Source organism: Tachypleus tridentatus, chromosome 1, assembly GCF_004210375.1.
Source record: "Tachypleus tridentatus isolate NWPU-2018 chromosome 1, ASM421037v1, whole genome shotgun sequence".
Lineage (NCBI taxonomy): Eukaryota > Metazoa > Arthropoda > Merostomata > Xiphosura > Limulidae > Tachypleus > Tachypleus tridentatus.
Genome location: NC_134825.1, coordinates 78,555,102 through 78,685,795, shown reverse-complemented (window position 1 = coordinate 78,685,795; position 130,694 = coordinate 78,555,102). Strand labels below are relative to the sequence as shown.

General features: G+C 33.4%; 3 protein-coding genes across 4 annotated transcripts; 2 read left to right on the top strand and 1 right to left on the bottom strand.

Moving 5' to 3' along the window:
* Positions 1-5,017: 5,017 nt before the first annotated feature.
* LOC143251235 (conopressin/neurophysin-like) lies at positions 5,018-7,633 on the top strand. Its single transcript, XM_076502711.1, has 4 exons — positions 5,018-5,320; positions 6,127-6,263; positions 6,514-6,721; positions 7,430-7,633. The coding sequence occupies exons 2-4, from the start codon at positions 6,132-6,134 to the stop codon at positions 7,534-7,536; spliced, it is 447 nt and encodes a 148-aa protein (XP_076358826.1). The 5' UTR covers positions 5,018-5,320; positions 6,127-6,131; the 3' UTR covers positions 7,537-7,633.
* Positions 7,634-36,972: 29,339 nt separating this feature from the next.
* On the top strand, positions 36,973-40,386 carry LOC143253064 (uncharacterized). The gene is made up of 2 exons (XM_076506250.1): positions 36,973-37,017; positions 38,592-40,386. The coding sequence occupies exon 2, from the start codon at positions 38,768-38,770 to the stop codon at positions 39,770-39,772; it is 1,005 nt and encodes a 334-aa protein (XP_076362365.1). The 5' UTR covers positions 36,973-37,017; positions 38,592-38,767; the 3' UTR covers positions 39,773-40,386.
* Positions 40,387-43,487: 3,101 nt separating this feature from the next.
* Positions 43,488-88,283, bottom strand: LOC143253071 (tetratricopeptide repeat protein 1-like). 2 transcript variants are annotated; one of them, XM_076506262.1, is made up of 8 exons: positions 87,904-88,279; positions 86,709-86,811; positions 69,698-70,133; positions 67,507-67,680; positions 63,132-63,168; positions 60,281-60,429; positions 58,127-58,181; positions 43,488-45,174 (listed from the first exon to the last, which is right to left on the bottom strand). In XM_076506262.1, exons 3-8 carry the CDS (start codon positions 70,130-70,132, stop codon positions 45,050-45,052), a joined length of 975 nt encoding a protein of 324 aa, XP_076362377.1. In that variant the 5' UTR covers position 70,133; positions 86,709-86,811; positions 87,904-88,279; the 3' UTR covers positions 43,488-45,049. The 2 variants fall into 2 exon arrangements, with proteins under 2 accessions (XP_076362377.1, XP_076362387.1); XM_076506272.1 differs by lacking the exon at positions 86,709-86,811 and having other exon boundaries at positions 87,904-88,283.
* Positions 88,284-130,694: the final 42,411 nt, after the last annotated feature.

Here is a 130,694-nt window from a genome sequence, read left to right as displayed (position 1 = left end):
ATCTTTCCCACAGTCCTTACTTTTATAAAACAATCATAAACCTTAAATACACCAGCTACTTTCTACACATAGTAGTGAGAGATGGATAAACTGGAAAAAAAAAACTGTACAAAAAATATTTTGTACGTGAGAAATTAAAACATTAGGCGAGAGTTATCCAGAAATTAATGAAAGGAATATGGCAATTCGCTACTGATCAGACCTCCAGTGGTTAATTGGTAAATTTAAGGATTTATAATGTTAAAGTCCAGGATTTGATTCCCGTCAGTGGACAAAGTACAAATAGCCTATTGTGTAGATTTGCATTGAGAAACCAACAATAGCTACTAACCAGGATTTAAAATGAACTTTTCAACATCGTAAATAGAATACAAAGAATCTTTCTCGACAGGCCTTTTGGCGACTGAAAGTTTCACACACAATGGGAAAGTTAAATAAAGTTTACAGTAAAATCAGTAAATAGTAAAACTTCTAGCTACTGTCAATAGAATGCAGTGGGTAGCAAATAGACAAGATGGAAGGTCCACGTTGTATAGCCAGGAGGCCAAAAAGTATAACAACATCAGGATAAAGTGGTAAATCACACATGGAAGTTCATTTTTAGATCCATGAAACCCGAGCACACGGTCTTCCCACTTTATAACATACTTGGTATGAAAGTTAAAATAAGACCTTAACATTTTTATTTTCTCGTTGCTGTTTTATATGGTAAACAGCACACTCACATTTATCAATATATTCGTTGCGCATTACACTTTACTGGTTCCAACGCGATATGCCTACAAACTAGCATAAACGAGTATGTAAATTTTAAAGTACCCGTCAGATCGAATGCCCTAAAACAACTAAACAACAGCCAGTGACAAATGCTCATTTTTTTATGAATAATATTTGCTTTTAAACAGAATGAGACCATAATTCAAGAGAGTGAACACAGAAGTGAAGCTTACATTTTATTGGTCGATATATTTTATACAATATTATGCAAACATATTCGTTTAACACATTCTCTGACAATTACGGATCCACATATGTGAACTTTAACAACTCCATTTATTATTTAGGGAAATCCACGAGAGTAGTGAATGTGTTCGAAATAAATCGCACAATGCAGCGATACAACATTAACGAACTTGAATTGCCTTTTGCTATCTCACGTTTTATGTGTTCAATGAAAATCTCGGTATATTATTATGTCTCTATGCTTGTGCTACAACATGCTTACTTGTCAATATTATTGTTCCACCATGAATATACGTTGATGTATGCTAACAATCTCGGAATTCTAATCTTCTGTAAGCACTTTCTCTTGTGGAAAACTGTGTTGTTAACATTATATGTATTTGGATATCATAAAACGTCGCTCAGTATATTTGTCAGGATTAACAAGCTAAAAGAGAATCAATATTCAAACATGTGTGAAATAAATATAGAATTCGTTTCAATTTCGAAAAGTATAAAGCCAGATTCATAAAGAATTTCTTAAGTCTTTAAGTTCACGTGCATATGACCGAATTTTAAAAAGCATTTGTTGAAATTTCAGAAATAAATAAATTAAATTATATGTAAGAAACAAACTTCTACACCTTTTTTTAATCCATCTATCGATATACACTGCTGGCCAAAATCTTTAGGCCAATGACCATGAAGAAAAAATATGCATTTTGTGTTGTTAGACTCAAACACTTATTTGAGCAGAGCTTCGACAGATGAAAATAAGAAAAGGGAAAATAAAAATAAAAACCTTTTTGAGCATTTAATATGGAAAATGTGAAAACCATGAAATTAGCCTAAATACTAGCTGGTCAAAAGTTTAAGACCATACTGAAACGAAGCATTAATCGGTAAACACGTAACGAAATTTAGTCATTTGTGTTTAAGCATTATTGTTGTCAATATCTCCCACTGACATCTCCTGTGTTACATTGGGTAAAAACATGGCAAAGGCTAAAAGGCTGACAGAGTTTGAACGTTGCAGAATTGTCGAGCTGAAAGCAAGGTCTCTCTCAACGTACCATCGCTGGTGAGATTGGGCGTAGAGAAACTGTTTTTGCAAATGTCTTAAATGACCCTGAGGGATACGGAGCGAGAATGTCAAGTAGTCGGTCCAAGAAAATTTTGCCGGCGTTGAGCAGAAGAATTCGACGAGTTGTCCGGCAAGACACCAGCCGAGAGTCGAACCAGATTAAGACCCTTACGACCACAAAATGCAGCACAAGAACAATAAGACGGCATCTACGAGAGAAAGGCTTTAAAAACCGTGAACGTCTTCAAAGGCCACGCCTCCTTCCACACCACGAAACAGATCGGTTAAACTTCACTGAGAAGCACCAAACATGGAAAGTACAAAAGTGGAAGAAGGTTTTGTTCTCTGACGAGAAAAAAATTAACTTGGATGGTCCAGATGGCACGATAAGGATATCCCACCGGAGGCATTTTTTACACGACACAGTGGAGGAGGTTCCATCATGATCTGGGGTGCTTTCACCTTCCATGGAACAATTGAGCTTCAGATTATACAGGGACATCAAACAGCAGCTGGCTACACTGGTTTATTGGAGAGATTATCCTTATTGACTGAAGAACCTCGCTTGTTTGGAAATGACTGGATCTTCCAGCAGGACAACGCTGCAATCCACAATGGCCGTGGAACATAGGACTTTTTCATGGCGAATAACGTAATTCTTTTGGACCATCCAGCGTGTTCTCCAGAACTGAACCTCATTGAAAATGTTTGGAGGTGGATGGCAAGGAAAGTCTATAGAAATGGACGTCAATTTCAAACAATGCATGATCTTCGTGAAGCCATCTTCACCACTTGGAATAAATTCTTGCCAGCCTTCTGCAAACGCTTATATCGACCATGCCAAAGCGAATGTTTGCAGTTATTCGCAATGATGGCCGTGCAACTCACTACTGAGACCTCTTGTTGAGCATTTCGTACCCTGTTTAGGACTTCTTTTTAGTATGGTCTTAAACTTTTGACCAGCTAGTATTTAGGTTAATTTCATAGTGTTGACATTTTCTCTATTAAATGCTCAAAAGGGTTTTTATTCTTATTTTCATCTTTCGAAGTTTTACTCAAATAAGTAATTGAGTCTAACAACGCAAAATGCGTATTTTATCTTTATGTTCATTGGCCTTAGGTTTTGGGCAGCAGTGTACATACGTACATATACACACACATACAGTATCAGAAATAATTATGAAACAGTGAATAAAAATGATATAAAATACAAATACTATGAGCTTACTTACCTCTCTTTTGTGAGATAATGGACTGCCCCACAGTAGAGTTACATGCTAATTTGTATTATGAGTGGCCTGTAATCCAGCCAATCAGAAAGAACTGTGACAGACGCTGCTCATAAAAATGCAGGTAGAAATATTATTTTCGGAAGTAATCTAGTGAATGCGCTTGTTAAGAATTATACGCGAATGAACTACCTTAAAATAAATGAAACACATTTGTTGATAAAAATGCTAGATTAAATTTAAACAAGAACAAATTCAGCCTCTCAAAGTTCAATTTATCAAAATGCTTCTAATTTAACTTACTTAGAGATACATTTTACTATATGTAAATTAACGCAAACTCGAAATGTAACGGTCGGCCAAAGAGGACATATTTAGTATCCGCACTCCAGTGTTTTCTCTTTCTAGTATGAGTAAGAACACGAACATAAGTAGACATAAAATGAATTAGCTTCCGGTTGATTTCCCATTAAGTGTGATTTACTGTTTAACAGAAATATTTTGTTCTTTAAAATTAGAAAGGATTCTCATAGTAAAAGCATCATTGAAGTTGAGTTTACTTTTACACAGTTTTTTTTTTACCAAATATTTATTATAAAATGTACTTATTTATTTTAGATCAGCTTTGTTACTAATTAGATAATGTAAACCAACAACGTAATGAAACTTAAATCAATATGCGGATTGCATTTATCGTCTCGTGATAGTTTTGTAATCATTGTTGTTGGGGTTTGTGGTTTGTAACGTAAAACTACACATGAGACTATTTGTTCTCTATCAACCACAAAGAATCGAGCCCCGGATTTTAGTGTTGTAAGACCGTAAACATACCACTGACCTACCAGGGACCTCATGAGCCTAAACAACGGACTTAGTGGTTTCTGTGCTTAATCGCATGAATAGCAATTGTTTTGTGTTAAACAGAGTAAATATCACACCTTTATGTTTAAATGACACTTTTATTTTGTTCAAAAGACAAATTACTGGAATCAGATTAAACTATACAGAATAACAATTATTTCATGCTAACTGAATGTGAATGAAGATTAATTTGTGATAAGTTGTAAAATAGCTCATGTGACCTCTATACATATTGATGAGTAGTATGGGTTTGTTTTGATTTTACTGTGACTTCTGTCATTTGTGTATGCCTTTAAACAGTTTTAACATTAGCTATATTTCTAACGCATAAAATATGCACTAATATTGGAAAAGTATTTCTGAAGTACATGTAGGATACAGACATATTATTTCAAAAAACAGTAGAATGACGTTATTAAACATGTTTAAATTAGTCATGAACCTTCAAGCGTTTTCATAAATAAAAACACATCTGATAATACCAGGTTTAAACCCTGTTTAGTCAAGATAATCACTCTAAGTCAGTTTGGATCAATGTATTCAAGACAGAATATACAAGACTTATTCTGCTAGTACATGATTTTTTTCACAATATTTCCACTACAAATACAGGCACAATTCATGAAAATTTAAAGCAACTTTGAAAAGCTTCTTTCATACCGAAAATGTTACGACTGTGTTGAAGACGATGTTTCTGAAGAGCAGGCAGAGATAACAGCTTCTGTGGATTAGTGTATTGAAAGATAATTTATTTTTTCTGAAAAGCTTCATAGTTCATTATTTTGTTTGGAAGTAGAAGGAATGTAGGTAATTTTGGAATACTTTGCATCTTCTGCCTAAGCCTGAATGACATAACTTAGTAAGATAAGATTGGATTCTCCATGTTTTTCTGAAGAAATGGTACAGTGTAAAGATTGCTACTATGTGCATAAAGATGGAAGAAAGATCAAAGGGAGAATAATATTTTCAACAGTGTACTGCCGAGACAAGAAGTGATAAAGACATTCATGAACCTTCACAATAAGAACTTCCCACACATCGTTTTCTGTATTAAAGTAACGTCTGGCACTCATCGCATCAGCTTCGCTGTCCAGCACTCTTAACGTTAGTAGCAGGCCTACAAGAAACTTTGAGTCAACATCTTCATAGGAAGTACGAGATTTTTCACAAGAGTTAACCCCTAATTAGTAATATTCAAAAGACAGTAAGTTTGTATTACGGTTTTCGTTAGACTTTTTTTTCCTATTTGAAATAACTGGGATGTAAGTAGTGAGGATATTTTAAATATTAAACTTTATTTAACACTCCTACGAAAAGACGTTTCTAGTCCTGATTTCTCCAAGCCCGTTTCCCTGGCTGTGGTTTCGCTAGATAGTAGATAGGGACAGTGGGAATCTCGTTAATCCATTCATTAATGGATTTAAATGGCAATTTCATTTAAATACAAAATTATTAGCCTAATATTAATAACCTTTCAAGTTGCTCTGGGGCCTATTAGGCCCCACTTTTCGTAGGAGTGTTAAAGAAATTCTTATATTTATATCCTAAGTTGTTTTTTTTTATAATATTTCGTGGAAGCAGAAGCCAATGAGCCCTCTGGTGACTCATCCTTAGGCCTCAGGAGCGTATCACGCTAAAAATAAGGTTTCGATGCCAAGAGTAGTAAGTAGAGCACAAATAGCCCAATGTGTGGTTAATTTTGTGCTTAACAAAAAACAAGAATAAAAGAAACGTCTTTATTATCATACACGAATAAGTTTACGAATCCAAATAACTTTTTTAGTGTAACAGAAATAATACATCGTTATTTCTAATTAAACACTATTTTCTAAAGATTATTTTCCTAGTTAACACTCTACATTTCTTAACTTTCAAAATAAATAATGCAGAATTAAAAAAATTGAGCTTTTAAGATCAACAGACTGATCGCATAAAGAAGTTTTTTCTATTCTTTCGAACGTTTTATCAATAAAGAAATAATAGTAAGAAAATATTTTATTATTTCCACAGGCATCATGCACAGGACAGTGTTCATAATGATTCTAAGTTTCTGCTTAGCTGTCACAATAAAAAGCTGTTTTATCACAAACTGTCCTCCTGGTGGAAAAAGGTCGAAAGGAACTTCTATGACATATTATACTAGAGAGGTTAGTGATAAAATCTTTAGATAAAGACAAAAATGTAGTTTTCGGCTTTGTACGGATTAGAACTGGGCCCAAAAACATAGGAAAACTTTATTATAAATACTTCAGATACATCTGTATAACGTCAAATATAATGGCACACGTTTTCAAAATTTTTTAAAACATATCCTGAAGAATAGTAACAATCTTTTTTGAATACAGATAAATAAAGTACGAAAATAATATCTGTTAATGTTTATTCTCATTCCCTCAGTGCGGGCATTGTGGTCCAGGAGGAAGGGGACAATGTCAGGGTCCCAACATATGCTGTAGTAATATCTTTGGTTGCTTCATCAAAACACGTGAATCTGTTATCTGCCAATATGAAAACCTGCAGGTAATTTCTTGTCATAAGAAAGGTAAAATATGCAGGACGATACCACAAGGGCATTGTGCAGCTCCAGGAATCTGCTGTTCTGCAGGTAAGTATATTTGAGGATCATTTTGAGCATATATTAATGAACTACAAATAGTGCAACAACTTGTTTATACAAGTATTCTGTTGGCAGTTGTTATCATGGTCCTCGCGGTATGATAAAATAACCAAAAGGAAAATCATATTCAAAATTCTTTTAATCTATTTTCCCGTGACATTTCTTTATTTGCCTGTTTTAAGTTACATTATAGGCACCTGATACAAACCCTTTGTCCTTTCTTTGCATTATTATCGAAAAGTTGGAATACACGAGATATTTATGGTGAAAAATAAATGACTTTGGAATGTTTAATGATTCATTTTACAATCAAATCATAGTGATAAAGCATTTAACGCAAAAACGAACACGAATCTAATACTGTTTTATTTGTTTCCAGTACCAAAGAAGCAAGGTATAAAATGTATAAAACACAAGATGTCAAGATGAGAATGTCTATTCCAGAATGTTTGTTTAATCAAATTAAAATCTATAAATGTTTAAAGATCTACATAAAATAAAATAAAAAGATTCTCAACATGTTGTAAAGTTATTTGGTAATTATAAATTTGTTTTATAATTCGCTGAACCCAGAAAATGCAAGTTACTATTTTCATAGTTTGGTTTTTAAGCTAACAGAATGAATGCATTTATAACAATTTATACAGAGTTTTAATGTTGACTATAAAAACTCTTTTTACTGGAACTTCTTTTCAGTTCAATGTGCTGTTGATGATGAATGTCAAACAAGCGTCTTGGATAAGGGCGTGGCTTATAAAGATGATAATTTGCGTTTTGTTTTATTTCCATGGAGTACCAAATGAAGATAACCAGTCTAAAGTGAAAAATTGTACTTCTAAGATTTAACTTTTAGTATCAAGTATAATTAACTGAACAATACAAACCAATAATTGTGAACGAGGTACCTATGTAAAATATTACAAGTTTACGAAATGAAATAAAATTTCCCTATATTAAACTATTGAATTCAAAGACGTGATTTAATCGTTTTCTGTTTATTCTACGCGGACACAGAGTTGACCTTGTGGTAGGGCTTTGAATTCCAGAGTTAGCGAGCTGAGTTCGAATTTGTGTGATAACACTTAGCGTGTGTAGTGGGTATTATGGTGCTGCTTGCTGGCGGTCTTCCCTCTTTTTGGTTGTATAAAATTAGAGACAATGACAGGTAGCTCTAGTAGCATTTTCACAAGTACAATTTGTTCTACGCAGTTTAAATGTTATATAGATATATAACTTCTGGTCTACATTTCAGACTTCTGAATCAGTCTACGTTCGCGTGTTTGTCGTCTACTTGGGAGAATACAAATACTAAATTTTATGACAGCATACGTTCCTTCTGATATTGTTTTGGTATAAAGAGCAACATGCTTTATATGTTATATGACATTTTGTAATTAAAATTATCGAAATATTTTACATTATATACATATTTTATAATTTAACTCTTTATCGAATTTCTAATATTAACATAACATTTTATTGTACTTCCTGAAACAATAATCACAATTTACAACAACTATTAATATTTTATAAATTAAACAACGTGTTTTAATTATAAAAAGTAAATGGTTCTGTGTGATCCACAAAATCCACGATATCATTAAGATGTGTCTGAAACAAAAACAAAACGTGTTGGCTTTTGGCTTGTGAACTTCAGCAGAATAGATTATCTGCACTGTGTCCACCATGAAGATCGAGACCTGTGTTTTAGTGATATAAGTCCTTTAGCTTAAACGGGAAGTCAGTTGTAATAACAGACTAAAATTTAAATCCGTAATGACAAATCAAGAAGGGCCTTAAAAACACACATACGCACATATGTATATGAGTCTGCTTATTGCTTTAACTTGCTTCGCCAGCTTTCGACGTGCAAAATCATAGGTTAGAAATACATTTATAGCTTTACTTAAGGTAAATTTGGTTAAGTTTAGCTGTTGGTAAACGCAAAACTATACAATGGGCTATCTAGTCTCTGCCCGGCATGCATACTGAAACCAGATTTTTTAGTATCATAAGCCTTCATACTTACTGCTTAGCCCATTTAATATAGAAAAAAAAAGAAATAAATTAACTGTACTTCTCTCAGACACGTGTGGAAAATCATAAATAAGTACAGTTAATTAAAACCAACCAAAGCATTGGACTTACAACGCTAAAATAAGGGGTTCGATTCCCCTCGGTGGACACGGTAGATAACTCGATGTGGCTTTACCATAACAAAATACACCCACTCGTCTACTGAAAAACATTTTCGTAGGATACAAACAAATAGAATACTAATTTTCTTCATTCTTTCTTATTATTTTTCTGCAAACCGTTAATAAAGATTTTAAACAGTTTTTTTTTATTTTATTGAGCTTGATGTTGTTTTCGATTAGTTGTAACTTTCTAGGTTTGTACGATTGAAACATTAAGCATCTTTAGCGCTATCTAGTAAATGTAATAGAGAAATATAAATATTCAATTTATGGCTGTACATAGTTAATTAAAGTTAGTAAACATTAAATAAAAAACAGTTAACTTAAAAAGAATTAAGAAATAAGCTAACTTTTTCTATTTCGGACCATAAGGTATATTGTCAATAACAAACTTTATATTAGTATTTCTGTAAACTAAGAATATGTACTACATATATCTAACTAAATACTGTAAATAAAATATCACATTACATGTAACATGTCTCTGCCACACAGTACCAGTAGAGCCCATTTTAACACCAGAAAGATCGAAAACTGTCTATAGAAGAAGGTATTTTTGTACCAAATACCATGTAAGTTGATTGATATATACATGAATAATTCATAAAAGGCCCGGCATGGCCAAGCGCGTTAAGGCGTGCGACTCGTAATCTGAGGAACGCGGGTTCGCATCCCGGTCGCGCCAAACATGCTCGCCCTTTCAGCCGTGGGGGCGTTATAATGTGACGGTCAATCCCACTATTCGTTGGTAAAAGAGTAACCCAAGAGTTGGCGGTGGGTGGTGATGACTAGCTGCCTTCCCTCTAGTCTTACACTGCTAAATTAGAGACGGCTAGCGTAGATAGCTCTCGAGTAGCTTTGCGCGAAATTTAAAAACAAACAATAGTTCATAAAAAACACAATTATGCTCTTTCCACTGAAAATAACGGAACAAAAGACAACAAATTCCAAGGTTGTTTATACCTCTGAGACCTGTAAAAATGTATCTTTGTGTCAAATCTCATTTAAGTAGACTAAAATACAGCGGAGCAATTAATACAAAACCCTAAAACCTTATTTGGCACTTGAATACCCCTTATAATTACTAAAAATGGCCACATACAAAACTGGAGAATATTGTCTTTGTACTACTTTCCATGTAAATTTGTCTTAACAAGTATAGTTAGCAAAGTACTTGGGCACCTAAAGAATACTGTCTGAGCGGAAGGTTGACAAATTAGTGAAGATAAAAGGGTGCCACCTGAGGGTTAGATAATTGTTACGTAATATGCAAGTCACGCCGACATTTGAGTGTTACATAACTGTTGTATAATACGCAAATGTGTACAATGAATAAAAAAGCATGACGTTTACAAAGTGGCGCCAGGGGATCCATTGCAAGGTGCACATTGCTAGAAGTCATAGTTCTACGAAATGAAACCAGAGAGCGTGTTGTTGTGATAAATGCAAAATAGTTCAAGAATGAACCACCAGAGAGTGATGTAGATCAGCATGTCATTAACTTTATAACAAAGTCTTAAAATTAATAACTTAACTAATTTGCATAACGTCATATATATAAACATCAGTGCTGAAAACTTTTATAACAGTTGCAGTTTTGTTTTATAAATAAAATATTAAATATGGGAAACTGTTATTAAAGTTCTATAGGTTTTACTAGGTTTCTACAGACGAATGGTCTAACTAGGCTTATTTTGTGTGCTTTACAAAATGCAAACGGTGTTTCTGCAGTAGAACAGCGTTACTACAGTCTCATGGGACTGCCTGCAGATTTGAGCTTGTCCCAACTTATGTTTATGGTATTTATTTATATATTTAATTGTATTACATATGTTTCTAAAATGTTAGTGGTGTTACTGTAGGCAAACAATGTTACCAAGTTTCAATAGGCAGTAAGTGCCACTAAGGTCCTATAGGCGGATTGTGTTACTAGGGGTGATGATGCTATATGCGAATAGTGTCAGTATAGGACTGCTTACAGTTTCAGCTTGCCTCAATTTAAGTTTATAGTTTTCATTTATAAATTTAACTGTATCACACGTGTCTTACAAAGGTCATTGGTGTTGTAGGCGAATTGTGCTACTAATGTTAGAGCAGATGGTATTTTTAAAAACAAATAACTCAATAAGATAATGAGCTCATTGTAGGTTGCCTCAACATGTGACTATGCCCTCAATATTATAGTCTAGAATTAATTATATCTTAAATAGTTACCAGAAAAGGATTATATTAACGAGACAACTATCATAGAACAGTATACGCCATACGTCAGTTTTCTCTCAACTACCTTAATTTATCTATTATTTGAATGGGATAAATAACTTACTTTACACACTTTTACTATTATCTTCTTTTTAAAAATAACTTATATACCTAATGTTTCGTTTTCACATGCATGTATTGAATGATACGTTTATATTATTAATCTACAGTCGATTGTGTTTTTTTATGATTTAAATTTCGAGCTTGTATACATTTAACTTCCTGAAATATAGTTTTAGTTTCTGTATTTCATAATTCACATAACATACTTTTTACAATTATAGTTCTGAAAATGACGGACTTTTCATGATAATATATTTTATTAAATCTCTAAGTAACATAGATAATTTAACATACAAGTTTACTGTTTCGCTTTATAAGTATATATAATGATGTTTCACTAATTATAATGTTTGATTTAAATACATTATAATGCTAACCTTTTGGTATGCGTTATATTCTATTTTCAATCCTATCTCTAATTCTAACAAATGGATAATAAACTCGGAAGTAACACATTTTGCTACAACTAAGTATGATAAATAAATGACTTACTCTTTAACAAATCACTTTATTATTATAGAAATTATTTAAAATGACAACAGTTACTACTTTATGATTTTCTATGGAACGCTCGCTTGAAGTAAACATACAATACAAATAAAATTACAAAACTGTATATTTTAAACGTTCACTGTACGTAATGTTCCAATAACAGTACATTTTCTTGCTTTATATTGTACAAGATCCTAATAATATAACCGTTTTGTCAATATATCACATTTTGTGTTCAGCACAAAACCAATTAGAGATTATGATCTTTCATAAAATATAAATTATTGTGACTGTATTGAATGTCTTGTTTTCATATATATTATAATGTTTACAAATTGTCGATACATATGTGAAAATAATCTATTTTTTGATGTTACAATCAGCGTTACGTGTTGTTATAAATCAGACAAAATATATTCATTCTAATATTCGTTATATTTAAATACTGCATGACAACAGAACAGATTGATTCTCAATAAAATATTTTATATAAAAAAGGCCTATGCCTGCATGTTACAAAATTTTCAGATTCCAGACTTTCACTTTCAATGCTGTTTACCTTTTATTCTGCAAATTTTAAGATGGCATTGGTTGTATGGTCATGTGACGGCTTCTCCTGCCATTTGTATATCCTAGAATCAAAGTTTATCAACAACATTTCAGTTGGAGCTCTAACACACTATTAGCATGTATTAAAAACTTGTGCAGGGTACTCCTTGCAGTCATTTCAATTGAAAGTTCGTCTACAAGCTGTACTTTAAAATTTATATTAACTTTAACTTTATAGTATGTTATGTACATCAGGTGAATGTTCTATAGAAAATCATAAAATGGTAAGTGTTGCTAGTTTCGTTAATTTCTATAATAGTGACTTAATTGGTTAAACAATAAGTTATTCATTTGTTATGTTTAGTTATATTTGTTAAACTTAGAAATACGAGTAAAACAGAGCTACACCAACAGATGATTAGCGTAAGAATGTTTTAAACGAAACATCATAAAGTAGTGAAGTATGCTTTGTATATATTTACACATATAAAGTGGAACAGTAAGATTGTATGTTATTTAATTAGTTATAGATTTTAATACTTATGTTATAATGAAAAATCCGTTCTTTTCAGGACAATAATTGTGAAAAGTATCTTATGCAAATTAAATATTAAAACAAAAACTATATAACATTAAATTATATGTGTACGAAATTGAAACTTAAATAATGAAATAACACAACTCTTTTAGAATAATAACGTAAATGACTTCAGTATTTATAAAAATGAATCATTGTCAGGGTTTTATGTATATGTGGGCTGGAATTCTTCAAAACAAATCAAATGTATGTACAAAACTTATTTACGCTATAGGAAATCTAAAACCTTAGATAACTCTATTTTCTTGTCAAAAGTCCACAGAGACTAATTCAATTACATAGGAATCCAGGCCTGGCATGGCCTGGTGGTTAGGTTTAGTTTGTTTTGAATTTCGCGCAAAGTTATACGAAGGCTATCAAACAAATCGAATAACAATTAGTCCGACACGGCCAGATGGTTAAGACACTCGACTCGTAATACGAGGGTCGCGGGTTCAAATCACCATTACACCAAGCATGCTCGTTCTTTCAGCCGTAGGGGCGTTATAATGCGACGGTCATTCCCACTATTCGTTGGTTAAAGAGCAGCTCAAGAGTTGGCAATGGGTGGTGATGACTAGCTGCCTTCTCTCTAATATTACACTGCTAAATTAAGGACAGTTAGTGTAAATAGCCCTCGTGTAGCTTTGCTCAAAATAAAAAAAAAAAACAATAAAAAACAATACATTGGAATCCAATTGACATGATAAATTATATTTCCCGTATGTATTATTTTTCTACTATATTTCTTACAATACATTTACTTACGTTACTTCGTGGGTTACCACAGTTGCATCCAGAACTTCTAATAATTGTATCCTTTCGTCCAAGTCCACACAGGGTTATATTATTTTAGAATACCGATTATTATCCTTGTTTCTGTAAAACTGTGAATATCACTTTAAACATCGCTTTTACGACTAAACTAACAATCGTGTAGTCTAACTCAACTTTCACTAACTAAATATTTTTTGACTTAAATTCACATAACATTTTTTTTAGGTACCAAAGTTGCATCAAGAGCTCTAAATAATCTCTTTTTTTGTTCGTCGAAAATCCACACAGACTAGTGCAATTACTTTAGAACCAAATTGACAAGACAAGTTATATTTCCTATCTTTGTTGTTACAAAACAGCTGCAAAACACCATAGTGAACATGAGTTAATGTTAATCACTCACACGCCAGCTAACTTCAAGTTTTCTGTCACTAACAAACTCTTCCTAACTGAACTTTTCTTTCTTAATTTGTGTTGTTATTCTTTCTATTTCTCTCATTATTTTCTCTCTTCTTTTCTTATGTTCTTATTCTATCTCACTCTATTCCGGTCCCACACGGGGATAGCGGCAAGTTTACGAATTTACAACGCTAAAATTAGGGGTTCGATTCCCCTGGGTGGATACAGCAGATAGCCCGATATAGCTTTGTTATAAGAAAAACACACTCTCTAGTACTTCCTTTCTCTCGTTTTTGCTTTTAGTTTTTCTTTTCTCTTCTCTCGCCGCTTTTTTATCTCTAGTTATTCTTGTTGTTCAGGAAACTCTCTTATTGCACTGTCTTTAACCCAAGATGCTCACCATTTTCAATCCACTTATCAAAATCTGTTGTCATAGTTATGTAGCGTGATTGTAATCTCTACACTATTTGCTCCATCACTACCGCTGTTTGTATGTAGTTCTACTTACTTCCGCTGTCGTTCACATCTACTTTTACTGCCGGCCCGGCATGAGCAAGTGTGTTAAAACGTTCGATTCGTAATCCGAGGGTCGCGGGTTTGAATCCCGGTCGCACCGAACATGCTCGTCCTTTCAGCCGTGAGGGCGTTATAATGTGACGGTCAATCCCACTATTCGTTGGTAAAAGAGTAGCCCAAGAGTTGGCTGTGGGTGATGATGACTAGCTGCCTTCCCTCTAGTCTTACACTGTTAAATTAGGGACAGCATAGCTTCGAGTAGCTTTGCGCGAAATTCAAAATAAACAAACTTTTACTGCCTTTTACCATTGTATAATTATGGCCAGCATTAGGTGTGAAAACTCCCTTTAGGACAGATAACTGTAAAAGTATGTAAAGTAAATTATTAACTATGCTATAATATTTACTTCGTTCGGATACTAGATAAATTACGATCGTATGTGCGACAAAAACTGACAGATATAATACACTATGCTATAATAATTGTCTTGTTACCTCCGCCACTAACTGTCATCAAAGGTGTATGGTGTAAGCTGTATGAGGGCTACTGAGTGACTCTCAAGTTAAAATAATGGTTTTACTTCTATGTAACTTATTAAGAGATATAATTAAATCTAGACTTCATTGTCGATGACGTAATCACATACTGAGAAATGTTGAGACTATGATAAGCTCATCATTTTGACAAACCATCCGTTTATAGAAACACCCTCTGCCCTAACAGCGTGATCCTTAGTAGCACAATTCACCATCTGCGTACAGAACCTCAGTAATACAATATGTCTAGTAACATCATCTACCTTTGTAATATACATGTGATATAGATAAATATAAGATTGGCAACTAATAAACATAAGTTGAAACAATCTGAAATCTTTATGCAGGAGGTATTGTAATACTGCCCGCCTGTAAAAAAGCCAACTACCCATAGAATCCTATGCTGTCTCTTCAGTGGCTCAGTGATAAGTCTGTAGCCTACAATTCTTAAAACGGGGTATTAATACACGTTATGGGTAGAGTACACATGACTTATTGTATGGCGTTTGCTTAGCTATAAACAAACGATCTAACATGGCGTGTTGGTTAGGCCGCATATCACTACTAAATTAGGCACGAAGAGCGCATATCTCTTTCGTAGCTTCGAGTGAAAGTCAAACCAAATTAACCAGATAAACAAACAAAAAAAGCTATGTTGCTATAATTCAACAGTCTTTAAGTACGTAGCTCTTAGGGAATGAAATTAGTAGGAAATATGTAAATAAATGATAACTCTCTCAACACAAATAAATATAATTCGCCCATTATAAATGTCAGCACGCGATGGTAAACGATAAATTTTGCCTAAATAACAATTTGTTTAATTATTGAATTTCGCACAAAGCTATCCAAGAGCTAAATACTTTAGTCATTCCTAATTAGAAGTAATAGATTAGACAAAAGACAGTTAATAAACATTTCCCCTTCGCTCAGTGCCAACTCTTGAATTAATTTCTTACTAACGATAAGTGAGATTTACCCCACTGTGAAGGGCGGACATGTTTGATGACGAAATTCGATCCCATGATTCTCAAGTTATGGATCAAATGCTCTCGCCACCAGCCTATTCCTAAATACCAGAGAAAAGGTTTAGCAATGCCTCGTACGTGTACGTTCAGTAAGAAGTTTTTGAAGGTCTAACTAAAAAATATTGATGTATTTTGCCAGGCCCCAGTGGCACAGCGGAACGTCTGCGGACTCGCACCACCAGGAACCGGGTTTTGATATCCCCGTAGTTGCCCAAGTTTTAAACATACACGACTGTTTACGTTTAATATGATAATTCTGATTTATATAGTTTACTGATAGCAAGAGTGTTAATTTTTTATCTAAAAAGAGATAGCTTATTGAAAGCTTTTTTTAATGTATCTGTTTACATACCTTCATTTGTAGTTCAACTGCTGTAAATTGGCTTTTAGTTGTGTTATTGCACTATGTTATTAAAACCTTTCAAGTTTTTTTTAAGTTGATCTAATTGAGTAATATTGCATAATAATAACTTATAGTGTATGAAACGTTTTATACTTCTGTTGGGCTATAAAAAGGCAACCAAAATGTCGTTCGAGCTAATAATATAGATACAATAAATAGATGGAAAGATAGTTAAATCTAGACTACGTGGTTGTGAGTTTAGCCATAAAAAGTGCATAGTTGCGATTTTTAAAATACAGTTATCATAGACTGTATTGCAGTTATGGAATAGAGAATAATTTGTCTTGTCGATTAAGTTCTCAAGCAATTAAACAAGACTGTACGAACTTCAGCTAAATATGGACAATTATTTACAGCTTTGGATATATCTGTGTAACTATCAGTTACAGTAGCGATTTTAAAGTGAAATTATCAAAGGCTGTATTGTAATAACATAGCAGGAAAAATAATTCGCCTTGTCAGATTGCATTCGGAAGTAATTGAATGAGTCTGCGTAAGCTTTGATGAAAAAAAGAGTAAATTATTTAAAGCTCTGAATAAAACTGTGTTATCTATTTAAGCATATTATTTTAAAACAAGTGGACTGTGTGTTGTTTATTCATTGTTGAAAATTATTACCAGCAAGTCCCATACAATTACTGTAAAGAATCTGATCCACACACATAAAAACCTGATACCAAAAATTGACGGTAGGTAGTGTGGAGTAACTGTCTTTCATCTAGTCTTTTACTTTTAAGTCACAGCTGGCTTACAGAAATATGCTTCAAGTAGTTTTGGTTGAAGTTTAAGAAAAATAAGCTAATGTATTATATTAAACGTCGGAGACACATAAACAAGAAAAGTAATCACAGAAATACGAGAATATTTTGTATATTTTATATCAATAATATAAAATAAAATATAAAATTTTGAATACAACTGCGACAGGAAAGCGGTAAATTATCTTTGAATAATAATGACATATAATATGAGAAATTTATTAAAAGCTAAAGATTACGAAACATGTGAATTTTATCTAACTTTGTACTGGTTCAAAATCAAAATAATTAAACTCTTGTTCCAAGATACATGGTCTTTACAATTAATACAATATAACTTGTCATTCAGTGAACAATGTGGCAATATAAAAGGAAGCTGAAAAACATAATAGGAATGAGAAAAAGAATTTGCACTGATAACATGAGTTTTAAGGTCGTATTTTCACCGTAACTGTATTCTGAGAATTTAATAAAAAATTACAAATTATTGTAATTATAACCTTTTAATGTCAAGGCTAATATAAAATTAACTATAGGCGCATGAATAGAGCGCATACCTCCTCCTTTGATCATATCGAGTTTTTAAAAAATGGAAAAGTCTCTCCGTATGTCCGTTGTTATCAACAAATACGGTTTATTTTTGGCAAGATAACAAGGAACAATACACTTCAAATCCTCACCAAGGTTTATCAAAATACGACAATTTTTGACTAAACTATAGAGCAGAAACATAATGTGAAAATCGGTTCCTATGTTATCAGAAAAGAACTCTTTAGAAGTTCAGCTTTGCTGCAGTTTTAACAATCCAAAACACAAGTCACTTCTAACTTATTTTATGGTCTAAATGTACACCAACTTTCGTCCAAATATATTCAGCCATTTTTGAGAAATCATACTCACAATCAAACATAGGGGTGAAAACATAATCTTTGTCCACCTTCGATGGCAGAGGTAAAAAATGGTTATACACATAAAAAATAATATAATTAAGTTGCGCAAATGAATAAAATAACTATAAGCTATCAAATGTGTTTTTGTTAGGTATTATAATTTGAAATAACCTTAAACTGAGTTAAATGATAATTTAAATTTAGAAATTAATCAAATGTCGATATGTATCAAATTTATGATAATTTCCAACAAGACTGATACACACAGTTTTCTTTCTTAATACAAATATATTTTAATATACAAACAATATTACAATTTATAATAACGGTTTTTACAAATAATGATTTATATATAAAAGTTTTATAAATTTCAAACAATATTGAGTCTTCTATCTGACCTGGAGCTTTCTTGATATCCTATCGAAGGTTTACGATGAGTGAATTAATTTCGAATTGATGTCGGTATAATTCACTTAACGAGAAGCTAGCTAGCTCTTCGTTAATCACACGTGAGTTTTTCACAGCTGAAGTAATATAATGCTTTGGAAAACCACTCACGTCCGATGGTAACTCGCTGAAATTAAAAGCTTTGTATTATTTCTGGTCGAGTTCCCGATTAATATAAATGATAATCACAGTATAGCTTCCAAGTTTTAAAGTGTACTAACTGTAGCAAACCAGTAGTATAAACTGTCTCTAGGCGTGTTGCGTTGGTCATATTTACAGGCGTTAGAGGAGAGTTTCTAGAAATTTTATCATGCACAAAAGTACTGACGATACACTAGTGTTTATGTACATTCATATACTATTCATTCTTATACGCGAGAATCTTCTACAATTTTAGTGAATATACAGGAATTTCGCAATATATATTTAACAGTATCAGTTACATACATTTCTTAATATATATTTAACTGAAACAAACAACGATATTAAAATAGACATACAGTAGTAAATCCATTACATTTTGTTTTCAATTACTTTGCAATCTAACTTGTTTAAAAAAGTTCTGTCTCTCTTTATAACTGGTAGTTATTAACAGGTGATGAGTTTAATGTAAATCAAAACAGTAAAATTCGTTATTTTTAACACAAAGTGGTTTGAGCATTCAGTGTTTATATTTGTTCACAAACAGTAATGATGTGTTTGTATTGTTTGTTTTGGAATTTCGCACAAAGCTACTCGAGGGCTATCTGTGCTAGCGGTCCCTAATTTAGCAGTGAAAGACTACAGGGAAGGCAGCTAGTCATCACCACCCACCGCCAACTCTTGGGCTACTCTTTTACCAACGAATAGTGGGATTGACCGTCACATTATACACCCCCACGGCTGGGAGGGCGAGCATGTTTAGCGCGACGCGGGCGCAAACCCGCGACCGTCGGATTACGAGTCGCACGCCTTACGCGCTTGGCCATGCCAGACCGATGTGTTTGTAATAATTTCGATTTTAATATTTGTTTTACACAAGATTATTGGTACAGTTATCGAGAACTCACCTTATTGGCGTGATTGTCAAGAAAATTCAACCTCCTAAATTCAAATTGAGTGGAACTTATATAACAGTCTAGCAGAATTATCCTACCTAGAAAAGTTCGTAAATTATTAACTTAATTACCTTTTTGATTTAGAACGAATATCTTAAGGGAATTTGTTTTATAATCACCTGTGAAATATTGTTTTGATTTATCGGAAGGAAGTTTACCCTTAGAGATTCAAACACAAGTGGCTGTAAAAATGTAGAGATTTGTACATGATAAATTATTTCTTAAATAATCCATGTTCTTCTGAAAGAGAAATGTAAGGTTATATTAACAAACTGTGCATGTTACACATTACTATTCATTCAGTTGTATTTGTTCAATCTGTACGATCTGAAATCAATGCGTAGCAAATATTAAAGATGATGAAGGCTGTACAGTGTATAATAATGGAAATGTAAGATTCGATGTTTGCTCGAATCTTAATCAAATAAGTCTTCTGTAAATTTAAATCCTTTCCAGGTTTTGTTCAAATTAAAGTAAAATCATTATTTAAAACTGTAATAGTTTGCAAGCATTTCGTCAAATAAATCAAACCACAGCAACTAATTTCTAAAGAAATAACTTGTTCCAAAAACCAACCTAATCTTACTTGACGTAAGAGAGAGATCTATGCATTCAGACGAAATCACAAAAAATATATACAATTTTCTATTTATTGTGCAATCTATTATTTTATAAATAAATGTATACCATGATTGAACAAAAATGTATCGAGTAAAAGCATACTGATATTGCTTTGGGTTTCGATTCAAAAACTATGGAAGCCTAAATGTTGCAGTTTCTGTTTCAGAAATATATGCTTAATTTTTACACTTTAAGATGATTTTATATTTAACGTTGGATTTGTAAAAATTATTATAATAATTTTCAAACACGTTGGTGAGTATGTATAAATTTTTCAACAGGTGTTTGGAGGAAATCTGTTGATATTAACGAAGTGTTGTTATATTTTGTTGATTTCATTGTTAATTTTATCGAATTTTCATTTAATATTTGCAACTGAACATTTTTTATCAAATTAAACTTAGAAAATTACAAGTTTAAATTTTATATTTTTAAAATATGAGTCGAAATGATATCCATTTTCAAAAAATAAACCACGAGGCACGTGCTGAAACGGTTTCTCCTCATGCGTTTGATCAATACATTGAGTAATGAAGTGGAAACTGCTGTTGACGACATTAAATCGCCCTCTGTAGTTTATTTGAGGATAAATACATATTCTTAGTTAGTTGCATCTTGGAACTGCACTACCGCTATCAAAATAACTAGTGATAAAATCTATTTATCACAAGTTTTGATAAAAAATAATGCGACCTCTTTACAATAAAGAGGTCGCATTGTTTTTGCCTTAACGATTAAACACTAGACACAAACTAATGATTAGGGTAGTGTCGGTTACTTTGTGCATTAGAAATCCATGCAAAATTACAGTATTTTCGCCGGAAAAAAATATTAAAAGTTCAGAATAATTTTTGCATGAAAAAAAGGGTAACACTGCCGAAAGCAAAAAAAAAAAAAAAATGCTTTGAAATCAGTTTTTCCATTTTTGCGCAGTGCAAGTATGGCCGAATTTACGAGAGGGCCATAACCACATGAAGAAAATAAATATAAAAAGAAAGGAAGTTGTGAAATTCGTTTACACTTGGATCCTCCAGCTGAATATAGAGTTAAACATTGCCATGTTATTCACCAAAGTAGACGTGGAGAAGCGCGAAATATCCCAAAGTCAATAAAAAAAGAAGAAAAAGGCAGAATAAAATATTCCTATGAAAATGTGTGTTGTTGGAAGACTGAACGTTGAGATTGAAGATACGCTATTAAAATTAAACACCTGTTCATTTTCATTCATTATACATTGAAATTGATTAATAGTGTCGCTAGAACTAAAATAACTCAAATATTTGGTAAAATCAAATCTCTCTGAATCTTTCCTTTAAAGTCGGAAGATAGCCAACTATTTTCGCCCATTTCTCTGTGGCCTGGAGGATTTTTTATGTTTTGACCATTTCGCATTTATTGTGTGTTTTTCCAATTTATTTTTGATACTTTTTTTAAAACTGCGTATGGTAGCCCCAAAAGTGGTTTTCTCTGTCACCGGGATCTTAAAATTCTTCAATTGTTTACTGCTTCATGTTATTCTTCCACTCTTTAAAATACAGATTCTATTAAACACAATGGTTTGTTTGTTTGTTTGTTTTAAATTTCGCGCAAAGCTACACGAAGACTATCTGCGCTAGTCATCCCTAAGTTAGTAGTGTAAGATTAGAGGGAATGCAGCTAGTCATCGCCACCCACCGCCAACTCTTGGGCTACTCTTTTACCAACGAATAGTGGGATTGACAGTCACATTATAACGCCGCCACGGCTGAAAGGGTGAGCATATTTGGTGTGACGGGTATTCAAACCTGCAACCTTCAGATTACGAGTCGAGTGCCTTAACCACCTGACCTTGCCGGGCCAAACACAATGGAACAGCGGTAAATCGTCGGATTTACAACACTATAATGAGAGGTTTGAGTCCCCTGGGTGGACACAGTAGATAGCCCGATGTGGCTTTGCTATAAGAAAATACACGTTCTATTAAATATGCCATCTTAACTTTATGTGAAAAACGATAAAAGGATGAACTGACATGTTTCTGTAGATACATGTCACATAAGTGGTATGACGTTTCTTAGTTTAAAGACTGACTCAGTACGTAATTAACTACAATTAGGTGAAGCATTCTTTATTTACCATATCAGTTACTGTTATTTCAAGATTTGAAACACTAAAAACAGAAAATTTCATTGTACCCGAGAAAAGGAAACGCAATGATAAAACTACAATGGTTAACAATTGGAAAATAACCGCCATATATAGAAGATAATTATGTAAAACATGGAGCAAACCCGTAAAAAAAAACAGCAACAAAAAATAGTGACTTATTTTTACTTGGACTGTCACAAGTACAACAGAGTAGAGAGACAAGTCAATGACAGTGTTTCAGAGACAATGATGCAGGATATGGCCTACGTGTCTGGTAAACCAGAATTTGAGTCAGAGGGTCCAAGGTTTAAGTCATGGTATGCCCTATAAAAAGCTCTTCTCTTTGGGCTGTGAACATTACAAGTGTAACAATCAACTTCACTATGTAGTTAAGAAAAACTGCATAAGCAATAGGTGGCGCTTACAAGTTGCTTTCACTCTTATCAGTAGTTTAAATTTTGAATAGCTCTGTCTGAATTCTAAGACGTTTAGCGTCACATAAGATATATTCAGATTGAAAATACCGAATTCAAAACTCTGAAATACAATGAAAAAGTTGGCTGGACAGACTTAGGTTATCATCAAATTATAGACAAGAGTTAAACCCCAGAGCCCTTGAACGTTTAAAGTAAACAATAAACATTCATGACTTTACCCCAAATACATAATGCATTAACTTATTTCAAACTAACTAACGCACAAATATATTGTTTTGGACTTTACCACCTGGTGGAGTTAGCATAAACTTATGCGAGAGTCAGCCTCATCTGTTTTATTAAGTTAATCTTAAAGATCTAAAAACCACCTTTAATTCTTTATGCCAATAAGTTGTCACAGAATATTATTATATTTCCTCTAATAACAGCTTTCCTACCTAATTTTATACATAGAAGACCTATTAAAGCCTATTTCTGAGTAGTCTAACACCGTCATTAAACCTACACTGACTAAATCACGAACTAAACAGCCATTATCCAACCGTTGCTTTAAGAGACAAAAGAAGTAATAAAAATGCCACAAAACAAACCCCAATCAAATAGGTAAAATACATATTCATATATATATATATATATAAAACTATCCATTTTTTATATAAATTTAAAGTATTCTGTTACATTGATCTCATTAGGGTACAAGATTAAACAGAATATCGAGTAGGATACAAACAGAAACATACACAGTTCGGCGTAATTACTTGAGCCATCAAAGTTCCTTAACTGTTATGCTAAATTAAGCAGGTATCTTCGTGTTACCATCAACAAATATATTTGAGATAAACTCCAAACTACTTTTACTTTAGCTTCCCGCTAGTACAGCGGTAAGTCTATGAATCTGTAATGTTTAAATCAGAGGTTCGATTCCCTGCAATGGGCACAGAGCTAGCCCAATGCACCTTTGCTATAAGAAAAAAAAACACGTACAATTTTTACTTTATATTCATTTGTCACAAATGACTCGAGAACTCAAGTTAAGGCTAGTATCTTATGAGTAAAAACATATATCTTATAGAATAATTTGTTTTGTGCCCTTTAGATCATCCACAGAATAGTTTGTAACGAAAAAAAACATCCAGTTATGATGTAACCATGGCTCTGTGGACTCAACAATTCATTTTATGAGCTTACTAATTAGCTATCACGCACAAAATATATAATCACTGAGCTATCCTTCGACATGAGTTACAGAACTATAACTTTCTTTCATACTGTCCAAGATGTCAGTGATATGGAAAGCTTTTTAAAAGAATAAATGTTCAGAGCCAAAGAAACGTTCTGGATTCAGAAATTACAGCCAGAATTAAATATTAATAATTCTGCTTCGTCTTTAATACTAAATATATCATAAATATACGCAGTGCTAAACCAAGTCTAAATCTGTTTGTTTGTTTTTAAGCACAAAACTACACAATGTTCTGCCAACAGTCGATATCGAAACCCAATGCTTCGCATTACAAGCCTTCAGACTTTCCGCTAAGCCGCTGGCAAAGAGCATGTCTAAAACTTTGTTAAATGTGCGTATCATGAAAGAAAATGTGAAACTGTTACAACAAAAGCAGTATTAAAATTAATTATATTCCAAAAAAAAGCCTTAGTAAAATGAAACATTTTCAACAAATGGACCAGATAAATACTTGATATTCTTAAACAAATTAATCGACAATTGTGAAGCTAACAATACTTCAAGTAACAAGAATAAGGAATATTAAGAAACACAGCACCAACTACACTTTAACAAACCGCTACTTCACGTAAACAGTATTAGATGGTAAAATTAATGTAAGAACTTGCAATAGGCTGTGACTACAGAATTATTTAAAAAAAAAAACAACTCAGACTTTATTATTGATAGTGTTGGAAATCGCTAGGGAAGATAAAGATGATGGATAACGGTGTAAGCGTGGGGAGAAACAAAACAATAATGAAAACTGCCTGCATGGTGAGGGAAAGGTTTGAGTCGAGACTGTTTTAAAAATATGTTAAAGTTTTGAAAAGAATATTTAAACTTGAAATAAGAAATAGGCTAGAAGTAAGCTTGAAAAACAACAACTGAAAAGCACTAGTTGAAAGACAAGAAGAAGAACAATAAATTTCCAAAATTGCAGGAAATTATTTTTATCTTTACCAATTCCGTCTCAAGTTTTTTTAAATGAACTAAATAATTTTATATTTTTATTTCTCTTCTTAATAGTTTACACATCCATAATGATAAAACAAAAGGTATTTTATTACCTATTATTTAGTTTCTGCGTAAAATAAGTTATATATATATATATATATATATATATGTGTGTGTGTGTGTATGTGTGAATTCATGAAGAGTTATCTGCGCCATCTGGAGTTATTGATGGCATGTGTATTATTTCAATGAAATTTCAGTGAAGAATAAGAACTATCACATTTTTTTCAAAGTTTATACTACATAATTCAAAATAAATCCGATAGAGACCAGTATAAACATGATTTTAGTGCCATCTAACGAGCACTAATTGTAATACATCATAAATTGTGAATAAATTCGGGCTAGCAATAGTGTACCCGAACAACTCAGGTAATTTTGTTGTTGTTGTTTGTTTTAACATGAAGGTCGCCTGAATTATCTCAGACAAATCACGGAAGGGGTGATAACCCTTGTTCTCTCTACCAAGGATCTTAGTTTTATATAGCTGGCTTATCAATACTATAATAAAACAAACAATTATATAACACTAAAAGCAAAACCTTTCGCGCAGTGACTAATTGTTTAGGTTACCGTCCCTTTACCTGGGTTTGCTACATAGTATATCCTAGCTAAAAAGGTAGATATTGCATTCTTGAAGAAAATAAAATGCTCTTCAAATAAACGTAAAATAGAAATTAAGTTAGCAAGATTTTCTTTCGGTTAAAGCGTATACCCTGCTTAAGTTTGTTGCTGTATGTTTATTGACTCAGTTTATGTATCGCTAAGATGTAGGTTTGCGCGAAATTGGAAAAAAACAAATTAAATAATGTGGTGGTTCTAATACGTTATATATTAAAGTGACAATTGCAGTGATCTAACATTTTCATTTTGACATTGTTTAACGAATTTCAACTATGATTTCTTGCCACCGTTTATATAAGTTCACTTATTTATTGTAAGATGAACAATTGCTAAAAGAAAAGGATTAATATTTTACTTTCTTCGAAAATAATGTTATTATTACGCAAGATAAAATTATTTATTAAGAAAGTATGAAAATGTTTTCCGATAAGAAAACCTTTTTATAAGAAAGTTTAGTATTGATTACGAATAAGTAATACAGTGCCACAGCATTATTTGCTATTTTATAAACACTGATTAAGTGAAATATCTAATAAGTTTATTACATAAATCTTGTGACAATAAAATAATGTTAAATAAATTATGCTATGTGATGATGAAAATGAATTTTAAAAATGTTGTTAATTGTGGTTAAAATTTCATGGATTTTTTATGCCAGTCAAATTTTATTTCAAGCATGAATAAAACAAGTATTATTTTTATTATACTAAAACACAGCATATTAATTGTAATTGATTTAAAATAGAAAGTTAATGTAAATATAACACCAGGTCTTCATGTGCTTTTCAGTGTGATTACGCTTAATTAATATGACTAAGACGACAAGTCCAGATTAAAACCTCTATCGTTATGAAAGTGTCTGTGTAAAACCCAATCCTACATCAAGCTCTCTTCCACACCTAGGTTTTATGTTCCCCTGGGGAATCATTTCTTATAATCAAACTAACTGGCGCCGTAAAAGCTGGTAAAGCTCAAAATCACGATTTCTCGGCTTGTTGTGGTGTGGAATTTATTACTATCGAATGTGAGAATTGGTTGGTTTGGTGTCTTATGGCGCAAAGCAACTGGGCTATCTGTGCCATAGAAATATATGGGGAATGTGAAAAAGTACTACTTTCATTGTCATTTAATAACTAAAAATTAATTATTTTACATGTTTAAGAGGTTTATTCACTGAATTTTAATTCTTTTAAACAATGTATATATATATATGCACATATGTAAATACTTTTTCTTTCATAGTTATTTATATCAGAGTGCTCCTGGCCTGAATTCCTTTTGTCATGGAGCACAGATACTAGTTTCAAATAAATTAGCACAGATACTACAGTCTCAAGTAAATTAACACAGATACTACAGTTTCAAGTAAATTAGCACAGATACAATAGTTATGAAAGAGCACTAGAGTTATGTGTAGCAGCAAAGCTTCCAATCTGGGAATACATTATCAGGATCTGAAAGCTTCGGAGGGAAGTATATATAAGTTGTTGCTTTCCTTCAATAGCAGACTAAAATTATCTTTTTTCGTGATTTCAGATTTTAGTTTACTTCAGATTTATTTCAATGGTGAACTAAAGTACAATGAACATGTTTATTTTCCTTCAGAAATACTTAACTAACAAAGACCAACGTTGTTCTAATGGTTGTGAATCTTGGTTTTGGAGAATTGAAATCACGATTTGCTCATTTATTCTATCGCTGTGAATAACATTTCATAGAAGTCATTTAACATTAGTGTAGAACTTTTTGGTTATTACATAACTAGTGATCGCTCGCCCTCTGTCCGACATTACTTAGTACACTTTCTAAGCCTTTATTGTATTCCTTATTTATTCTTGTACGAAAATGAATATTTATACCTCAGTGTTGTGGTTAGTAACCTGTACGATAATCTGAATGTTAATTAGATGTAATTCCACAGGATATCCGAACATATTCTTTTTTAAGAGTAAATAGAATAAAAATAAAGACTGATAAATATTTTTATTTCTTGCCTTTCAACTTCGTACACCATATTGTATGTTAGCCTAAAGAGTGCATTCATTATTCGTTTCGTGATTCATCACATGCACACAGTTTACTAAAGTAACAACAGTACAAATTATAACTTTAAGCGTCCCTCGTGAGATCTCACTTCAGTGTCTTCTGACTGAATGAATGAGAGACAACACACTACTCTATAATGGTACGAGCGGTTAAAACGGGTAACTTCTCTAGGCGACCTTCAGTCCACTTTCGTAGAACTTAGTTTCTAAAACAATGCTTTCTGACTAGTTTTGTTCTTCGTTTCGGCTACTTAGCTGCTGTAGACTTTCGGGAAATCCTGAGGTTGTAAATTTCGGGATTCGATCCTAGGTCTTCACGATAAACGGCTGGTATGTATTGACCAATCTTGATAGAGATTTATATCAAATCATCACAATCTTATCAAACTTTATATGTATAACTTTATGCGTTTTCTCAGAAAATTTCACATTTACCCTGGGTCATACAGTCGATGTTTTTGTAGCCAGCCATAGGTTAATGATATTTACTAATAACCAGCTGTCCTTCATTCCATATGGCATTAAATAACCAAAAATTTCAATAAATCTAGTATTACTACCTTGAATACTCGTTCGTTAGTACAATCATGTATTAAAACCCACGTTAGTGAATGAAAATAGTTATGCTTATAAAAATAATAATAATATATCAGGTCATCCCATAAGTAATGTCCAAAAATTTAATACAGTAAGTGCATCATCATTTCTGTCTTTGTAGAAAGGCTTTAATGACTAAAATATGTAGTAGGACGTGTATAAAAATGTTCAGACAAATAAAAGAAACTAACCCAACTTCACTTTTCTAAATCATTAGTCAGATAAACCCTTATGAAGATGGATGTGTCTGAGGAGCTTATTAGGCATATAATGTTTTATGAGTTTTAAAAAGACAATAGTGCAGCATAAACTTCACGAAACATTCAAGGTTATTATGGTGCGGAGCCTCTCAATGAAAGAAAATGTCGAAAGTGATTTGAAAAGTTGAAATCAGGCGAATATAGCTTAAGTGATGCGCCACGTTCAGGTCGTCCTGTTAGTTTAATGATGACTTGTTGTTGGCTGCACTTAATGAAGATTATACTGTAACAGTTGAATAAGTAGCACAGAAGCTTAATTCAAACTATTCAACAGTTTACCGTCATCTGCAACAGCTTGGAAAGGTGTCAAAACTTGGAAAATGGGTCCCCATGATTTGACAGAAGCTAACCTTAGAGCAAGAGTGGACATTTGCATTTCTCTGCACTCTCGTGAACGTAACTCGCCTTTTTAAGATAGGTTAGTGACTGAAGAAGAAAAATGGATATTTTATAAAAATGTTAAATGCCGCAGACAATGGCTCAGTGGAAGAAAACTGGCTAAAACGCAGCCCAAAATGGACCTTCTTTCTAGGAAAATCTTATTAAGCGTTTGTTGAGCTACTGTTGGTGTGATCTAATTTGAGTTGCTGCCACTCAATGCAACGATTACATCAGACTTCTATTATCAACAGTTAGAGCGTTTAAATGTTGCACTGAAGGAAAAGAGGCCTGTTTTGATCGATCGTAAAGGTGTTGTGTTACACCAGGATAATGAAAGGCCCCATCACATCTGCAGAGATTGAAGAGCTAGACTAGAAAAAAACTCCCATATCCTCCTTATTCTCCAGACCTTGCCTCATCTGATTATTATCTATTTCTTGATGGAAAAGAGCTTGAAACACGTGAAGATGTAAAAACTACCCTCTCTACATTCTTTTTCTCCAAACCCCAAAAACTTTATTGAAGTAGTATTCAGAAGCTTGTGAATCGTTGGCAGAAAATAATTAATAATAATGGAGCATACATTATTGATTAAATAACATTAAAAGCGTTTGAAATCCTTTCTCTTTTTCTGAACCTAAAATCGGACATTACTTAGAGGATGACCTGATATATAACTAGCAATATTAGAATGATAAATTTTATTGATTTTTTTTCCTATGTGATTACTATATAAATTTCCTAAATGAAATTATTTGCAACCTGGTAATTCAGTACAGCGTTTTAATGGTTCAACATATTTAATGTTATTAAAAAATCGTAAAAATTTTGCCCGGAAATATTTGACTTTAAATATTCATAATGTCAAAAAAAACATTAGCAATTAATCGTTTATGTTTTTAGGATAAACAAAATCTCAAGAATTGCTTTATAATAAAGCAAAAATTATCTAACGGTTGAGAGGTGATATGCAATAAAAGTATTGTAGATTACGTCATTAGTCCTAAGGTCAAACAACGATTGCAAATATGCGCTCACGTGTAATACTAAAAACCAATTGCTTTTTTTCGTGCTGTATTTAATTGTTAGAACATTGTTCTATATTATTTCAGTATAATATACGTTTACACAGGTCAACATGAAATAAGTCGATATTTATCATACATTGTAACTATTGAATATCTAGCAGTATTCTTACATGATATAAAAATGTTACTATCGGATATACAATGTAACACGGAAGGCCCAGCATGGCCAGGTGGTTAGGGCATTCGACTCGTAATCTGAAGGTCGTGGGATGGAATCCCCGTCATACCAAACATGCCCACCCTTTCAGGCGTGGGAGCGTTATAATTTGACCGTCAGTTACTATTTATTAGTAAAATAGTAGCCCAAGAGTTGGCGCTAGCCCTCGTGAAGCTTTGCGCAAAATTCAAACCAAACCATTTCAGTTGCTACTCAATTATATTTATCTTTCGTATTAATTCCATTTTGTTCATCAGTCCCCACCTTTTCGGTCTTCTGCTGGTATAACGGTAAATCTACGGATTTACAACACAAAATCAAGGATTCGTTTCCTCTCGGTGGACTCAGCAGGTAGCCCGATGCAGCTTTGCTGTAAGAAAACACACGTACACAAACACACTCTACTTTTTCCTCTAAATCGGTTGTATCATTGTATGTGTTACGGTGTTCATAGTGCATGTTATTTCTTGTTTTTTTTGTAGCAATTCATTGTTCATTCACATCAATTCCATTTATTCAGTTGCCTTGTTCTGATTGAGCTTCTATCGTTTCTTTAATGACACAATCTTCTTCAGTCATTTCAGTTAGTTCTGTACTATATTTTTCTGAGATATTATCAACCATTAGTTGTTCTTTATTTTTTCTTTCTGACAGTCTTGTAGTTGTATATCTGTTGTCCTCATATCAACATGGCGCTGACAATGCACGAACAGGGCCAAGCAAAAACAGAGATGTCTTATTCAGAAGCCACTACCTAACAGGAAGTCATCTGAGTGGATTGTTAACAGCGATGAGGCAATATTTCAATATTTCTGACAATAATTCCAAGGAAGACAGAAAAAGAACACATTGATATAAGAAAGAAGTAAACGTCAAGACATCATTATTGGTTAAACCTGAAGTTAGTAGAATAACAATAATAAATATATTAATACTAATATTTTTTCTATTTTTTAATTATATTTTATGTAATTTTATATATGTTACTTTAATCAATATTAATATGAGTAGAGCTCTTAATAAATGATGCGTAACTGATACAGTATTAATGGATGAATAGTAAATTATGATCAATGTGTAGATGAAAAGATAAAAACGAAGAGTTTTGACGATGAAATTTTTATTAAAGACAATCCTTTTTTTAAGGAAGGAGGCATCGTTAGATAACTAGATGCCTCAAATAATTATTTTAATAATCAGAAAGTAATGAAGTATAAGAAAATACATTTATGAAGCAGTGATGTTTATAGAACAATGACAACTCCAAGAACATACCAGAAAGTTGTTGCCGTATAATCGAATAATAACTACTTTAAGATGAACTGACGCTATCAAGGACAACAGGAATTATTTAAAACAGATTCAGAGAAAGCTGCTAAACAACATCTGTTAATTGTTTAGATTGGAACAGATAGACATTATCAATATTAGAAAGGGTTGTGCAAGCTTCTAACTAAAGATGAGAAACTGTCCATTGTATGTTTCAGTTGAAGTGAATTGATGCTATTGAGGTTAAACAATCCAGTCAGCCCACGACCACGTTATACTACACGAGTCATGCACATACGTCCTCGTGCAGTACAGTAAAATATAGTCGCCCATTTACAGAAAATTTTCCATATGTTGTTGATAAACTGTTTAAGAAGGTGTTTACGATACAAATCACAACCAAATAAATTTTTGTCTTAAACTATAGAACAGTGGTACGGCGGAATCAAATCTACTATAACTTGCGTTAAAGTTTTCACTTACGGCGCATCCCTCACTGGTACAACGGTAAGTCAACAGATTTAGAACGCTTAAATCAGGAGCTCAATTTCCTTCGGTGGATTCAGGAGATAGCCCGATGTGGCTTTGCTATCAGAAAACACACACATACTTACGGCGCAAATCAGTATTTATTTACTTATTTATAGCTTATAATAAGTAAATTTTGTTATTGAACTCGCTTGAAAACAATCTCACACACTTTGACTATAACACAAAGAGTGACGAAATATTTATATATGTAACTATGGATAGACGGATATATAGATATAGCAGACAATCATAGAACCTACGTAAATTTGGCGTTAAAAGACATTGATTGAGTTGTGTGTTCTTAAAATTTGCGGGTGTATTTAAAAATTGTTCTATTACTTTATTAGCTTTCTAGCTGGTTGTAATATTTTACTTTAAGTTCTTTAATAGTTGTCTTATGTACTTAACTAAATGGCTGACCCTCCCGGTTTAGGATTAAGTTGTGCTCAAATGATAGAACAAGCAAGGACAAAGTCACGTCAAAATGAAACTTTTACAAACGAAATAAGTTAACAGAGAAAATAGTCTTAAAGAGAACATGTCATCACAATTCTTACAACCTTAAAAGAGAACATGCCATCATAATTCTTACAAAGAAATAAATTGTACAATATGATGTATTTGAGGATATTAAAAATTTAGGCATTTCACCAGAACCGATGGTGTGAGCCTCTCTAGTATTTGGTGGTTTTAATATATTTTTACAACCGTTAATGTGCGATACAGTTAATTGAAACGGGTATCAATATTAGTAACAGCATTTTGGGCTCAAACCAGCGAAATGAAATATTTTATTTCTAAGGTACACCTGAAATAAGTCATGGAGTTGTGAGGAGGTTGCTTGTGTGAAAACAGTATCTGTAGTTTTAACACGTTTAATGTTTCAAACAAAAAGTGTATGTTGAACTGATTGAATATAATGATTTTAAAAAAATTCTCAAGCCAATTGAACTATTTTTCAGACGGTTATCATTGTACATTTCAATTGTAAGCCTTACGGGCATGTAAAAAATATTGCCCTTAGTTAAAGGAACACGAAGAGCCAGTAATTGTTTATTGAAATAATGAAGACATGACTCAAGAAGATTTTCGGTTGATAATATTTGATGACAATAGATCGTCCACTGTTTGGAATTTACGTCCATTTCTATAAACTTCCCTAGCCATCTACCCCCAAACATTTTCAATAGGTTCAGTTCGTGCGAACACGTTGGATGGTCCAAAAAAATCACGTTATTCGCCGTGAAAAAGTCCTTAGTCCTGCGGGCACTGTGGATTGCAGCATTGTCCTGCGGAAAGATCCAGTCATTTCCACACAAGCAAGGGCCTTCAGTCAATAAGGATGCTCACTCCAACATGCCAATGTAGCCAGCTGCTGTTTGATGTCCCTGTATAATCTGAAGCTCAATTGTTCCATGGAAGGAGAAAGCACCCCAGATCATGAAGGAACCTCCTCCACTGTGTCGTGTAGAAAATGCCTCCGGTGGGATATCCTTACCGTGCCAGTAACGTTGGAAACCATCTGGATCATCCAAGTTAATTTTTTCTCATCAGAAAACAAAACCTTCTTCCACTTTTCTACGTTTTTCATGTTTGGTGCTTCTCAGCAAAGTTTAACCGAGCTACGAGGGCTGTTAAAAAAATACGCGGACTGTTTGAATTGCGCGACTCCAGTTGGTTTCAGGGGAATCCGCTTGGTGTCGCTAGGTTTGCACAGATCAGCTAATTACGAAGCAATTACTCGATTGCAGATATCTTCATTTGTGTATTAGCTATGCGGTTTTAACTGAAGTGCGATTTTTTCGTTTGGCGGATTTCAGAATGAATGACCTGAAGGAGCAACGACTTGCTGTGAAATTTTGTGTTAAACTTGAAAAATCTGCGACTAAAACTTTTGCTATGCTTAACACGGCTTACGGTGATGTTGCTATGAAGCGTACGGCATGTTTCAAGTGGCATGAACGGTTTAAGGATGGTCGACAGTCCATTGAAGATTATTAGCGTCCTGGACGTCCTTCCACGTCAACTGACGACCCACACGTCGACAAAATCAACACCTTGGTGCGGGCAAATCGACGTCTGACTGTCAGGGAGCTTGCTGAAGAGTGTGGGATATCAGTTGGATCTTGTTACGATAATTTGACCGAAAAATTGAAGATGCACCGCGTTGCTGCGAAATTCAGCCCTCAGAACTCGTGAGTTTTTGGCCAAACACTCGATCACTGTTCTTCCCCACCCCCCCTACTCACCTGACCTTGCTCCTTGCGAGTTTATCTTGTTCCCCAAACTCAAAAGACCCTTAAAAGGAAGAAGATTTGAGACGATTCCCGAGATTAAAGCAAATGCGACGAAGGAGCTGGAGGACATTACAAAAGAAGCGTACCAGGACTGTTTCAACAAGTGGAAACACCGTTGGGATAAGTGGGTGCGTTGGGGAGGAGAGTACTTTGAAGGGGTCCCAGACCTGTAACTTCTAAATAAAGTACATTTTGTTTTATGACGTCTGTCCGCGTATTTTTTTAACAGACCTCGTATTTCGTGGTGTGGAAAGAGGCGTAGCCTTTGAAGACGTTTACGGCTTTTAAAGCCTTTCTCTCGTAGATGCCGTCTTGTTGTTGTTCTTGAGCTACATTCTGCGTCCGTAAAGGCCTTAATCTGGTTCGATGTTCGGCTGGTGTCTTGCCGGACAACCCATCGAATCCTCCTGCTCAGTGCCGGCGAAATTTTCTTGGGCTGACCACTTGAAATTCTCATTCCGTACCTCTCAGGGTCTTTTAAGAAATTTGCAACAGCAGTTTTACTACGTCCAATCTCACCAGCGATGGTACATTGAGAGAGACCTAGCTTTTGCAGCTCAACAATTCTGCCACGTTCAAACTCTGTCAACGTTTTAGCCTTTCTCATGCTGTTACCCAGTGTAACACAGGAGATGTCAGTGGGAGATGTTGACAACGCTAATGCTTGAACACAAATGACTAAATTTCGTTAAGTGTTTACCGATTAACGCTTCGTTTCAGTATGGTCTTAAACTTTTGACCAGCTAGTATTTAGGCTAATTTTCATAGTGTTCACATTTTCCCTATTAAATGCTAAAAAAGTTTTTTTTTTTTTTATTTTCCCTTTTCGTATTTTCATCTTTCGAAGCTCTACTCAAATAAGTGGTTGAGTCTATCAACGCAAAATGCATTTTTTTTTCTTTATGTTCATTGGCCTTAAAATTTTGGCTAACATGGTACATGTTGTTGAAATTCTTTGATACTTAACCCTACTCTAGAACGGGGCAAGTTTCGGATTTCATCTAATATCCACCTTGATCTGCTTTATTTCGTTATTGCTTACTTTTCGCTTATATTTTTTGTTATTCCTTTTACTATCGTTACTGCTAGGCTTAGAACTTCTTCCACTTTTGTCATTTACTGGATTTTGTTTTAAACACTTTTTATTCTTAACTCTCCGACTTTGTCACGTATCGTTACGCTTTAGAAAACCAGTGCTTTCATATGTTGACGGTTGATCCTTAGACTTGCAAGTGTTAGCGTCATGCTTCTGACTACTAACTACAGCAAGCGGGAAGTTATCATTTGTCTTAACGTTTGCACATAAATTTGAAGGTTCAAGCCCTTCATAACTTAAGATTTCCGTTTCTATGCGTATCTTACCCGAGGTAAAAGATATTTCAGTGTCATAAGCCCTTAAGAAGTCTTGACCTATAATACCATCTATATCGAACTCTATTTACTTAGAGATGTAAAACTAGTGTTGTAACCCTAAATATCCTCTTCTTAATTGAACGCTATACTTACATAGCGTTTTAACAGGATGTCCTGTTATGGAAGTCAATATATTTTTAGAAACTTCCTTCCAACCATTATTCAACAATGTCGGTTTTTTTGTGCACAAACTCTGCATTTAACAGAGAAGATCCAGTGCCTTTATCAACCAATAACCGACAAGCTATACCCTATATTCCTACCACAACTACTGGTGACATTTCGTCAATATTATAGACACTCAATCTTTTATTCCATATTGCCAGAACTACTTCTCTTTTCGCCCCGCAATACCAGCAGGGATCACTTTTTTGTTCCTACTGCCAAAGTATTATCTTTTTCAGAGAATTTTTCTTTAAAATTTCCAACTCTTGGGGCTTTTCTGTAGTCAAAATGCTTGCAATGTTTATGGTTTCAATCTATGTGGCCTTTAATACCACAATTAAAACATGCTACAGGCTCATTTTTATCTTGTTTTACCAAGTAACGTTTCGCTATGTGGCCAACCTTGCCACACTTAAAATTGTATAAAATATCTATTCCAACACACAGTTTACATATTTCATTACAGAACTTTATACAACATACTTAAATTCATAAAATTATACATTATAGTGTACAACATCTACTCCAAAACATAATATAATACTTTATACACTGCTTAACCAGTATATATTTATATAATTTGTATATAGAATTCTTAAGATAATAAACAGATTTTAAAACTCCCTATATTACCCATGTACAGCCTAATCTTCTCGAAAAAAACTATAGTGGATCATTTTAATGGTTGTATACTGTGGCAGATATTATTTTTGCGTTGCAGATATTCTTTGTGAGGTTAAAATAACTTTTTTTTTTAAACTGCTGAATGTCAGCTTATCCATTACTGTATTTAATTTGTACGTCAGAGGATTATATTGTCACAATAATGTATGTATGTAGTTACCAACACAGCCATAAAAAAAATATATTTAATTTTTGACGTGCTCTATCATCTGAAGTTTTCACTACATTATCACAACATTTGTGAATGCTCTGGTCGTACCAAAGACATGTATTAAGTTATCCTTTTTTGGCGCATGCGTCGAGTGTAGTTTTGGTACACTACCAAGCCAGAGAAGGCTAAACTTCGCGGGCGAATGGTAAGTAACTGGAAAGACTTCCATGTTCCTTGAAGTATTTCTCTGTCTAAATGTATGTATTTCTTTTAAATGATTGGAAAACCTCTGAACACGTTTTAGCTTGTGTCAAACATAACCCGTGTCATTTCAAATCTAATAGTTGCCATGATAACGCTGCACTTAGCTAAAGACCTGAGTATATATTTAGAAGGATTTACAGTAGAGACAAATTATTGATTTTAACGCCATATAAATGTCCATGGTGTGATTATAAGCTCAAATATAGGTTTATGTGAACTGTATGACATTTCAAAAATAACACTGCTTTTGTATTTTCCCTAATAAGTTATTTTTTAAATTTTAAGTTGTAACGCCATTAACAAACACCGTATTTTGTTTTGTTCATCTGTTACTCTTGCTGAGCTACATACTCGTACGTGTATCTTTTCTTTTATCATTGCTCGTTAACTTTTGACATTTAGACGTGTAATAACGTAAACGTATAGAAAACAATTTATTTTTATGTATACTGGCATTAACACAAATATATTCATATGAAGCATATATTTATAAACTCAAAGCTTTCATATACCATATAAGATGTGAAATTTATACCAATCTTAACATTTTAAAGCGAATTACTTATAATGAATTATATATCAAAATTGAATTAAACTATCACGTATTTTGCACCTTTATCTTTTTAAAAGCCTGACATGAAAACTCATAAAAGTATATGTCTCAAGACAATCTATTTGAAACTTACCAACGTGTCGTAATCTATATATATCCATTGCACACTGGCATCCAAAAGTGAACAAAACTGTTTAACAGTGAGTGTTTATTCCTTAATATTCATACTAAACAAGCAAGCTCTAATGACGTAATTATTTTAGTTAAATGTCTGGTCCTAAACTTTTGCTCCACTCATTGAAACATTTTATACGTGAATATTACTTAGAAGTTAATTTTTGGAACGATCAATATAAAAAAATAATCATGCACCAAATTCAAATTTATCTGGTTATTCACGATTGCTAAGAACAGCACTTTTTACGTTAATACATTATTAAGGTACATTGAGTTCTTTATAATAATTAGCCCATTTTTACTTTATGAACTTTATTAGTTAGTTATCACCATTAGATTCCATCAAGGAACATAAGGCCGCAATCGCTTGCGGATTCTTCAACAGGTATTTAAGTGAGTAGGTTGTTAGCCCACTGCACCGAGCCGTCCCTAATTTAGGAGTATAAGACAGAAGGGAAGGCAGCTAGTCATCACCACTCACCGCCAACTCTTAGGCTACTCTTTTACCAATGAATAGTGGGATTGGTCGTAACATTATAACGCACCCACGGCTGGGAGGGCGAGCATGTTTGGCGCGACGCGGGAGCGAACACACAACCTTCGGATTACGAGTCGCACGCCTTAACACGCGTGGCCATGCCAGGCCGAACTTTATTAGGTTATCGTAAAATATTAATTTGAACTATTGGACATTCTTACTTTATAAAGAAATAAATTTTAAAATTATGCACATTTTTCTTTCTAATTACAAATAAATGTTTTTTTTTTTTTTTTTCTTTTTTCAGTTCCAATCATGAAATATGGAAATCGTATTTTCATGAGCTTCTTTCTGTTATTACAATATTACTTATTCTCAAATATAAAGCGTTAAAATACATGTTTTCTACTTACCGCGGTGCTTAACGACAAATTTAGTTTTATGCAGTGAAAGAAAACTACTATCACATCTGTGTGCAACAAAATGAATCATTCCAAAGCCGAAGAAACATCTCAACTTCCTCCCCCAAGTTGTGGTTCGACAGTGATACCGCGTTCCCCTAGCCACGATTCATTTGCAACGAACCTATCCCTGATATCTACATCTAGTCTTCGATCTCAGGTTGGTCAATTAAGAAGCAGTTTGATGAGGACCTCAAGAAATGGAGAAGAGCCGGAGGAGTCACTGAGACAGAGTCCTCCACCCGTAGAGATGGTGTGGGGTCGGGCAGTGGCTAAAGGCAGTCGCAGAAGCAAAGAAAGCTTATTTCTAATTCCCTCGGAGCATTACGCACCTGTTAGAAAAAGAACATTGTCAGTAGAAGTTCTTTTTGAAGAAGAAACTGAAGTAATCCGTAATTGTGGAGCACTATCATCTTCTCTATGCCTGATGAAGAGCTTTAGTACTTCAGATATAACGCAAATTATAACAGAAGAGAGTGGATCTCTGCGACCAAGTACTTTGGAGCTCCCTTTCTGTGACTGGAAACAATTCGAGCTTTTCAATGGACGTATGGATGATGCTTTTCGTTCGATTTCCACTTGCATTGTTGTTGGTGATGTCGCTTCATCTTCTCATTTGGCATCCCTTCTTCCTCAATTTCAGTTTGGCAGTATATCTTCTAACATCACTCCAGCAGAGTTTGTTCGTTCTATGAACAAAAAAGTTAGACAGAGATACATACATAGTAGAATCTTATCTATCTATAAAGCATTAGAAAGACTGACATACAGTGAAGTCAACTTTTTGAGGGTATCCAAACAACGGGAAACCTATGTCAACGTTCCTAAAGTACAAATATTTTCAGACATTGACCGCAAGGAAGTACAACTTCCTTCTCTCAGTTTTCGTGGCCTGAATAAGAACCTAACTCTTACGGTCGAAGATATAGATAAAGAAAAGGGGAGGCCACTCACAAAGTACGAAAGAAACATAATGACATTTAAGTGGCTACAAAACTTGGAAGAAATAACTCTTGAAGTAAGTTAATAAACGAAATAACTAGTTTTATTTTCCTGTAGAAAAGTTCAGTTTTTCAGATATTTAAGTAACTGTATTTCAGTGTATAAACATGAAATCTATAAATTTTCCATATAACAAGTCTAATATTTTTATTTTCTGTTGTCGAAGGTGTTTTATTTTCGTGGACGCCAAGAATTTCCCTATGAAAGTTAGTTTTTTGATAACGAGATTTTTAGAACACACAAAACAGAAAAGACAGAGCCCTGTGAGAAAAATAAAACTAGTAGAAAAGCTGCTTGAGTATATATTTATAATTGTAAAATAGGAATAAAATTACTCACTGATTCAAATTCTGAAGGTTTTATTCAGTATATCAAGGAAATGCTGCATAATTAATATTTTCAAAATAATAAATTAACTGTTGAATAAAACACAGATCACAAATTAAAATTTGTAATATGCAATATCTGAAAAATATTTGACTTGACTGTCTTTTCCAACTTTTGATCGATGTACCTTTTCAATTTAAATAATTTTGGAGCCAATTTCACGTTTTAATATCAAAACAGGTAATTTGAACTACAACCATTTTCGCAGTTCTTCTCCCATAAAATTCGTTAATTCTTAAACGTTATCGTTAAAGTTTCGTTTGTTTGTGGTATAAATTGCATAACATGTCTATGTTCTGTGTGTCTATTCAGCAGCAATTAAAGTTCATACGTTCAAGAAACATGCAAACAAGATGTAACATAAAACTGGTTGGGCCAGAAATGGCCAATGGGAGATCCTCAACGTTACTCATTTATAACATAAATGAGATTAGTCAAACTTATTTTAGTCACGATAACTTTAATAAAACCACACAACATTAAAACCTCGCCTAAAACTATATGTGTATAGTTATTTGGACACGTCATGTATCAAATCAGAGAACACAAAACGAATTTCCAACAGAGCAATATTCTTGGACCACATTGTAAGTAATAATTTGGACAGAACGAGATCATGTAAATGAATTCTAGTAAAATACCCGAGTTGGTGAAGCTGTTATGGTTTTAAACATAACAAAAATGTTAAAATTTCGCCTCACTGACGATAATTTTTACCACTCTTCTAAATAGCCTTTTACACAGATTAGAGACGTATATAAGTTATATTACAGACCTATCTCTTGTCTGCAATTATATTTTCTCTATACACCACCTTTTCTATTATTATTTATTTCAATACAACCATTTTTTTTTACTTACAAAGCAATAAATTTTCAATTTAACTATTCCAAATATGAGGTAAATAGAAATGATCATCGTCATCCCAATGGAATTACAAACTTTTATTCTACCACCATCATTTCATCACAGAAAAGTATCGTCAACTTTGATATTAGAAGTTATTAACAGCCTTTATTTGAATACTTCTGTGGGAACAACTTAAAGGATTTGTTTAGATTTGTGCCAAATGACTAGGTCAGAAAACCAGGAATTCAGATGGCCATCCCTAATGGTGAGTTACTAAAGAGAGAAAACAACCAATTAGCAACATCCATGATATGATCAAATATTGGTTTAACTGTCGCTTTTATAATGTGCTCAGAGCTGAAAGTATGGAATGTATTCAATGTCATAACTGCACAAGTCTTTGACTTTCTGATCTGTAGTTCAGCATGCTCTTCATCAAGTTATCAACACTCAAATCCCAAACATTATGTACACACTCATATACTAATAGAAAACACAATGATAGCATTTCAAAAGTGGATCGTTATTTAACCATGCTATAAATTTTAGATAGACATTTTCTTTATATATTTGGTTGTACAGCTGACAATATGATCCAATGTTACTGGATCAGCAAACATCTCATTAAGTGCTGCACTCCACATGTAAAATTCCAATCATCTAGTCTGCCAGATGTGATGTCATGGCTAGGGATACTTTTAACTGCCATGGTTGTGGTCCTCCAATTTCATCAAATGATAACCTATGTATTGTGGCAAAACAAATTAATTCTATAGTTCTGCTTCTTTATCCAAATTTGAATTTTTTATGGCAATGGTGCTACTACCTACTAAGTGTATATTGTACAAGACTTGTATAAAGAGCATTACAACAGATTCACACTTCTCTTACCAGCTCAATTTCACTGAGCACTTGTATCTTGAAACAATGTATCAGAGTTACCTGCCTCTCTGGATCAAACATACTTATGGTAGATTGGTTATAAATACCAAAAAATGTCCCATAAAATCCTGTGAAATTTATGTAACAAAGTGATAAAGATCTCATTAAAGCCAAATACACCTACGCCTACTAATATGAGGCCAAATACTTCAAAGAAATGAAAGAAAATGTTTTGTGTTTCAAGGATGGATTATGTAGTTTTCTAGGTAACATAAAGAAATCAATAAATGACAGAAATGTAGAAGTTCACCAATCCTGCTAAAAAGTTTGAAACTGATAAAATAATCCTGAGTAATACAGCAACAATAACACCTAGGCACAAAATAGTATTAAACATGAGGTGCATTAAATATATCAGCTCTGTCTGAGATTAAGGTTTGAGAAATGAAACAAAGTAATAGAGGGATATAAGTGAAATTAAATCAAGGTAAAAATACAACAACCAATTCCTTTTCCTTTTTACAAGAAGCATTTCAATCAACATTTTGGATATTGCTACTTCATCTTCAGTTTAATTTGATGCATACTCACAGTAGCTTTGAGTAACATAATTCTCATTGCAGTAAAAACTGTATATAATCACTTAAAATTGAACATGTTATTGTATTTTTACCTAAAAAGTAATAGAAACATGTAACTCTAATATGTATAACTGTCTTCATAGCCTATTGGTTAGTGTTTAGTCAAGAAAATATTTACATTCTTATACTGTGGACATCAGTAAGTCACATCAAATTAATGATAACAGCAATACCAGTAAACTGCTAATGGTGTTTTCAACCATATAATTTTTAGAAACACTAATTCAAGTCCTGATGATAGATAGTCCTGAGTTCACACCCTTTATGGGTTATTAATAATACCAGACATATTTAACAGGGTGTTATCACGAATTTCACGGAAAGATGGATAAATGTATCATATTTAATATAGATTATATTTAATTGTGATACCTGATGGCTCATTTGTTGATTTTAAACTGATAAATCTGGCCTGTGTTCTTTCAGAACACACATGAAAACAGATAGGTATTTATAAAAAAATGAACATAAATATTCACTACTTTTTTATCATTAGTTGCCAAAAACTAAGATGTGAAACAAATTAAGTGTTATAATCTTTATTAATAGATTTAGATTTCTTATGAAAGTGATATAAATATACTTTAAAAATTATTAAAAGCACATTATACTGAAGTTACAATCAGAACTATTACATTCAAAATGCTTTAAAACGTTACGATAGTATTACACCCAAAAGAAAATAATACTTTCCTAGTAAAGCCCAGCTAACTTATTATATAAATATGATTCTTACAATATAAAAGTAATTGATACTTCATTTGTCAAGCAAAACTTTGTTACACATTCTAGAAAATATTAATAAATCTAAGAAGTATCTACATAGAAGCCCACACATTCCAAGTCAAAGTTCATAAAAGTTTAGTAGTATATATTTATCTGGGTAACTGTGTTCCTAAATTTCTGAAACATACTTTGTCAGTGGCCCAAATATTAGCAATTGTTGCATAGTATATGTAAATACATGACTAATTACATCAGTGTCAGCTTATAACCAATTTTATTCACTGATATTGCATTCACAGCTCATACATGCCAGACTACAGAGACAGCTCTCTTAAACAGAAAATCTAGTTAACCTCAATCTATAAAGTACACAAATTTTGAAACTTGGTAATCCTTAAAAATGATCTTTATGTTTCAAGACACTAATATACAAATAATTCCCTGTAATACACATTATAATGTATTGGAAATTTCACAAAGTTGTATCTTTGATAAATAACCTTCAAGTCTAAAAGATGATATAAAGAAGCTACACTGTTTGTTACACATCCAAACTTTCTTTTTATCTCTCTACTCACTATAACACTGTATATTACATTGATTTTAAATAGTTTGTTATATTTCTGCTATTACACTTTATTTTATACTCTTCATAATCTTAACATGTTGAACTTTTTCCTAATACAACAATTTACAAAATTTCACTTTAAAACATGTTGAACTATTTTTTAAATTCTATATGTGGTGAACATCTTGGGTCTATTTGTTAAGCCTATATCAAAAGGAAAGTTCTACATTTGGTGTGTAAATCATAGCTGAAGTTTACACAGAGACAGCAAACTTATTTTTAATTTAGTTTTACAATACATTGGCTAATTCTAGCAAATATTTTTTTTTGCATACAGAGTAGATAATCAAAGTAAATTAAGTTTTATAACAAATGCAAAAATGTTTTTGAAAAGACAAACACTCTTAGAATACAGATATGCTATTAACTCAAAAAGAAAATTATATGTGCAATAAAATAACTAATTTATATTCAGAGGTAATATTAATGAAGTAGTTGAAAATTATTACAAAACAGCATTATATATACATGAAATTATTTATCCATATGATTAAATAAAAGTAATTAAATACTATGAATCACTATATGAAACTAAACACACTCTCCATTCCTTCAAATGCATCAGCTAATCAAGGTTGTCTTCTTTATATGCATTTGTGTACATATATGTTACAGGAAACATTGTCAACAGCCACTTACTATTGCCATTTTCCCATTATTGGGCACTGACGACAATACCTTACCAATAACAGCAATGTCTAATTTCATCAGCTAATCCTGTGCTTAGGTATTGTATGAATAAACAATGTCAACCAGGATTATATTATCAATACTCAGCCAATAACCAAACTAATATTTTATTGAAAATAAAACTACATCATCTAGAAATTGTAAACAATGTTTCCAATATCCTGACAGTCTTCAATACCAAAGAACAGAAAAAATGACAATTTTTTGACACTAGCCAGAATTTGGACAACACTTTTAACATTTATATGCATAAAGGAATACTTGTACATAGTTGCTTACCTAATTCTTCTCATACTGAAAATAAAGTAAGGTAAATGTTTGGTCGAAATTAGTTTCAGTTTCATTCTGTTCAGGTGAAGCAAATTCCAAATGGTATTAAATCATCAACTGAGCTAAACAAAAATGTGTTAAATCAAGCTACTGAAGTAAAGTTGTGTTACTTAGCAAGTGAGAAAGACACATTAAAAAAACACTGTTTTACAAGTTTTATTTGTATCTTCTAATGTTTGTTATTTTGAAAGTTCACAGAATAGCCTCCAGTATTTGGATCTTGAACAACTTTAAAATTATCTGTTGACAGGCCAAAAGGTCTGAGGATCATATTCCCAAGGTCTTTCAGTTTTCCTAGTAATACATAAAAAAAAATCAATTGAGAATTATTAAGAGATGAAAATCTGGGTTCATAATGAACTTTTCAATCTTGATAATTTTACAAAGTTTTCTGGAATACCATTATGTTATTATTGAATAGCATACAAGTTTTCTTATACACAGATAATAAAACATTTAGTAATAAAATTTAAACCTACACATTTTCAAGAAAAATGGAAATTGAATATATTTTGTAGTTCATCAAGTGAATCCAATAAAACTTTTCCTGGTAACATAATTCATTGGTACATTTTATTACAAGATATTAGTCAATATGGAAAACTTGAATTACTTTTAGCACTATTATTTAATTACCAAACACCCTATGATTGTAACTTAACTTTTTTAGCTGGACTTTAATGTGAAATATTTTAAAATAAACTGTGTAATAATGAGAATTATCTTCTATATTATTATTAAGACATTACAGTAATTAGATTATTTTCAAATATATATAAACTAGATGTATGCACTTGTATGAGATGTTAAGCATATTCAAGTAAATAAAATATCACTATTAGGTTAATATTTTCTAAGGCTGTTTGAAACATTCTGAAAAAACAATTGTTATATACAGTTAAAAGTTTCATAACGACTCTGTTATGTATGTTACTAAACTTTAGTTTGTAAGAAGTTACAAAGGCTTGCAATCTAGGTGATCACAGAACAGTGCTATTTATAATGAATTGTTTGGCACAAAGCAGCTAGGCTATCTGCATCAAACATCCAATAAAAAGTTAAAATTAAAGTGAATTTAGTAATATTCATAAAATAAAATAAAGGTAAAACAAAACAAAGTTAAAAAAAAACATACACAGCATAAAACCAATGTTTACATCTAGTCTACAGTGTTAGGAGAAAAAATACAGTGGTACAAGTTGTAAAGGACTTTCTGTAGCATAATTGTAATTATCATAACTCACCAGGAAGGCTAAGAGGTAAGTACAAAAATCACCACCAGTCACTTGAAGATGGCCTTTCCAATCCTGGTTACGAGTTATTTGACATGGCCATTTACAAAAAGTAAAGTAATAAAAGTTTTAAAAGACTTGTTGCAAAATTTTAATAATAACTTGCCATGATGACAAACAGGTAGTTCACACATCAACGCAAGTCACCTGAAGTTTACCTTTCCATCCCTGGTTGAGTTATTTAATGTTATGGCCATTTTCTAATTTTAAATTGAACTGGATGGACTTTGATTCTTAAAAGGGAATCATTAAAAAAAGTCTAACGTATAAATTAAAAAACTTAAATGGCAGTAAAAAATTAATGGCCTTAAAAAAAAAACTAAAAACATTTCTAAGGTGGACAGTATCACCATCGCCAATGACAATGTCTAGTGTTATGGGACAAACCTTTGGAGAGAACATGTTTAAACTGGTGCTGTCGTTGAGAGTCATAATGACAGAAAAAGAGTAAAATGTGGCCTATTGTAACCTGAGTGTTACACAGACTACACATTGGTGTATCTGTTCCAGATAAAAGAAAACGATAAGATAAGAAACTGTGACTAATGAGTAGTCTAGTAAGAACAACTTCCTCTTTCCAATCCTTATGAAAGTAAGACAGCCAAAGTCCAATATAGGGTTTTATTTGGAAAAGCTTGTTTTCACATTTCTCAGTCCAAGTCAACTGCCAGTTGAATACAGAACTATAGTCCATGTACAGTACAGGCACAGCAGTGATTGTGCCAGAGCAGACAGATTCAGATGTAATGTTGGCAAGCTTGTTCCCGCAAATACCAATGTAGCCCAGTATCCAGAAAAACTGGATAGAAGTAGATGTTAAAGATTGATTGATTGATGGATTTAGTATTTTATGGCACAAAGCAGCTAGGCTATCTGCACCAAATGTCCAGTAAAAAGGTAAAAATAAATTAAATGTAGTAAAATACATAAAAGGAAATGAAGGTAAAACAAAACATCATTGAAAAACAGAAAATGCATAAAACCAATGTTGACACCTAGTCTACAATGTTAAGAGAGAAAGCAGAGTAAGAGAAGTTGTGAAGGACTTTCTTTAGCAAAATGGTAATGATCATAACCCACCAGGAAGACTAAGAGGTAAGTACAAGAACTACTGTTAGTCACCTGAAGTTGGCCTTTCCAGTCCTGGTTCCAGGTTATGTTGTCATAACAGCCATTATCAAAAGGTAAAATAAGAAAATTGTTAAAAGACATATAGCAAAATCGTAATAAAAAATCAGCCAAATGTCCTGTAAAAAGGTAAAAGTAAAGTAAATGTAGTAAAATTCATAAAAGGAAACAAAGGTAAAAACAAAACAGCAATTAAAAACAGAAAATGGCATAAAACCAATGTTGACATCCAGTCTACAAAGTTGTAAAGGACTTCCTGTATCAGAATGGTAATGATCATAACCCATCAGGAAGAGCAACAGGTAAGTACAAGAAACACCGTCAGTCACTTAAAGTTGGTCTTTCCAGTTCTGATTCCCGGGTTGTGTATCATTATGGCCAGTACCAAAAGGTAAAGTAAAAAAAGTGTTAAAAGACACGCAGCAAAATTGTAATAACAACACACCAGAACGACTAACAGGTAGTTCAAACAGCAGCGTTAGTCACCTGAAGTTAGTCTTTCCAATCCTGGTGTAGAGTTATTTAATGTTCTGGCCATTTTGCAATGTCAAATTGAACTAGAGAGATTGAGACTCTGAAAAGGGAACCACAATTGAAAAGGTGTAATGAATAAATATCAAACACTTAAATGAGATTAAAAAGATTAATGGCCATTAAAAAACTAAAAACTTTATCAAGGTGGACAGTGTCACCATCACCAATAACACTGTTCAATGTTACAGACAAACCCTGGGACAGAACATGTTTAAAATAGGGCCATCATTGAGAGTTGTAACGATGGCAAGAAAGTAAAATGTGGCTTACAGTGATTTGAGTGTTACACAAACTACACACTGGTGCACCAGTTCCAGATAAACGAAAACGATGAGTTAAAAACCTGTGACCAATGTGTAGTCTATTTGGAACAACTTCCTCCTTCTGAACCTTATGGATGCTAGATGGCCAAAGCCCAATATAGGGTTTTATTTGAAAAAGCTTGTTGTCACGTTGCTCACTCCAAGTGGACTGCCAGCTGGCACGGAGCCGAGCTTTGAATACAGGACCATAGTCCATGTATGGAAGAGGCACAGTGGTGATAGTGCCAGAGCAGATAGATTTAACTGCCGTGTCTGCAAGCACATTCCCGCAAATACCAACGTAGCTGGTATCCAGAAAAACTGGACAGAAGTAGATGTTAATGAGAAATAGGCTAGTCAGTTTTGAATATCAGCGAGAACAGGGTGTGAGCCAACGTGAAGTGATTCCAAGGCTAGTAGAGAACTAACGAGTCAGAATAAATAGTGCAGTCGGAGTACTGTTCAGCTTCAATATAATCTAGGGCAAGAGATATGGCGTACAGTTCAGCAGTGAAGACAGAAGCTGTAGAGGGGATTCTGCGCACAACCACCGAACTGCAACAAAGCATGGCAGAGCACACACAATAACCTGATTTGGAACCATCCGTATAAATTGGAATGGAATGATTGTTCTAAAGATGTTCAGTAAATAAAAAACGGTACTACCAATCAGGAGTATCTGCCTTTTTCAGATGACTTAAAGAAAGGTCACATTTGGGGGCTGTAATAAGCCATGGGAGGATGGGCTGACCAATGGATTCTACAATGTTATCCAAGGACAGACACAATTCATCCAATTGTGCCTGGATGCAAAGGCCAAAAGGAGCAATGGCAGATCATCTGTTTTATAAAAGTATGGCCCACCAAGGAAGGAAGACACATCACCAGGTGGGATGCTTTGGTGAGGAACGAAGTTTTGAAGAATATAGTAAAGACAGTTGTAAATGGCGAAGGTGCAGAGAAAGTTCATGAGATTCTACGTATAAGCTGTGAACTGGGGAGGTGCAGAAAGCCCCAGTGCAGAGTCGAAGTCCTTGATGATGAATGGGGTCCAGCATCTTTAAGGCCGAGGGTCTGGCAGAGCTGTAGACCATTGTTCCATAGTCGAATTTTGAATGAATAAGAGCACGATATACCTTTAACATAGAACATCAATTTGCCCCCCAAGTGGCAGTAGAGAGGACACAGAGGATGTTCAGTGCTCTTGTGCATTTGACCCGTAGCTGCTTTAAGTGTGGTATAAAGGTCAGCTTACGATCAAAGATAAGCCCCAAGAACTTGGTCTCAGGAATCACTGGCAGCGAAATTTCACCAATATACAGAGTTCAGGATCAGGGTGAATACCCCATTGGCAGCAAAAGTGCATGCAAATGGTTTTAGGGAGAGAAAAATTAAAGCCATTTGCAGTAGTCCACTTCAGTACACGATTGAGGGCAGTTTGCCGCTCAATATATCTCATGTTCAACGACTGACACAAGACGTGAAAGTCATCAACATAGAGCCCGTTTGCAACAGTGAGAGGGAGTTGTTCAGTGATGGCATTTATTTTTACACTGAAAAGTGTGACACTCAAAACACAGCCCTGAGGAACCCCAAGTTCCTGTCCAAAAAAAGGGAAAGTGTCGAACCCACACGAACTTGGAATCTCCTGTCCATTAAAAATATTTTAATAAACATGGGTAAATGGCCACGTAACCCATATATAGAGGTCTTGCAAAATGCCAAACTTACATGTTGTATCATAAGCCTTCTTATTGTCAAAGAATATTGATACAAGATGTTGGCATTTGAGAAAGGCTTATCTAATTGATGTTTCAAGTCAAATTAGGTGGTCCATGGTGGAGTGCTGTCGTCGGAACCCACACTGGGTGGGCGAGAGGAGGTTGTTCGATTCGAGGAACCAAACAAGACAAGCATTAACCATCCTCTCTAAGGTCTTACAGAGAGAGCTTGTCAAAGCAATTGGATGGTAGTTTGAAGGAATTTTGGGATCTTTCCCAGGTTTAAAGAAAGGTAAGATAAGGCACAAGGCATCAGGAAAAACATTCTCCTGCCAGATCCGGTTAAAAAACAATTAGAAGAATATCAAGAGAAGCAGGAGAGAGATAGTGCAGCATGTCATAGTGTACATCATCAGGTCCAACAAATGTACTGCCAGACCGATGAAGGGCCATTTTCAGTTCCACCAGTGTAAAGGGACAATTATAGTCAAAGAAACAGTTCGAAAGAATAGAGGTGAAGGCTCTGCCAGAGTCTTGATGGCCAAGAAGATGGAGGAACAAGCAGAAGTGCTAATTACCCGGCAAAAGCTTTCACCTAGAGTACCGGCAATGCTCCGGAGAGAGGGACAGAATTGTAGTGCCCATTGACCTTTCGAATCCTGTCCCATATGACCTTGGAATTGGTGATAGAAGATATGCTAGTTGTGAACTTAATCCAAGATTCCTTGTGGTTTTGATGTCTTACCTGGCATGTGCACAGGCCCATTGGAAAGCGATGAGGTTCGAAAGTGTGGGATATCTACGGAAGGTATCCTATGTCCCGTTTTTTAGCCTTCCATGCCAAGTGGCAATCAGGATTCCACCATGGACAAGGATATCGTGGAAAATGTGTCGAGGTTTTAGGAATACACTGAGCAGCTGCTTGTATAATACAGTCAGTTACTGCTGCCACACAGTTGTCTATTGATGGCTGATTCACAATGGCAGGATCAAGTTCTGCGAGAGCAGTGAAAGTGGACCAATCTGCCTGACTCAGCTTCCATCGGAGCACGTGGGTGGGGTGGCATTGACTACAGCCAGTCTCTCTCAAAAGTATAGGAAAATGATCACTGCCTAGTGGATTATTGTCAACCCTTCATGAAAAATGGGAGCAAACCAAGAGATCAATAGCAGTAAAGGACTGACTAGGTGCATAATAATAAGTGGAAGAACCAGTATTGAAAAGAGAAGGATTGTGATCAGAGAGCATATGCTCTACAGAGCACCCCTCCTATCAATAACAGCTCTTCCCCAGAGGGGATGATGTCCATTAAAGTCCCCCAGGATTAGAAAGGGAGACGGCAACTGTTCAACGAGAGCATCAAGGTCTGATTGATCATATGTCTCTCAAGGGACAGGTAGAGAGAACAAACAGTAATGGTATGACCCAAGGAAACACGGATGGCTATGGCCTCCAAGGGTGTGTTGAGTGACAAAGACAGGATGGGCACAAGCTGATCAACCAATAGTGCCACCCCTCCATGTACTCGTCCATCACACAGCCTGTCATTTCCGTACATAGAAAACTGCTGAATGGTGACCGTATCAGCAGGTTTTAGAAATGTTTCTTGTAAGAAAAGACATACAGGATGATAGAAAGCAATCAGTGTTTTGATATCATCCAGATTAGAACATAAACCTCGACAGTTCCATTATATCAAAGTGGCCATTTTTAATGACGGGTAGGCGAAGTGGCTGGAGAACCCTTCTGTTTACCACCACGTCTTTTATCCTTACCGTCATTATTCGGAGGAGGTCCATTGACCTCCATGGATCCTGCCCTGGGTTGATTGGGCAAGTCTTTGTTGTTGGAAGGGGATTCTAGTGACTGAGGATGCGAACGAATGATTGTTTTGCATCGTGGGGTGAGAGAAAGAGATGTATAGGAAGAAATGCCTGCATTTGAAACCGAAGAATGTGGATCTTGAGGTTTGTTCGAATGTATGGGAGGAACAGAGATGGGTGTAGAAGTCAATTCATCAACATTTTTAACCATGGAGGTGAAAAGGCTTTTCATTTGTTTTGAAAACAATTCTCTTGAAGGCACAGAGAGATCTGTCTGCACTCCACCACTGTACTTGTGGAACAAAGTGCAGCAGCATATGTTCGAGATGGAGTGGTGGACAGCAATTTCCGAGCCTTAGGATAACTAATGTTATGAGTCATTTTCAAAAGCTGCACCTCTTTTTCCTCCAACCATTTTGGGCAAGAACGAAAGTAGGAAGGGTGGGAACCATCACAGTTGACACAATGTGGGTCCGTGTGACACTCATAGGCATCATGGTCCTTGGCACCACAATGAACACATGTCAGGGAACCACAACAGGATGTCTTTGAGTGGCCAAACCTCTGACATTGAAAACATCGGAGAGGTTTTGGAATATATGGCTGTACCCTGCAAATTAGATAACCTGCCTTGATGGTGGCAGGTGTACGTGGTGATGTGAATGTCAAAACGAGGATATTTGTCAGCAGTGTAACTCCATCTTTGCGAGTGGAGATGCGCCTCACTGCAAAACTCCTCGAGTGAAGAGACTAGCGAGAATCTCTGACTCAGACGTTCTTCAAATTCCTCTCAACAATAACTCCTTGTGATGAATTCAAGGTAGCATGAGGGGTAACCTGAATAGGTACACCCCCAATTGCCTTTGAATTCAAGAGGAGTTCACTTTGTTGGGATGTGGATGTTTCAACCAATATGTCTCCAGATCAAAGCTTCTTTACTGACTTTGGAGAGCCAGCAAGTTCCTCTAGTCCCTTCTGAATAAAAAGGAGGACATTTGCCCTAAAGGTTTTTCTAAAAGAGAATGTAATATAAGAAAATGGAGTACAGGTGTTACAGATGTTGAAGATTGTTGCTCAGAGTCTTCAAGACGTGGTCGTTTACCTACTACCTGTTTTTCATTATTTTATTTAAATTTTTTGTTGGAGGATCCATAGGAAGAAAGGAAAATTTCGGTACCCACTGACCCCACCCACCATAGAGCCCTACAAGGGGACGCACTACAATGTCATGCAAGGACATTGCAGCAACATAAGGGTTTCATGAGCACTATACCCAAACACCTGTTGAGAACTTCCAACACTGGTACTTGGTTGACTCTAACCCAAGTGGACCAGTCGACTGACCCAAGGTGGGCCACCCAAAGGCTGTCTGTCTACAGGAATTCAAGGCCAAAGTGGTGTGTTAAGGTTGGACCCCTCAACCACCAGGATCCTCTCCTCCCCTTCATGGGTTGCCATGAACGGCAAACACGTGGGTGGATGTTTAGATCCCAGTGGAGATAAACTGAAAGAACAGAACCTTCCCTGGGAGGTCCCACCACCACGTACAGGAATCCACACCAAGGGGAGGTGTTAAAGAGAAATGGGCCATCCAGTTTTGAATATTGGTGAGAACAGGGTGTGAACTAACAATGAAGCAATTCCAGGGCCTGTAGAGAATTAAGAGAGTCAGTATAAATAGTGCAATTTGAGTATTGCTTAGCTTCTATGTGATCCAGGGCAAGAGAAATGGCATACAGTTCAGCAGTGAACACAGAAGCTGTAGAGGGGACCCTGCACGCAACCACCAAACCACAACAAACCATGGCAGAGTCCACACAGTCACCTGATTTCAAACCATCTGTATAAATAGGAATGGAAGAATGGTTCAAAAAATGTTCAGCAAACAACAGACAGTATTTCCAATTGGGAGTATCTGCTTTTCTCAGATGACTTAAAGATAGGTCACAACTGGGGACTGTAAGAAGCCACAGTGGGATGGGCTGACCAGTGGATACAGCAATGTTATCCAAGGACAGACCCAATTCATTCAACTATGCCTGGATACAAAGTCCAAAAGTAGAAATGGCAGATTGTCTGTTCTGAAAAAGCATGGGCCACTGAGGAAGGAAAACACAACCCCAGGTGGGATGTTTTGGTAAGGAACAAAATTTCAAAGTGTATAGTAATGACAGTTGCAGATGGCAGAGGCACAAAGAAGGTTCACAAGACTTGATGTATAAGCTCTGAACTGGAGAAGTGCAGAAAACCCCAGTGCAGAGGCAAAGTCCATGATGATGAATGGGGTCCAGCATCTTTAAGGCCAAGGTCCTGACAGAGCTATAGACCAGTGATCCATAGTTGAGTTTCAATCAAATAGGAGCACGATATTTCTTTAGCACAGAACATCAATCCACTCCCCAAGTGGTGGAAGAGAAAACATGGAGGAGGTTTAGTGTTCTCATACATTTGCCCTGTAGCAGCTTGATGTGTAGTATAAAAGCATACAGTCAAAATAAGTACCGAGAACTTTGTCTCAGAGACCATAGGCAGCACAAGTTCACCGATATGAAGTTCAGGACCAACGTGAATACCCCATTGGCAGCAAAAGTGCATGGAAACAGTTTTAGAGAGAGAGAGAAGTTAAAACCATTTGCTGTGGTCCACTTCAATAAACAATTGAGGGCAGTCTGTAGCTGCCACTAAATATATCTCACGTTCAACAAATGACATGAGATATGAAAGTCATCAACGTAGAGCCCATTTGCAGCAGTGAGAGGGAGTTGTTCAGTGATGGCATTAGTCTTTATACTGGAAAATGTGATACTCAAAACACAGCCCTGAGGGATCCAAGTTTCTGTAGAAAAGAATGAGAAAGTGTCAAACCCACATGAACTTGGACAAATAGTCACAAAACTCATGCATACAGAGGTCTTGCAAAATGCCATACCTCTATGTTGTATCATAAGCCTTCTCAATGTCAAAGAATATTGATTCAAGATGTTGTCATTTGAAAAGGCTTCTCTGACTGACATTTCAAGTCAAATCAGGTAGTCCATGGTGGAGCACTGTCGTCAGAACAAAACAAGATGAGCATTAACCATCCTCACTTAGGTCTTACAGAGACAGCTCATCAAAGCAATTGGATGGTAGTTTGAAGGAATCTTGGGGTCCTTCCCAGGCTTAGAAAAAGGTAGTACAATAGCCTGGCACCAGGCATCAGGAAAAACATTCTCCTGCCAGATCTGGTTTACAACAAGCAGAAGATAGGTGGTGCAGCATTTCACAGTGTACATCATCAAGTCCAACTGATGTATTGCCAGACTGATGAATTGCTAGTTTGAGTTCCACCAGTGTAAAGGTATGATTATAGTCATAGAGACAATCACTTCAAAAAGAAAGAATTGATCATTCTGGCCAAGTCTTGACGGCCATGAAAATCGAGGAAGAGGTAGAAGTGCTAGATGCCAGACAAAAGCTTTCACCTGGAGTATCAGCAATACCCCAGATATCAGCTGCTTCTTGGCCATGAGAAAGCAAGATCAAGAGGGGGACAGAATTATATTGCCCAATGACCTTTCGAATCTTGTCCTGTATGACTTTGGAACTGGTGGTGGAAGATATACTGTTTGTGAACATAATCCAAGATTCCTTCTAGCTTCAATGTCTTACCCACCGAGCATGTACATGGGCCTGCTGGAAAGCAATGAGGTGCAAGTGTGTGGGATAACTACAAAAAGTATCCCAGGCCCGTTTTTGAGCCTTTCATGCCATATGGCAGGCAGGATTCCACCATGTATGAGGATATAGTGAAAACATGATAAAGTTTTAACACATTGAGCAGCTGCTTGTAGAATACAGTCAGTCACTGCTGCCACACAGTTGTCTATTGATGGCTTACAGTTGATGGCAGGATCAAATTCTGCAAGAGCAGTGAAAGAGGGCCAGTTTGCATGATCCAGCTTCCACCGAGCACACGAGTCAGGTGGCCTCTACCACAGCTAGCCTCTCTCAAATTTATGGGAAAATTATCACTGCCTCTTGGATTATTGTCAACCCTCCATGAAAAATGATAAAATAGTGAAGGAGAGCAAATTGAAAGATCAATAGCAATGAAGGACTGACTAGGTGCATGAAAATAAGTAGAAGAACCAGTATTGAAAAAAGAGATATTGTGATCAGAGAGCATACGATCTACAGAGTAACCCTCCTATCAATATCTGCACCTCCCCAGAGGAGATGATGTCCATTAAGGTCTCCCAGGATTAAAAAGGGAAATGGTAACTGTTCAATGAGAGCATCAAGATCTGATTGATTATGTCTCTCCAGGCAACAGGTAGAGAGATCAAACAGTGATGGTATGACCCAAAGAAACACAGATGGCTACAGCCTCCAAGGTTGTTTCTCGAGTGGCAAAAACAGGGTGAACACATGTTGATCAACCAACAGTGCCACCCCTCCATGCATTCATCCATCACACAGACTGTCATTTGTGTTCCAAGAAAACAGCAGAAAGATGACTGTATTGGCAGGTTTTTGAAATGTTTCCTGTGAGAAAACACATACAGGATGGTAGGAAGCAATCAGTGTTTTGATGTCATCCAGATTAGAACGTAAACCTTGACAGTTCCATTGTATCAAGGTGGCCATTTTTATTTACCTGTGGACAAATTGGGTGGAGAAACCTTCTGTTTATGATCATTTCTTTCTTCCTTACTGTTCTTATTTGAGGGAGGCCTATTAACCTCCATGGATCCTGCCTTGGGTCAACTGGGCAGGTCTTTGCTGTTAGAAGGCGATTCTAGTGACTGGGGACATGAACAAATGATCGTTTTGCATCTTGGGGTGGGAAAAGAAGATGTATCCAAGGAAATGCCTGTACCCACAATCAAAGGAAGTGGATTTCAGAATTTGTTGGAATGTATGTAAGGGACAGAGATGGATGTTGACACTGATTCATCAACTTTTTTAACCATGGAGGTCAAAAGGCTTTTCATTTGTTTTGAAAACAATTCTTTTGGAGGTACAGAGAGATCTGTCTGCACTCCCACTGTAATTGTGGAATGAAGTGCAGCAGCATACACCCAAGATGAAAGGTGGACAGCAACTTTTGAGCCTCAGGATATGTAATGTTATGAATCGTTTTCAAATGCTGCACCTCTTTTTCTTCCAACCATTTAGGACAAGAACGAAAGTAGGAAAGGTAAGAACCATTGTAATTGATGCAATGAGGGTCCATTTCACACTTATAAGCATCGTGGTCTTTGCCACTGCAATGAGCACTTGTCAAGGAACCACAACATGACGTCTTTAAGTGACCGAAACACTGAAACTGGAAACATAGGAGAGGGTTTGGAATGTATGGCTGTACTCTTCAATTGAGATAACCTGCTTTGATGGTGGCAGGTGAACATGGTGATGTAAATGTCATAACAAGAATACTGGTCAAAATCGTAATTCCATCTTTGTGAGTGGAGATACGCTTCACTGCAGAAACTCCTTGAGTGGAGAAACCAGCAAGAAACTCTGACTCAGGGATGTTCTTCAAATCCCCCTCAACAGTAACCCCTTGTGACAAATTCAAAGTAGCATGAGGTGTAACCTCAATAGATTTATCCCCAATGCACTGAATGTCTTTGAATGCACTGTGTTGAGATGTGGATGTTTCCACTAATATGTCACCAGAATAAAGCTTCTTTACTGACTTTGGAGAGCCAGCAAGTCCCTCTAACCCCTTCTAAATGAAAAAGGGAGACATTTGCCCTATAAGTTTATCTGAAAGAGAATTTAGGATAAGAAAATGAGGTACAACAGATGTTGAAGATTGGTGCTCAGAACCTTCAAGATGTGGTTATTTATCTATGGACTGTGTTTTCACTATTTTTTAGTTTTATTTAGAGGATCCATAACAAAAAAACGTGAAATTTCAATGCCCTCTGAGGAGACACACTACAATGTCAAACAAGGACACTGCAGCAATGCCATGGTTTTGTGAGCACTATACCCAAATACCAGCATCAGATACAATGTCCACAACACCTGTTGAAAACATCCAACACTGGTACTTGGTTGACCCTAGCCCAAGCAGACCAGCCAATGCACAGCAAACACGTGGGTAGATGTTTAGATCCCAGAGGAGGTAAACTGAAAGAACAGAACCTTCCCTGAGAAGTCCCCTCACAATATACAGGAACCCACACCAAGGGGGTGCTATAGAGAAACAGTGTGTAATTATAGCCATCATAAAGAATGACAACAACACTTTTTCACCTTATTCTATTTTGATGGGAAGATGAGTCACTTTAAAATAAGACTACTCTGTAGCATACACAGCCTTGCCATCTGTATGTTTTCTAAGCTCTAGTTAATTTCTAGGTTTAGATGTTTTGCTATAACCCTTTACATTTTAATAATCTTTTCATATATGAAAAAGACAGATACTATAGAGGAAAATGTAGAAACATACCTAACATTTCAGTTTTCAGTTTCTCATTCCTCTCCTTAATCTGTTCTGGAAGAACCTAAAAGCTCAGGAAACAAAATTATTCTTGGAAATATTGTCTCACAAAAGCATACTATAATAATACAATGTACTTAGAAATACTTATTAACTGCACCCAGTATTCCATAATTCCACAGGTAAGTCAATGAGTGAAGTTACGACTTTTCAAAGTTACATTCAACATTTACTTAAACTTTTTTGTTATGAATGTATATAAATAAACATAGCATTAAAATGCAAATTTATTAATTTTAAGAGAAAATATTTAAATTGTTTTTTAATTTTGCACAAAGCAACACAAGGCTATCTGTGCTAGTTGTCCCTAATTTAGCAGTGTAAGACAACAGGGAAAGCAGGCAGTCATCACAATCTTCTGCCAACTCTTGAGCTACTATTTTACCAACAATTAGGGGGATTGACCATCACATTATAATGCCCCCACAATTAAAAGGACAAGAATGTTGGTGTGACAGGGATCCAAATCCACAACCTTCAAATTATGAGTTGAGCACCCTAACCACCTGGCCACGCTGGGCCAAATATTTAAATAAATCATCAATCTCCCCTTGTGTAAGAATAGTGGTATTTGTTCTACAAGTCCTGCCCACTCTCCAATTAACTTACCTCCACTCTCTGAGTACAAAGTTTAACATAAATTATTCATTATAATACAGATATTACTAAAAGTAAAATTTAATTTCTCCAATCTATCAAGAAGACCTAGGATCAAATCCTGATAACTGACATCACATAAAGAACATTTAACATTGCAATTTGCACTTTTGTGACATTCGTAAAATATGTGCATGCCATGAATCACAAAAAGAGATCCCAATAAAAATTATTTATTTATATATGTTATTAAAAACACAGCTGTTTTTATTCACTAATGTGGAATTTACTACATCACTATGTTGACCAAGAAAGTCCAAGATCTTAAAATTTTACAGTTATTGATAATTTTAGGTCATTTCATACCACATGGAATGGGGAACAGCTAATTATGAGTAAATATCATTAACCTATGTACGGCTACAAAAACAGACTATATTACCAACAGTAAATAAGGAAATTTGTTAAGGAAACATGGAAAATTATACATATTTACTTTGGTAACACTGTCATGAGTGGGAATAAATTTCTATCAAAATTTGTCAAAAGCGCATCAGCCATTTATCAAGAAGACCCAGGATCGAATCCTGATAACTACCATATCTACACATTGTCTATTTCAAAATTTATCCAAAAGACTAAAAAGACTAGAGCAAATAATTAACCAAAACAAACGAAAAAAACTAGTTAGTAAATAGAATGTAGTGTATTAAAGTTATGCACTCTACAGGCTACAACACAGCATGACATATGAATTGCAAAAGGAGATAAATATACGCTATTCTTAATTTTGGTTTTGTTTACTTTTAAAGTAGAACACTTTCACGGACACTGCATAAGTACATCTAGTTTTTATTGCCTTCAATCTTCTTTGTTTATGGAAATATTAGTCAGAAATTCACACCTATTTACCATTTCCACCACATATCACATCCTCTCTCACACAAGTTACTAGTACTAATCTCTGTCTTATGTTATTTATAACAAGACAAAATTGTATCTATAAAATGTTGTATAACATCACATACTATAATTATAGTCTTAATACTTTCATTATTACTTAATGGTTACAAGGTTGATCCTATATGTGAAGAGTTAATGAAATCTCTTTGATAATGATTCATGTCTTTCTTAATAATTCTACAGTAAATTTGCTGTAGTTTTCAAACATTAAATCACCACAAAAACATTTTACTTATTCCAAAATTATATATACACTCAGTCTTAAACATTTGTATTCCTAACTCAAATAATTTTATAAATAATTATTTGACAAACCCAATATAATTCTCTCATCAAACCTGATAGAGAAAATTTTAATTAATCTTTACATACCAATTATATCCTTAGTTTCCAAAACAATTAACAATTACATACTATGCATACAATATTGTCATATTTGTACACTTCATATTTTTTTAACCTAAAGTGTATTCTTTAGCAAGAAAAACCTATGAAACATTTTACTAATTATTACTTACAAGTATTTTTTTACAAATCACTCACCATACAAGCTTCACGTGCTTCTAATATATTTGGATCTATTTCTAACACCTGTTGGTAGTCAGTCAAAGCCTCATCTAACTTTTCACTTGTTTTGTGGAGTTGTGCTCTTCGTAAAATTGCTTTTAAATAGCTTGGGTTCAAATCTAGAGCTGAATAAAATAAGTTGCAATATATCCCACTAACATTGCACCATACTTTACTTTTAAAAAGATATTAACGCACAAAAATGTTTTTACAAAAACGACTGAATGAACTGGCCATTCATTCAAATACTAAATAAATAAATTGGTATACTGTGTACAGAATTACAATTTCAATCAAAAATTACAAAAGTCTTGCATCATATTTTGCCATTTAGTGTCCAATGAAACAGAAATTATTAATAATATACTTAACCCTACCAAATCATTTTAATAATTTTCATCACAAGTTTCTATTACTATTGCATTGACATTTTTTTCCCTTTAATAAAATATAGTTTTAGATAGGTATAAACTAATTCTTTTTGCTAGAAACTAGTGTGGTACCAGATATTTATGACCTAGTTTCATAACAAATTTTCTAATATCACATGGTTTGATACCAAGTCACAAATTCTGTAGCATCACAAACAAAAACTTGAAAATAATTAATCTGAATGCCACTTAAAAATAAATATGCAAATCCTTCAAATTTAACAACAAAGTAGAGAATACATTTATTACATGTACAATTTATTAAAATATAAAGAAAAGATTGTCTGCTCTGCAGTTAAAAGTCCCTGAATGTGTGTGTTTTCTTATAGCAAAGCTACACTGGGCTATCTGCTGAATCCACAGAGGGTAATCGAACCCATGATTTTAGCATTGTAAATCCATAGACTTACTGCTGTACGAGTGGAGGATCAAAGTCCCTGTAACTGAATGAATGTAATTATACCGAACAATTAGAACCAGGTTGTACTCACTCAGTTCCTACTAAGCACCATTAATAACCAAAACAAGGTAATGATTCAATACCTCAGAAATCCAGAACTTTTGGGATTAAGCAGTTTTATACATATACAAAACAGAATTATGACCATCAGAAAAAATTGAAATAGAAAAAATTACATGAACATTGCCAACAAATATAAATAAACTGTCATCATCCATAATTTAGGCACTTGAAGTTATTGTAACAAATGTTAACATTTTACACTGTTAAACATTAAAAAACAAAAATGCATTCACATTCTCACAAACTGTGTTTAAATCAATCACCTTATGACAAACAAACACTACTTTTTGCAGTATGTTTCAAAAAAGAAGAAGCCAGAGCACATTTAAATAGTTGACCCCACTTCTTCAGGAATACAAAGAGTAAAGTTTAATGAGCGTGGGATGGAAATGTGAAAAAGTAGTGCACTTCATATGAGCAGAAAGTGTTTGTCAAAATGATTGTAAAAGCCAACCAATACCAGCTTGAAAAGGTGCAACATTAGGTAACAAATGTGTGTCAGTCACCTCAACAAACAACTCTTACCCACATGACACATTTATTGATTAATATTTCAAGTTTTGAAACTGCTAGAGAGAGCTTCTGTGCATTTCAGTAACCTACTAAGCACATTTTAGTGATAGTTTGTGTTAATTTTATCATAATGATATGATTACAGCAATTTCAGAATATTTTAAGACATGACAAACACCTATTATTGTATAGTGCTGCTTGTTACTGAAAAATTCAGTACATGATGAAAATTACACAATCAGATTAAACTATTACCAAATCCTAATTTTAATATACAACTAACAAATTTTCAGTAGCAGGACATGATATAAGGGCTTAATTTACTAATAACCCAGTAATTTTGATTATCACGTTTTTTGAAATACAGCTAATTTCATTGTACGCATTACATAATACAGTCTGTCTTCTTATAGAAAAGCCACATTGGGCTATCTGCTGAGTCCACTGAGGGAAATCAAACCCCTGATTTTAGTGTTGTAAATCCATAGACTCACAGCTGTACCAGCAAGGGACTACATAATATAATACATTCTCTTGTATATATAACTTTGAGACTGCTGGTGGAAAAGAATCAAACTTTTCCTTTTCAATACAAAATGAGATATTACATGTTTAGTACTGTTAAAAAAAAAAGGATACAGGTATTAATTTCCATAAGATAGTTAAAACAACACTTTCCATAAAAGGATTTATCACAGCTCATCAACCCCAAAAGAAAACTCTGTTGCTTATTTACAAAATGGCACGAAAGAGTGAATAAACTTAAAACTATGTTGAAGAATCAGTCCTAATTTTATTAAAACCAATATAATACTATCATGTTCCTCATAAAACTTGAAACTGTTCCAAGAATTGACTGTTAATGCAATCTAACTGTCAGAACAGTTTTTTGGTTTTATGAGGAACATGACATTTTGGAAATTTATTGTGACTGTCCAATCCAAAATAAAACTGTGTCAAACAAGTAACCGACTAAAATATCAAACAAATATAACAAATAAACTTCTGATGTTGCCAATGGTTCTAATAAAATCAGCTGACAATAAAAATCACTAGCTTTTAGTTACACAGGTGTATCACGTATAAATGAAAATAAAACTACTGTTATTATTCACCAAAAAATGTATATATTTTTTTCATTTTACTAATAATTCCACCACATTCTAATTATTTTTATTGTATTTACAAAAATATAAAATCAAATAATTTCTATTTTTGTATTTTTATTAATATTTCTTATAAAGTTAAGTAATAATTTCTATGTTAAATATGAGCATTTTTTTATAATTTAAAATAACGGAATCTATAGATATTCTAACACGTATACATGTGCACGTCTTAAGTTTTCAGTTACTCTTACCTTTCGTACAGTCAGAAATAGCTTCTTCATTCTGTTCCTGCAATACCATAAAATCAATTACCATTCAAACTGCCCTTCATAGACACACTTTTTAACATAGCACACACAAAAATAAATTCCCATTTTTCAGAGAAGTTATATCTATGCAAGCTCTAACAAAGAATGTAATATAAGCTATACATTTTGATAACCTGGCAATAAAGGTACAGAATAATGAAGCAAGTAACTTCATGAAAACCCTAACCAACAAACACAAAATCTGGCTAAGACACAAATCACATTCTATCTATATCATCTTTTTTAAGAAGTACATTAAATTGACTTTTATATGCATTGTAGAGAAAGAGGGTGTTGAAAAGAGTTACTGTACAGTTGATACTAAAAGAAATATTATGTAGACAACAAAACCAATTGAGCTATTGTGTGTTTACAAGTAAAAGACTGGAAAATAAACTGCTGTAAATGAAACAACTAACATGTAACTGCTTTTGCCCCACCTGCTATCTATGAACACATATAATGGATAAATTAACATTAACTCATTAAACTTTTTTGTGAAATAAAACCAGGATATGAGAAGAAAAAAAAAACAAACAGAAAAAAACATACATTTGCTTTAGACCACTGAAACAAATTACAAAAGGTACAGTTATGACAAAGTGTTCGTACCCCCCCATGTCCTGAGTGGTTTTTTGCTCATAATTTAAGAAGTATCACGATTAGACTAATAGAAGTATGATATATTATAAATATTATACTACATAAATTTTTATGTAAATTAAACAACCAATAAACTGTTTATAAACAAATAACCAAAAATAGGAGGAGCAGAAAGTGTTCGTACAGTTCAGAACATGTGAAAAAACTGATATTCCTGTAAAAATTTTGTTTAGTTTGGCAAATAAACTACATTATACCCTTCCAGAACTAAACACTGGGTTCATACTTATTGGAATTTAGCCAGCAAAAAATGTACTTCCGGGAATTTAGCACCAACTCCGTCATTACCTGCTTGGTGATCATGGCGAACAGGAAACAACTATCCAGTGATTTAAAAAAAACAAATTATTGTAAAATACAAGTCTCGTGTGTCTCTTTCCAGTATTGCTACACAACTTAATGCGCCGAAATCTACTGTTCAAAGCATAATTGCCAAATTTAGGCTTACAAGATCAACTGCTAACCTCTTTCATTCTGAGCGCCCCACCAAAATTCCAGAGAGAATCAAGAGGAATGTTCTCAGAGAAATTAGTAGGAACCCTCATTTAACATGTAATAACATACAGAAACTGGTGAGGGAAACTGGGATTGAAGTAAGCATCTCTACAGTTACGAACATGTTACGCTCTTCTGGGTTCAAAGCATGCCGTCCTCATGGAACTCCATATTTAAAGCCTGTTCATTTAGAAGCACGATTGAGGTATGCAAGAAAGCATGAAGATAAACCCTTTACCTATTGGAAGAGTATTCTTTGGTCAGACGAGACTAAAAATCGAGCTTTTCAGCCATAATGATGTTCGCTATATTTTCCGTAAGAAGGGGGGAACAAAATCTTCCAAAAAACACTGTCCCTACAGTTAAACATGGAGGTGGCTCGATCATGTTATGGAGTTTCTTCAGCTCTTCTGGTGTAGACAGCCTTCACCACATCAACAGAATCATGAAAAAAGAAGAGTACATTGATATATTGGGCACTTATATCAAAAATGATGCTCGGAACTTGCGACTTGAGCGTCACTGGATCTTCCAGCATGACAATGACCCTAAGCACACATCGAAATATGTGCAATCCTGGTTGCAGAGGAACCATACAAGTGTTCTGGAGTGGCCATCGCAGTCACCCGATCTCAACCCAATTGAAAACGTTTGGCATGAGTTGAAGACCAGGGTTCATCAGCGTCATCTGAAAAACTTGCAAGAGTTGGAAGCCTTCTGTAAAGAAGAAGGAAGAAAATACAGTTGAGTACTGTCAAACGATCATGGAGGGCTATGAGGAGAGACTGCGCCAAGTAATTCACCTGAAAGGTTACATAACTGACCATTACTGTAGATGCACGAACACTTTCTGCCCCTCCTATGTTTGGTTATTTGTTTATAAACAGTTTATTTGTTGTTCAATTTACATAAAACTTTATGTAGATATGTGTTAGTATAATATTTATATTATACCATACTTTCATTATTTTAATCGTGAAACTTTTTAAGTTATGAGGAAAAAACTACTCACGATCCAGGAGTACGAACACTTTCTGTTGTAACTGTACACATATTCAACATTCATTCAATTTTACCATGGCTAAAAAAGTTACAGTGATAATGCCATCTAACTCTGTCATAGCAGTAGTACATCTAACATGCACCATTGATTTAAAATATTTTTACCATCATTTTTGATCAGTTACCAAACAAACCATATTTACAGGAAACATCTTGGTTAACCACAGTATATGTGTTTGTCAGCAAAACTAGTTTTAAATGCTTTATATGCTTGAAACAAGACTTAAAATTTGTGAGTTTTTTTTAATTAGGTTTTTTGCTGTTATTACTATTTTATATTTAGATAAAGGGTGATTTTCATATGTTGAATAGCCATCTGTTACCTCAGTTTACTTGTGGTCATAAAATGTATGTGCACATGTTTCACATTATAATTAATGCTTTTCTGTGGATTTTAAAAATATATTGCTATCCTAGTTATGTCTGTCTGTCTTTGCTATTGTTGACAATACTATAAAAAATGTTATTATTTATCGTGTAGTAAAGAAATACAATGTTTATCCTATGTGGTCACTTTAGTCATAATATAAAAGAGACAGTGTTATTTTCTCTCTTGTTAATTAACACTAGCAGAGACCTAGAAAACATCTGTAGTCAAACGTGTATGTTTATTGCAACATTGCTTCTTTAAATATGGGATTTATAGAATAATACAAAATAATCTCAATAACAGACATTAAACGTTGCAATAGATGTAACATTAGTTAATCCTGTATTACGTACAACTTATATTAAATAAAGAAATAAATTAACATTGTAACTTGTGTGGGCTTTTGCTTTAGTTTAGTTAGGACTAAACTTTACTTAATACTATCAATAAACAAACTTACTGTTATTCTACAATGTAACATTAAACCTTTTTAAAACCATTAACAAGCTTTTAATATGTTGTTGCACAAAAATGTCTACTAAAGTACATTTTCATGTACCTTTTGTTTACAACTGTTGTGATATATTTACATGTCTTTTGTTACATTCATTGTTATGAAGTGTTCACTTAGTAAGTTGTACACTCATTTCTAAGAAAGAAAAGCTGAGTATTACTAAAAAAAATAGATAGATAGTTGAACACCTAGCAACAAATGATTTTGTAACTATAAGATCACAGACAACATTTCATTAAGATAGACATTTGATTTGAAGATTTAACAAAATTACAACAGCTTGAAAAACCTTCTGATGATTAGGGGTAAAAAAACTTAGACTAAGTGTGTTATAAAACTTTTAATAGCAGTTTCACTTACAGTTTAAATACTGACTATTCTGAAAAATGCATATAACATATTATGATGTTATGAAGGGCAATATTTAACTTAATGCTTTATTATTGATATTTCTTAATTTTAGAACATTCATTTATTTACTGTAAGTTGCAAATAAAAATGAAAAAGTTTCAACTATCATCTCCACACTGGCCCTGAATCGTATGTATGTAAACAATATACTTATTGACTGTAACAGAACTTTTTGTCCATCTCAAGATACATGTTGGTATTTGCTAATAACATATAATTCCTTGAGAAAATAATTATGCATGTTTGGTTTCTCATATGATTTTTCATTCTAAGTTGGTGATTATATTACTATAGGCTACCCTCTCAACTCTTTGTCACATCATGATGTCTGAAAAATTAATGAATCAGAGCTTTGAAAATAGCTACATATAAAATTTAAGTGTCACTCAACAGAGCAGACTAAGTTCTTGACATCCATGGAAGATAAATCAAATGGTTGTAGCAGTAATTTACAGTTATTGTAAAAGTGATTAGAGCACTTCCAGAAATACAGAAATCTAATGGAAATTGTAAAGACTTAAGAACAAACCACTAACCTGGGAATTTTTTAGTTTCTTTAGATATTCTTTTTGTTCTATAAAATGTTTCAATATTAAATCAAATGAGTTTAAAACTATTCTTCTAAGACTAAAAATAAATTAGGTTACTGAGAATTAAGTTTATGCACTTAACTAAAGCAAAAAAACAATGTATACACTCAAAACATATAATTGTGTACATTGTTTTGTTGTTGTTGAAATATGCAGATATTTTAAGAAAGTTTAACCTTTCTTTCATGATACCTATGTATAGACAATGCTTACAAGTTTTGCTCTGCAAGCAGCCCTATTAGAATACATTGTTGATCGTTCCTTTGTAAAAGATAATGGACATATCTGTAGAGCTTTACTGTACAACTTAATGGCTTCCAGATACTGCTTATCTCTGAACTTTTCATTTCCTTCATTCTTCAGGCTTTGGGCTTCTTCTTTCTTTATCTATTTTAAAAATATATAAATGCTTATCAACTATTGATAATCTGAAGCAGAAACTAACAACTACTTAGAATTGATAAAGATACACTACCTTCTTATAACTGAATTTCTCTTCAGGCTTTTCAATGTTTAGAAAAGCATTTCAGTCAGCTATGAGAATCTTCAATATGAATTTATTATAAGAAATTTACAATCAAATTATGACTGTGAACCTCTTCTACCATGATTTATACTTTTCAATGCATACAGTTACACCATGTGGATTGTCGTTTGTTCTTGGATGACACTTCAATGTTTAAAAACATGGTTCTCAACTTAAAAAAATCACCATTATCTTTATAAAACTACTCTATAAAAACATGACTAATAAACATTCCCTCATAGTTGAAATTTATAAGCAAATCTTTACTAATACATACAAGTTTGCAGTTCTGTTAACAGTATTTAATATTCACAGTTTGTATGAAAGAAACAATTTCACATAAATGTATTACAATAATTAAAATCCAAGTAATTAGTGAGAAGTCTAAAACGTTTTTGATCTTGATGTAAAACAAAGGTTTCTGTAAGCAAAGTATGCTTAGGACATAACACACACTTCAAAGTGTCTTTAAACTTATTCCAAAGTAGTAGCATATTAAGAAACACATGACAAATATTTACTATTTTCACACCCAAATGGACACATCCCACCTCAATGGCAAACAAAACTCCTCTGCTGAATCAGAAAAATTATAGAAAATAAAACTGTAATCTGTCTTCAATGCATATGAAAAATATTTCAGAGTTGAAGTATGTTTAATACAAATATTTTACTTTTTAAATTCTGTGCATATATAATCTTCAAAACAACAAATTTTAATTTTTATGTTGATTTCAGTCGTATTATATATGAAAACATTTATGTCTGTGAACTTCCTGTTTATTTGTTTCTCAGCATTACACTGCATTCATCATCACTATGAGGAATGTCAAATTAGTATTTAACAAAATATTGCTAATTTGTTTATTATAGCTATGTGTAATATCATTAATTTCAGACAATCATTGTTTCTCATACTTGTTTTTCATGGTTTAATGTTACTGCCTATATCTGAGTTTTACAAGCAATGGATTAGTGAACTAAACATCTAATAAAAGCTCTGATTATTCTTTTCAAGTACATACGCTATCACATCACATGGTCTGAGCAACTAATATTCTTAGCAACGGTATGCATACAGAATGCAAAAAAAAAGATAAATGCTTTATTTCAACCAAATTTATAGCACTGAATTTGTTTTAGTTAATTTTACTTTATTACTTCCTAATTAATTTGAACCATGATGTTACACTATGATAATAAGATAGTTTTTGTGGAACATGGTAAAGTAGGCTTAGTTCCATCATTATGGACTAAACTGTATCAATTTAAGCTTCCACAACAAGTCCAGTATTGTGAGGACATGTTTATCAGCCTTAGTAACTTCTTGAATGTCCCTCAAAATAATTTTTTGAACATAAATGAATATAAAATAATTTTAAAGCATACTACACATATTAAAATAAACCTTATAATTAACAGTTAAAAAAAACAACCCACTTTGTATAAATTTTTTGATATGGCAGAACGTTTTATGCTGATGATCATGAACACAGTAAAACTGTATACACTATATTTCAAAGCAATGTTAAAATTTAGCTTTATAAAATAAAAGCCTTATAAAAAATACAAGGTAAGATTTTAAATTTTTTCTTAAAAAAGAAGTATCACAATGAAATATTTTCAAAACTGAGTGTTTATTTAATGTTAAATATTATGTCTAAATGAACAATACAGATACATTATCAATTTTCACAAACTGAAACTAATAACACAAGGACTGGTAAATTACAAACATAGATAAACACCAAAAAAGCAACAGTTCATTTACAGTATTTTGAAAGATACTTTAATCATTACTAAATGAGCTGGAAAACCTACCAACTATTTGATCTTAGATGCATATTAAATAAAAAAAGAATAAAATACAGAATCTACCAATTTTTCATCTTCTGTCATTGTCGTTTCTAAATCCTTTAAATATTCTTCATCAACCACAATCTCTTCATCCTCTTCCTCCAAAACAATGGAATTTTCACTTTCTTGGCTATTTTCTTCTTGTGATACTGACTGTTCATTATCTTTTTGACACATATTTGAGTACAATTGTTCATTATCTTGAAAAATATTACTGCAACATGGTTCAGAACTATGTTCTTGCTCTTCCTTAAAACCTTCATGTGATTTCTGTGGATACACACTGTCAGAGCTTGGAGGATGACTGGTGGAAATTGAAGATCTATTATTTTCTTCACTGCCTTCATTAACTTCTTGTTTACTTAGAGATACTTCCAAGTCTTTAGTCAGTTCTTCTATAATCTCTTCATTGGATGGTACATAATCACTAGCATTTGATGATTTATTAAGTTCCATCCTGTATAATACACATAATAATTGTGATAAAAATTACAACACTCTTACATTACAAATTGAAAAGAAAGTTTAGTTATAGTAATAATAATAAAAGTTGTAATTCCTTAATTTTGAAATTAGACACTATTTTACACAAATAAATGAAAAGAACTAGATAACTGCACAAGCACCTTAATCTCATAAAAACAAACAATGCATTTCCAATAGGTACTTTGCTCTTCTAAGATTAGTATTCTTTTTCATTGCTGCCACCTATATGTGAACATTTTCTTTATACATGTCACTAGCCTTCTGCCTGCCCTCAATTGAAATCAAGTAATTCTGACATGTTTGTTCTCTCTTATTATCATGCATCACCTATACACCAATAAGAGTGCAATATCGATACACTCATGTGACTCCCTCCATGTGCCTCAAACAAACTATCACTTCAATGTCTGGCAAAAGACAGATGCACCAGAAGAGTGCAGGGAAAAAGGATGAGAAGTGTGAGAGGAGAAAAGTATGTACTGGAAATGCATTTTCAACACAGGAAAACTATAACTTCCAATATGGTACTAACTTCACAAGATCAGTTAGAATCCCACATTGATTAGGAAGAAGGGCCAGTGCAAGGGTAACCCCCAAAAGTATCTAAAGAATACCTCCATAGAGGAGATAGTCAGATTAGGAGATCCAAACAGAACTGCACCACTTCTAACATCTCTCCCATCCATAATGAGTAGAGCAAAAGATAATTATCTCAGCCTTTAAACAGATATACACAAGTCAATCCCAAAAAGCAGAAAAATGGGAAAATAAAAGATAAGCCCACAATAGAGTGGCTAGGGCATGACAGTCTATACTCAGTGAGTTAACTATCTCCAAATCCTATGCAGCTGAGAACTGACTTCCAATCAGGGGTAGGATGAGGATTATACTGTGTTTACCTCAAACCCCAGAGATCAAAGGGTATCAGGAACCACTCCAACCACAGGGCATGACATGTTATTTGAGGAATATCTTGATTTGAGAACCCAAATTCTAATATCAAAAGGATGTCTGTGTAAACAAGTTTGCTCTTCCAATAATGAAACCAACAGACACCATCTAATGGGCAATAACATCCGAGGACAAAAGTACGAGGGATAGAAAAGGATAGAATCAGACAATTCCCCTTACTCCTACTGTCACCTACAACATTGGAGGTAGCACAATAAAGGAAGGAAAATAAGACAACCTTAAATGAGCATGAAAACTAACGTTGACTGGTTTTGGTTTTTTTAAATCCAAAACTCAGCCACAGGGTACAAACACATGTGCAGAGGTAGAATAAGGGTTCCCAATCAAAGGGGTGAACTGCAATTCAAATCTCACTACATAATAATTGAATAATGCATATTCAAGAATAGTACATCTTCTACACCAGCAGAACACCACCACTCTACTCTGTATTAAACTGTTTTTTTCTGTGTGGAACATTCAACAGGATGTCTCCACTGTTGACTAGTCCAGTGGCTTGGAACTGGAAAATGGTAAGGGCTTCCCATACATTCCTTAAAGAAAAGGGGGGGGGGGTGAAATACATAGGAGAGTATGGAGGAATATCACCACCTAAAACAGTAGAATGGGTGATCACAAAACCCTACTTTAAAAAGTAGATCACCCCAATTTATTCAATCATGATATGATAGGGTTGAACAGTTATTCCCTTCTGCTTTACCCATGTAGTCCATGGGTGGTGTAGTCTGGAATGGGCAAGGTTAAGAAGCAACATCACAAGATTATTGACCTTCAATGATCTTGTGAAACACCCATTTCAAAAGTGAGCAGTGTAAAACCATGGAATGAAAAGCACGAGTCAACAATGCTATACAGTGCAGACTTTGAATTCTAGAATACATGGTCAGACACAACTTGCCACAGAGCAGGATTCATGTAGTGAAGGTATAAAGGAAGGAAAGCATTAATATAAATTTACCCAGTCTTCAGAGTTGCACTAAAGCTTAAAAAAGAGCCAGAAGTGGAAGGTAAAAACTGAAGGTAATCAAAACTACAATATGATGTAACTAATGGGAGATGAATGTGTTAGGGTGTAGTTTGCATGCTCCATTGCAGGATTTCTTTCAATAACCAAAAAGACAAGAAACAAGGGAAAAGGTGAGGTGTTGAATTTGATGAGAAGTTACACTGTACAAATTCCTGTGGGAAGGGCAGAATGAGGAATAAGCCAACTGAATCAAATGATGAATTCAACTGATAAGGGTAGAAGAGATAGCTCTCTTGATGCAGATTACCATAGGATAAAGAATCAGGAATGTGAACCATGGAAAGAAGCTGTGCAGGTAATACAGAAACAAAAGACACCCACCAGACATGAAGTCTATTCGAATCAGGATGAGTAGAGATAAGAAACAGAAGGAGGAAATAGGCAAAAAGGAGTTACCCTCACATACCCCCAAGGTTTTCAGGAAGAATAAATAATTGAGACAAAAGAGAAAATAGGTATGGGGGTCAAATGTATGTATAAGATCAATGGCAAACAAGTGAGACTGTTGACAACCATCACGGGACAAGAGGAGAAACAAATATGCTTTAAGAGAATGCTAAAACATAGAACAAGAGGAAAGAGGCTAGAATGGAGGTAAAAATCAGGAATGAAAAACCATATTAACATCCAGGTTCAGAGGAGTTGGTTGTTGAGGAGGAGTATAAATCCAGAAGGAAAGGATTAGCATGGTAAGGACAATTGAAACAAAGCCTCCACACAGTAATGGGAAAGAAGAAAAATATTGAACAAAGCTGCCCAATAACTCAAAACAAAGGAGAAAAAAAACTCAAGACACCAACCACAGTAAGTTGAGCAGGAGGGAATCCCTGAGAAATGGGACTGTATGTGAAAGATTTTCCACTTCCATGGAAGAAGAAAGTATGGATTAAACCAAATGAAAACTATGCAATGGGAGAAACCCAATTTTCTAACCAAGGACCAGATAAAAACCAGATTTAAAGATAAACAACATAAATTGTAGGATGTAGAGCTGATGACTGGGGTTAACAAAGAATAGTGAGAAATAAGGGAAGGAGCACAGAATGGAATAAATGGAGCAGGTAGAAACAGGGAAACCATGGTTGAACCAAGCAATAGAGAGCTATCAGAAGAACCCAGCACAGAGTGCCAATGAAATGATCAGATAGGAGAATAAGCATATAGGAAACTTTGGGACCATTCCTGACTGGAGACATCAATATTCAATGCCTGAGGAGGAGGCACCAAAGACGAAATGAGGGGTATTTGTGATTCAGGATCGTGGTAGATGCACTGATGTGAAAGAAGTTTCACTGATTGCAAAGCCAACAGAAAACAAATAAATCATGATGATATGACTAAACAAATATGGTGCAGTGCACATGGGCCCAACAGAAGAGATCCAGTGTACAAAACAGAAGGATTTTGACCACATGCCACTTTAGTGATTGATATATGTCATCATCATTGAACTGTCAGAATGAATAGTCAACAAGCAATGTCTGTTTAGAGACAGGAAGTGATCCCAAGTTTGATGGATGATTAGAATCTTCAGAATGTTGATATGAAAGGACTGCTCGTCAACAAATCAACGACCTAAAGTTTCCAAGTGATTGACCCTTTATGTATCCATAAACAGATGTAAATTTAGATGATAAGGAGGAGGAATCAGGATGCCTGCTTATGTACAAATTATGTATAACCACCAAAGCAAATTATTCATTATATAAATAGGAAGTGTAATAGAAGCAGCCACGAAATCCTAAGCAAGGTTCTATTTATCATGCAGATTCCACTTTAGAGAATGCACATGTGTATGACCTAAACAGATTAGTGTTTTCATTTAAAACTGCATCCCCAAAAGCAATAGAACCTCATGTTCAGAAAATGAAGTCAGTGAGGAAAAGGTTGGGCTCAACTGATGTGAGTGTTGAAAAAGACATCAAATTAATCAACCCACCCAAGCAACCACTTGAAAAAGCTGACAAGTATGACTGACTGACTGACCACAGTTTGGAATGGGCTAGAAGATGACAATGGAACCACAACCCCAGGGAATGGAGATGAATAGCAAAAGCTCTAATCACCAAACAGAAAACATAATGTGCAGAAAACAAGCCTAAAGGATAGGATGCAAAACTGGTACACTATCACAGAATGGACAAACCAAAGGGAAAATGAATATGTAGGAATTGACAACATCTATCTTCTTCATCAATAAGCTGAGAGAAAATGCCCACTGGAAGGTGAGATTAGATTCCATGATGAAGCAGGGAAGGTTAACGAAGCAAGTGAGGAAGAAAATAAATCAATAATAGGCTTCCAATTTCTGGTCTTCTTATAAACAACAAATAGTCAAGAGTGAAAACCTACTGATCAATGGGTAACAAATTCAATAGTCTGTTGAACAAGGAGATCCTTAGTTGATTCTGGCAGATGCTGACAAACAATGGGATCCTGAGGTGGAGGAAAGGAATTGGATATAGGACACAAGGAAAATGGGATTGTGAATTTTTCCAATAAGAACTGAACACAAATATCCTTAAAAAAGGGTGTTACTGATGGAAATAGACTGCAAGTTGAGCTTCTACTAGATTAGAATCCATCACATAGTCACCAGTACTGTTGGCACTGTAAAGCATGTCAAAAAAAGTGATGAGCTTAGAAATGTTGAGAAGGGGGTACAGGTAAGGGTCAGGAAGAAAAAGGATGAGAAACTGTAATGGGTGTCACATGGCTTCAACTAAGACAACTGGGCTATCAGACAGGAAAAGATACTGTTGTTGGACTGATGCCACCTAAGATTCAAAAGAATCAAGGATCATATCAAAGACAAAATACCATAAAAATAAGACCATACATAAATCCTGGAGACAAAACATGGGCAAACAGGCTCAATAAGACTGAATTCCAACCCAGAAGGTCCCAAAAACAGTGATACCATACAGTAATGCCTGACCTAAAGATGGCAAACGAGCCAATGAAGAGTTAAGGAGGGAAAAAAAGTCCCAAAAAAACTCCTCAGGATTTGTGTGAAGAGCCTCAAATAGGAGATGAATAGTGGAAGAATACCAAAGAGTTGTAAGAGTAAGACATTGGCAGAAAAAATGGGAAAATGTTAAACTGATAGGAGATTTAGGTCCCACCCTCTCTATAGGTAAAACAGAATCCAACAATTGTTGGTCTTGATGAGGACAATCTGCACAATGATAAGTAAGAACAGACTCATTTGAAGCTCATGGGGAATGAAACATGCTTACACTGTCATTTAACTGGGAGGTGAATTGTTTCACATGGACCCAAATGTCAAGGGATGGGGGGATAAAAATTCAAATAGGGTTGGGAAGAATGTTTATGTGGTAAGAAAGGACACTAATCGTAAGAAATAGGGACAAGGGATAAAACATCACATACCTAAGAAATAAAGTCTGAAAAAAATACTGTTGAAGGATGAACTGAATCCTCAAGAAAATTATTGCAAAATCAGGAGATAGAAACAGACAATCAACTGAATTATTTACTATATGGCTTACCATTCTAACAAAGGTTTAAAACTTTAATCAACATTAAATCCTTCTTTGTTTCACAAACCCGAAATCATAACAATGAAAACATTTTATCATGAAACATAAATTAATAATTCCGAAAACATCAAAATACCACAGATGCAAGTACATTACAAACAGACTGTGTGCAGTAATCTACATGAACTTTTAAGTCTTTTCCTATTCCTTAAACACCAATAAAAATTTAAATTACATCAAGTGTATGGTAAATCAAAGTAGTTGTTTCTACTTTGTCCTATTAATAACTTCAACTAATTCTGAAAACATCATGCATCTTTTTAAAATTAAATTTCATATTAAAGTGTCAAGAATTGTTATTGTACTAATATTAAAGATCAAGTTACAAAAATTATATTTTTCTGATTTCACTTTAAATTCTTGTTGGGTAGTTTTCTAGTATTGCAGCTTTCTGTCACTAAAAATGCCTGCAATTAATGCCAAATTATTTTAGACTAAATGTATTTTAAAATTATTTTTGAATTGTGCATTATACTGCACTTTTAATGTAACACTTAAAATAAGTGCAAAACCCTTTGGGCACATGCAGAGAAATTAAAACTAATGAGGGCATTCAAGTAAATAAAATATGTAATCCACAGAAATGAAAGAATGAGTAAAAACTAGAAAAATATATTATTACACATACAGTGCAAGTAAGTAGCACAAAATACCACGTTATTATTTGTTCATCTCTTTACTACAATAAGCAGAGACAATTATTTGCATTGATGTTACTTGTAGAATTTACAAACTTTTTAAATTGTTTTTTTTTAAGTTTTTACATAACTACTACTACTAATTGTTTATAAGATAATAAGGCTATTAAATATTAGATTGAAATAATGAGTTTTCACTAGTCGTCCAAAATCTGTAGTGCATACTGGAGGAATTTACAGAATTTGATAAAACAGTTAGAAAATTAACATTTTTTTCAAATCAAAAATGTATTTCTGATAATATTTATTTCTTTACATCACTAAATAATTATTTCCCCTCACTCTACAGCTACTGCTTAAGTGCTAGGGTTTCTTTACTTTTGGCCATCTAAGCATTGATATGAATTTTTTTCTCCACTTAACTGCCATTAGCAATATTCGTCTCATGACATTCTCCGTGTACTTCAATATACCCTCTACCTTGGTGCTGTGTATAAGGACCTCCCTTCTGATAATATTTTCCCTTTATCAAAAATGACCCAATCCATAGTCTCTAACACCAGCTCTTAGTGGGATGAATTTTAAAACATGTTAACTTCCAAAACATACTTTCTCTCACACTACAGTTAGAATACCACATACAGTGGAGAGCCAGTGAGAGCATTATCCAAACAAAATGCATCTGCATACACCATGATCTTACCAACAGAACATCCATTACAGGTTTGTTCTTCATTTGAAACCTAAATTGTGTACTGTGCATGGTATATCATGTGATCCATCATCACCAGTGTCCAGGCTCCAATGAGACAGTGGAGGTCATTTGGACCACAACAGATAAACTTTTGGATAGATCCAAAACCTTTAGCCACAAAGTGATTCATTCATAATCACAATAAACTAAGCAATACTAAAGTGGACAAACCACCTCCCGACATCTGGGTAAAACCAAAACATCAAGGGTCTGAGGTAGGAGATTCTCCAAATTTGTCCTCTTCTCCAACAGTTGAGGAAAGTGACCCAAATACTCTGGAGGAATAACCTCCATCTACAACCCAGGTGACTGGAAACCAAGAGAGATAAGGATTTCATTACTCCACTAATAGAAAACAAAGAGTAATGTAAGTTGAGTAATCATGAGGAAAGATGCTCTGAAAACAATGCAAAAGGCAAGCCAAGTTCTCTAAATTTTTAAAAGGAAACTTAACCTAAATTATCCAATCCACTGATTATCAGAAATGAACAAAAATAATCAGGAAAACTAGTTAATCATTTACATGAAATCAGTTCTCACAGATGATTGATTATATTGATTTATCAAGCTCTATTCTTGACAAAGAACACAAAAGGACACATTTCACTTGTCATTCAATTACTCCAGCTTTTCCCTTCGCTATTTAGAAAGAATTATTTTCAAGTATCTGAGTTTTTTCTATGATAAGAACAAAAATCCTGAGCACCAAACTTCTTCCTGGACAGGGCACCCACTTAACACTAAATGCCATGTGTCATTCAGTTACTCTAACTATCCACTACATAAAGCAATATAAAATTTGAAAATCAGATAACAGTCTTTATATAACATTAAACAAATTCACTAGACAAGCACATTTCTGACTGGAAGAGAACAATAAATGATGCAATTTCATTTGTTTTCTATACCAATCCAAAAATAATTACTCCTAAATCATTTGTGTACTATCAAAATAAATACAGATCTCTTTGGATGAGTATAATGTTTACCTAGACACAAATATTCAAATAAAAAAAATCCTCAAGTTGAAAACAAAAAACAATTCTTTTACTGTTCTTAAGATAAAAAAAAAAAATGAAAAATGAAGTTGACCACATGTTTAAAAAGGGTTATGTAATTGAGTGTTAGAATATAGAGGGCAGTGTTAAATGTCTGAATATATAATTTTATATTTATTTTATTTTAATACAGGTATAAAGGTGTTCCTTTGTATTGGTTTATTTTGGGCTTGAGTTGTTGTATAAGTAAGGCTTCTTTAATTCTGCGTTTGTTTACGTTTCTTTCTTTCTTTAGTATTTGAGTGTTTTCTATGGTTATGCTGTGCTTATTTGACTTGCAGTGTTTGAAAACATTGTGAAGGTGACCATTTACGTTCTTTGAATCTGGTTTCCATTTTTCTACTTGTTTCTCCAATATAGAAGTTGTGGCAGTTATCACATTGTATTTTATAAATAACGCTGGTGTAGTGTTGGTCAGTGTAGTTTTTACATAGTATAGACCTCAGTTTTCTGCCTGGTTTTTGAATAAATTAGTATTAACTGGAATGTCATTTTGTTACTAGTTTTTGCCAAATGTTGGTTATTTTTCTGCTGACGTCGGGAATATATGGTATGCAGCAGTATATGGTTTCATGATTTTTAGATCTGTGAGATATATTTACTTTTGTTGGTTGATTTTGCTTTCTGTCTAGGTGTGTGTGTATAATGTTTTCTACGGTTTGTGGAGGAAACTTATTGATGTTGATGAAGTATTGTTTTATTTTGTCTAATTCATCGTTAATTTTGTCTGGTGAGTGTAGTTTTATGGCTGTGTTTATTTGGTTTCTTAATATGTTGAGTGTTTGTTTTGTATCATGTGCTGAGTCCCAAGAAATGTGTAGTCCAGTATGGGTGATTTTTCGGTGGATTCTGTTTTAAATTGTGTGTCAGTTCTTGTAATTTTGAGGTTAAGAAACGATATTTGATTGTTTTCTTCCTGTTCACATGTGAAGTTAATGTTGGAATGTATAGAGTTAATGTGACTGAAAAAATTAAGTATGTGTTCTGTAGATCTGAATCCCGCAACCGTGTCATCTACATATCTGTATCAGTATAGTGGTGGATGTAATGCTCTGTTAATTGCTTGTGTTTCAACTTGTGTCATAAAAATATTGGCTAGAACTGGTGATACTGGGTTACCCATGCTTAGGCCATTTGTTTGTAGAAAGTTGTGATTGTTGAACATGAGGTTTGTCTTCATCGTGGTGAATTCTATGAAGGTTGCTAACTGGTTCTTGGGAATGTCTATAGATGGGTTAGGGTCTCAGATATAGAATTTTAAGGCTATCTTGCAGGCTTCAGTGGTTGGAACTTCTGTACAGAGGGATATAACATCGAAACTGGCCATTGAGGCTTTATGATTAATTTGATTTAGATTAGACTTGAAATTAAGAGTCTTTGATGAATGAGCTGGCTGATATCACATATTTGTAGAATGCCATGCTATGTATTTACCAAGATTGTAATTAAACAATTCACATGTGGACATAATTGGTTGTAATGGACAATCTGGTTTATGAGGTTTGGAGATGCTGTATATTTGTGGTGTGCATGAGTCAGTTTTACGTAGGTAAGAATAGTGTTTGTGAAATTGTGTTGGATTTTTTTCATTTTTAGTAGTATGTTGTTTAGTTGCATTTTGTGTGTCTTTGTTAGATTTGTGTGTATTGGTTTAAATTTGTTTGTGTCTGATAGGATGTTCTTCACTTTTTGGATGTATTCATTCAAGTTCATTGTGACTATAGCATTACCTTTATCTGCTTTTAGAATTTTTATGTTTTTGTCTTGTTTTAGGTTTTTAATGGAATTAATGTCTCTTTTTGTGAGATTGTTTTTTAGCTTTCTGCTTTGTGAAATTATGTTGATGGTTTTGTGGGAAAATTCTTTGAAAAAATCATTTAAGATGTTGTTTTTAGGTGTTTCTGGAAAATATAAATTTTTAATTTTTCCTAGGAAGTTTAGCTGTTGGATGTCAATAAAATTGTCTAAATTGTCTTCTTTCTGTTGGTTGTTTTCTTGTTTTTGTTTTCTGTAAAAAGTATCACAAGTCTCCTGGCTAGATCTTCTAAACATGTTTTGATTTCTGAGGTTGGAATGTTCCTAGGTGCTATTGCGAAGTTGAGTCCTTTGTTAAGTAGATGTATCTCGCCTGTGTTTAATTGTCAGTCTAATCTGTTAATTATGAGGTTAGTCAATGGTTTGTCGCGAATGTCTTTTCTGTTGTTTGCATCTTAGTTTCTCTAGTTTTTTGTTGTAGCAGATCTTTTTGTCTCTGTCATTCTTAGTGTTGATTTGGTTTATGTTTTGTTGTATAAGTTTATAAATCTCTGGTTTAATGCAGCATGCCAGTTGATGGTCTAGGTTCATTTTTTTTGTAAGTCATGTAGTTCTTTGTATTTCATGTTCAACATGGCTTTAACTAGTTTTTCTATAAATTTTGGATAATGTTTGTGTATTTATTAAAATTTTTTGATAGTTTTACCTTTACAAAATTAGGGGTTAGTTGTTCCTTTCTACATTTTTGAATGAAATAGATGTCATTTCTTCTATCGATAATTCTTTGGTTTAAATTTCTTAGTTTCTTAACGATCGTATGAGCATGTACTGTTATTTGTGATGTAAGGTATGCTAGTTCAGACACAATGGTAACAGATAAGTACAAATACTCTAAGAAAACACAAGGACTTACACTTCTTGTACAATCGCCATGATGAAATAATAATCAGTGATGTCGAGAAAACCCACTTGTGGAGAAATATATATGTAAAAACGGCTCGTTTGGGTTAAGAAATATTTTACGTAGAGGAGCAAACAATGTTTCGACCATCTTTGGTCATCGTCATGTTCACAAAAAAGAAAGAGGTAACTGACTGGAAGCTGACCACAGTTAAAATGTGAACAGGAAGAAAGCAATCAAATATCATTTCTTAACCACAAAATTACAAGAACTGACACACAATTTAAAACAGAATCCACCGAAAAATCACCCATACTGGACTACACATTTCTTGGGACTCAGCACATGATACAAAACAAACACTCAACATATTAAGAAACCAAATAAACACAGCCATAAAACTACACTCACCAGACAAAATTAACAATGAATTAAACAAAATAAAACAATACTTCATCAACATCAATAAGTTTCCTCCACAAACTGTAGAAAACATTATACGCACACACCTAGACAGAAAGCAAAATCAACCAACAAAAGTAAATATATCTCACAGATCTAAAAATCATGAAACCATATACTGCTGCATACCATATATTCCCGACGTCAGCAGAAAAATAACCAACATTTGGCAAAAACTAGTTACAAAATGACATTCCAGTTAATACTAATTTATTCAAAAACCAGGCACAAAACTGAGGTCTATACTATGTAAAAACTATACTGACAAACACCATACCAACATTATTTATAAAATACAATGTGATAACTGCCACGACTTCTATATTGGAGAAACAAGTAGAAAAATGGAAACCAGATTCAAAGAACGTAAATGGTCACCTTCACACGTTTTCAAACACTGCAAGTCAAATAAACACAACATAACCATAGAAAACACTCAAATACTAAAGAAAGAAACAAACATAAACAAACGCAAAATTAAAGAAGCCTTACTTGTACAACAACTCAAGCCCAAAATAAACCAATACAAAGAAACACCTTTATACCTGTATTAAAATAATAAAATAAATAATATAAAATTATATATTCAAACATCTAACACTGCCCTCTATATTCTGACACAACCCCTTTCAAACATGTGGTCAGCTTCTGGTCAGTTACCTCTTTCTTTCTTTATGAGACTGACGATGACTGAAGAAGATCAAAACGTTGTTCGCTCCTCTACATAAAATATTTTCTCAACCCAAACGAGCCGTTTTTACATATATAAAACTTTCAAATAATTATTTAACCTGAATATGTCAAAGATGTGTGCGAGTTTTTCAGTTAAAACGGATGCTACCAATCAGTCTTGAAATCAATTCTGGCTGATTTAATTCAATACACGATATACTCTCTATACTATATACTTCTATTGTTGTCTTGAAGACAGTAAACTGATATACTGAATATCTTGGGACAATGTGTGCCATATTTGTAATAAGCTTTATAAATGCTTACAAACTAAAATTTTTTAACCTCTTGTTCATTCCATCTAAAACTCATTACTATCCTGCCATAATCAAATACATAATTTACAAATAGTTCAACTTTAGTCTTTATTATATTTTCATGTTCCTTAATGATTTTCATTAAATGGCTGTAGTTGGCCTTTACCAGTTTGCTTAGTTCCACACAAATGTATAACCTCACAATCAGATACAGGAATAAACTAAACCAATTTAATGAAATTAGATAGATTTTATCTATGAAATGAAATCAATAGAAAATCTTGATGGTCCATCTATTTTAATTACACTATCACATACATAATTCCAAATATAATTGCTAATTAATTGTTCAACTTGCATAACATTCTAAAGGGGTCTTTACTGAATAGAAATACACATATAAGTGAGTTGCCTACCAAGGTCTAACCAAGCAAATAACAGGGTACATGGAAAGGTGTTGTTGAAAAGCTTGGGTATTTTCAAAATTGCCAAAAGACACAACAAGTAAGTCAGAAATCATGAACGCTAAGTTAAAAGGATCAACAAAATTAACAAAAATCACCAAGAATGCAATTATTCATACATTATATTTTTTTGCAAACACCTTATCTGACGAAAGTTCCAAAACAAAACTGTGGAACTGTCAACTACCATTCAAGAGGTAACAACATGAAAATGGATGCTGCCAAGCTTGAATTTCCATGAGACAACATACACTTGATGACATAATCAGAGTCATGGAAGACAGGAAATGGATACAAAGAGCAGAAGCAAAACCAAAACTGCCAGACAATGAAAAGCAGACAATGAAGTATTCCTCCATGCAGAATCATATATCTTTGTTGTTAAAAGGTTGAGTTATGAGGATATGAAATGAGACTTTTCCCAAGAGAACTCCTCACATAACAGTACTTACACATTCTTGCATATTTTTCCTACAAGACTGTTAATAGTATAATGCTTGCACAAAAAAAAGTTACAATTTAAAACAACTTAAAGCTCGTGATCACTCGCTATAGTTAGGAAGAAAGATACCATCTCAAAAGGAAATACTGGAAATTACTGTAAAGTTTTACAGAAACTATTACCAAAAGGAAAAGAAAAGACTGGTGGTAAAGGTCATTGTATACCCAAAAATTTTAAAGTGAACAATTCATATCAAAATGTAACAAAATATCTAGAGCTTAAAACAATGACAGAAAAATGTGATTAACTGATAAAGTCCCTTACACAAAAAGGTTAGTTTAATGATACCCACATCAATGGATTTCTTTTAATTAAAACATCAATGGAAAGTAATAATAAGAATTATGTGGGTCCTTAAGATTTTTCCACTCATTTTAGAAAATTCATTTAAATGTGCTTTCATACAATTAAAACATATACTAGAAAAGAACAAAAAGAGCAAGGATATTTTGATCATTCTAATTCAAAAACATTGCAACCACTGAGTATTATGAATTTAATTCATGAAATGGAAAATTATCCTTCATTTTAACTCAATGCATGATCTACATTATCTGGTCACCTAGAGAACACAGATTCTTGGATGATCTTCAATCATCAGAAGAAATGAAAGAGGATAAGTTCATGAATAATTTATGTAACATGTGGTATTATACCTCATCTGTATTCTGGGAAATCCAATATCTATCTCCATATCTGTGCATGCATATTATATAGCAGATGTGTTGTAACTTTTTAATCAAAGACATGATAACTGTACAAAGATGGATAAGCTGGAAACAACTGAATTATTAGGAAATAACTGAAGATGTAGCAATCCCTAAGACAAAAAAAGGATTACATCAGCCAAGTCACAGTACTCCAACTGTCATTGCTGTTTAGCAATCCATAGACATTTATGATGACGAGAAACCCATTTGAAGTAAAACTAAATTCTAAAGACAGTCGGTATGGATATTAAAACATTAATTAAAATAAAGCATGGAACAATGTTTCAACCTTTTTAGATCACTTTCAGTTGTCAAGTCTCTTTGTGAACCTGAAAATAACCCAAGAAGGTCAAAAAGTTATTCTGTACTTTATTTTAATAAAAGTTTTAATACCCATATCAACCATCTTCAGAATGCAATCCCTTGTCATATTCCTGTCAAAGTACCATAGATCAATGTGATTCATGTTAGTGGATGATAAGTGTATGCAAAAAAAACCAAAAAAAACCTTAAAATGTGCAACCTAATGCTTTAACAAGGGAAATGCCAATGTTGGTACACCTTTACAATCACACATGAAAAATACCTTTGTCAAAAATCATGAGGTATAACTAGATGCCTCAAATAATTATTTTAATAAACAGGAAATAATGAAGTGTAAGAAAAGCAATGATATTTATAGAATAATGACAACTACAAGAACATACCAAGAAAGTTGTTGCTGTATAATCATATAATATTAGTTTATGATGAACACTATCAAGAACAGCAGTTGTTGTTTAAAACAGATTCAGAGAAAGCTGCTAAACAACATTTATTAATTGTTTAGATTGGAACAGATAAACATTATCAATGTTAGAAAGAGTTATGCAAGCTTCTAACTAAAGATAAGAAACTGTCCATTGTATGTTTCAGTTGAAGTGAATTGATGCTATTGAGGTTAAAACAGGTCAAGCAAATTTGGATGTTGAAACCAAGAAAACCTTGGATAGTGGACTAGCAAGAGGATGATTCACTGACAAACTTAGAAGTTCGTAAACAAGAGAGAAGCCTTGATCATTTGATGATGCATCACTAGGAACTATTGGTAATTAACGAGAAATCACAAACAGGAAATCAGCTGACACCATGGCATGATATATTATACATATACAATACAGAATACAAAATCTTACAACCTCTAGCAAACACTCCAAACTGATCTGATCATTCAAGAGGAAGGAGAGAAGATGTCTCTTATTAGTAGAAACACAATTTCTAGCCCAAGCTCTTTACACTATAATGCCATTTTTTCTTAAACATCAGTAATTATGTCACTTGCCTATAATAAAGATACATTATATATCTGTGTGTGTGTGTGTGTGTGTGTGTGTGTGTGTGTGTGTGTGTGTGTGCGTGCATAAATATTAGTGTGTTTGATTTAAATAAAAGTGTTAATGAAAGTCTTAGTCTCAAGTCTCTTTGTTTTAACTGTAAGGCCTCGAGTTAGTACCATTCACCCACTGCATTGTCACTTCAAATAAATATTTCATGTAACAGCATGCAGTGTTAGTTAAAACTCCAATGGTTAAGCTGAAACAACCCACTCGACCTGCATGCAAGTCAGCCCACAACCACATTATACTCATGTTAAGTATGTCAGCATGGAAGCTTAAGATATGTATACAGATGCAATTTACAACAGGTCACAAAAATAAAATAAACCCCTATCTCTTAACATGGGAACTGATTTTTCATACAATTTTTGCTCTGTAACTCAGTCAAAATGATTAAATTTTGATAAAACTTGGCAGGCACACATAGAATATTATTTCTCATTGTCTTGCTAAAAATGTACCATGTTTGTTGGCAATGCACAGATTTTCATATTTTTTGAGGACCAAATATGATCAACACTGCATGGTGAAGATATGAGCTCTACTGCTTGTCCCTCTAGTTTCTTATATAATAATACGAGACCATACATTACAAGCAGTTTTACATACAAATAATCATAAATCATAATTCACTTGAAATTTTGTAGAATGGACGACAACTGCCTGTTGTGGGGACACAAGTGTAGAGGGCAATGTTTTGAATGTCTTTCGCCTTTGTCTTGAACTTGAAGACAAAAGGCAGAAGACTTTTGAAACGTCGTCCTCTACACTTGCTTCCCCACAACAGACAGTTGTCGTCCATTTCTCAATGTTTCATCATGAATACTCTGCCTAAACAACCTATCACAGAACACAATTTGCTTTTTAAACTAAACCAATACAATAAGGAAAGCAAAAGTTATAATTTGTATATCAGCCAGTTGGTACTAAAGATATCATTAGGAGATAACTTCAATTACTGTTTTTCAGAATAATAATTACAGATTAAACTATGTTCTAAATGAAACAAATGTATAATCACTTTTGCCCAACAATGTACAGTGTGTATGTATGCATTAGTTGATTGGCACTATGGTTAAACCATACTGCAAAATGCAATTACCAACAAATTACCATCTGCTTATGTTATGTTAATTATATTACATGCTTTCTTTTTTGATTATTATGAAACTATTAACATTTGTTAGTCTTTTTATTTAGTGTCACAGAAAATGTCTAACAGGTTTGAAAATAATTTTTCCTACTATATAAACAGTAACACATGTATTCAGTAAACCTAAATAAACACTAAGAAGTGTATATGGTAAACATTTATAAATAGTAGCACACGTGTATAGCAGACCTGTATAAATTGTGTACATGCAACTGTACTTACTTTATTGCTTGCCTCTTTCCCAAGATGGTGATATTGTTATTAGACAAAATCACATGACTGTGACATCATGCCAACCTCAAGAATGTGGGCTTTGCAGCTAACACTATATAAGCAGAGAAGAAAATATCATTGGGGAAATAATGATGTACGTTATCCATTCATTCACGAAAAATTGTAACCTTTTGGCTCATATCCTGGGTGTTTTTGCAATAACATTTCACAAATTTATCCAAATGATCAATTTAACACTTCAAACTGTCAGGAAAAGAAAATTAACATCTTTGGAGTAATGGATCATCAGAGTAACAGACCCTCACATGACACGTTGCATTTAGTAATATCTGAGTGCTCTGTCTCAGCAATAATATGCTTGTCCACCTTTCACCCATTCCTCAGAAACAGTTCACATATATAGTTGCCAATCGATTTAACACTAGTTTTAACTGACTGCAAACCTTGTGTTTCCTTGTTCCATTGATAACTTACACATCATGGTATTAAATAAGATATAGGAGAACTGATTCTGAAGAAATCACAGCTATTAAGTATTGTGTCCAATATAATGAACATGAAATGCTCACTTAAAAATATTTATTTATTATGTTAAAATATTAGTATGCATGTGATTTAGTAACACATTTGAAAAGCCATATCAGATATTTCAACAGTATTCAGTGAAGAAAACTTTGAAGTGATAAAATAAAACTCAATTTCAATAAAATTTAACTTAAGGTATATGTTCATACCTACATTAACCCAATGTTCAGGATCAAATTAGATCTATTTTATCAATTTTTATGATTTATCTAGTCTAGAAATTATACAACTTTTTAAAAAAAAGTCTACTTCTTATATAAGAACAAAACTGAGAAGCAAGACAATGACTTTATTACTCCGTTTCTATTAAAGAAATTAGAATCAAGTCTCAAATATTTCTATTACCTAAAAGTGTGGTAAGCTATTGTGGTAACTTATTATTTATAACTACAGTAAATAATTGTTACTTTGCAAACAGTGCAATCTCAATGTTATTTGCATGTTTATGCTCTATTTCTAAGAAACGCAGAGTAGTATTACTACTAGAAATAGCAGAACCAATGTTAGTTTCATAATATTAGTATTATGTTTACAGCTTATTAACACAAGTATTAGTAATCGCAACAATTTAACATAACTTCCGCATCTAACGACCTACTTTGTCTTCAGTAGATTTAATTTCAGTTTCTTGTTTCCTTAAGTTCCGTATATTTCTTGACAAACAGATCTTTATAAAACTTTGTACTTTATGTTAGACTCAGACTTTGTTGTTTACGAATTACAAAGTTGATGAAAATTACAATAAAAACTGAAAACTATTACTTTTAGTCTTGTTTTAGCAGATTATTTACATATTTGAATCGAATTTGTTTAATTGATTTATTAAGATTATGCAAACTTATCACAGTTAATCAAAAGTTACAGGTAACATTATTCATGCTTTCAACCTTCAAACCTCACATTCGACAGCACTTCAATATTTTATATTAAGCCTACGAGTTTTGCACCTCTTAACACAAGTGTCTCCCTCATCTGAATAATTTGAGCACAATATTTAAATATTTAAAATATAGTAATTAGTTTATTTCAATTCTAATAAGTTGATTTTTACACTATTACGTCTGTAATCAATTTTTCTTTGAGGACAATATAAAACACTTCGTATTTCATAGTTTAAAGTTGTAATAAAAGATTTAATATTTGTTAGCCCCTTTCTTCAGCACTTGGTAGGTAAGCAATAACTTTATGATGCTAACATCTGTGATTCAATAACCCATTGCGCGCGTGTATGTGACCCCTATAGCTCCAATAGGAAAGAACCTAAAAACCAGAAATTTTCACCCGTAATAAGTGGACTCAAAAGATCTGCACCTGTATATTATTACTTATCTTCGTGCGTGCGCATCTTTTTATTCGATAAATGCATAGAAACGTGCATGTGTGCGTACATGCACGTGTTTTTAATAAGACAAACTAGCGAAAAATTACAAAGAAAAGAGATAGTTCCTTACGATAAGAGTAGCCCAAGAATTGGCGGTGGGTGGTGATGACTAGCTGTCTTCCCTCTAATCTTACACTGCTAAATTAGGAACGACTAGCGCAGATAGCCCTCGTGTAGCTTTGCGCGAAATTCCAATAAACCAAACCGACCTTACATTATGAATAAGATTAAGAATAGCTAGACAGGAAGACATGCACTTGTGTGTGTGCGTGCACATATGTGTATGTGTGACCACTATAGCTCCAAGAGGAAAGAGTCTAGAAACCTGCAGTTGGATCCTGAGAGTGTGCACCTATGTATTATTATTTATCTTATCCACAAGGATGTGCGCATGCGCTTACGCATCTTTTCGAAGAGACAAACCAGCGAAAAAACACATAGAAAAGTTATGCAGTATATTACAAAAAAATCACTGAAAGACATACACACTCGAGTTTGCATGTGCGTGTCAGTATATACGTGTCTGCAAGAGCTCCAGAAACAACATATATTTTTCTCAGTTTGTAGTGTATACATTTAATTTTATACTTTCAGCATATAGACTCTTAAAAACAATATTAGGTTATACTTTTATTGCTAGGCAACATGATATAAAAGCCATTATTTAAACGCATTGTTACAAAAACGCTTTGGTTTGTGTTTGTTTGAAGCACAAAGCTATTTGTTCTCTGCCCATTACAAGTATCGAAACCCGATTCCCAGTGATGGAAGTCCATAACATACTACTGTATGACTGGGAGGAGAGGGCTGGCTCTTTTATATGTCAGAATTTCATATAATAATTATTATGTTATTATTATTGAGCGTGTCTGTATGTGATTTCTTTGGGAAAATAACCAATACTGTCAAACCTGAAACACTGCAACAGTAAAAAATTGTGAAAGATTCTGATAAAATGTGATATAAATTTATGATGATAGATGTAAATTTGAAGTATTTAGTAGCAGTGATAAAATTATTTAATAATGATTAATTCTCAATTTACTGCACTTTCTTTACGACTTTCTTATGTTTCTGAAAAATAAAAAATGTTTAAAATATTTTTTAGTGTTCTGTTATACTACAACAGGTTTAGAATACACATACTGTAACCTAAAATATATCACCCTAATATTCCGAATGCAGTCGGGTTCTGTCGCTAGTCGATAATAATAAAAGGGCGTTTTTGTGGGTATGTGTATGTGACCGCCATAGTTCCAAGAGAAAATGACCTAGAAATTTGAAATTTCTAGTCCATATTAGATGGACTCTGAGGATGTTCACCTGGGTATTACTGCTTATCCATGCTTTTTATGTCGTTTTTTTGACTGCGTGTGCGCATCCTTTTAATGAGGCACGCAAAAAAACGTAGAAAAGTTGTTCCTTATACTACAACACCTAATATATAGAAAAGCCAGTGAGTTTTGATAACAATGCATCCCAACAATAGATTTTATGTTATGTTGCTTAGTTACAAAAGTAAAACTTAATATTATTGTTAGTCTGTGAACTGAAAGTATAAAATGAAACAAATAAACAACAAAATTTGTTGATTTCTTAATTTGGAGACTTAATTGACTAAAGATATTCGTATTTTTTTTATTTAAAACGGTGGAGATATAACAGAAAATACCTTACCTCAGAAACTATTTAAGTTTAAAACTGCACAGAAGCAATCACCCAAGGTTGCTGGTCTCAACCTTCAGAGACCATGCTTTCTCATGACCAAATTTATTTTGGGCATTTCAGGGTTGGCGTTAATAGCAACCTTTGCGTCTTAGCAGCTGATAAGAAAATAACCAATATATACAACCAAGTTACAAATAAATTGTTAAATGACAGTTCAAGTAATAACAGTAGTAGGGCTTGAAACTATAATATTATGGATATTTGAAAATAAAATTATTCATAAAACAATAAATGTTAATTTATACACATAAACAAGATCGTATAAAGGTGACATACAACTTCCGTTAGAGTATTCTTGCTGTGACTAAGTAAGATTTTAAAATGCTCCTGTTAGTTTGACGGTTTAGTTGTTTGAAGTAAAGCACAATGCTACACAATAGACTATTTGTGCTCTGACCACCACGATTATTGAAACCCGGTTTCTAGCGTTGTACTTCCGCAGACGTACAACTACCGCTGGGTGGCAGCTCGACCTTAAGGTTGAAAATTGATATCGTTAAAATTTGGAACTCGATACTGCGCTAGGCACACCATAGGTAGTCCTGTGAGGTAACAATTTTTACTTTATTTTAGACACGTTTTTTATCGTTTATGTATCTTTTCTTTCTGTCACTTAGTTTAGTTAATTTTTATTTCCTTTAAAAACACTTGCTCAAGTGCCTTCTATTGTATATTAAATGAGTCATTTTGATATTGAGAAATCGGCACAATGATCCCCTAGCGGTGATTTATGGACAGTAAGTTCATGTAAGACTATTATAGTGAAGTGTTTTATTCTTTGGGCACGTTACTTGAAATTACCTAGTAAAAAGAATACAAACTACTTCTCCACGTAATAATAACAAATTAGTTTATTTCTTCTTAATCATTTGCTATTATAGACTACTTTCACTTCTAGTTATCGGCCAAAATACAAAAACAATGTTTAAAACAAATTTTGAGATTAATAGTAACCTGCCTAACTTATAAGTAAACTTACTTACAGAATATCGTCATTGATCGCTGAATTGTGAACTTTTATGACACTGAATTCATAAACTCACTCACTGAATATTCATCAACTTTACTTACTGGCTACTCATGTTCATAATCAATGTGATATTAGGAAAATGTTCTTAATTATTATATTGTAAAATAACAAATTCTATCTTCATTTTATTATGAATTTGTTTACCTTTCGTTTATTATTCCTCTTACTGTTTAGTTCAAGTATAAATTTTTCGTTACATTAAAGTGCTAACCCACCTTCTAGCTAGATCATGTTGATTTTGACTATGTATTATGAAATTAGCACAAACTTCCTCTAGCAGTAACTTATAAATATTAATGTTGTGAAAAACTACCTAGATTTACGGTAATAGTTAATTACACGAGATGTGACCTTGTGGTCTAACCACTAAATAAAAAAATGTTCCTTGATTTTGAAGACGATCTGGTTCATGAGATATAGTTAAAATTATTGTTCAATATTGCTATTGATTATGAGAAGTTGTTTGACTTTGAAATATTATATTTTTCGGAAGTGTTTTTTCATCTTCTGGTTATTTTTATAATTTCTGTGTTTACTGAAATGAATGACCAAGTTTTATGTTTTATTATTTAACACCGTTTGTATCTAGTCCTGGCCAAAAATGATTCACTAACTGGTTTTTACAAGTGATAGACCTTGCTTCAAAGTATTGTTTTGAATTTCTGCTATAATTTAATAAATTGTTTTCGCTTGATCCTGATTGCAGTGATGTTTTGTTTTAGTCAGTTACAATGTTATCATGACTAGTTTGTCTCTCTAGCAAATAACTAAATAATAGAATTTAAAACATATCTTACACCACTCCCGCTTTCACATATTGTGAAGTCTTTTGAACAATGCTAATACAAAATTAAAACAGGCTCATTAAACCAACCATTCACGAAGTTCTTTTAGTGGTTTTCTTCTGCAGGTTTATAGTGTTAGGTATAATGACCTCTTGCCCTTTATTGACAGCAAATTGTCTTTCAGCATGACCATATCGTTTAAATGCTGTGTTTCTATCACGGATAACATTTTTTCTCTTTTATTGTTTCATTCACAATTTCCTGTAATGTTTTTTATTAATGAATCGGTGAGCTTATTTCTGGGTTTGAATAAAAGTGTTTGCTCGAAACGTCGCTAAGAAAATGAAAAATAAACTAATCATTTTTAAGTGATTTAACTATAGAAATAATTTCTTATATACATACACAATATTCGAAATAATTATAAAAGCGCACATGTGATACACATACAAGAGTTGCAAAACTTAGTCATTCTGATTATATGAACAATTTAATATAAGCACAATTCACTATTATAGAGAATAAAAAAAATACATGCGATTAACAATTTACTTGTATTTTGTGTTTACTTTAAACATATTAGCTTAGCTTATTCATATGCTGTTTATCAATGTGTCGTTCTGAAATTTTCTTCTAAATATCCTGTATTAATTTCCAAAATTCAGCCAAGTTGTTTAACTGTCATCTGACCTTTTTATTTTTACATTAACCTGCAGAGCTATTCGTGTTGGAACACTATTCATGTTGGGACACTATGCAGGTCAAGCCATGGTTATTATTGGCCTCTTTTCCTTTTTTTTTCAGGTATTTTTTACCGCATTCGTTGTACATTATCGAAATCATTGTCTTGCTGAATATGAATTCTTGTCTAACAGGTCTTGCTTATGAAGGAATGGCATGATGGATGAAGAATTGGTTGTACTTGTCAGCATCCAAGTTTGCATTAAACATGCTTTGGTCTTGAAAACCATTCTCTTAAATGAAGCCCAAACTTATGTTGGTCTTCCAACATACTTTACTATAGATGGTATAACCATGAAACTGTTCTCTTTTTGGCCAGCAAACAGACTATCATTTATTATTACCGATTATTTGTGTTTGAGTTCATCTACAAAGACCACCCTCCTCCAGCTTTGATCATCCATTGTTTGAATTAGAATAACTATTTCAGCCATTTTGTTTGGCTATTTGTCCTGAACTAAAATGTATCTTACTGCTACGGAAGTAATATTCATACCTGTACTTACATCTAAACTGTTGGAAATATCTCTACTTGGTTGTAGTATATCATAACGTCACTCAGTTTTGATCTTATACTTCGTTTCAACAGTTCTGGTTTCATGGACTTGCTTCAGAGTATGCACACACCTTCTACAAAAATGTGAAAATTTGGTTCAATAATTTACTTGTAGCAGTGATTATCAACCAAACCTTTAAATCATACAAGGTTTTCACGTGAAATTTCTACCGTAGGAACTAAGATTGCATTTAATACACAATTGCTAGAAATTATATGAGTGTTTGCGCTTTATCGGCATTTGGTTGGCGTGGCACTATCTGGTTAGTTGGATGATAAACAATAACAATATGCTGTCACATTAACGCTCATCTCTTCTTTGGTTAAGTTGATTTTCATACAGCAGAGGGAAAGCTATTATATAATATTTGTGTTTTTATTCATCGTTTCCGTAATAATTTCTAATAGACGAAAAATTCTCATAAGTTGTTAAAGTGAATGATAGATGGCAACACATTACCGTCGATCAATACTTTTTCATATATAATATATGAACAGTTGTTGTTTTTGAATAAAGCGCAAAGCTACATAATGGGCTATCTGTGCTCTGCCCACCACGGGTATCGAAACCCGGTTTTTAGCGTTCTAAGTCTGCAGACATACAGCTGAGCCACTTGGGGCTTTACTGAACAGTATTTCTTCCTTTGCAGCATTTCAGGAGCCTCAGTTTGTTTTGAATTTTGCGCATAGCTACATGATGGCTATCTGTGCAAGTCGTTCCTAACTTAGCAGTGTAAGAGTAGAAGGAAGACAGTTAATCATCACCACCCACCGCCAACTCTTGGGCTACTCTTTTACCAACGAATAACGGGATTGACCGTCACTTATAGCGCTCCCACGGCTGAAAGGGCGAGCACATTTGGAGTTATCGGGATTTGAACACGCGATCCTCAGATTACAGTCAAGTGCCTTCACCACCTGGCCATGCCGGGTCATTTCAGGAGGAAAACCTACGATGTCCAGGGTGTAGAAATATCTTCTTCTTTCTACTTCATGCAGCACAAAAATAAAATACAATGAGGAAACTAACCCGAGCACAGAAGAGGAGTAGGAAACTCTTTTTAACATTAGAAGAAATGATAGAGTGATTTGAAGATAATTTAGAAAATTCGATAAGGGAAAACTAAATTAATTCCATGAAAAGAATCATCTGAGAGAAAAATAAAAATGAGCTTGACATGAAAAAAATGGGTCGAGGAACTCAAAAACTGTCACAAATAGATAAGTTAAAGATATACTCTAAGGGGATCTATATCTACACCAAGGTAAAGGTGTATCTGTAATCTTACGAAAGATAGTGTTATAAAACTTTTGTAAGCAGTTTTTGAAAAACTGTTATCACATCGGAGAGATTAGACACTTTTTAAAGGTCATAAGAAAGAGTATAAATAGGTAAACGAAAAGTTTTTCGAATTGTTTGATTTTGAAGCATTTAAATATCTTTTCTGAAGTTGTTGTTTTTTTGTTTGAATTTCGCGCAAAGCTACACGAGGGCAATCTGCGCTAGCCGTCCCTAATTTAGCAGTGTAAGACTAGAGGGAAGACAACTAGTCATCACCACCCACCGCTAACTCTTAGGCCACTCTTTCACCATCGAATAGTGGAATTAACCGTTACATTATAACGCCCCTATGGCTGAAAAAGCTAGTATGCTTGGTGTGACGGGGATTCGAATCCAGTACCCTCGGATTACGAGTCGAGTGCTTTAACCACCTGGCCCTGTTTTGAAGTTTCTTTGTTTGCTTTTTAATTTCGCGAAAAGCTACACGTAAGCTATTTATGCTAGCAGTCTCTAGTGTTGCAGTGGAAAACTTGAAGGAAGGTAGCTAGTAATCACTGCCCACCGCCAACTCTTGGGCTACTCTTTTTACCAACGAATAGTGAGACTGGCCGGTACATCACAACGTCTCCCACGGCTAATAGAGCAAACATGTTTGGTGGGACGGGATTCAAACCTGTGACTCTCAGATTACGAGTGAAATGCCCTAACCACCTGGACATGGCTATGCTAGGCCATTTGAGTTTGTTGTTAACTATAAAGCTGCACAAAGGGCATTCTGGGTTCTACCCACCGCGGGTACTGAAAACCGATTTTTAGTGTTAAAAGCCCTTACTCTTAGCATTAAGTAACCGAGAAGCGGATACTTTAATGTTTTCTGGGTGAGGGAGGGGTTGAAGATGAAATCTTACTTTGAACATAAAATAGAAGAACCATACTCAAAACAGGACGAATGAAAACTCTGTACGTTAAAAGAATGAATGAAATATCACAACCATTAAAATTTCCAACTATTTTACGTAGAAGGCAACTCTCTGACTAAGGTTACGATGATTTCTGTGAACAGTTTTGGGTTTCTTTAAAAGATTTGAGGCGTTCTCTGGTACAGACAATAATTCGCTGGTAGCTGATATGACAGTATTTATTATGATCATTACACATTGTTAGATATATAATAGTTATGTGTTGCGAGCATAATGTATATGAGTTTACATATATATGATCGTATCTTGTCAGATGTCACGCATGTTTCTCAGCACCTAATTTTTTTATGCTTTGTTGGAAACAAAATGCATGTTTTAAGTGTAGTCTGAAAGAAAAGACACTGTTATAGTGAAAGCTTTTATTACGAATGATTTAGTCATTGTTAAGCACAAAGCTACACAAATTATTGCTCTGCCCACCAGTGGTATAGAAATCCGACTTTTAGCGTCGTAATTCAGCAGACAATCTGCAGAGCCATGGGAGAAAGACATTATGAATGACCTTACAAAGTTGCTGAAGTAAATTTACTGAGTGCTAGCAGTTACATTTCAAGTTATGGCTTGTTTAAGCTATGACTACAAGAAAAACTATCCCAAAAGGCCTACTTACCAATAAACTGACACATTATTTTGGAGTTAATTGATTTTGAGAACTTCTGAAACTAGCTATAGATCGAAATTACTTCAACTTTATTTAGTCATAGCGAAACATCAGATTATGCTGTTTTGGGTGATTACAAAGAAAATTTGTAGTTCAGCGTGATATACCTCACAAATAGAATGACATAGGTAGGTAAATTTACACAAGTATGTTAACGGTATCATACGAATGTAAACGCCACAGTTTTCATGTTTGGTTGTCATCAAGGGCGCCACTATGATTTCTTTCGCAAATTTTATTGTGAGTATAAATGTGTTTGTCGATCACAGTTTAGCTTATTCAACCGAGACGAAACTGAAAAATGTGCAGAGAGACGAACTAGTAAAATATTATCACACTAAATGACTCAATGCTGAGCAACTCTCGGGATTTACAGTAAAGGCATAACATCCATAGAGGGCCTTGTTTTAGTGATGCTGTCTGCAAATTCATAAAAGCTTTTGAGAAAACAGGTTACACTTGTGATAAGCCACGTTCAGGCATACTACTAACACCTACTGAAACTGTCGCCAAAGTCACAGAAGCCTTTACAAAACAAGCCAGTAGAAGCGGACACAGGTGCAGCAATGCACGTTCTGTTGCAAAACGCCTAGATTTACCAATTCCATGTCTAAAAAGGCTTTTCAGACAATTTTACCAATGGTTCCGAACAAGCTGCATACTGTTTGAGCACAGAATGAGATGAATTTGACCCGATGTGTTTGTCAATGACCTGTCAGTATCTTACCGACTGATGAAATACACTTTACTCTTTTTGAAAGTGTTAACGTGCTCAAAAGCACTATCTTGTCAAAAACTAATTCAAATCTAACATCTCCTAAGCTTTCATACAATTATTTCACGTCACTTTCTTTATGATTGGCCATCTCTTTCACCAGAACTTACACAAGTCGATTTCTGGTTATGGTACCTGAAATCTCTCATGTGTTATAAAAAGCCATGGAAGGATATTATTATTCTGAAAAGTGAGCAACATAACAGATGAAATACGCGTTGTTGCTGTAATATCCCTTGTCACACATATGTAATGCAACAGAGGAGCACATTTTGAGCAGTTTTTGCGAATGACAAAATACTGGGTCATAGTGGTGTCTTTGGTGGCAACACGTGAGAGCTGAGACATTTGTATCCTCATGATGTTTTTAACAACCCTGATCAATTTCAATTTTCTTTGCCTTACCATTTGTAAGATATGACGTGCTGAACTACATAACTATTTTTATAATCACCATGTATATAAAATCCACTTCGAAAATACATAAACTAGATCGTTTGACCGAACAACTGTAACTTATTGAAAGTTACCAAAGTTGAAAGTTGTTTGAAGTATGCAAGTCGTCACAGAAAATAAACAAATAAATAAACATCACTGTTATTGTGGTGAGCATTTCTGAAAGCAGTCAAGAAACTTATAACTCTGTGGTCTTATAAACCAAGTTTAAAACACAGTACTGGAAATTCTGTTAACACAATAAAACATTTTATTAAAGTTTAGTTAGATTAGAGAAATTAAGGCGTATATTTCCTTTAAGCCGAATACGGTTAGTCCGTATCTTTAAAGAGACTTGGCTAAGAGTTAAGGAACCGTGAAAGGAAAGTCGTTTGATCTACAGACATCAACGGTTCAATTAAGGCAGAAAAGTGAGATGATTGAGAAGGAATATTTGACATTCGTAACAGTTCTAATGAAGACGTTAATTTGTCAGATACGACAAAGGGAGAGAAAAATAAACCAAACGTTTCTTTATAGAAGAGACTTTCATGGTTCTGAGAATGCAAAATATTTGACATTAGATTAGAAACAGTTACAATGTTAATTATCCTAGAAAGACGCTTGCTTTCCATCACCATTGAACAGTAGATATGTGTCCTAGATAAATTAAAGAAGAATTATGAGTAATAATACGTATGAAAAATACTCAAGCAATTTCACAAATTTGAACGTGTTAACAAGAAGTAAGACAGCATTTCTATTTTATATTAAAATAAACTGAATTGTTCTGTAATATAATTATTTGTATTTTAAGCCTTGTTAATTCTAGAAATTTAACGGGTGAGCTTTATTAATACATTATACTTTGAAAAGTCGAAATTTCTTTGAAATAATAATATTAAAATTTCTAAACGAAAACTTTAGAGAAAAGTTATGAAGGAAAGCGGTAAACTAAGTAAGAATCCGTGTTGGAAGGTGACTAGAAAAAGTAAAAAGCCAGTAGAATCCTGAGCTCAGCGTATCAGTCTTTCGCTGCCTGTTCACATAAAAAATAGTTATTGAGATAATATACGTGAGTCTATATAAATGTAGAAGTTGACAGTCAAGTGCACACAATCTTCCTGCAACTCCCACATACTTCGACAAGGAGTGTAACATACCTACCATTATTAAAATAAATTGTATCACGAAACAGGAAAATAATGAATATACTCACCGCTTTTAACCTCTAATTCCAATAATTTGGTATAATCACTAATATATAATGTATAAAGAAGGGGAGAAAGGGCACCAAACAATAGTCTTGTGATGTTACATTTCTGTCAGCTAATTACAGAATTAAAGCAGGCAATCACGTGATGTCGGCTGGGAAATCTGTGAAATAAAACTCCAGTATATTTGATTAAACATATCGACCAGACTTTTGGGCGAGTCAACTAATCTACGACAAGTTAATGCTGGGCGTTTGTGGGTTGAATAGTATTTTGTTATATTTGTCAACTGTTCCAGAATGGTAACATAAAGAATAATTCATGTTCAGTGAACTACAACCACTCGTAGTAATAAACTTTCTTCCCATCAAACCATCGTTGATGTTTCCATTTAAACAAGTGTAAAGTCTAATGCAAAAATAAAGCACATAAATAACCAGTTTAAGTGTTCTGTCAAGTCACACTTTTTGTTTTGTGGGTAAACAAAGTGAATTACTTTTCGGATACTAATATGAATGGCTAATTTTTTTGTGGGTAAACAAAGTGAATTACTTTTCGGATACTAATATGAATGGCTATTTTTTAATAATAATAAACTTTACCAACGTTTTTTCTTATTAAGCAAATAATACTGACTCTGAGTCGGTATAAGCAGTGAAATGTTTTCAAATCAAGCTTTGCGATAAGCAGTGAAATTTTATCAGATCAGGCTTTTTGAATATTAAATTATTAAAGTTTCAACTTAATTTAAATATTAGAGATATAGAAAAGTCATGCACCTTTAGAAGACGTGACGAATTATAATTTCTACTAATTAGAAACTTCTTAGCGCTTGGTATGACTTGCTGGTTAAGGCAGATCGATTCGCAATCTGAGGGTCGCGAGTTCGAGTTCTCGTCACTGAACATGCACGTCCTGTATAGTTGCCGAGAGAATCAGCTGCCCATATGTTAAAAAAAACAAAAAAACTCTTTGGTTGCAAAATTGTTGTCATATGTCATCTCACGCCATATTAATAGCTTATGTAATCACTCGCCTTTCTACTGTAGAGCGGCCTGGCATGGCCAAGCGCGTAAGGCGTGCGACTCGTTATCCAAGGGTCGCGGGTTCGCGCCCGCATCGCGCTAAACATGCTCGCCCTCCCTGCCGTGGGGGCGTATAATGTGACGGTCAATCCCACTATTCGTTGGTAAAAGAGTAGCCCAAGAGTTGGCGGTGGGTGGTGATGACTAGCTACCTTCCCTCTAGTCTTACACTGCTAAATTAGGGACGGCTAGCACAGATAGCCCTCGAGTAGCTTTGTGCGAAATTCCAAAACATTCTACTGTAGGGACGTTATATGTGATGGTTCATCTCACTATTCGTTGTTAAAAGTATCTCAAAAGTTGGTCATGAGTAAATGTTGACTAGCTGCTTTCTCTCTAGTTTATCACTTTAAAATTAAGGACGGCTAATGCATAGAGCCTTCAAGTAGCTTTGTGTAAAATTCTAACGAAATTTTTTATTATTTTTTTACATATCTATTTGCCACTTCAAGTCGATGATCAACTGGTTTCTCTTTAAAATAGATGTTTTACGTTGTGATCTATCTTATTTACAGTTTGATACAGAATACAGCGAGTAGTCATCCCTACATTTGAACTAACAGACTGGTAGGAAGACTATTGATTAACAACTCTCAAAAATAAGTTTTTTCATACTCTTCTGTGATCGAATTGTGGGATTTGATTGTCACCCTTATAACACATTCAGAGCCCCAAATTGCGCATCGCAATTAACCAAGCCTTGAAATAAATATTCGAATTCATACAGAATACTCATCACCAGGGGCTGTAATTTAGTATTGAATGATTACAATTTTTGAAATTTGATTTCATGTTTGTAAATAATTTCGATTACAATTATTGATTATTCTAATGAAGTAATTTTTACGAAACGTGGAATAAAAACATAGAAAAAACTTTCCTGATCAAACGTGTTTTAAAAACATAAAAATAAACAACGAACAACGGAAAAATAACAGATTATGAACGGTTGGAGTGAAAACAACATAAGAAACAATGAACACATGTAGTCTAACTTTTTGGCATGTTTATGTTCTCAGTAAAGCAAATTCTCTTGGATAAACAGTAACGTTCATATAGTTCCTCATACCAAGATTTGTTTTATTAACAAATAAATGTTGACAACTTGCTATTTTATCTAGTTTACTTCTCTGACTAAATACAAAACATTTTGTTTGTACGTGTATATATGTATGTATAAACTTAAATAATCACTCACCTTGTGTTGCTAAGTGATTTTTATTTCTGATTTACTAATAATAATTTCAGAATTCTGGAAAATAAATTTCGAAATAGTGTGTGTTTCTGTTCTTCTACTGTTTTAAGATTACCCCAGAAGCACAGATTCCACAGTGGCATGATGTAAAAACTCTCACAGATCTGACTCAATGAAAATAATTCACCCAGCCCACCGATATTGTTGGAAATAAAGATAAACAGAAACACCATAAGAAAATCCACAAATATAATTACTTTTTTAATATTTTATATATTTCAGTAAACAGTTTGTTTGTTTAACATTAAGCAAAAAGCTACACAATGGGTTGTGTGTGGTCTGTCCACCACAGGTCTCGAAACCCGGTTAGTAGCAGTGTGGGTCCGCTGACATACCGCTGCACCACTAGGGGCGAGTTTATTTATACTTAAACGTAAAGCTATACAACTGGCTATCTGTTCTTTGTCAACCACATATCAAAATCTGGTTTCTAGCATTTTAAATCTGCAGACATACCACTGTGGACAAAGCAACTATGAGAAAGAGATTTTTTTTGTGAACACTGTAGGTGCAGAATAAGATAATGAGAGCAGCGGCTCTGAGTGTTTGTTGTTTTTTGTGAGCGAACCCACAAAAAATCTCAATGTTAATGTAGTAATCTAATCGAAATGGTGGTATTACGTAATCGTATAAATTCAATTCCAATGTTCATTTCAATAATCAAACGTTCTATTAGGTTGTGTGTTTGAAATGTTAACAATGTTCCTAGTGAAAATGAGTTTGGAGTTATTTTTTGCTCGACAAAGAGACAGACAAACAGTTAATTAAAGACGTTCTTGCACATTTCTTCATCACGCCTCCATAGAGAATGAAGTGCTAAATAATAGAATAGCAGTAACAATACTTCGCGGAGTTATTTTTTACTCGACAAAGAGACAGACAAACAGTTAATTAAAGACGTTCTTGCACATTCCTTCATCACGCCTCTATAGAGAATGAAGTGCTAAATAATAGAATAGCAGTAACAATACGTCAGGAGGTAGTACGCCAACAGATTGGTTATAATGGTGAGTTCGTAGGTAGATAAAAGTCCATATAAATATCGTTATATTTCTAATTTATGGAAAAGCGACCTCAATAAATTCTAATATGAATATTTACTTGGTATTTTTAACGTTGTTTTTTCTGCTGATTAACATTAGACAGTTGCTATGTAAGACAAGTAGTAAATCAAACACTAAGGCACTCAAAAAGTACAACACTGACTGTGAAATGTTTTTGTAACATATTGAATTAACCAATCTAAGAAGTGCAACAAACAATATCTCACTCTTAAAATGTAGACATTGGTTGCCAAGAATTTCCTTCTTTCTCCCCTCCCACCAGTGTACTTGTGGACTTACAACTCTTGAAACCGGATCCGATACCCGTAGTGGGCAGAGCACAGATAGCCCATTGTGTAGCTTTGTCCTTAATTCAAAACAAATATTCTATCTCAATTTGTTATCACATTTCCACTGGTTTTCCAAATTCCAGTTTGTTACCAGTATAACCAAAGATGTTGACCTTCAGTAAAGTCTTTAAATTAATTTAAAATGATCAGTTGATCCTTAAAAACAATCAACTTTTTGCGAAACTCGATCAAAATAAGGTAAACACTTTTCTGGTTATGCTGTTGATTTTTAACGTGACCTTGAACTTTTACCTCAGCTCAACAAAAGCTGATTTATTAATCTTTTGAAGACACTCGGGCCTTGTACTAAACTTGATCAATTAGATTTAAACCTCAATATTCATAGAGTAATGAAAACAAAATCCACCCCCCCACAACCGATGCCGGACATGGATAACTAAACACACTATCCAATTTAATATAATACTGATATATTCAAATATAAAATATATTAAGCACAGTATGCTCTGAATAAACAGCATGGACTTTATCGATTACCAAAACCAAGTGAGAGAGAAACTGTATCTAAAGGAAACACAAGTATTTTAACCGAGCGTCACACGGTTTGAGTGAATGAGAGATTCGGAGTTCGTGCAGAAAAAACAAACCGTCAAAAAGAATTCATTCTGCTTTTTGTGATGATAAAAAAAATGTTACATGTAACCTGTAAATATGTAATATTGCATCATGATTTTCGGTACCATTTAATAACTGGAGATCGAGTGATACTTCATTTCTTGTATTTGAAACCAAGGCGCTGTAATTATATTTTTATTATATTACATTGTTCACGTGTTTTATTGAAAAAAAATAAACATGTGTAATTTCTTTGAGATATGATTGTTTACAGAAATCACTGTAAAATAAAATAAAAATATAATAAGTTGTTAAACGTATGTAGCAAAAAAGGTGTAACATATAATTACCAATAACTTTTAACACATAAGTAACACTAACTTTTTACCACATAAGAAGAATTAAGTTGTATTGCATAAGTAGCAGTAAGTAATCCAGGAGTAGCGGTAAATAGTAACATAGACGTTACAGTAAAATGTAGCACATATATAGCAACAAGCTGTAATATTTTATATGGCAATATAGTCGTAACACATGAAAGCAATAAGACGTAACACAAAAGTAACAATATGTTGTTACACATAAGAGCAAGAACAGATCCAGAAATATAAGAATATTTAGTTTCTGAGATTAAACGTTTGTATCGTTTTTATCCTTACAAGAGTTTCACAGAAAACTTGTTTAAAATGAACTTGATCTCTCTCTTCTCTCATGTGTTTAAGAAAGCAAATTCTCGATCAAGTAAACTAGTCATGAGCAGCAGATTTAACTCAGTGTGAATACAGAACACGATACACAACATTACATTGGATTCTGAAAATGAAGATTGCATTATAAACTTATATTCTCTGAATGCCACTCTATTAATGTGAGTAGATAAAATGGAAATGCAAGTTAAATCACGGTGCTTATAGACATTTGGAGCTATGAAACATGATGTATCCTCCTTTTTATTGTTGTGTGTGTATACGCGTGGCTAACCTATAAACTAATTGTATCTCAGAATGGCCGGTACGGGTATTAACAGTTCTACTATAAGCAGAGAACAAAGTTTCGACCTTCCTAGGTCATCTTCAGGTTAACAAAGGCTTGTTAATTAGCTGTTCTGAAATACATTTTTATTTCATGTGGGGTTTCTCGTCATCAAGAATTATTATAAACTGATTGTCGTGTTGGCTATAAGACAAAATATATATAAATATTGGAAATTGGATTGAATTTGTCCGATGGTTCTGATAGCTTTTTCTGAGAAACAGGATAGTTTACTTTTCTGTTAATAACAAAAGCAGTTATCGTTGTTTTCCTTGATGTTTTTTATGTTTAATTTGAGATTGAATTTGCTAGTGTTTTAAGGTTGAAAGAAGTAGCTATTTTTGTCTAATCAAGTAAAGAAGATCTCGTTTGTAAGATACGCTTTATTGTGAACAAACAGTTTTACTTACACTGCCACATAGAATAATTCCCCGCTGGTACAGCGGTAAGTCTACGGCTTTACAACGTTAAAATTAGGGGTTCAATTATCTTCAGTAGACTCAGCAGATAACACGATGCGGTTTTGTTATAAGGAAAACAACACATAGACGTGAAAATATGTTTGCTTAAACTCACTAGGTAAAAAAACATCCGAAAGTAGATATTTCCTAAAGGTTCTCACATATTAAATAAAAATTATTATTTATCAAAGTGTAGGTAATTTAACTCCTCTGGTGGTGTAGGTGAAAATTACAATGAGAGGATTTTTTGTAAATACGTAATTCTAATCTGAAACATGTATTTGTTATGCATCCCATTACCGTCCATACTTATTGTTAAGAAAAGTCTTCAGCTGTCTTGCTTTACGTCAATAAATTCCCAAACAGCGTTGATAAAATTTTCATCATAAAAAAAAACAAATCGCGTGTTTGCTTTTTTGGACTTCGCGCAAAGCTACAAGATGACTATCTGCGCATTTTACAGAGAGACCAAAGAAAAAGTAAATTAATCAATATCGACTACCGTCATCTCTTAGGATATTTTTGCCTAACAAAACAAAATACGAGGCCTTGCTAGCTAAAAAAAAATGAATATTTGCTGTAAAATTCTGAACAATGATATAAGTATAGCCATCAGTTTGGTTGCCAATTCTAATTTCATTCCGTGAAGTCACACACTCAAACATTTTCTGGCCGCATAAATGTTCACACCTAAGGTGGTTTAGATTAGATATCATGACTTTTTATCAACAAATTACAACAAGTAAGAAAGTGATACTCGATAGTAACCAACATTAGCTTTAGAATGGCAACCATATTATTTAGAACAGACTTACACTTTACAGAACTAAACAGATTCTTTAAAATGATGTGGTGGTAAGTTTTCTTCGATGAAACAGGTTTAATAACAACTTCTTTTATAGTAACGCCATGGAAGCTGGATCAACAGATTCTTGTCATCACCCGCATGCACTCGGTAGAGTCGTAGTAAACATTAGTATTTATGCTAATGCTCAAACTGACATCACGTGATATTAAATGCTCTTTAATTAAGATAATTTAATAAATTTAGCAAATTTGTACTTAAGAGTTGGTAATTAATAATAAATACCTGTATGATGTTTTTGAAAACTTGAATTCAAAGTTGATAACATAGTGTGCTTGTGCTAATCAATATTTGTGTATCTGCATGTCCTTTGACCTTATAATTTTGCTGTTTTACATCAGTCGTCTTTACTCCGAACGAAAAAATAACACTAAAACGGTCTACTTTTATTTTTAAATGAAGCTATAGTAAAACTCCATCACCGATAGTTCAGGCAAGTTTTTGTGCTGGCGTGCGCAAAATGTCTGGTCAAAATTCAGACGTTTTTGCTAAATAACTTTGCTCATGTGACTTACATTTAGACTAAATTTGACACCATTCTGTGGGTTGTAAATATTTTTCTGTGTACTGAACATAAAAAAAAATCCGTTTGTTTTTCTATCAAATAAAGCTTCCGTATTTTCAGTGCGAATAATAATAGAAAGAAGAAATAAATCCAACCAAAATTGGAGCTTTTATAACTCATGCATGTCTTAATACATTGCCTAGAAATTTGGTATGTGAAGTAAGGAACCAGTAGTGTACACATACTGCTAATATGTGATGATTTGAATTATCATAGTTTGAGCTACAGAAAATAGAGATTTGCCAGACTATCACTCCTACTAACAACAGACAGTGTGTCCTGTATGTGTTTTTGGCCACACAACAAACTACATTGTCTTGAATTCTTTGGTTTTGTATAATATCTATAATTTCTGATTTTATTCCCACGAATTTTTAAATAAAAAGAGGCTAGAAAATATATGAAATAATAATTTTATCATTCAATTTCAGAAAATGACAAGTGATATTAGTAAAACAATAAATATATTTATGGAGATATTTATACTCATTTGATTTTAGGTATAAAAAACCGCGATATGTTATTTTGATACGTTTTTTCTCTTCTTTGGGACTAACTGTAAGGCTTTTAGGTTTATGTCATCTAAATATTTAGCATGTTAACCTATTATAACCTGATAATGATGAAGCTATTTGCTGTTGCAACTTTGTCACGTCGGGTTGATTAGAACTACTGAAACCAAGTAGACTTCTAATCAGTTGAGAAACGTTAAACATATAATGTTAAATAAAACAAATAATTAAAAAGTTTGTTTGTTTGTTTGTTTGTTTTTCTAAATCTAATGGCTCTCCCAGCCGTGGGGGCGTATAATGTGACGGTCAATCCCACTATTCGTTGGTAAAAATAGTAGCCCAAGAGTTGTCGGTGGGTGGTGATGACTAGCTGCCTTCCCTCTAGTCTTACACTGCAAAATTAGGGTCGGCTAGCACAGATAGCCCTCGAGTAGCTTTGTGCGAAATTCCAAAAAAAAAAAACTAAATATAATAGGATTGTTAAATATGTTTTAATAAACGGTGTGTTATTTCTTGATTCTACTTAACTAAATAACTTCTAGCAATTGTCTGAATACAAACTCGCACATATTCTGGTTGTATATCTGGCATCGTGGTGCTATTAATGTGCCAATTAAAATTCTTCAGTGAACATTATCTAACCAACAGATGCGAAATTTAATGAACCCTTAAAAATGAGACTCTTGAGAAATAAGTTTAGTGATAAAATAAGAATCAAGAAACATTGAAAATCTACCAACAAGTTGAGCAAACAGTTTTCATATTACGTATATTTCTTCAAGTTTTGGCTGTTCGCATTATTTCTATTTATATTCAATGGCCGGTTGACAACACCTTACAAAATAGTGTATGCTTTGATTCTGAGAACTTTAAACTTAATCACACGCACTATATTAAAATATAGTATGGAATATAGTAAAATGGAATATTAAAATAAAACTTTGTTTTGAAGAAAATAACATCAAGTAAAGATAATATTTGTGATATCTAATATTTGGCTTTAGGTCTTCATCAGTTTGATTTTATCTGAAATACTTTATAGATAGCAATATACAAACATAATTTTAAATTGACATACTACAGAAAAGATAACTAGTCAACAGCACCTAATGTCAATCTTTGGGCTACTTTTGTCTGTCTAGATGGTAGGAGTTGACAGTTACTCTTATAGTCCTCCCACATAACGAGTTTCTCTGACGATGAGACATAAACCATAAACCTTCAGATTCACAGTCTGGCCACTTTACTATAAGGTCATACCGGTTCTTATACTAACGGTGTCGAAAGATGCAAACAGATGATAAAATTCTGCTGTAATTTCAAAGGAATGTTTGTTTTTGAATTTCTCGCTACAGATGGCTACAGATAGCCATCCCTAATTTAGCAGTGTAAGGCTAGAGGGAAGGCATATAATATTTGTTATATAAGTGATCATCATTCACCGCCAACTCTTGGGCTACTCTTTTACCAACGAATAGTGGGATTGACCTTAACGTTATAAAGAACCTCGACTAAAAGGGCAAGCACGTTTGGTGTGACGGGAATTCGAACCCGTAAGTTATGATCAAACACCTTATTCACTTGGTCATGCTGGGCCTTCTAAGGAAGGATCTCTCGTTAATGAAATATGAGAAAGTTTTGAGCTATGTATAAAGTGTCTTTGTTTATTGCTTGGTTTATTTTTAAGTGTATCAGTTTTGTACAATAAAACCTGTTTATCATAAAATGCTTATAATGTTATAAATTCTTCAGGTTCATGAGCTAAACTTTATATGTCGGAATTAAAAGTTTTCATTATTTGATTTTAAAAAATAGCTTTAAATGAAAATATTTTTGTTCAACTTCTTGTATTCAAATTCAACTGTGAGAATTTAGGTTTAACTAATACAAGATCTCTTTATGAATTTTAATCGATTTCAAATAGATACTTCTTTACATAAGTTTGTAACAATTATGCATGACGCATGTTTAAAAGAAACTCCATCAATCGAGATTGTGTAACATTAAAAGGTCAAAATATGCTTAAATATGAAAAATTAATTGTTTTCCTTTTCATCGTTTTCATTAATTTTAGGTCATAGATATTTAAGTAAAAAATCAGGCAGCTTAGCAGGTAAATAATTACAAAACACTTTTCAAAGAGTCGATTGAAATGAAAAAAAGAACACACCATTAAGTGGCTTTTTTTTACAGTGTTTTATTAAAGTCTCTAATACTTTAGGTTATAGTTATTGGCAGATGTGTGTGTGTGTATATGAGCCCTCAAAGTACTTTCAAATTCTTGTTATACATATGAACATAATAGCTAACGTTCGAAATCGCTTTTATATATAAAAATAATAGAAATGATTAGCTTCTGTTTCCAACATATTGACAATTGCTAGTCCACCTTATCCAATATGTCGAATATTTCTGAGAAACTATTTTCCATTAGCAGTAACTTACATTTAAACATATTAAGTAAAATGGTGAAATCGCTCCAAGTCTTACTTGTTTATTTGAATAAAAAAATTTTTTTTTCTTCATCTTTCAGTAAAATATTAAAAAATACAAGGAATTCATCAACGAGCACAAAAAGTCATTAAAACTTGATTTAGAAGCAAAAAAACAAAAGCAAAAATTCATTCAACTGTACAAAACTTGTATATCTTGGAACTGTCATCAACAGCGTCGCTCACTAACTGTGTGTGATATATAAAGGTGTCATAAAGAAAAGACACACGCGATTGTGATACAAAAGAGAGACGTCTGCAACATGAAAGTTTTCCTAACTTAATGTATATTCAAAGATCTTGATGTGGTCTCTTGTCAAACTTTGAAGCACCTTCATTTAACAGAAATGCATCTCCCTATAAGTGATTCACTTAGCCAATCACAAAAAGCATTATTTATAAATGCACCACCCCTTGACCAGAGGGTATCCACTCAGCCTCCTTTGATCAAGGCCCGACATGGCCAAGCGTGTTAAGGCGTGCGACTTAATCTGAGGGTCGCGGGTTCGCATCCCCATCGCGCTAAACATGCTCGCCCTTTCAGCCGTGGGGGCGTTATAATGTGACGGTCAATCCCACTATTCGTTGGTAAATGAGTAACCCAAGAGTTGGCGGTGGGTGATGATGACCAGCCGCCTTCCCTCTAGTCTTATACTACTAAATTAGGGATGGATAGCGCAGATAGTCCTTGTGTATCTTTGCGAGAAATTCAATAAACAAACAAATTCAAGAGTAGCCCAAAAGCTGGTAGTAAGTGTGATTACCAGCTAAATTTCCTCTAGTGTATTAGTTCCAAATTATGAGTCCACCGCTGGTACAGCGGTAAGTTTATGGATTTATAATGCTAATATGAGGAATTCAATTCCGCTCGGAAGACTCCCCTGATAGCCCCATGTGGTTTTTCTATAAGAAAACACACACATAAAATTATGAACAGCTACTGCAGCTTTGTAGAAAAAATATGAACAGAATGAGATACTTCAAATAAGAAAAACAACTTACGACAATTTATTATAAGGTGTTGTTTTTTAATTTCGCGTAAAGCTACACGAGGTCTATCTTCGATAACCGTCCCCAATTTAGCAGTGTAACACTAGGGGAAGGCAGCTAGTCATCACCACCCACCACCAACTCTTAGGCTACTCTTTTACCAACGAATAGTGGGACTGACCGTCACATTATAACGCCCCCACGGCTGAAAGGGCGACCGTGTTTGGTGCGACGGGAACACAATAAAACTTGTTAATTTTCTACAACTGAGATTACTTATCTTCTTGAGGAATTATTGAGAAAAGTTATTAAAACCAAACTGGCTTTCAAAAAGGTTAAAGAATCAAGGTAAAACATAAGTGGTTGGTTGCCCAGTAATTAATTTTATGCTAAAGATAACTGATCATGTTTGTTTATTAAATACCATGAGGTCGAGTAATTGAAAAAATATATTTTCTTGCGTAAAATATTCCCGGGTTCTTTAAAGAAAAATATTAAAAAATGGAAATTAAAAGCAGTTATGCGTATAACCTATAAACAATCTATCGATTAAATATTAAAATGAAAGTGCTAGGACCGCTTTTCTATAATTCTGATTTTGACCATTGGCGCATTAAATTATTATTTTCATTAATATTTAATAATAGATTTTTAGTAAAAATGGAAAATGTCGTAAATCATTTTAGTTATTAAATAATGAAAAAACAAATTTGCTTTTATAAGGCAACATTCTTTTCAATACATAACGTGAAAAATGTATTATAACAGGGATCCTAATTTTTGTTGAAAAGCATATATTTCGATAATGAGTGAAGTTTCACTATGTTGATGGCCTATAAAAGCAAAATGGAAGTTTGTAATTTTAGTAATAACATAATCTGAAATATGCCTTAAGCTAACTCATAACTAAGTCTGTCGCATTTTATATGAACGTTTCTTATTTCCAGCAAAACTGTGGTACCTCGTCCAAACACTCAGACAATCATATTTTCTTGACATCTTTTACCACTCACTGAAAGAAAGCTTCTTGTTTCTATTTCTGTAGCGTCTTTATGTCCATATATATTACTTACAAAATTTTGAACATAACTTGAACCAAACATTTCTTCAAGGCAAATATGGATAGTATTTTTTAATATTTTTTCTTTTAAATCAAACCAGTTTGTAAATATATATTTTTATACAGCCTCTTAAAGTAAAAATATTTTATGTATGGAGGTGAATACGTTATATTAAAACGATTTTGAATATGCAAATCAGCAGGTCACATAACAACAACAATGAATATAAGTTGTCGTGGAACGCATTTGTGTAATTTTACAGCCAGTGTAATATCACCGAAATCTGACTGTGGAACAGCATTTGTGTAATTTTACAGCCAGTGTAATATCACCGAAATTTGACAGCTCTTTCCATTGCAAATTGTACATTCGCACAAGTATAAAAATTGTTTTCAGGTCGAAATATCCTTTTATTGATAAAGCAGAGAGCAACGTTTTGACCTTCTTGGGTCATCTTCAGATGTTAATACCCATACCAGCCGTCCTGAGATATATTTTTACTTCAAGTGGGTTTCTCGACATCACGAAATATCTTGTATTTAATGGTATTAAAAAACAAAGAAATACGAATTAACCTAGGTTACCACAACTATACAGACAGAGACACGCAATAACCTGTAATAAGAAGAAATGCGGTATCTTTTAACAGGTGAGAATCTAGGAACACATAATTGTCAGTAGCAAAAGCCGTCCACATATCTCATATAAAAGTACGTAAAAAATGCAAAAAAGATTTGCTTCTGAAAAAAGCGACACAAGTCTGTTTTTTGCGACGTATCCATTTAAAGATCGCAAATCTCAAGCAGCTGGAGAAATAAAATGCGTCTTCATATTATTGTATACGAAGATATAGTGGTCAAGTTACCAGATGTGTGATTGGACTGATCAAATGGTCGTCATTAAACTGTTCCCCTTGTATATTAATAGATTTATATAAAGCAACTAGGAACGACTGATGTGCTTTGGACGTGAAAATCTTACGGTGGAACATTTTACAATGGAACTATTCTGCAGAGCTATTATAAAGATGGATGGTTATTGTTTTAAAACTACTTGGGGTGGAATATATATATACACACACAATATCCAAACAGGATGTTGATGATCATAGTTTTTTTCAGGTGTCTTCTCTTTGAAACACAAGAAACTTCCAATGTCGATACATTCACCCATTTAAATAGACTCTTGAAATAAGTCAACTTTTCAGTCTTCTACTGTTTCTCTTTCCTTCAGTCTTTTCTATTTACAATCAAACTGTCTCTTTCTGATGTTAATCAGTAGCTTCCTCCTGAAATATGTTCTGCACAAAATATCTTTATTTGAAGTGTAACTTATCCAATATACCTTCGTGATGTGCTTTAAAAACCACAACTCAATTGTTTCAATTCTCTCTTCCATATTTTTGTTACTGTTTTTCAGTATCTTTTATCATTTTCACAAACTTGTCTTTGACCATCCCTACTCGCAGTTTTATTTCATGATCACATTTACCATCTGATGTTATCCAGATCACATTTACCATCCGATGTTATCCAGCTTCCCAAATAGTAGAACTTATTGACTTCCCATTTTTTGTTCCCTATCTACTTTGGCAATGCATACAAGAATGAATAATCTTTTTCTTGGTAATTACCATACATTCTGTTTTTCTACATTTATTACTTAAACCCTTCTTCTCACTTTCACTAACAACTTTATCTAGAGTTTTTGCAACTTCTCTTATGAATCTGGTATGACGTTAAATTGTATCCATCAGCAGAACAGACAACTGTTGAGCAACAGCGAGATAAGTATTATCTAGCTGCTTTAGTCTCTAAGTCACCCTTATGCAAGGAGTAACACACAATACCCTTCTTTATCAGTGTTACAATTGAAGTTGTTGGTGCATCATTTCACCTAGCGGATGCCTCGTGCGAGTGGTACAACGATATAAGAAACTTGTTTAAATTAGTTGAGCATTGCAACCTACAGAACGAAATAGCAACCTACTATAGTATTTTGCAAAGTATAATCTATTGTGCTTTACGAATATGGTAGAACGCATGTTATTATCTGTAGTTTATGTTTTATCTAAGTAATTATACATATGAAGGAAGATAATTAAATTGTGATAGGAATTTTCAACATTATAATAATTTTACAGAAATCTTGTTCTTAGAATATAACAGTTCTTCTCCTCGTTTTATTCTTCTGCAAATAATCCATTTCATGACAGGTTATGTCATCAGATATACAAATTATTAGTGATTGAGCCTTATCTACCTACAGAAATCTCACAAACTTGTCTCAATTATTATTTTGAAACGAAGCACATACAGAGCTTAAATACGAGTCACAAATCATTTATGAATGATGTCTAAGTCTTGATAAAGATTTATAGCTTTTAATTTATGTGAAAACTCTGAGGCAAATGGAAGTCAGCTAATAACAATAGCCTGCTATAAATTTGATATAGCTATTTCCAAGTGTCATTGCAAAATATGAAACCATTTACAGGTTTTTTGACGCCTAAGGCAGATTATCATTCATAAAGCAAGCAAACGATCAATCTCTGCCGATGCTAGTTCACTGAAATAGTAGAGTACTTGTTTTAAAACTGAATCAGATATCGAAGCTATATGACAGCCGCCCATTGAAGTGCTTTCAACTCTTCGAAAGAAGTAAAACACCTTACCTGATCTGGTGCCAAGAACATATCTAATAAACCCTAGCATATATGTATATCTATTCTCACTTAACATACTGCAGCCAAGTAACAAGCATGAACTGTACTCGAATAGAATTTGGAACTCGATTTAATCTCATTTCCATAGAGGAATGTGACGCATACGGAGGTAGTACAAATATAGTATGTACAGAAATAAACAATGGTAAACATACCAGTTTCTGCATCCACAAGGATGGAAGCATTAATGCTACACTTTAAAAATAACCTAATTTCAGTCTAAGGGATAATTACGTGCGATGTTATTAGATTATAATGATTAACATTTTTCTTGAAAAAAAAGAGTTACATATTAATCGGAATTCGAACACATGTGATACACTCCACGTTGAAATAAAATACCAGGAACATTAAATAGGTAAATCTACATTGTACTCTTACTAAATGCTTGTTTACAATCATAGAGTGGGTAATCAGCCATTTGTGCTTCAGGTAAAAAGACAAAAAATCAGATGTTCAATTTGCCTGAAATTTAACTGAGGGAGTGATCGATTTTGTTTTGTGAAAGTGATTTTATCGTATTGTAGATAAAACATCATAAACTGTGAATAAGTTTCACTTGTTCTTTACACTGTATTATAACAACGTGTTGAGGAAAAATGTCTATTCTTTAGTATCTTACAGCAATATATTCATAAGAGTTGTGTTTATGGTCAGAAACTGTTACCATGATGTTATTATTAAGGTATCACAAAATAGACAAACTTGAAAGACACACAATAAACAGTTCATCAAATAATATTCGATAAATGCACATCCTTCGGTTTATATATCCTATATGTATAACTAACATTTTCATGCAAAATCTGAGCTCTTACAGAACAGTATGATGGCATATTGTACTTTAAAATATAACAGTATTAAGAATAAAACCATTTGTAGTTAAAGTTACATGAATGAGAAACTGATATTTATAATTCAATAAATGCTGACAGTCAGCTACCATACATTATGAGCGTGTATGTGTTTTTTTATAGTATAGCCACATCAGGCTATCTGCTGAATCCACCTAAGGGAATCTAACCACTGATTGTGGCGTTGTAACTCCGCGGATGTACCGCTTTACCAACGGGGGACTATATATTATAATTAAATCTATTTACAATTTAAAATTACGTTTATAAGAAACTGATACCAACAATTCGAGAAATGCTTGCTGACAAAAATCTCTTTGTTCGTCATGCATATCAATACAAATGTGTTTTAAAATGACAAAAATATAAAACTAAACCTTCTAAATGAGAGATAACTTTATTAGAATCTTAATTCATTGTATAAGCATTACAACGATGACAACATTTTCAGAAGCATAACATCATAGAAACGTAAACAAGAGTTATTGTATATATATATATATATATATATATATATATGTAATAGCACTGCCTGTTGTATGTCCATGCAACTACCAAACAGGGTGTAAACCGATCTTCCCCAAAATTGGTATGCAGGCTTATTAAGTCTATGCAGGGGGTTCATACAAACTTTCAGTTTTGCGTTTTGCGGGGTTTTGTGTGTGGACGTTTTGAAGGTTTTTAACATTACTTTACTCCCTATGGATGAAACTTCACTAAATCTGTTATAGAGGTTCGATGCGTTCATGAAAGGAAACATACACATTTTCAGTTTTGCATTTGGTGTTCAGCAGTTTTAATGGCGTTTTCTCATTTCCTTCTACTATTTCGCTCCCTCTAGATGGATCTTCACCATACTATGTCCACAGGGAAATACATACATACACGTTGTGTTTTGCAATTTGTGTGGGCATTTCTGAGTTTCATACAATCACGTGTAAGGGAAGCAACTTTTCATGTCCTATGATAACCTTTCATTAATCACAAATTTACATAACATCACAGGTGCTCCAGATAATCATACCAATATATGAAAAATGTAATAGTAATAGTAAAACGTGTTAAGAAGTATAATACCACAGAAATGTAACCAAAATGGATTTTGCATACCATATAAATATATTAACAAATGCAAAGTACAACATACTCAAAAGTATAGTATCACAGAAATCTAGTGTCAAGGTATATCGTATTATAGCAATATATTAATAATTGTAATATAACAACATGTTCAAAAGTGTCAGTGTTTAAAAAGCTCTAAGTGGTGAATAAATATTAATTAATAAATTTTCTTTTGGTATTTTAACACATATATTATTTACTTGGCTTTAAAACATAAAAGTGAAATATAAGTGTTTTTTCTTTACTACCGAATATTTTTATTCTTATTTTATTCTTTATACAGTAAAAAGACTTGAAAATTTGTGTCAGAATGTCCGCACCATGTTTCCTACTTTATGACCAAGAATACAATGAAAAGACTCACCAGTGCTATTTAGATCTCTTTCAGAGTATGCACGTGCTTTTCTTCACCATAACATTTAGTTTTGCTGCATAATTCTTCCTATAATATGTGGTGATTAAATCGATACTTCAAAACTAAATAAGTGAAGAGTAAGTGCCTTTTGGAGGTACAGACAAATTAGACTCAGTAAATTCTATAATTTTCGTAAATCATTCGACAAAGTAAAACATCATCAAAATGTGACAAGGATTTGTAATAGTACAACATTTTCATGTGTATAAAGTTGTAAAGAGAAGTTTTAACAACTTGCAACTTGTAATCGAACTTTCATTATAAGAAACATTAAAATTATTTTTCTGTTACAAAATAACTGTTCATTCTAGCACTTTTTAATATATGAAAGAACGATTGAATAAACATATCATTTAAACGTGTGTAATTAGGTCAAATAAAAGGCACAAAATATTTTCAATCAGGCACAACTTAAGTCATGATATACATTTCAAGGATTTTAACGAATAGTGCATATGACCGATAGGAATAAACTTGGTTACTCTTTAAGTAAATATTTACCTTAGACGACACTTAGTTGTAATTCTTGCTAGGGTAATTTGTATGATTGTTTGTGCAGAGAAATATAATTGTATTGCAGAGAAATCCGTTATACAGGGAATTCGTTAAATACTCTGTTCGAATTTCACCTTTTGGTGTTGACCTCAAACATTATTCGAACAAACAATCGTCTTAATTTCTTCACTGTAAAAACAAAGAGAAATGAACTAAGAAATACATTTTTTGTACTTAATAACAAATTTCATGCTATCATGTAATCAACTGAGCACCACAGTTTCAAATGATATCAGTTCTTATTGGTCTATCTAGAACACTTGAAGAAAATATTACTCAAATAAGCTCCATACGTTTAAGATGCGGAAAACTGTCTGGTATAAGGTGTATTTGAACTCGCATCTCGGTCTCCTCCAATCTAACAAAGGAATTTTAGAGAATTTAATCTTCAGTTTAACAATATTCGTCATTGTGTTTTGTGTTCTTTACGATCACACAGGTTAAAACATAAACCATATCTGCACACACTTGATAGTGAACTGTATAACACGTTCACATTAGTACTACAGTTATTGTTAAACCAACCCTTATTAGTCTAGCTAGTTAGGTAATTAATAATATTATTTAAGTAAGCTTTTTACGTTTCAAAGATAGGGCTAGAAATGAGTATATATTTAGTTACATGCACATTTCAGACAGATAAAAAGTCATTTTGTTACAATATTTGTTGCTATGTACGCGAAAACAGTTTCCGTATTTCAATATATATCAGTGTTACACTTAGCAACATATCTAGATATTCTCAAGCAATTTTGTCTATGAAGGAATACAAAGGTAGTCATTGAAAATAAAGTATATTATAAAAATTAAAATTAATTAAACGTCTTAGTTATCCTTACTTTTATTTTCTTTCAGATATGTTGAAATATTTTACTTCTGTGCTTACCGCACAAAACGAAATACATGTGAATACGAATGATGAAAAATACGGAGAGTAATTATTAGTGTAGAGCTGTTTAAATCCAGTAAGCTTTAGTGTACAGCTGTTTAAATCTAGTGACCATTAGCGAATGGCTATTTAAATCCTACGGGTTGCTAATCTGACTCTAATACCGTCCATAAATTACTGTAATTAATTTAAAATGTTATCAACATAAATAAGTACGTCTGTGTAGATGAGAGGTTCTCTTTGAGAAGGAGTGGAAAATCTAGAAATGATCTAGTGTTACAGAACTAATCGTGTAGGGGATGGCAGAATTTGGCCGTGACCACTCTATACTTCCTCTGCTTGACAGAACACCTGGCCAGATTTATTCAGTATCCAAATACTTAAAAACGAATAATTTATAAAAGCAACATTTGATTTTGAAGTAGTGTATAGTTAATGGTGCTATTTTAGTTTGAAATAAAATGAGCTAAAACCCATTAAATTAGCACCACTGTAATATATAAGGATATGGCGAGTAAAATTAACAGCTTTATTCGGTGTTACTTATGTGTGAGGGCAATGTTTCAAATATTATTGGGCAAGGGTAACCGTTGACGTTAGTTTGTAGTTTCTGTTTATACTATGGTGAAGTGTTATGACCTGATAGAAGAGCTATGAACGAGTATAGTTGCTGCTAATATACCTCGTTCTTTAGCAGCATATAGTTTAGCTGGCAGATAAGTGTTTTGTGTAACGCACCACAATTACGCGTACGTTATGCATATGTATATACATTCGTAAAACAAGGAAACATTTATACCCTCTTCAACACAAACATACATATACGCATTACGTATGATTACTAAAGTAAGTAATAAATGATAATGTGTCAACATCAACTTATCTGTAAACATATTATTGAATATAACTTGAGGAATAGAAAATTTTTGTAGGAAATGCATATCATAGTAATTGATTTTATATAAAGAATATCAGTTTCCAAACGTTTAAAGTTCAAAATGAAGATCCTAAAAGTGTTAAGTATATAGGGGAAATATGTTAGCCAAGTACTAGTTTCCTTCCAAATAGATGGATCTAAAATAATTTTCTGCATTTTATTTAAAAGTGTTAAGTATATAGGGGAAATATGTTAGCTAATTACTAGTTTCCCTCCAAATAGATGGATCTAAAATAGTTTTCTGCATTTTATTTAAAAGTGTTAAGTATATAGGGAAAATATGTTAGCTAATTACTAGTTTCCTTCCAAATAGTTGGATCTAAAATAGTTTTCTGCATTTTATTTAAAAGCGTTAAGTATATAAGAGAAATGTGTTAGCCAATTACTAGTTTCCTTCCAAGTAGTTTTTTGCATTTTATTTGAAAGTGTTAAGTATATATGGGAAATATGTTAGCTAATTACTAGTTTCCTTCCAAAGAGTTGGATCTAAAATAGTTTTCTGCATTTTATTTAACAATTCAAACTTATGAAAAGGGTCCGCCAATGACACAGCGGCATATCTGTGGACTCACATTACTAGAAACCGATTTTCGATACCCGTGGCAGGCAAAGCATGGATAGCCCACTGTGCAGTTTTGTGCTTATTTCCAAACAAACAAGCTAGAAAAAGGAGAAAACAAAGCTGGCAAACTTAGTTTTATGGTGAGCATTTCGATCAGCCATCCGTATTAAAAAAGTGTTTATATTCGTCATAAAAATTCCAAAATAATATTTAAATACAATACGTATATTGTATAAGGTGAAATTAACCTTCTATTGCACACATTTTGAAAGTAAGTTAAAAACATTTCTCTTTGAATTTATAGCTTAAATAGAGCCATATTGTATAAAAATGTTTTTGTAAAATATTTTTAGGTAAGTTATAAATGCGCACGTTATCTAAAAGTAACGTTGATCATTGACAAACCAACAGAAATAAAGAATACCGACATAGCTTGTAAAACTGGTTTGGTGTATTTTGATTTCAGTTTATTATTGCACACAAAATTGTTTCGCCATTTTGTTGACTAATTGGAATAAGAAGATCTAAGAAACTATAACACGTGCACAACACTTTTTATGAAACAATGTAATTAAGTTCATGGAACGTTCAGGTATTTACGAGAGCCAGTGTTAAAACTAGAACTTGAGATCATATTTGAACAGATCTCGTCGAGTCCTTTCTATAAATATATACTGGTACATATTTTTTTTCTATTATCTAATAAAATATGTAAAAATTAACAACATTTTCAAGAAGGGGAGACCACATTTTCTTAAATCCGTAACTACAATCCACCATTAGCTCTGGCAATGGCATCAAGCTAATTCTGATTCGGTGGTCCATCACATTCAATCACCGTACGTTGTTTTAAAATTGACAGTTTTATTGTTTATTTTCACTCAAATATGACTTTATTGTACCAAAAATTAAAGTAATATTTCCACAAATGTATATATATATATATATATTTCTTGTTTTAAAGAACTAAAGTTATTTTTCAGTTATATACTGAGTGTGTCAAGGCTTAGTGATTTATCTTTGAACATTACCTATAATGCATCATCGTCCTGAAATAAAGATTTGTTTGTTTATGTAACCGCAAAGCCAGAAAATGTATTGTGTTTCCTGTAGGGAATAAAATGCAGGAGTTTGATGTTGTAAGTGCATATACGTGCCGCTAACCAACTGGGAATCCAATCTGAAACCAAAGGTACAATGTTATGATACTCTTGCAAAATATAAAACTCGCTACAAGTTTCAAAACAAAATATTTGTTTCTAAAACAATTAAACGTTAATTAATACACATTTTTGTTTAAATAACTTTATTTTTATTTTGATGGGCTAAAATGTTTGGCTAATATGGAATTACAATGTAATGTTTATTTAAATGGAAAAAATGATCAGTTTCTTCTCTACGAAAAACATATTTCGATCCGAAGTATCAACTTCTCTCCAAATCGTGTTTTTTTTATATATTACTACTAGCTTTGTGTAAGTAGTAATTTATTATGCTGCTCGATCGTTACTCCAAGTGTTATTTCCGTATATTGCATTATAAGATACGTCTTTCGTAGATAATTACCCGAATCCCTATGGCTAAATGTAAATTAACGTAATAAATTGATTAGAGACATAGTTCAAATACATCAGTTCTAATCCAGATTCATCAGGGGATTGTCATAATCAAGTAACATAATTGGAAAAAGGAATAAACGAAACTTGTTTTATTATTAATAAATACAGAAATAAGCCAAAAAATATGTTAATGATGCTACGAGGAATAAAAAAATCAGTGATCACGATTTTTTAAAACCATCGTAATTGCATTAGGGCTTTAACTATCCATTCCATGTGATCTGCTACCTTTGATAATTTATTAAATAATTTGTACTCGGAGCAATTTCTAAAACTTTTAGATACACACGTTTACAGAATTAGCGAAGATTAACAGGTTAAGACTAAGATACTTTTCTTTTATATTTGATAACATGTTTATTTTTAAACCTAATATCAAATGATCTTCAGATACCTGAAACTCGCCTGTGAAATAATTTTCAAAGTCTATGTGCGTGAAAATCTTGTGAAAAAATAACGCTGTTTTCTCCCTTTTTCTCAGAACGAAAAGTATTGCCAGTTTATTTGCGGCGTTAAAAAGAGGAATTCACCAACACTTGGTTTTTAATTATAATTATACAATGATTACTACTGCAGATTATGTCACATTCTAGCAAGATACCTTTAGCATGTAGAAGATTATATATTTTTGTGTTTCATACACATACACACAAAACACTTGACAACACTGTTAGAATCTCCTGCTCAGAAACATTGATATTCAATATGTGTTTGAAAAAGGCCAGTTCAGTTTTATGTATGTTTAGTACACATATGTTATGTGCGTTTGTATATAGTTAAGAAATAATTATATAGAGGTAGAACAGAGAAGACTCAGTGGAGGGTCATCAGCTACGACTATCCAGGAATTACAGTTAAGGAAAGAGATCGAAAGCAGCGATTTACTACAACGTTCTATTTTCTGCTTCCATTTGTCAATACCACGTGTAGCCTAGTGGTTAGAGTATGGAGGTGCAGATTATAAGTTCAGTTTTCGAAACGCAATTCTGTTAACACTCTGTACTTTTAATTGTGGAGCCGTTACAAAAATAACATATCATTTCGGTATGGAGTTGCAATATCCGCTCAAACCTCTTATAGGGGTGGTCACTACTGACCTGGCTTTTTAACCAAAGTGCATTTTCAGGTAGAAAACGTAAATCCCAGTTCTTTTCTACGAACGACGTGAACTCTCACCTAAGGTGCACACAAATGCATACTTGTATTATGTGTTAGCTACACTTGAAATAAGATTTCATTGTTTTATAAAACACAGTACACTAACACGTTTTAAAGTACGAATTAGACAAGCGGAGTAATATTTCACTTTAAACTTGAATAATACATCTTCAGAACTTGTGCACACAGTTATATCAAGATCCAGAAAAGCCATCATTGTAATAATGTATAATATTATTATAAGGGTTAAAACACCAAATTTAGTAAAGCTTGACCCCTCGAAGTGTAACAATGTGGTAAACCATTCCAATAAGGTGTCATGAGGTATGCCAGCGATAAGTTTATGGACTTCCAACAGTAAACTCCGGGGCTTAATTCCCGAGGTAGAGAGAGCGCAATAGCAGCCTCTGTTGTAGTTCTGGATGCAAAGAAATTTCATGTATTTTATATTTTAGGAAAACTTCTCTTGGTTTGTTTGTTCTATTGTTGAGCACAAAGCAACACAATGGGCCATGCTCTATGGACTATAAAATCTGTTGTTTTTTACTTTTATAAGCCCTTTACAGTGAGCCAAAAGACGCAATAAAAGTGTATTAATACATTATTCATATGTTATATTAACGACAATCGACATAAATTTCAAAAACTCAAATAAAGAAGCACAAGTCGGTTGTTTGTTAAAAGTCAATTAAAACTTTAAAAAAATGGCTCTTCTCGAGAATACGCTATTAATTAAACCCAGTCTCAATTGAAACACATTTAAATCACATAGAAATTACAGTCTTGAATTAAATTGAGCATCGGCTGAATTCTACACAGCAAAGGATACACTGCACAGTAATATTGTAAATTTGTTGTTAAACAAAAAGAAGTTAAAACTTACTGCTACACCACTTCGTGAATCCTTATTTAGTTGATCATCACTTATTATTTATCTTGTAGAATATATTAACTTTCAAGTGCATCGTACTATTAAACACATAAAGTTTTCGTAAGGCCAGAGTGTTTAATTTGTAATCACTAAGCGAGCCTGAAAAGAAAATAATACTAAGTTACTAATTAAAAAAAACAATTTAAAGCGATAATAGGTTTTATTTTATACTAAAACGGTCGCTTTTCAGTCTATGTAGAATTTCAGTTGACTTTGCTATAGTTATAACTACTCATAATGATTTCTTATACAATATAATTTTAATTAAATATTGTTTGATGAAATAAAGGTAAAGGTTAAAGCGCTCGACTCGTAATCCGAGGGTCGCGAGCTCGAATCACAGTCACACCAAACATGCTAGCCCTTTCAGCCATGGGAGCGTTATAATATAATGGTCAATTCTACTATTCGTTGGTAAAAGAGTAGCCCAAGAGTTGGCGGTGGGTGGTGATGACTAGTTGCCTTCTCTCCAGTCTTACACTACTAAATTGGGGACGGCTAGCGCAGATAGCCCTAGTATAGCTTTGCGCGAAATTCAAAAACAAACAAACAAAGCATTTATTATATTAATTCACTAGTTACTATAATAATTTCGTTTAATATTGTTAAATAGCTTCTTTCCTGATCCATCGTCAGTTTCAGAAGTGACAGCTCCAACAGTCAGCATTACAATAAATAAAATATCTGATAGTTGATATTTCCAAATTTAAAATTTATTTTTGCCTATCCACCTTGTTTTATAATGATTTGATCTGGTTTCATTTTGCTTTACAGTTTTCAAGCAATTTATCTAAAATTAAAGAAGAAGAAAATATGAACCAACAGAATAAAATTAAACATAGTTTTGAAGTATGATGTTTCTTACAAGATACCATTGAAGGTGAATTATTAAACTTCTATGTTTAGTTTACCTTAGAGTATAACGCATTTACAAAACAGTTTGTTACAGTTTGTTTGTTTTTTTAATTTTGCACAAAGGTACTCAAGGGCTATCTGTGCTAGCCGTCCCTAATTTAGCAGTGTAAGACTAGAGGGAAGGCAGCTAGTCATCACCACCCACCGTTAACTCTTGGGCTACTCTTTTACCAACTAACATGGTAAGGGCTGAAAGGGCGAGCATGTTTGGTGCGACTGGGATTAGAACACATTAACACACTCGGCCATGCCGGGTTAATTATATAATTGATAGTATGTGTGTTTTCTTATAGCAAAGCTACATCAAACCCCTGATTTTAGTTTTGTAAATCCACAGATTTACCGCTGTTCCAATGGGGGGACGGAATTAATAGAACATGTTATATTTGTACACTTACCATGAAATGTAATGTACACTTCATTTAATAATTTATCTCTAAGATTACTTTTCCTTCATTGAATAATGAAAATGTAAAAATACTTTAAGTAATCAACGAAACATCTTTCCGAAAGTATTGCAACTAAGTCTGCAGGTAAATAAATGGAGAGTATAAGGAAGAAATGTTATATTAAGTTCGTGGAAAAAAATAACAAACTACTTAGCGCACAGATAAAATATAACCATTTATTTAGTCGTTTTAGTCGTAATAGGATTACAAGTTTCCAGTTTCTGTAACAAACTAGTTACCTCTCTTGTTGTTGTTATTTATATTTAAGCACAATGCTACACAAAGAAACATCTGTGCTGTACCCACAATGAGTACGAAACCCGGTTTGGAACAAACATATCGATGTGTCACTGGAGGGCATTCATCTCTTTCTATACATGTATTCTACAAAATAATGGTCGTAAACTTTAAGAGCCTGTCTATTTTATATAGTTAATCAATAAACCAACTGTCGTCTTTTCTTATTTTTCTCTCTATGTTGATAGATCAAGTTACCTTGACATAAATATAAAGTGATATAAATGTACTATAAAAAGATGTAACTAATTTATAAATATCTTCTGAAACAGCAAATCCCTCTAATGTAAACTCATTTTTTTCCATTATAAGAATTAATGTGATCAACATTTATTTGTGCAGGTTTGGTTTGAATTTTGCGCAAAGGTACATGAGGGCTATCTGCGCTAGTCCTTCCTAATTTAGCAGTGTAAGACTAGAGGGAAGGCAGCTAGTCATCACTACCCACAGCTATTTCAAGGGTTTCTTTTTTGTCAACGAATAGTGGGATTGACTCTTACATATTAATGTCCCAATGGCTGAAAGGGCGAGCATGTTTGGTGTGACGGGGATATGAACCCGCGACCCTCACACTGTGAGTCAGGCGCCCTCATCTTCTGTCCATGCCAAGCTGATACTTTTACAGAAAGCTGACCATGTTAACACAGTAATAAATCAACAAACAGTGATTTGTAAAAATATTGACATTTACTGTAGAAAACATACTACACGTTTTGACAGTATCTTAGTCTGCCTCTTTCAAGTGTTACATTTCTTTTTATGATTAACTGATCTACACAATATTATGAAGTTTTCTTATCATTTAATAACATACTTAATTACTTGGTTAAGATCTGATTTTAGAGTAGTCGACTTAAACAGCATCAGTAATGTCAAATATTCTATTCAAGATACAAATGTTTAACTGTAGTTTGTTGACACCAAGCTATTTCTCGATGAATATTAAAATACAGACTTCTGGTTGCTTTGTGAAAATTCTTCAGATCTGCTTTATGTAAAATCTGCCTTAAATAAGCAACAAAGGAAAGAGGGTGATCTAATGCAGAGTCCAAAACACAGTGAACCGTTTATTATGTTTCCGTGAGTTCATCAGAGTTTATTGACAAAAGATCTGTGATCAGCCACGTGTAAAATATGATTGTAGCCCAAGGTGACTACAAAGTTTGAAATATCTAACGAGAGGGAAAAAACTGTATTATATTAGGAAATCAGCTACTGATCAATGGTAAGGTTGTATTGAACCCTAAGTTAGATTGTAGTACATATATTGCACAGACATAAGATTTATGTCCTTGTTATGAAACAGAGGAAATATAGAAAAATTACGCCATTGTTTTCTGCTTAATTTTTTTAATGTTCTTTTTATTACATTTCAAAAGCAGCTATTTACATTTCCACAGAAATATTAAGGTAACTAATGGCAAAAACAGATATTATCTTGGCAATCTCCTATAATAGGCAATAAACTTCACTCTAATCGTTAGATGATTTCCACTGAACATTAACTATGATAAGAGTGAGAAACATTATAAAATCACTTAATGTTTTCCACAGAGCATGAATTATAATAAATGATAAAAACAGTAAAAAAACATTATTTTGCCTTCAACCATGATGATTCTTAGTTATTCAACGTTCATGTTTAGATACTTGTAGTGGGCAGAGCACAGATAGCCCATTGTAAAGCTTTGTGCTTATTTCCAAACAAAGTCCGTGTTTCCCAATGTTCATCGCTCAGTTTTTAATTGTTTGTGCTTTTGCTTGTTTACACTAAAAATCGAGTTTCGATACCAGATCTGTGCATAGGACAGATAGCCCAAACAAAACAAATTTTTGTGTGCACTTTTCCTAATAAATGTTTTACTTGCACCGAATTAATACTTTTTACTGTGCAAAAATATTATGTGAAATAGACGAAGCAAAGGAAGGTGTGGTTTATCCTCATTTTATACGTCATTCTTTCAAGTTTTACGTTATAAGCAAGATATTTTTTATCACACTAAAAAGAAAACTATTTTATAAGCAGCTATCTTACAGTGTTTAGTAGAGTTAGACGTTATCCTGGTCTTAAATTACATATTTCTCTCTATGGGTATATATATATATATAGAGAGAGAGGAAAGACAATTTTTTGTTTATTTCCTTGTCTGTCTATTTTTCAGTCTTTATTCTAGATGCCAAGCTATCTACATGCCTCTCTCTCTCTTTCTAAAAAAATGAATTTAAAACGAACTCAAAACTTATTATAGGTACTGAAAATTGGAAAGAAAGAAAAAAGATAAAAATTAACGGAAAAATCAGTAGTATCTAGTCTTTTAAACAATATCAACTTGAATCAAGGAACAGTTAATTGTTATTTTATTACAAGTACGTTTTCAGCCTTAGAGAATTTTAACAGATAATACTGAAGAAACTTATGTTGATCTTTCCAAGATCTGCTAATTAAATTATAACAAAATCATAAGTTCTACAAAAATTTCATGAACAAGAAACCATACTGAACAAATATATATTGAGAAATGGGTGAATATTTGGTCTAATATGGAGGGGGAGTGACAGTACCAAAATAAAAATCACAAAATTATATTTTCAAGCAACATAATTCTCCTTAAGAACAGGGAAAAGCAAGTTACTGTTTAAAAATAGGTTTGTTTGTTAGTGCGATTAAAGAGCAAATAAATAGGAGTACACCAATTAAAGTCACTCGGAAAGTGAATGTCGACCGTTTTCGAGTTCACCACTATGTTTGTCGTATTTTGTAAGATTTGCATTGACAATCAGCAAGTGATCAAGCAGTCCAGCTAGTATTATGTTAATTTAAAATCAATGTAACAGGAGATGCACAAAACCAAATGATATGAATTCATCAGCTAGAAACACATGTAACGAATGAATTCACAGGTACCTGGTACATTAAACAATAGCTCCAATTTTAATATTTCACGTTTCTATTGCTGATAACTCATTGTAAATTCAACATTGTTAATCAAGATAATAAGGTAATTATTGTAAAATAATAAAATAGGTTGCTCTTTAAGCGATCACCATATTAAACTTGGAAAGTAGAGTTTTATTTTCCTCTTTTATAAGGTATGCTTCACAACATCTGAAATTTTTATTTAATAAAGGTAAAGAAAATTAGTGAAGGTTTATAAAGAACCAAGACGTAGAACAGTGAATTTTGTAACCTTACAACGAATTAATTTTACTAATACACTCACACACACATATAAATTCATTTTGAACTTTCTAAAATTTTAATTTTCGCAGTGTATGTGAGAAAATATCTTATTATGATAGAAGTGTTTAAGTTTCAACAGTACAACTGTATTTTCAGAAATATTTAGACATGAATAGGTCTGTATCTCTTGATTGCCAACATAACTATGCCAATGAGTTAAATGATTTATTGTTAAGAATAAACTAAGTAATGGATTATCCATGATCTGCACAAAAGGATATTGAAACCCAAGTTTTAGCGTAGTATGTACGTAGACTTATCGCTGAGCCACTTGGTGTAGGAGTAAGTCTTTGGAAACATTGTATGTACTCACAAAAACGACGTCGACTTAAATTTCTGTTTATATTTGATTAGTTGTACTCATAACAATTAAACGGATCCGGCATGGCCAGGTGATTGGGTGCTCGACTTGTAATCTGAGGGTCGGGGGCTCGAATCTACGTCACACCAAACATGCTTGCCTTTTCAGCCGTGGGTGCATTATAATATGACGGCCAATCCTACTTTCTAAAAGTAGCTCAAGAGATAGCGGTGACTGATGACGACTATCTGCCTTCCCATTAGTCTTAAACCGCTAAATTAGAGACGACTAGTGTAGATAGCTCTCATATAGCCATGAAATTCAAAATAAACAAATAAGTATCGAAGGAATAAAATCGTCTTGATAAGGCTGCTTAGCTCAATGCTTTAGGTTAAGGAAAGTGTGATGTTTTTGTGGGGAAAGCTCTTAATATATCTGTTCTTAATCTTAGGAAACGTTCGTATGTATATCACTTTAATGAACAGTTGATAAACTATTTTTATTTAAGATTTGACTCAAACTTAAGAGCTATTAGCTCTGAGATATTTTTAATAATTCAGTGATTTTCTTTGATTCACTTAACCTTTTTGTTTGGCGATGGTAAAGAAATTCCGCAACATTACCTACTCTCGGTATTGCTGCAGGAATCGGTGTCAACATTTTGATATTTGCGCACATAGAAAATTTGTATTTTAGATGTCAAAGTGTCATTGCACGCTTCGCACTTTTTTATTCAGTAATGGGACGCGAACGACGGAATCTAAAGTCCACAGTCAGGCATTATAAGAGCTGGGTTACACTCAGCTGTAATTATTTGTTGTTATTTTTCAAACAGATCGAACAACAGTTGGTCTGGTATGGCCAGATGGTTAAGGCATTCGACTCACAATATGAGGGTCACGGTTTCGAATAACCGTCATATCAAACATACTCGCCATTTTAGTCGTATGGACGTTATAATGATACGATCAATCTCACTACTCGTTGGTAAAAAAGCAGCCCAAGAATTGGCGTTGGGTGGTGTTGACTAGCTTCCTTCTATTTAGTCTTACACTGCTTAATTAGGGAAGGCTAGCGTACATAGTCATTCGTGTAGCTTTACAAAAATTCAAAAACAAACAAGTAACAATTAATGTTAGTCATTCTGAGTGAGTTAATTTGAAAATATCTTGCTAGTTCCATCCGTTTTATAGGTATACACATACACGCATTTTACTATAACCTAATATTCAGAAATAGCAAGTGAGATATAACTAATAATATAGGTTATATGTTTTCAATGTATTTGAGAATAAAGTCAATGCAATATGTCAACGTTTATGGTAAATAAAACTCCAGGATAGAAGTAATACATTATGTCACGAATCATTCGGCTAAAATTTATAAGAATAATTTCTAAAACAAAGAATTGCATTATTCCATGCTATATACGAAACAAAGGTATTAAATAAACGCAATTATTACATTACACGAAATATGTTCCGATATAAAAAGATCACATTAAAAAAGAAATAGTCTATATGTCATCTCCAAATAATGTGTTTACAATCGTGCTGTGATGTTCCACATCCATTTTGTGTCAACGTTCGCCCTTTCCCTCCTTGAAAGCTGATCTATCATTAAATCGGGATCTACTCGTCTTAATCGGAATTTCGTCCATGTTTTGGACCAGAGAGAATCAGGTTCAGTGAGCCTTTTTCTTCCTCTCTGGAACTACTTTGTTTGCACTGTTACTAGATAATAACAGTTGTTACTTCGCTGTTCCATAACTCACAGTATGACATTTTTTTTTTTTTTTGATAACATGAATATTTTATTTGAAACGTGATCCTCAATGTTACATATATTCTTATAGGCATAGCAATATACGCTGAAACTAAATATGCTTTTGTACTTGGGCTCCTGGCTGTAAAACCTAATGTTAACTACCTATTGGTCACTAGTTAACCTGAAGTATTGGAAAATTGTCATGTTAGATGAAAAAAAAACAAATATAGTTTGATAATAACAGACATCTTTTTTCGTTACACTGAGTCAGTAATACTAATACGTAATAACAAGTAAGCCTATTAGTGACATAACTAACAAAATACTTGTGCATATATATATACATATTTATGGATTTTTCATTATAGAACCTTTATGAATGTAGGTGAACAAACATTATTAACCATCAAGCGGTGTATGCATCTGCTGTCAATCAGAGTAAAAGAAATATTTGGAATACCTATCACTTTCGTGGTAAAGGAGCACAAAAGTAACTTAAGTTGACTTCGTCTCATGGCACTAAAGAATTAAAGAGAAAACAATAATAGTAGCATGGCTAGACATGTTATCTTTAAAGTGCAGCTTTCATATTAAACTTTAGTTGTTTTGGAAACATAACAACGAACAGTTAAAATTCACTATAGAAGTCACTTGGAAACAGAACTTTTAAGAACAACTAAAATATAATAAGAGAATAATAGTTTTATAATCGTTGTACAGAGATCCATTCGTTTGAATTTAACGCAAATCTATCTGCGCTAGCCGTTTCTTATTTAGCAGTGAAATACTGGCGGGAA

Bases quoted from the DNA above. Each gene is read 5' to 3' on its own strand.
- LOC143251235 (XM_076502711.1), top strand. From the start codon at position 6,132: ATGCACAGGACAGTGTTCATAATGATTCTAAGTTTCTGCTTAGCTGTC. The intron at 6,264-6,513 runs GTTAGTGATAAA...TCATTCCCTCAG, and splicing joins TGACATATTATACTAGAGAG to TGCGGGCATTGTGGTCCAGG. The intron at 6,722-7,429 runs GTAAGTATATTT...ACTTCTTTTCAG, and splicing joins AGGAATCTGCTGTTCTGCAG to TTCAATGTGCTGTTGATGAT.
- LOC143253064 (XM_076506250.1), top strand. From the start codon at position 38,768: ATGAATCATTCCAAAGCCGAAGAAACATCTCAACTTCCTCCCCCAAGT.
- LOC143253071 (XM_076506272.1), bottom strand. From the start codon at position 70,132: ATGGAACTTAATAAATCATCAAATGCTAGTGATTATGTACCATCCAAT. The intron at 63,169-67,506 runs GTAAGCATTGTC...ATGGTATTGCAG, and splicing joins CTGCTTGCAGAGCAAAACTT to GAACAGAATGAAGAAGCTAT. The intron at 45,175-58,126 runs GTATGTTTCTAC...ATGTATTACTAG, and splicing joins ACTGAAAACTGAAATGTTAG to GAAAACTGAAAGACCTTGGG.